Here is a 144,179-nt window from a genome sequence, read left to right as displayed (position 1 = left end):
ACATTTTAAAAGTGTATAATTTGAAACTTTTGACCTCATATTTGGATTCCTCGTCGAATTCCGGTCATTTTGAGTACCAACATGACCATATTCTGATAAAAATTGGAAAAATGGTGTTTTTGTCATTTTGGCCTGTTTGGGGCCTGTTTTGAGCGCAGGCTCAAAACAGGCCCCAAACAGGCCAAAATGACAAAAACACCATTTTTCCAATTTTTATCAGAATATGGTCATGTTGGTACTCAAAATGACCGGAATTCGACGAGGAATCCAAATATGAGGTCAAATCTGTCAAATTATACACTTTGAAAATAAACAAATTTCCCACATGCTCTCCCTTCCCCTTTACATTTAGTAGATGAATATAACTTTCACATTCCTCATCCTCTCTCTCCTCCTTGCACTCCTCTTTGCATACCTTATAAGTTCCCCCTCTACGTTCTCCACTATGATAATGAATATATGTTCCAACTCCCCTCCCCTCCCTTCTCCATGCCACCTTACCCATGCGCCCGTCCCTCCCCCTTTCCTTTATCTCCCCTCCCCCCCCTCTCTCCTCTTAACTGCAACCACAACCCAAACTTTCAACCCACCCCACTCCATGACCCCCCCCCTCTCTCTCTCTCAGGTGAATGAAAAGCTCGCAATATTCATGAAAATTGAAAAAAAGCTCATGACAAAAAGCTCACCAAAAAATCACACCCCTTTTTGACACACTGAATAGGGACCTAAATCCCAAAAATAAATGCTTAATTGAACCCAACATATTAGTCAAGGGACTTAATTGAACCCAATTCATACTAGTTCAATTCCATAACACTCTTCACCCAGATATCTTTTGCTTTTGACAACATCGAGGGTCCCTTTGGTAAAATCACCTTGCTAGCATGATTTTCCTTGGCCAAACGGCTCTTTTGGCTTTTCATCACTTTCAACTTGTTTCATGCTAATGGGTTGTCTCTATCACCACCAATCATATACTTCCACAACCTTTTTGACACATTTTTGAAACATGCATTGGGTCCAATAGATATATGACTTTATGTTGCCTCCAATAATAAAGTGCTTAAAATATGGAAAGATGTTGCATGCTAGGTGGAGGTGTTTTGACTTCTAGATCGTGTCCAAGTCACTCCCAATCATCGGATCTCATGACTAGAGGACTAGGAGTAAAGTTTTGCCTTCCCAAAGGATGGATCCACTCTAACATGGATCGTCCATATGAAGAAACGGCATGTGCTTCCCATATACCTATGGTGCATAGTCTCCTTATTTGTCCTTTTCATCATGCACAATCACACGACCCATTGATAAAGGTTTGCTCTACTAGTCTCTTCTTGAGATTTTGATGAGTTGGAAGGCATCTACAAAGGGAACACTTGCTATTACATCACTATGTTATTACATAACCCATGCATGATGACAAAAAATACATAAGATGGATCCCAATTGTTAAAAATTTGGCCACTACTCATCCCATCGATATTTTCATCAATAACCTCTCTAGAAACTTACCAAAGTGGAAATTTGTGTCAATAAATGCATCAAAAACCTTATTTGTTGATAGGACTCTGTAATCTTGCTTTGATGACCAACAAATTTGTTAAGCTACCTCATGAAACTAATGGAGGAAAATAACTATATACTCCTAGAGTTTGTGGATACCATTATGGTATCCCTCAACAAGAAAGGAATACACACACTATTTTCCAACTGATAGTGAGGCTTTATTTCCTAACCATTGAAACATGCACATGAGCAAAGGAAATTGGTTCAAAACCATGGTTGTACTCTCGAGTTGCAGTAATAGCCAAATGGTTTGGTAACACTTGTTGACGGAAGACCTAGTCACAAAGGCTTGACTCATGACTAGTGAAGAACAATGAGGCCGAAGAAGAGTAGTCGTGATTGTGTCCTATCAATAAAACTAGCTCTAAAACATTTGGCTACATTAGTAGTCTTGATAGTACCTAGACCATGATTCTAAACCAAATGGCCTTGCTTTTGCGCATGCCCCAAGGGTTAGAAAAAAGAGTCTTAGTGTTTTGCAAATCTGTGGAGAGGAGGCTGAGTTTGAGAATGCAAGACAGAGGCCAAGCTTTATTGATGCTGAGGGTGTCGCTCGAAGGGCAAAACGGGGGAATGGGAGAGGCCAAGAGAAGGCCAAAACAAACAATGGTGAAAGGAGGCCAAGCTCAAGGAAGGGAGGTTGCAAGACGGAGGCTAAGTTGAAGAAGGAAGGTTGCAAGCTAGAGATGGAGAGGAGACCGAGTTGAATAAGCAAGGTTGCAAGCCCAAGGCAGACAAGAGGCCAGGTTGAAGAAGGAAGGTTACAAGCCAAAGGTAGAGAGGAGGTCAAAATAATAGACGGAAAAGAGGGGACAAAAAGGAAAAAAACAAGGGAAGATGAAAAATAGCAAAATAATAGATGGAAAAGATGGAAAAGGCACCTTCCAATTATTATACCCATCATGTATCATTTGAGTGGTTTGGAAATCATATTTCAATGATTTTCACCATGCATCATTTATGAACATTGAAAAACATGCAAATGGGGCACCCAATGGACATGATACTTTGCACAGTCCTTAATCTTACCCATTGTAAGGCCCATGCAAAGTATCATTCCCATCGGGTATCATTTGCATGGCTTGGAAAGAATATTTCCTTGTTTTTCACCATGCATTATGCATGAGCGTAGAAAAATATGCATCAATGTGCTTCTAGCCATGCAAATGATACCCCAAGGACATGATACTTTTCATATGGCTTAAACTTACTGCATGCAAAGTATCATGCCCATCAACTACCACTTGCATAGCTTGGAAACAATATTTCCTTGTTTTTCACCATGCATCATGCATGAGTAGAAAAACATGCATTGATTTGCTTCTAGTCATGAAAGTGATACCCGATGGTGGGCATGATACTTTGCATGGGCCTTGAATTAGGTGACTCTAAGCCCACTACAAATTATCATGTCCATCTGGTACCATTTGCATGGCTTGGAAAGAATATTTTCTTATTTTTCATGTGCATGATGCATGAGTGTACCAAAACATGCATTGGTGTGCTTTAGCCATGCAAATACCCAATGGGGAATTAAGCCTTCAAATAGATGATAGTAATGCCTTTCCAAAGTGTCGGGACAATTGGGTGCCATTTACATGGTTTGGAAATAATATTTCCTTGTTTCTCACCATGCACCGTGCATGAGCATAGAAAAACATGTATCGGTGTGATTCTAGCGATGCAACTAATACTAAATGGGCATGATACTTTTCACATGCCTTAAAATAACTGATTTTAACTTGTCCAAAAAGCATCATGCCCATTTGGTACCATTTGCATGGCTAGAAGCACATTGATGCATGTTTTTCTATGCTCATGCATGATGCATGCAAAAAATATAGAAATATTATTTCCAAGCCATGAAAGTGGTACTCAATGGGCATAATACTTTTCATGAGCCTCACACTAGATGATTTTAATGCCATTCGAAGTCTCATACCCATCATGGTACCATTTACATGGTTGGAAGAACACTAATGCATACTTTTCTACTCTCATGCATGATGCATGGTGAAAAATAGGGAAATAGTCTTTCTAAGCCATAAAAATGGTACCAATGAACATGACACTTTTCATTGGTCCATGCAAAGTATCATGGCCATCGGGTACCATTTTCATGGCCAGAAGGACACTGATGCATGTTTTTCAATACTCATGCATGATGCATGATGAAAAACAAGGAAACATTCTTTTTTAAGCCATGAAAATGGTACCCAATGGGCATGATACGTTTTATGGGACTTAAACTCACCTATTTTAATGCCCATGCAAATTATTTTTCCCATCGGGAACCATTTGCATGGTTGGAAGCACAATGATGCATGTTTTTCTAGACGCATGCATAATGCATGGTAAAAAACGAGGAAATATTCTTTTGAAGCCATGCGAACGATACCTAATGGACATTATACTTTGAACAAGACCTAAGCTCACCTAATTTAATTCCCATGCAAGGTATCATGTCCATGAGGCACCATTCTCATGGCTAGAAGCACACCAAAATGTTTTTCTATGCTCATGCATGATGCATGGTGAGAAACAAGGAAACATTTTGTCCATGCCATGAAAATGATACACAATGGACATGATACTTTGCATGGGATTTATACTAGGTTATTTTAAGTCCTATAGAAATTATGATGCCCATTGGGTGACATTTTCATGGGCTAGAAGCACACCCGATGCACGTTTTTCTATGCGTGTATGCATTACAAGGTTTTTCTATTAAAAGTGGATGTGCAAAACTATTTGTGGATAATGTTTGGCCTAATTCTTGGTCTCTCACTTACCTAGATTCATACCTATTCATATTCCATTATGGGTCATGGGGCCATGGATTTAGCCTTACCCTATCAAAAATTCAATGATGCAAAGTGTATTACAAAAAGGGATACGGGCTCTAAGAAAAGATGTCATGCTACTCAAAATTCAATAGCACCTAGAAAGAATATTTTTACCATGATGAATTAGGAGTTCTCCCAATTTTGGTCCTATTTTGACCATGTATTCCCAACATGATCATGAAAAACCAATGTCATGGAACCACAATGTCCCAGTGCATGACACATAGGGTTTTTATAAAAAAACTAGATGTGCAGACTATTTTATGGACACGATTTGGTCCAAAGATTGCGGGCCCTCACCTATCCCATTAAGGGTCATAGAGCTATGTATTTAGCCTTACCTTATCAAAGATTCAATGATGCAAGGTGTAGTTAAAAAAGGGATACAGGTCCTAAAACAAGGCGTCATCCTACTCTAAATGCAATAAAACCTAACAAGAATCCTTTTACTATCATGACTTATAGGACTGCCAATTTTGGTCCCGTTTAACATGTCCATGAAAATCCAACGCCATGGGTCCATAGTATCCTAGTGCATGCCACATAGAGGTTTTTTTTTTTAACAAGTGGATGTGCAAGATTTGGTACAAAGCTTTGTTCTAAATTTTAGAAATGGTGGCCTTATTTTGAAGAGAAATTTTTTTTAAGGCTTTATGGTGAAGGCCATTTTGGTTGGGTCTCTGTCTCACTATAAGTTGCAAGACCATGTGTTTGTTGAATGACCTTAGAGCATTGCTTGTTTGGGTAGTCAATGAGTAGTCAATGCCCCGACTTACAAATCCTTGCTCAAATAGGTGGTGGTATCTACCTCGGATATCGGGCATTTCAAAGCCACATGATCCTTTGTTTCCACCTCCTTGCATGTCAAATAAAGTGGATTGCTATGCAGCTCAACCTCTTTCCCACCCTCGATCTCAAATCGGTGGGACAATGTTCCACAGTTGGTCCCATCCTCAGTCATGCAGTAGGACATGCTCCATGGGGTGGTCGCTTTATAAAAATATGTATAACATGTGCAAGCAAGCCCACTTTTTTTTTCATAAAAAAGACTTCTATTAGGTATGAACAAAACCCACGAGAGTGAAAACTCAAGGTGGAAATACATCATGCAAGAATGGAATAACACTCCTCAGAAAGAGGATGAAAACAACCAAGGTTGCAGCTGAAAGTGCCTTCTCAACCTTGTAGATGTCTTCGAGAAGAAGGGGGAGCCCCTCCATTCTCTGAAAAGCATAGCTCTCCTAGCAAAAGCTACCCAAAAGGACCCCTGCATGGTTGCCCAAATGACCAAGCAAGCACACATTTAAAATACCCCTATATAATTTTAAAATGTTTCATTTTTTGCATATTTGTTTACCCCTCTTCCATACGTATACATGTTGTAATTTTGAATTTAAAAGACCCCTTTGCACATGTACATACCATATTTGTATTACACAAGTATTTTTTAATCTTGCCCTCATCTTGCCTCTCCATAATTACTTGTAAGTCCCCCAATTTACTGAAAAATCCATGTCTAACACACGTTTGTACAGTCATCACCCTAGGATATGCTCTCTGTAAGATGCCATTTTTGTTGGAATTTCATTGCCTTATGAATATCCATGCTTGCTAGATATCTGCTTGATAGTGAAAATCTCACATGAACCCACTCTTGTTATTTCAAGCATAGCAAACGTGCATCTAGGGAGTCTTGGTAGATGGGGAGGTGTTTAATGGACGTGCCATGTAGTGGCTTACATGTACTAGCAGTTCTCATCCTCAACCAATGGCAGACTGCATTGACTAAGAGCAATGAAGCTATAGCTAGGTCATGAGGATAGAGATGCTTCATAGCTCAAGGGGTGTGCGTAGCATCATGTTGACAACAACCATGAAAAGTTCTTTATTCAAAAAAATCCTCTTATATAGGATGAGGTTTATAAGGAATTGCATCATTGTTTGAATCACAAAAAGCATCTCATGATCCATGGACCTCTCAACCACCCCCCATGATCCTCTTTAACAATCACTCAACCACACCTACACACACACCCACACCCACACACACACACACTTCCTACACCTTCCTCTTTTTGGTTAGTAGGCCATGGCCCCCTTCTCTCTCTCTCTCTCTCTCTCTCTCTCTCTCTCTCTCTCTCTCTCTCTCTCTCTCTCGTTTTTCATATGTTTTTATATTCCTTAATTTCTCATTAATTTTTATTTTCCCTAAATTTACTTATTTTTCTTTTATTTTCCCTACTTCCCTTTATTTTCCCTAATTTTCCTTATTTATTCTCCCTTTTCAACACTTTATCCCCAATTTGTCCTTTAAATCTATTTTTTCATTGTTTTCCTTAAAAACATTTTAACCCACCTCAAATTTTTCCTTCCTTTTTTCTTATTCCTTTTCCCTTATTTTTCCTTTCCTTTTTCCTTTTTATTCTTTATTAATGGCCTTTTTTCCTTTTCTATAAATTTTCTACTCTTTTTCTTTTAAAATTTCCATATAAGTTTCTTATAAATTTTCTATGTTCTAATTTTACTGGTTTTTTTCTAATTTTTTACTTTTCGTTCTTATCTCCTAATTTTTTATTTCCTTTATTATTTTTTCTTAATTTACTTTATTACTTTTGCTTTTTTATTATCTCAATTTTCCTTAATATTTTCCCTAAATTTTTTGCTTATTTATTTTCTTCTAAATGTCTTCTTTTCATTATTTTTCTTGGATCTACTCCCTACTTCCCATTAATTTTATTCTCTACTCTTATTTGCCTAATGTTTCCCTTTTTAAATTTCATGCTAACCCCCCACCCCCCTATTTATCTTTTTTTCTTTCTAATTTTCCCTTGTCTTGATACTTTTTTTCCTCTTTCCCCCCCTCTTTTTTTCCTTTAAATATATATACTAAATCTCCACCCTCCCCACGCCACGTATTAAACCATCCCTACCCTCTAACTGTTACTATCCCTCACTGCATAAACTACATACCGCTCTGACTCCTCGATCTCTCCAATGCCTTGCATCATTATGGCTGCCGCCTTCCCAAACCCAAACCACCCGACTACTCTCAATCTCTTTCTATTTAACCCCCATCTTCTAAGCACAACCCCTCACACACTCCGAGCTCCTCCTCTACCCAGTGCCCAGTGCCCACTACATGACTTCCCATAGCCCCCGCTCGCATCTCCTACAGTCTGCCCCTTACTCCGTATTCTGCTTTTGGGGGCCGCCTCTTCTAGTCTCCATGCTACATTACTACCACCACCAATGACGTTTCTAACTCTGCTCGATGTCCCAAATTATCCCAATAGTGCGCGCACTACTATCATTAGCCTCTTTTTCGACGTTGTGCATCGATGTTTTTACTTCATTTTGCATTAAAAATGACGTTCGTCGATATTACTGTCCTTACAAGCGTTAAGTTCTAAAGAAAGCATCGATATAAGTGTCCATAAAAGCTCTCTGGAAAATACACAGCGTCGATAACCTTGCAAGCACAGCATTAACTATCCCTAGCACATTAGCATGGTGAATTTAACCCAACACCTTCCAATAATGAAATCCATTGACAAATAAAAATACATTGTATCTATTTTTCTCTTTGTCCTTTAATCAATCAAAGCCTCACTGGAATCTCCATCGTGAGTACCATTTGCATCCTCTCGATCATCCATGACCAGGTCTCGCATATCTTCGGCATGTAGATTGAGGTTCCCAAAGTCAGTGTCTGAGAACCCTCTGAGGAACTCAAGCTATCTTCACATTCCAAAACTCTAGTAGACGGGTTATCGAAAGTGCTAGCTTCCAAACCATCTATTTCTTGATCTTTCATTTCATTCTCTATTTCCACATCTTGAAAGACATGTCGGTTTCTGGTGCAACTTGAATCACAAACCACCAGTAGTTGTCCACTCAATCAAGTTGAAAGACCTTAGACCACCGAAGACAAAAATCCATGATATATTAATGCAAGCTTTAATGATGTGGAAGGACAATGAATATCCATATAAGAAAAACATGTTCTTACTTTTGCAGTGCATGGGTAGCACAAATATGTCAGTAAAGTCATCCCAATTTTTTGTTTAGTCAATGGGGCAAAACCCACTTGGATCCTTTCTAACTTTAGCTTGAGCAACTCTAAAGATGACTTTGAACCATTTCACATCAAATATAAATACTTGAAATTTTCTAAATTTCACTTACAAAATATCTTGTATGACTCCCTCGTGTGATGAGATTTGTATCCCTCGCACTCACTCTACTACCTTGCGAAAAGTTGGCCATGACTCCTCAATCAAATGTGTTGCGTTTGACATCAATCTTCTCTACTCTATAGTGATTACCATATGCCCATATTGCATTGAACGAATGGTACAGTAAAGGTAATAGATTCTCCTTGTTAATATATACAAAAAGTTTATAAATGAATGTAAATAAAAGAAACATGATTATATACCTTTACATCATAACCTCGTGCAAATTCCCCTCCATATCTATCAAAATCTCCCCTCTTCGACTAGCATCTTCAAGAGTGTCTTCTAACCAATCAATGGTGCATTTAGTAGCATTTTTGCTAACTCTAGGGGATAGTTCTTACCTCTATTGGCCCTTCACCATGCTTTTCTATCCTCCTCTCTTTTTGTTCTTCCTTCTTCACATCATTTGATCCATTTCTCCACAATTGAAAAGACAAAAGGTGTTGACTTTGAGTCGCAAGGAGACACTCATTTTCTTTTGCTTTGCCTTCCCTTGTCCAATCTCACCTACAACTGGTGGGTCATCACTATCATCCCAAAGTTGAGCCATGAGTTGTACAAAAAACTCTATAATGTGAAAAATTGACTCTTGCACCAGCCATCCTTCTGCCATGCTTCCCTCTCGTCTAGTTTTTTGTCTTACATACCTTTTCAACACCTTCATAAACGATTCCAAGAAAAACATCCATCGACTATGTAAAGTGCTTGCATATGCCACTTCATGGGCTAAGTGCACAAGTAGATGCAATTGGATGTCCATGATACTTGTTGGAAATGCCTTTTCAATCAAACATACAACTTCGATGGCAATAATTCTCAATTCTAAAATGGATGACTTCTTGATTTGTTTTTATGATATCATCCTGCATGGTAACCATTAGTAAGCAATGAAACTAACTTTTGCAATGAGAAGGTAAATTAGACATGCATGCATTAGCAAACCCATTGACATACCTCACAAATACATTGAGCTTGTTGATGGGGAATTGATGGCATTTGATGCATCTTTAGTACTACATCCCCGCAAAGCAATTGGAAGTACATACTACAGTAACAATCATGTGTTAGCAAAATTGAAACAAGAGTTTAAAAAAGTTTCCAAATCTACAAGTGCATAGAAATAAGGTTGCCTATATCATTTGTGCCAATCATGCAACTTTACTTACTTTTCCATTCGAAGTAAAGGCACCCTTTAATTATGCATGTACCCGGTTGGGGTTTTCATACCCGCGATAACACACTTCACTTCTTTTTGTTTTCGCAACTTTTGTGACCCCACTCTTATCTATGCAACTTCTGTGACTCCACTCTAGTTCTTCAATAGCCTTCTTTCCTATTGAGTCATATAGCAGACATTGGGGTCATGCATTCTTTTTGTGACATCTGTGCAAAACTTTGAGGAGAGTAGGCGAGTTTATGGGTAATAGTTGTGTCCATTTTCTTTGGCTATGACATTCAATATAGGAGATGAACTACAATACCCATTACCCATTTCTTTGAATTTATTAACCTTGTTGGCTTGGCCCAAGGTGGAAGGGTATAGTGACCGGTGTGTGTTCAGTGAAAGCCAAAATTCATATTTTTTTGTGAAAGTCCTAAATTTTATGATTGGTCCAACTCCGCACTTTCTATTTCTTTTCCTTGAAATCCTCCACCTTTTTCTCTACTCTTCCCCCCCCCTTCTCTCTCTCTCCCCCCCCCCCCCTCTCTCTCTCTCTCTCTCTCTCTCTCTCTCTCTCTCTCTCTCTCTCTCTCTCTCTCTCTCTCTCTCTCCACACCATCACCAATGTATACTTTTTCACTTTTTGGTGTCTGAGGTATAATTGGAGGTTCTAGTTGGAGATGAGAAAAAGAAGTGCTTTCAAAATTAGCGTTTGGGATTTTATGATTGGGCTAAGTTGCACTTGCTATTATTTGCATCCCATCTTTTTCTCCCCCTTTCTCTCTCTCTTCCTTCTTCACTCTCTTTCTCTTGCTACTTGCATCCCATCTCTCTCTCTCTCTCTCTCTCTCTCTCTCTCTCTCTCTCTCTCTCTCTCTCTCTCTCCCTGCCTCCCTCCCTCCCTCCCTCCCTCCCTCCCTCCTCTCTCTCTCTCTCTCTCTCTCTCTCTCTCTCTCTCTCTCTCGCTCTTCTTCTTCTCCTCACCCCCCACACCCCTCTCTCTCTCTCTCTCTCTCTCTCTCTCTCTCTCTCTCTCTCTCTCTCTCTTCTTCTTCTCCCCCCTCTCTCTCTCTTCCTCTCTCTCTCTCTCTCTCTCTCTCTCTCGACAGGCCACATGAATGAATTTCATCTTGTTTTGTTGGCCTGCCCCAAAGGGACCGGTGCCTGCTTTCTAAAAGAGGCTTTTATTTTTTACAGAAAACATATTTTTGTGATTGGGCTAAGTTGCACTTGCTATTTGTATCCCTTAAAATCTTCATCTTGCTATTTTTACCCCTTGAAACCCTCCATCCCTCTCTCTCTCTCTCTCTCTCCCTCTCTCTCTCTCTCTCTCTCTCTCTCTCTTCTTCTTCTTCTTCTTTTCTCCCTCTCTCTCTCTCTCTCTCAGCTTTCAATTCCACCCTTTTTTGGGCACCATCTTGAAACCCTCCATCTTTCTCTCCCACTTCTCTCTCTCTCTCTCTCTCTCTCATTCTCTCTCTATCTCTCTCTCTCCTTCTTCTTCTTTTCTCTCTCATCTTAATAATATCAATCTCTATTGCATGCTTACTAGTGATGTGATGAAAATATGGGTGACAAGATACGAGGATGCAAAGGCAAGAAGACAAGGAGAAAGGGCCCTCTTTCATACACACCATGGATCTCGTGTACCATACCCTCATCATCTAAGATCGGTTCCAAAGGATATTCATGTGGATTGGCTACTTGATGAAATGGAGAGCAGAGAGAGACGAGGGGATGCATATCACAATGTAATAATGGGAGTATGCTAGAGGATGGATGCAAAAGGTCAGTATATAGAATGTTATGCATAAGTTAGGAGCTTTCAACAATTTCGATTGCTTATTCAATTGATTTTATCTTAGTGTAGTGTACTATGTTAAATGCTATATGGTGTGAGGGCAAGCATTTTCATACACAATGGATTGATGATAAGAGAAACACACAAGATTGCGGCATCATTGCTAGCTTTGAGGGAGCCAATGGAGCCATGCCAAATGATTATTGTGGCATAATCCAAGATATTATTAAGCTTGACTTTCGACGCTTCTTTGTGTATGTTTTGGATGTCAAGTGGTTTAAGGACATGGTTGAAAGAGGCCCTAATGCAACAATTGACTCCACAAAGTTTTGGCAAAGCAAGAAGGACACACTACTACTACCACAAAAATGTGAACAGGTAATATACACATATATAAAAATACACTTTTTAATATTTGATACCTTCGATGCAAGGAAAATAACATGATTGTATTTGTGTTTGAACTAGTTTGTCTATCAACCAATGGTGGATAATAATAGGTGGTGGCATGTCATACCTATTATGCCACATTCCAAAGTGATGCATAGTACATTTAACTAATATGGAGCATATGGAGGATGATCATGGCCATGGATGTGATGATGATCGTGATACGAGAGAGGAGGATGATTATGAGGAGATAGGAGATATAGATATTCAGGCCATTATGCACATGAGGACGACCCTACCATTTGTGAAGCTGATTTCGATGAGCACATGAGTAGCACAAGTAGTAGTGGGATGAATGTATTTGTAAATCTCAACATTGGTTTGGATTTTGAAGTAGATAGTTTTGCAAGGGTTGATCTCATTGAGGATGAGATCGAACCATAGCCCATCATTGATATTGGTAAAACTATTTAATATATTGTCTCATTCTCCTCACCTCACTTAATTTTTGTATATGAGGGTTTGCCAAAAAGCATTTATAATTTTATTAAAATTATGTGCTTTGGTAATCATGGGCAATGTTTAGAAAGAAGTGATGCACATTAATCAGCATGCAGCAAAATTTTCCTCTTTGTATTCTCTATTGCGCATTTATTAACGCATCTAAATATTAGTGTAGATGCACTATTAGTGTGAAGATTGTGGGAGAGAAGGAAGGAGTCTCACTTGCGGCTTTCTCACATACACAATGGGGGAATAGACACAAAGGAGGAGGCTGAAAACAGTTTTCCTCTTCTTAGTTGTGTAAGCCAAAAAGAACTCTAGTACAAAGAAATAGGAGAACCCTATACGTGGGTCTCAAACCAAACTCAACTAACTAAGGTGGCATACTAACTGAGCCAGGAACTAGAGTACATAAGGATAGCTATCATCCAACTATTATTCATGGGTGGTGTACCAACCGCATCTGCAGCTAACAGTGATATAAATGCACAACGGTCACCCTGGCATATCATGAGTGGAGCTCGATATCTCAACACTCCCCCTCGAGCTCAATCCCAATTCCTGCACACCAAGTAGGTCTCTGAACTTGCGCAGCTTCTCTGTGCCCAATGCCTTCGTGAATATGTCAGCTACCTGATCCTTTGTGCTAACATAAACTAGATCAATAAGACCTAGTAAAACCTTCTCCCACACATAGTGATAATGCACCTCAATGTGCTTTGTTCTAGCATGATAGACTGGGTTATTTGCCAAGTGTATACTGCTCATGTTGTCACAATAAATGACAACTGTCCCATATGTAGACTGATGCATATCATAGAGTAGCTTATGCAACCAAGCTACCTCACATGCAGCCATTGTTGCACCCCTGTACTCAACCTCTGTGCTCGACAAGGCAACTGTAGGCTATTTTTTGCTGCTCCAAGTGACTGCAGCACTCCCAAAAGAGAACATATATCCACTGGTAGATCGTCTATCAGAAATACTACCAGCCCAATCAGCATCAGTGTATCCATGCAACTATATCTGAACCCCAGTCTCATAAAATAGTCCATACTGCAATGTGGACTTCACATACCTGAGTAAGCGTCTAGCCACATCCAAATGCAGTTTCCTTGGAGCCTGCATAAACTGACTTACCAATCCAACAGCATAGCTCAAATCTGGCCTAGTAATAGTCAAATAAATCAAACTTCCTACTATGCATCTGTACATAGTAGGCTCTTCCAGAAGCTCACCTGCATCTGCACTCAGCTTCACATTCTGCTCCAAAGGAGCTGAAATAGGCTTACACCCTCTCATCCCATATTTGGACAGCATGTCCAATCCATACTGCCTCTGCAAGAGCTATATCCCACTTGGTGATCTAATCACCTCAATGCCCAAGAAATAACGCATCTCTCCCAAATCCTTCATCTCAAACTTTTGCTTCAATAGCATTTTCACATGAAGGATATCTTCATCACTATCACCTATGATGATCAAATCATCAACATAAATGACAAGCAGCATAATACCTTTCTCTTTTTTTCTCACATAAAGTGAGAAATTTGCCTTGGAAATCTGAAAGCCAATAGTAACAAGATATTGTCTTATCTTGTCAAACCATGCTCTAGGTGCTTGCTTCAAGCCATACAAGGCTTTCTTCAACCTACAAACAAACTCAGGATGAACAGCATGAACATAACCTGGTGGCTACTCCATAAACACCTCTTCTTGCAAATCACCATGCAAGAAGGCATTCTTTACATCCATCTGATGTAAAGACCATCCCTTTGATGCAGCCATAGCAATGACTACTCTTACGGTTGCCATCCTTGCAACCGGATTGAATGTTTCTTCATAATCAATACCATATGCCTGTGCATACCCCTTGACAACTAATCTTGACTTGTATCTGTTCACAGAACCATCTGCATTGTGCTTGACCTTATAAACCCACTTACAACCAATTGCATTCTTGTCTTTAGGCAAAGGCACCAATTCCGATGTTCCAAGGCATATTTCTCATTTTATGTGAGAAAAACAGAGAAAGGTATTATGCTACTTGTCATTTATGTTGATGATTTGATCATCACAGGTGATAGTGATGAAGATATCCTTTATGTGAAAATGCTATTGAAGCAGAAGTTTGAGATGAAGGATTTGGGAGAGCTGCGTTACTTCTTGGGCATTGAGGTGATTAGATCCACAAGTGGGATATGGCTCTTGCAGAGGCAGTATGGCTTGGACATGTTGTCCAAATATGGGATGACAGGCTGTAAGCCTATTTCAATTCCTTTGGAGCAGAATGTGAAGTTGAACACAGATGCAGGTGAGCTTCTAGAAGACCCTACTATGTACAGACGCATAGTAGGAAGTTTGATTTATATGACTATTACCAGGCCAGATTTGAGCTATGTTGTTGGGTTGGTAAGACAGTTTATGCAGGCTCCAAGGAAACTGCATTTGGATGCGGCTAGACACATACTGAGGTATGTGAAGTCCACATTATAGTATGGACTATTTTATGAGACTGGGGTTCAGATACAATTGCATGGATACACTGATGCTGATTGGGCTGGTAGTATTTTTGATAGACGATCTACAAGTGGATATATGTTCTCTTTTGGGAGTGCTGCAGTCACTTGGAGCAGCAAGAAACAGCCTATAGTTGCCTTGTCAAGCACAGAGGCTGAGTACAGGGGTGCAGCAATGGCTGCATGTGAGGTAGCTTGGTTGCATAAGCTACTTTATGATATGCATCAGTCTATAGATGGGCCAGTTGTCATTTATTGTGACAACATGAGTAGTATACACTTGGCAAATAACCCAGTCTATCATGCTAGAACAAAGCACATTGAGGTGCATTATCACTATGTGTGGGAGAAGGCTCTAGTAGGTTTTATTGGTCTAGTTTATGTCAGCACAGAGGATCAAGTAGTTGACATATTCACGAAGGCATTAGGTGCAAAGAAGCTGCGCAAGTTCAGAGACCTGCTTGGTGTGGAGGAATTGGGATTGAGCTCGAGGGGGAGTGTTGAGATATTGAGCTCCACTCGTGATATGCCAGGGTGACTATTGTGCATTTATGTCACCGACTTGTTAGCTGCAGATGCGGTTGGTACACTGCCCATGAATAATAGCTGGACGACAGCTATCTTTATGTACTCTAGTTAGTGTCTCAGTTAGTATGCCACCTTAGTTAGCTGAGTTTGGTTTGAGACCCACATATAGGGTTCACCTATTCTTTTGTACTTAGAGTTCTTTTGGCTTTCACAACTAAGAAGAGGAAAACTATTTTCAGCCTCCATCTTTGTGTATATTCCCCCATTGTGTATGTGAGAAAGCTACAAGTGAGACTCCTTCCTTCTCTCCCACTCTCTTTACAAATTCACCATGCTAATGTGTTGGATAGTTAATGCTAATGTACTTGCAAGGTTATCAACACTGTGTATTTTCCAAAGAGCTGTTATGGATGCTTATATTGATGCTTTCTTCAGAATTTAACTCTTATAAGGATAGTAATATCAAAGGTAATATTGATGGAAACTTCGATGTCTCGCTTTCTCTCTACTCATATCGATGGACGTCATTTTTAATGCAAAATGAAGTCAGAACATCGATGAAAAACGTCGAAAAAGAGGCTAATGGTAGTAGTGATTTGTTATTCAGAGTAGGTAGGGCACGAGACAGACAAACATAAACAGAGAATAATTGTATATGCAAGCAATCTGGGGTTGCAATCTAGGTTCCTTGCACAATGGCAAAATATGTTCTGTCGCTCATGCTTTTCTATCATGGCCACATTTGTAATTAGCAGCACATAATCAAACCATGGGCAACAATTTTGCATTGCTTTTTAATGCGTATATCATACATGGCCAAATATAAAACACAATAGATCCAAGCTCCAAAGTAGTCTACCTAGAGCTCGTAGATCTCCAAATCTATTGTTCAATGCTAGCTAATAATAGTTGTATGTAGGTCTTCAAAATAGTTCTAGAATAGAGTATTGTATTGCAAGACAAAGGCACTTAATGTTGCCAGTAGAAGACACTAGAGTAGCTCTAGGAGAAGGATGCTAAATGAACACGAGTCTGCTCCTGCATGCGATGGAAAAATGGTCAAGCATATGAAGGGAAGGTCCATAGGTAGAACTTGATTACTTTTCTAGCTCCACCAACTCTTTAGATGTTTTGCAGAGACAAAAGAAAGTGGCTCTCCTTGTGGTACTACCCTTCAATATGCCCTTGTCTTGTAATATGTTCTTGGATCCAAAGTCAAAAAACTCTGTGTATATCAAGCCATGTATAAGAGCACAGCCACATGCATGGAGATAGGGAGGGAAAAGCTCCATTTTAGTGGGAAATTCTAGACCACATGTGAGCGAATGGAGCCAACCATTGTTGGGTGTGCACATCAAAAATCAGAGGTGCCTTCCTCATTGAATTCTCCTTGAACTACATGCTTTTGTCTTGGACTGTGGAATGGAGGTTTGGAAGCTCAATGCAGGTGCTAAAAAGCCCCCTTCATTCTCCTGCTATAGCTCCAAATGCCTCTATCTACAGAAAAATGGATATCTAGACCAGTGTGCCCACCTTTCTTGCATCCATTTGAGGGAAGCCTAAACCAGTGTGACCACCTCTCTTGCATCTATTTGAGGGAAGCCTACACCAGTGTGACCAGCAAAGCTCCTGATCCTACATCTCCCTTTTGACATGCAGCTTGAAGTCCGCTAATCCACAACCTCTTCAAATGGAGGTGCAACCTCCATTGTCTCTAATTTTATAGGTAATTCAAATCTAATGTGGCTACACTCTAATCCATCTTGAAATCCAAATCAGATGCAAGATTTCTCTACACAAGCTCCTCTTGGTTTCCAATAGTAGTGAGTGAAGTACAAGGTAAAAGGTCTGAAGGACAAGAAATTCCATAAGGGCTATCTTAGTCCTTGGATACCCTTTGTCTAACCTTGTGCCAAAAGTAGCATAAATGCCTCCCATTAAATCCACTACAGGGTCATAAATATCCACTTGTACTGTATCTCAAGTATCCACGTACATTTCATCTCATCTTCTTCCACCTTACTATTCAGCTTATTTGAAACATAATATACAGCTTTATCAAAGCTCAAAACAAGTATTTCCACTCTAATTTTGTAAATTCCAACATGATTATAAGGGTCACAAGCCTGCAAATGCAAAATCCAACAAATCCAAGCTCCATTTTTTGTCAGACTCATCTCTAATTCCCATTCATCAATTTTAGAGATACTAAACTCCAATATTTGCATGGGTCCTCAAGGAGATGAAAGTGTGTGTGTGTGTGTGTGTGTGTGTGTGTGTGTGTGTGTGTGTGTGTGTGTGTGTGTGTGTGTGTGTGTGTGTGTGTGTGTGTGTGTGTGTGTGTGTGTGTGTGTGTGTGTGTGTGTGTGTGTGTGCGTGTGTGTGTGCACATGTGCATGTGAGTGTGCATGTGTGCATGTGCACGTGCGTGTGTGGGCATGTGCATGTCCATGTGCATGTGTGTGTGTGTGTGTGTGTCTATGTGTGTGTGTGTTTAAAAAAATAAAACCTTTTAACAACACGGCACATGAAGCTCAGATAAGGGTGGATTAAAAAATATTTATTATATGGGTGTTCATAAAACAAAATTTGGTACAAAAGTGTTGAATCCTTCCGGTAGTCCAAGATCCGGGGTTAGGGTCCACTTACGAGAATGTAAGAGTTTTATTTGGCAAGGGATGCCAATAATGTTAAGGAAAAAACTATTTGTAAACAAAAGTACCATTGGTGAAGTCCTTACAAGCATCTTAGTTTATTGAAGAGCAGAATCTCCATACCTACCACCACCATCCAACAAGAAAACATGATAAGAACCAAATTAACTTCAATTAGGAAGACAGGTGTCATAAACACTCCTCCCTTGTTATCGAAGTCACAATAAATTATAAGCTTAGCCATAAACTTAACCAGCATAATGTAAGAAATTAAGTGTAAAAAGATGGGTTTTATAAGTGTGGAAATGTACTTAAAAAGGGGGGGGAGACCTTGGGAGGGGGGAGGGGGGAAATTAGAAGGTGAAAATAGAAGGGGAATTAGAACAGAAACTAAAGGGAAAATAATAGAGAAGGGGGAGGAAAGGACAACCTAAGAAAATAAATATTTAAAAACAAATGTGGGAAGATACCTATATAGAGAGGAGGGGGAAGAAGGGAGAATTGTGTATATAGAGAGGGGGGGAGGGGGGATTAGATATAAATACTTGAGAGGGGGAAAAAAATTAGATGGTCTGTCATGAAAAGTCATTGTTATTACAGTGTGATTCCTACTCAATGTTAATATGAGCCTATGAACTAGATGGCCCCTCATGCAAAGTCATTATATTACAGTCAATTGAAGAAAGGAAAGATCAAAACAGGACATCAAATTAGCATTGAGTCGGTTCATCAATGATGTAATAACAATAGCTCTCATTCTAAACTATTGTTATTATAGCCTAATAAACCGATTGAATGCCAATCTAAGCTTGTGAACTAGATGCAAATTCATTGTTATTACAGTCTGATTCTAGCTCAATGCTAATGTATATAGAGAGGGGGAACTTAGGTACTGATATTGAGAAGGGGGGAATTTACTAAATAAGACAAGGATAGGAAGAGGATTTAAGTAGGGTTAGGATGAAGGGTTAATGAAAACTTACGGTATAAATTTAAAAAAGTGACAAGCAAGGAAAAAGGAGGAAAAAGGGTCAGCAGAGATGAGGGGAAAATTAAGGGTAAATATTTATTAGGGAGGGGTGGTAGCGATTATATATCTATAGAGACATATAGAGAAGGGGAAATAGATATAGATAGATCTATAGAGGGGGGGGAGAAAAGGTATAGAGAGATCTATAGAGAGGGAGGGAAAACATAGGGTAAAAGTATTTATATATAGAAAGAAATTTTTTAAAAATATTATAAAGGGACATATATGAAATTTGTTAGACAGTAATAATGTAAGAAAAAATCTTTTATAACTAAGAGAGGGGGGGGTAAATAAATATGTTTAATGAAAAAGACTAATTATAATGGAACCTAAGAATACGGTTCTCCAAGAAGTCGACGATCGTGGTGGGTGGGTGACACTGGGTGTTAGGACATGGATGAGTAGAGGAGGTAATGTGGGGAAAAAAAATGTGAAGAGGAAGGGATTAGATTAAGGGACGGAAAGAGAGTAACCAAATATATGGAGAGAGAAGGAGAAATTTGATGGTTTGAAGGTAACAAGGGGATGGACAGAGAGTAGGAAAAAGGGAAGGGAGAGGGGTGAAAAAAGTGATAGGGAGGAGGGGGGTTTTTCAGATGTAGAGATAAAATAAAGGGAAGAGAGGGGGGGGGGATTTCGGGTTTATTGATGCAGAACCTATGAGTCCATCAAGGTGAGGCGACGAGGATATCCTCAAAGAGCAACCAGATGGGACACGGCACAACAGTAGAGATGCAAGCATCGAAATTATCATAGTCACATAGTGACTAGAGTAACGATGGCATGAAGGCACTGGTGGCAATGGTGGGCAGTAAGATTTATAGAAGGAGGGTGAAATTTACAATAAGACAAGAAGGAAGACTCTATGAAAAAAAGGGGAATGAAATGATTTAGAAGGGGGAGGAGATAAAGTAGACAGTATTACTGTGCACTAAATTCAAGGCAATTTACAGTCATGCCAAAGCAAGGAGTACCTGACAATCCATGGTGGGCAAGATACGAGTGAAGACTGCGTGTGCACGATTGGGAGAATTCGGGACGTCTAGCAGAGTTAGAAACGCCATTGACGGTGGCAGTACTATAGCATGGAGACCAAAAGAGGTGGCCTGCAAAAGCAAAATACGGAGTAAGGGGTAGATTGTACGAGATGCGAGCGGGGGCTATGGGAAGTCATGCAATGGGCATTGGGCATCGGGTAGAGGAGGAGCTCGAAGTGTGTGAGGGGGTGTGCTTAGTAGAGGGGGGTTAAATAGGAAGAGATTGAGAGTAGTCGGGCAGTTTGGGTAGGACAGGGGACCAAAGCCTAAGACATTTGGGAAGGCGGTAGCCATAACGATGCAAGGCATTGCAAAGACCAAGCAGTCAGAGCTGTATGCAGTGTACGCAGTGAGGGATAGTAAGATTTAGAGGGTAGGGATGGTTTAATATGTGGCGTGGGGAGGGTGGAGATTTAGTATATATATTTAAAGGAAAAAAAAAGGGGGAGAAAGAGGAAAAAAAGTACCAAGACAAGGGAAAATTAGAAAAAAAGATAAATAGGGGGGTAGGGGGTTAGCATGAAATTTAAAAAGGGAAACATTAGGCAAATAAGAGTAGAGAATAAAATTAATGGGAAGAAGTGGGGGGGAATTTTAACTAGATCCAAGAAAAATAATGAAAAGAAGACATTTAGAAGAAAGAAATAAGCAAAAGATACAGGGAAAATATTAAGGAAAATTGGGATAATAAAAAAGCAAAAGTAATAAAGTAAATTAAGAAAAATTAATAAAGGAAATAAAAAATTAGGAGATAAGGACGATGAGTAAAAAATTAGAAAAGAACCAGTAAAACTACAACATAGAAAAATTATATGGAAATTTTAAAAGAAAAAGAGCAGAAAATTTATAGAAAAGGAAAAAAGACCATTAATAAAGGATAAAGAGGAAAAAGGAAAGGAAAATAAGGGAAAGGGAATAAGAAAAAAAGGAAGGAAAATTTTGAGTTAGGTAAATTTTCTTTAAAGGAAAACAATGAAAAAATAGATTTAAAGACAAATTGGGGATAAAGTGCTAGAAAAGGGAGAATAAAAAAGGAAAATTAGGGAAAATAAAAGAAAATTTCAAAATTTAGGGAAAATTAAAAATTAATGAGAAGTTAAGGAATATGAAAAAATAAGAAAAATAGGATGGAGACAGAGAGAGAGAGAGAGAGAGAGAGAGAGAGAGAGAGAAGGGGACCATGGTCTAACCAAAAGAGAGGAAGGTCTAGGATGTGTGTGTGTGTGTGTGTGTGTGTGTGTGTGTGTACCCACCCTTACCCGAGGGGACACCACATGATGGGGGCAAGACACCCATCGAGTGGCGTCCTGCCCCACACCCAAACAAGAGGAAGCCTCTTTATAAGTATTTGCAAAAGGGATTATATCGTAAGTGTTTTCAAGTGGTTATTTCTTTTTTGATCATCACTTGGTTCAATGTAATTTGACACATACTAAAATTACCATAACTATCTTGAAACAATCATGCACCAGGCACAACAATTGCATAGTTATGACAATTTCACCAAAAAGTAGAACTTGAAAGGGATAATTCTTACCTCAAGAAGAGTTGTACAAGAACCTCATCAACCTAATAAGGGTTTAGCGAGAAACATGGCATGTGGCATGTGCCATATGGCTAACCCAATCAAGGGTTACCAACTTGGCAGATTGTTAACCCGACCAAGGATTAACAAGGTTTGGTGTGTGTGTGTTAAAAACAATAAAACCTTTTAACAACACATCAGATGAAGCTTAGATAAGAGTGGATTAAAAATTATTTATTACATGGGTGTTCATAAAACAAAAGTCAGGGTCCACTTATGAGAATGTAAGAGTTTTATTTGGCAAGGAATGCCAATAATGTTAAGAAAAAAACTATTTGTAAACAAAAGTACCGCCGGTGAAGTCCTTACAAGCATCTCAGTTACTGAAGAGGAGAATCTGCATACCTGCCACCATCCAACAAGAAAACATGATAAGAACCAAGTTAACTTCAATTGGGAAGACAGGTGTCATAAACACTCCTCCCTTGTTATCGAGGTCACAATAAGTTAAAAGCTTAGCCATAAACTTAACCACACGATGTAAGAAATTAAGTGTAAAAAGATGGGCTTTATAAGTGTGGAAATGTACTTAAAAAGGAGGGGGGGAAACCTTGGGAGGGAGGAGAAGGACAATTAGAAGGTGAAAATAGAAGGGGAATTAGAAGGGAAACTAAAAGGAAAATAATAGAGAAGGGGGAGGGAAGAAGAATCAAAGAAAATAAATATTTAAAAACAAAGGTGGGAAGATACCAGTATAGAGAGGAGGGGGAAGAAGGGAGAATTGTGTATATAGAGAGGGGGGGAAGGGGGGGTTAGATATAAATACTTGAGAGGGGAAAAAAATTTAGAAATAAATATATAGAGGGGGAACTTAGGTACTAATATTGAGAAGGGGGGAATTTACTAAATAAGATAAGGATAGGAAGAGGATTGAAGTAGGGTTAGGATGAAGGGTTGATGAAAACTTACAATATAAATTTAAAAATGTGAGAAGCAAGGAAAGAGGAGGAAAAAGGGTTAGCAGAGATAAGGGGAAAACTAAGGGTAAATATTTATTAGGGAGGGGTGGTAGGGATTATATATCTATAGCGACATATAGAGAAGGGGAAATAGATATAGATAGATCTATAGAGAGGGGGGGAGAAAAGGTATAGAGAGATCTATAGAGAGGGAGGGAAAACATAGGGTAAAACTATTTATATATGGAAAGAAACTTTTTTAAAATATCAGAAAGGGACATATATGAAATTTTGTTAGACAGTAATAATGTAAGAAAAAAGCTTTTAGAACTAAGAGAGAGGGGGCGTAAATAAATACATTTAATGAAAAAGACTAATTACAATGTGTTAGATATGCTCCACTCTCGTGTAACTATGCGGGAACCAGCTAACTCTACTTGTAAGCCCCCCATATGAGGAGAAGGCATTTGAGTAGCTCGGTTATCCGGTAGGTCCTGGTTTGGACACCAGATGGGGGCCATGTGTGGCGTGATGGCTAGATGGCTTCAGATAGAGTTGGCACACCACCAACTAGGCTACATGCAAGTGCGGGAAGGCATCCTTTGACTGACTGCACTGAGGGTAGACGGAGCATTTCCCGAGGCAGCCCACTCTCGAGTTGCGTGCCCCGTTTGGAGCCTCAGATGATCCCGGATGGCTCTGGGCCGAACAACATCGTAGGTTAGTTGCTCTGTTTTGCGCACCGGTTCTATCGTATGGTCGGTGGCCTATTTCGGGACTGACCCCCAGCCGACCGTTTTGGGCAGACTGGGTCAATCACCCAATTGAGCCTAACTAACTACGACTGGTGGCTATATAAGAGCAAGCCCATGAAGCCCATTTTATCACTGGCTATAGCAACCCTGATTCCTTAGCATCCAACCTTTGTCTTCTACTGTTTCCAGCATGCCATCGAAGCTTCTTTCACAAGAATGCATGGTTGGGAGGGAGCGCCATCTATTGTATCAGTTCTACAGTAATCAAATTTTTGATTCTCCATACTATCTTGTTTTTTCTCTTGCATATGAGATCATGTTATCTGTTGAGCACAGACGTTGTATTATTTTCTTACATGGTATCAGCAGAGCCTGGACTCTAGCAAGAAGATTTGGTTGTGTGTTTCTGCGAGCAGATTGTGAGAGATGGCCCAGCCCGCAAGACTGTGAATCCCACCATTCGATGAAAGCGAAAAGATGGACGGCTCTAACTATCCACTCTGGAAGTTCAAGATGAAGATGATCCTAAGCGCATACGAGCTTTGGGACACTGCTACTGGGGTGGACGTGAGGCCAGTTGCGAGACCGCCGGATCTAGCCAATGCAGGACAACAGATGCAAGGAGGTGGAAACAAAGGATCATGTGGTTTTGAAATGCCCGAGATCCAAGGTAGATACCAGCACCTATTTGAGCATTCAAAAAACACATAATCATGCTTGAAGGTCATTCAAAAAACACATAATCATGCAACTTATAGTGAGATAGAGACCCAACCAAAATGGCCTTCACCACATAAGGCCTTAAAAAATTTTGTTAGACTTCAAAATAAGGCCACCATTTCTAAAATTTAGAACCAAGCTTTGTACCAAATCTTGCACATCCACTTTTTTTTTTTTTTAACCTCTATGTTGCATGCACTAGGATACTACACTAGGATACTATGGACCCATGGCATTGGATTTTCATGGACATGTTAAACGAGACCAAAATTTGGCGGTCCTAAAAGTCATGATAGTAAAAAGATTCATGTTAGGTTTTATTGCATTTATAGTAGGACAACGCCTTGTTTTAGGACTTGTATCCCTTTTTTAACTACACCTTGCATCATTGAATCTTTGATAAGGTAAGGCTAAATCCATGGCTCTATGACCCTTAATGGGATATGCCGATCTTTGTACCAAATTGTGTCCACAAAATAGTCTGCACATCTAGTTTTTTTATAAAAACCCTATGTGTCATGCACTGGGACACTGTGGTTCCATGACATTGGTTTTGAGTAGCACAACATCTTTTCTTAGAGCCCGTATCCCTTTTTCTACTGCACTTTGCATCATTGAATTTTTGATAGGGTAAAGGCTAAATCCATGGCCCCATGGCCCATAATGGAATATGAATATGTATGAATCTAGGCAAGTGAGAGACCAATATTTATGCCAAACATTGTCCACAAACAGTTTTGCACATCCACTTTTAATAGAAAAACCTTGTAATGCATACACACATAGAAAAACATGCATCGGTGTGCTTCTAGCCCATAAAAATGGCACCCAATGGGCATCATACTTTCTATAGGACTTAAAATAACCTAGTATAAACCTTGTGCAAAGTATCATGTCCATCGTGTATCATTTTCATGGTTTGGATGAAATGTTTCCTTGTTTCTGACCATCCATCATGCATGAGCGTAGAAAAACATCTTGGTGTGCTTCTACCCATGAAAATGGTGCCTCATGGACATGATACTTTGCATGGGAATTAAATTAGGTGAGCTTAGGTCTTGTTCAAAGTATAATGTCTATTAGGTATCATTCGCATGGATTCAAAATAATATTTCCTTGTTTTTCACCATGCATTATGCATGCGTCTAGAAAAACATGCATCGTTGTGCTTCCAACCATGCAAATGGTTCCCAATGGGAAAATTAATTTTCATGGTCATTAAAATAGGTGATTTGAAGTCCCATAAAAAATATCATGCCCTTTGGGTACCATTTTCATGGCTTTAAAAATAATGTTTCCTTGTTTTTCATCATGCATCATGCATGAGCATCCAAAAGCATGCATCAGTGTCCTTCTAGCCATGAAAATGGCACCCAATGGCCATGATACTTTGCATGGACCAATGAAAAGTGTCATGTTCATTTGTACCATTTTTATGGCTTAGAAAGACTATTTCCCTATTTTTCACCATGCATCATGCATGAGAGTAGAAAAACATGCATTAGTGTGCTTCTAACCATGTAAATGGTACCATGATGGGTATGATACTTTGCATGGCATTAAAATCATCTACTGTAAGGCTCATCAAAATTATTATGCCCATTGAGTACCACTTTCATAGCTTGGAAATAATATTTCCTTATTTTTTGCATCCATCATGCATGAACATAGAAAAACATGCATCGATGTGCTTCTAGCCATGCAAATGGTACCTAATGGGCATGATCCTTTGTGGAAAAGTTAAAATCAGTCATTTTAAGTCCTTTGCAAAGTATTAAGCCCATTGAGTATTAGTTGCATCGCTAGAATCACACCGATACATGTTTTTCTATGCTGATGCATGGTGCATGGTGAAAAACAAGGAAATATTCTTTCCAAGCCATGTAAATCGTACCCAATTGTCCTGACACTTTGGAAAGGTATTAATATCATCTATTTTGAGGCTTATGCACATTATCATTCATAAGTTTTGCAATACATAGTGACATCCTTGAACAAGGTCGGCCAATAGTACCCAACATGTAAAATCTTCTTAGCTGTATAGTCACCGGCATAGTGGCCTCCACAAAATCCATCATTATAATGCTTCAATACCTTAGGTACTTCATTTGCATAATCTGGAACATATGGGACTATCTATTGTGTTCATCTAATAGGGTATTTTCATGACTAAAGCACACCAATGCATGTTTTTGTACACTCATGCATCATGCACATGAAAAATAAGAAAATATTATTTCCAAGCCATGCAAATGGTACCATATGGACATGATAGTTTGTAGTGGCCTTATAGTCACCTAATTCAAGGCCCATGCAAAGTATCATGCCCACCATCGGGTATCATTTTCATGACTAGAAGCAAATCAATGCATGTTTTTCTACACTCATGCATGATGCATGGCGAAAAAAAAGGAAATATTGTTTTCAAGCTATGCAAGTGGTAGCTGATGGGCATGATACTTTGCATGTGATAAGTTTAAGCCCTGTGAAAAGTATCATGTCCTTGGGGTATCATTTGCATGGGTAGACGCACACTGATGCATATTTTTCTATGCTCATACTGCATAATGCATGGTGAAAAACAAGGAAATATTCTTTCCAAGCCATGCAGATGATACCCAATGGGAATGATACTTTGCATGGGCCTTACACTAGGTAAGATTAAGGACTGTGCAAAGTATCATGTCCATTGGGTGCCATTTGCATGTTTTTCAATGCTCATGAATGATGCATGGTGAAAATCAAGGAAATATGATTTCCAAACCACTCAAATGATACACGATGGGTATAATAATTTGCAAATGCCTTTTCCATCTTTTCCATCTATCCTTTTGTTGTTTTTCATCTTCCCTTGTTTTTTTCCTTTTTGTCCCCTCTTTTTCGTCCATTTTGACCTCCTCTCTACTTTTGGCTTGTAACCTTCCTTCTTCAACCTGACCTCTTGTCTCCCTTTGGCTTGCAACCTTGCTTATTCAACTCGGCCTCCTCTCCACCTCTAGCTTGCAACCTTCCTTATTCAACTCAGCCTCCGTCTTGCAACCTCCCTTCCTTGAACTTGGCCTCCTTTCACCATTGTCCATTTTGGCCTTCTCTTGGCCTCTCCCATTCACCCCGTTTTGCCCTTCGGGTGACACCCTCAGCATCAACAGAGCTTGGCCTCTGTCTTGCATCCTCAAACTCAACCTCCTCTCCATACATTTGCAAAAGACTAAGACTCTATTTTCTAACCCTTGGGGCATGCACAAAAGCAAGGCCATTTGGTTTAGAATCATGGTCCAATAACTATCAAGACTGGTCATGTAGCCAAATTTTTTAGAGCTAGTTCTATTGATAGAACGACCCAATCAAAACTACTCTTCTTTGGCCTCATGGTTATTCACTAGTCATGAGTCAAAACAAGAGCCTTTGTGACTAGGTTCTTCTATCAACAATTGTCACCAAACCATTTGGCTATTACTACAACTCTTGAGAGTACAACCATGGTTTTGAACCAATTTCCTTTGCTCCTCTACGTGTTTCAATGGTTGGGAAATAAAGCCTCACTAGTATCAGTTGGAAAATAGTTAGTGTATTCCTTTCTTGCTCAGGGATACCATAATGGTATTCGAAAACTCTAGGAGTAGATAGTTATTTTCCTCCATCAGTTTCATGAGGTAGCTTAACAAATTTTTTGGTCATCAAAGCAAGATTACAAAGTTCTATCAACAACAAAGAAGGTTTTTGATGCATTTATTGACACAAATTTCCACTTTGGTAAGTTTCCAGAGAGGTTTTGATGAAAATATCGATGGGATGAGTAGTGGTTGAAATTTGTAACAATTGGGATCCACCTTATGTATTTTTTTTCATCATGCATGGATTATGTAATAACATAGTGATGTAATAGAAAGTGTTCCCTCTATAGATGCCTTCAAGCTCATCAAAATCTGAAGAAGAGACAAGTAGAGCAAACCTATATCAATGGGTCTTGTGTGATTGTGCATGATGCAAAGGACAAATAAGGAGACTGTGCACCATATATATCACACACATAAAGAGAGGATGTTTGTAGCCTTTACCTTAGGTTGAGTTTTTGAATGATGAGGTACAAGTTTTAGTTGATTCACTAAATTATTTCCATGTGCTATAATTCCTTTCTTGTATGTGATTTTTCCAAGTCGATTCATTCATGCATGGAGACGAACTTCTTCTTGGAAGTTTGAGTGAACATGCACTGTATAATTGTTCTCTTGAGTCAATGTTGATCCAAGGATATTGAAACGCTCTAAGGAAAGATTGAGTGCTAAAAGAGCAATAGAATAGAACCATTGAAGATGAGGATGCACTCTATGAGGATGAAATAATGTAGGACATGATAAGCACTTACTTTGATGCTCCTTAACCCCAAGATGAAAGAGATGAAGATGTCAAAGTGATTAGGAATAATAACATGAGTCTTGAAAAGCAGATCTTATGACGTGAAGCAAGCCATGTTATATAAACGTGTAAGCAAATCTTGTCTTGGAGCAATTCTTCAATCTTAAATTAACCTATGGATGGTCAGGAACTAGCATTTTGTCCCTATTTTGGTAATAGTTCTTATGTACTCCAAAATATGGTGTCATTGCATGTACTTCCAATTTATTCTTAGGTGCCTTCCTTCAAACACTGCTCCCAAAAGGAAATTCAATTTTTGACTTAAGAAAGCAATTCTTCAATTTTAAATTTACAAGTAACCTATGGATGGTCAGGAACTAGCATTTTGTCCCTATTTTGGTAATAGTTCTAATGTACTCCATAATATAGTTTCATTGCATGTGCTTCCAAATTAGTGCTTCAAATTTAGTGAATGGATCGATGTCTTAGGTTACTTCAAACACTACTCCAAAAGAAAATTCAGTTCTCGACTCAAGAAAGGTTAAAAGAAAATAATTACATCATTAAGAATGGATTACACATCAATTCATGCATGTCCAAATGATTGCATCCTTTATACGAAGGAACATACAAGCACTCTACAATTTTTCCACAATGTGGTGAATCTCAATTCCGGCAAGGCACACAAGGACAAAAGATTATAGGAAAGGTATTGCAACACATGCCTAGAATCTTAATGTGCATCTTGTACTTGTTTCATTGTGGATCATTAGTGGGACTTATGGATTGGCATTCTCACAACAACCGCTCCACAGATGGAACATTAAGGATACTTGTAGATGGAAAGGCTTGGAGACATGTAGAAAATAATTGACAGGAGTTTTGGCTTGAGCCTTTGCATTTGCATCTTGGATTGGCTATGGATGGTGTTGAACCATTTCTCATCCATTTGGAAATCAGACGACATCATGGTTCACGTGGCTAGTAGTAGTCACTGGCTAACCACAAACAAGGGGCATCTAATTTTCACACTCCTGTGTAGGCAAGCAAAAAGTGAGGAACATGGATGTGTAGTTAGCCCCTTGGATAGATGAGTTGCAATTTTATAGAATGGCATGTAGGTTTATGACATTTTAAAGAGTTTGAACCATAACAACACAATGCATCCATAGATGCGCACACAAACGTGTTTTCTTAACTTTAAAATAAACTTATGGGCATGTCTATTTATGCATCTATTAGCGCATCTATAGACTCGTGTCTATATAACAGACAAACGTGCCTATAGATGCTCCTATAGATGTGCTATTAGATGCTCTATAGAAATTGAAAAAAAATAGAAAGATACTAATAGATGCGCTTATAGATGCTCTACAGATTTTATTTCATTTTTAAGGCAAAATTTTGTGTGGTTGAACAGAATGCTGTGTATGTTGTGGGATTGCAGGAATCCCATTTCCACAGTGTGCAATTCAATTATTACAGCCAATCGCATTTTAATTAGCACAATTCCACGTGCGTCTATAGCCAATGATTACAATTCCAAATAAAACATTACAACTCCAAAATGTTTAGTTCACAAGGCATTCATTGATAGAACATTGCACAAGGAAATTGAATGCCAAAAAAATAAAAGGAGTGTATATTAATTCATAGCCCAAAAAGTGCTTGTATGTACATATAGCACGAAGCCAAGCCACATGTGGCTTTAAGTACAAAAAATAATAGGAGTGAGAGGCAGGAAGCCAAAGGCTTCAGTTACAAAAAAGAGTAGCTAGCACTACTTCTACGACTAATCTAAGTCTTCCGCATCCTCGCTCCCTTCTTCATCACCTTCTTCATCACCTTCTTCCTCCTCAGTATCCTTGCCTTCTTCCTCCTGAATATCCCCAGGGGCCTGTAAATGAGGGACAACATGTATCAATGTATGAAAAATCAAATCTTTATTTATAATATTGACATTATTTAAGTACTTTTAAATACCTGGGGGGGCACTCTAGTAGCTCAAATATACTACTCCTCAGTAATCAACCCCTCATCATAGAAGTGCCTCCCTGTATGTCCTCTGCAATGTCCACGATAGTAGGCTATCTCAACGGGAGTAGGGTACCTGCCCACGATATCAAGCTACAAGATGACACAATTTGCGGAGTGGAAACAACCTCCTAATAAACCACATTAACACAATATAATTTGAGATCGATAATTACAAATTGGGCCTCCCATGATTCAACACCCCCTGCTCCGAAATGCATGTTTCCATATTGCTCCATTTGGATCCTTCATGCCTCCACGTGTTATAGAATGGGGTCCGCCTTTGCTGCCTTCATTGATTTCTTTCACTCACGCTTATGAGAAGTGTGGGGATGGCTTGTTGGAAGATAGCATGGAAGCAACAAAAGATGGACACAATGAAAAGAAGTTCTCATAGAATGAAGAACAATGAGAGCCATATGTAGGGCATCTCTACATGATCACTGACATCATCGATGACCTCTGACCAAAAACCACCGAGCTCATCTACTCCCCTAGAATCTAGCCAACATCTAGATGTCATCTACTCCCACCTAACTGTGCCTCTAGCACACACATAGGACCAAAGGTGTGCTAACAAGGAGGCATGACCTTGATACATCCCAAAAAACCCCCCCTCAAAGGAATGCCTCAGACTAATATGTCAAGTGCTAGCAAGGGCTCCCAAGGGTGAGGTACAAAAAAAGGGATACAAAAGGACCGCCCCAAATAGTTATCTCCCTAGCATGTGCAAATAGGCCTACTGGGGTACTATGGAGGGCAAAAAACCCCCCCAAAGGTTTTCACCCTTTAATTACAGACACACCTGTCTACAAGGGGTACCAAGAGGGCATAAAACACAACCCCCCAATGGTTATCTCTCCTACATGTACAGACACACCTGTCTGCAAGAGGTACCATGAGGGAACATACAATCACATGGCCTACATCACAAGGTGGCCAGAGGTGATTACAATGATAAAGACACACACAAAACAAGGGGAGTACAAAATATCATAGATACCTTAGAGAGGTTCACACAGACAAGATAAAATACCTTTGCATACTCATAATGGTTGCAAAAGGTTTACAAAATCTATTTTGGAAACCTTTTACTGAGACAAAGCATCCACCCATGACATGGATCTTATGTCCATTCAAAGTGAGCTCAACCACATATCTTTCGTTCGAATGCTCTTGGTCCGTCGTGAACTTTGTAGAGGTATAGGTGTCATAATCACTCTCCCTTCTTTGTTAGCTTGCCTTCGCAAATATGGCCCCTGCACGTACTCTCCTTAGTCTACTCAAGGTCATCTTGCTCCTCGCAGTAGCATTTGCTACTTCTTCTGACCGCCTTGTGCAATTGGTAGAATTAGACAATCCATCTCTTCTTTTCAGCTCCTTTGGTAGGCGAGCTCTTCAACAAAAGCAACATTCAGCACCAACTTCTGCTAAAGATGTGGAGCTCAGGTTGCAGTGTAGGAAAGATGTTTTCAAGGAGAACGTGATGCTCTCTGAGAGGATCAATGATCTTATCCAACATGATGCTACTCAATTACAGGTGGTACTCAATACTTAGATCAACGATGCAGTGATTGCTAGGAGCGCTAGAAAAAATGATTCACATCAATTCTCGATTGGTGTAAAATTGCCTGTTAGAAAAAATGATTCACGTCAATTCTCAATTGGTGTAAAATTGCCTGTGAACACCGGTGGACCGGGGATCTATATACTAGAGATCATGATCGGTACCCTTCCTCAAACATTCCCTATGATCATGGATACAGATATCCAGCTCATTTGGATGCAATGCCAACCATGTCAATCGTGCGTTCCACAAAATACTCCTCCCTTCACTCTGGCACATTCTTCATCTTATGCAATGTTTCTCTCTGCATGAGCAAGATATGGCTAAATAGCTAGTGTGTGGAATTGAAGCTTTAACAATGGGTGGCAAAACAACAAGTAGCAGTAGGAGAGAAGTGATGAGGAGAATGGAGTGGATTCAAGCAACTCAAGGAGGATAGAACTGCTCTGATACCATGTTGGAAGATAGCATGGAAGCAATCGAAGGTGGACACAATTAAAAGAAGTGCTCATAGAATGAAGAACAATGAGAGCCATATGTAGGGCATCTCAACATGATCACTGACATCATTGATGACCTCTGACCAAAGGCCACCGAGCTCATCTACTCCCCTAAAATCTAGCCAACATCTAGATGGCATCTACTCCCACCTAACTGTGCCTCTAGCACACACATAGGACCAAAGGTGTGCTAACAAGGACGCATGACCTTAATACATCCCAACATGGCCCCTTAGTGGTTGACCTCCCTCTCTCCTGGCAATTTCCTCTTAAGCAAAGATCTTTTATTGGCAAGTATAACAACAATTTTTTACTTTGACCATTTCTCTGTGAACTCAACATTGGGGGGATTGGCATACCTAGAGCGTACAGCAATGATGGTCTCATCCGCCAACCTACTTGGATGCTCTTTGTATGGAATAAAGCAATCTCTACAGTTGTTAGCAACTACAAAGCACATGAAGGCCATAATGTCCTTCCCTCATGCATCCATCAAGATGCCTCCTCTCTGAGTGATGTCATAGAAGATTGTACCATCACCCTCTGGCACGCCTAGAGCTCTCCCTACTACTACACCTACTACCCTGTTGTGATGAGCTACCACTCTCGTCTTTGGAGAAGGGACTCTCGACTGCACGGGAGTACACTAGCGGCTCTACGAGGTAGAAGGGCCTCTTGACCACAGGGGGGGAGAAGGGACTCTAGACTACCATAGGGGAGAAGGGAGTGCTAATGATCGGGGAGAAGGGACACTAGACTATAGGGGAGAAGGGACTCTTGATGATTGGGGAGAAGGCTGGCGGCTCTGTTGCCTACTGGGCTGTCTCGACTCCACAAGAGTAATCTCAGCTAGTGTTGGCTTGGGGTGGTTTGGAGTCTGTAGTACCGACTCTTGGGGGGTGTTTTGAGTACTCATCATGTATGTGTATAACTCCTGAGGAGTGGGAGGGTGCCCAAAATGTTATATAACTGCTATAATACGACATACCGAAGATAAAGTGAGGATCTTGAAGAGCTTCCTGGCCACATCATGAACTCCAAAAAAGAAGAGAAGAAGATTTCCATCATGCATACCCTCTTTCCATCATGCATGCAATCTTGTGATTTCCATCATGCATGCCCTCTTTCCATCATACATGCCCTCTTTCCATCATGCATGCAATCCCATGATTTCCATCATGCATGCCCACTTTCCATCATGTGTGCAATCTCATGATTTCCATCATGCATGCCCTCTTTCCATCACGCATGGAATCCTATGATTTCCATCATGCATTCACTCTTTCTTTATCCCGCCCTCATGGTGCAGTCCAATTTCCCTCATGCAATCACTTATTTCCATCATTCATGCAATCCCTTATTTCCTCACGAATGCTTAAGGCATTGAAAATTTGACTTAAACATTCATGGAAAGGAAAGGAGAAAGGAAAAAGAAGGAAGGTTGGGAGAATGGAAGGAGGAGGGAGAACAGAAAGAGAAGGGGGAATGGATTAAGGGGAAGGGGATTGAGGAGGGAGAACGGCAGGAGGAGGAGGAGGGGAAAGGGGAAGGGGAAGGGGAAAGGGAAAGGAGAAGGGGAAGGGGAAAGGGAAGGGGAAGGGGAAGGAGAAAGGGGAAAGGGAAAGGGGAAAGGGGAAGGGGAAGGGGAAGGGGAAGGGGAAAGGGAAGGGGAAGGGGATGGGGAAGGGCAAGGGCAAGGGGAAGGGACAAAATGCATGTTCAAGAGCATTGAGCCACTGTAGATGTTTAGGTAAGAACTAAATGTCAAAGTAATTGAAATTTCATAGGTCTAAAGGGACGATGGAGGCAAATGAAGGTTCTCTGACAATGGAGCTTGAAGTCTTCCTATCAATCATTTTGAATTAGATGTTTAGGTAAGAATTAAATGTCAAAGTAATTGAAATTTCATAGGTCTAAAGGGACGATGGAGGCAAATGAAGGTTCTCTGACAATGGAGCTTGAAGTCTTCCTATCAATCATTTTGAATTAAGAGTGTACAAAAGCAAAACAACACACAATGAATTCAAACCAACTACCCATTAACATCCTCTTAACAACTTCTTGGTGGACCAATCAAGAAATATCACGTCAACCAAAGCTCAATTAATCAAAAGAAATTATTTTACCTTTGAGAAGATAACAACCATCACTTACCCTACCCTTAGAGGCTAAGCCAAAAAACTTGAAGGTGGACCTCATAGAGCCTTCCATGGGGAGAACCAACAACAAATCTAATACAAAACTAACATGACACTTAATTTAGAAGGCCTTATTTTAGTTTGATAGAAAGTTAATTAAGGCCCTATTTTAGTTTTCTAGGGTGGATAGGACACAAAAATATTTTCCTCTTTGAGAGTAGTCGTATCCTTTCCTAAATAGCTTTATCATGCCAAGCATATAAAAATAAAAATACTAACAAAAAAGGTATCAATTAAAATATTTTCACCAATAATCCAATACAATGTATAATCGAGCAATACAAAATAGAATCAATCCATACGTTTTGTTTTAGCCTATCTTACTATACTTCTAGGTAAAACCGAATATAGCTATATAAAATAAAAATAAAAATAATATATATATATATATATATATATATATAACCACAAATTTAAAATAAAGACAAAAAGAGAGAAAATAGATTAAATAATTGACTAAAAGTAGAAGAGAGAAATATCACACTCAAGAATACAAATAGAAATAAGAAACATCAACTCATGAAAGAAAGGAGACTATTGGAATGAACACTAAAAAGCATAAACTTACCATGCAAACCCATCGAGTCTCAATCCATCACTTGGTTCAAAGGAGAGGATACGAGACTCTAAAACAAAGGGACCACTTGAGAGGAAAGTCAAGCAAACCACTCAAAATATAACAAAGCACACTGACCAATAAGAAGAACCACCTAGAAGAAGACGATGATGAGCTCAGGGGTGATGAACGAAGGATCATACCATCGCAGAAGCCATGCAAAATTGGGACCTCATAGAGTAAGTTGGCCAATACTGTGAACACAAAGTAGTGCCCAAAGCTTCATAAGGTCTTGTGTTGATGATGAGAAAATCCTCACCAGACTAGAGGAATTAGGAAAGAATATAAGCACCAGGGATTATATTTAAAGATAGATAATCAATAGCTAGAAAACCTAGACAAATGCTCACATTGTGACAACACAATTTTATAAAAAATGCAAAAGATTGAATCCTTTTGACAAACATAAACAAAAATCATTCATTAATTAAAGAGATGCCCAAGTCAAGCTAACTTCACTTAACGTACCTACCATCAATCACTCTTCACTAGAAACACACTATACATATTAATTTAAAAATCCCCTACTACAATTGGGAATGGCACTCAAAATTATATATTTGAAGTCATAAGTTTATTTATGTATAATTATCTACAATCATGGGCTCCCTAGAGTTGCGCATGAGATGAATCAAAAATCTTAGATAGCTACTGCAATCCATTAATCTAGAGTAAATAGAAGTTAATCATTAATTGTTGAGATGCATAAATCAAGAGCATCCACCATATAAACTTTAAGCAATACGAACTAAATTTTACCTGTGCTAAACATGACTTTCTCACATAAAAGAAATGATTCTTACAACAAGCAATAACCTCAACAAGCTATAACCTCAAGAGAATAAGTTAGCCAAATATAGGTTGCATATAAGGCCACACATTGAGCACACATTGTCCTAGTTAAGGTGTTGATTGAGTACTAAATTGTACTATCTTGGATATATTGACGACAATAGTACATTGTATTTACATTTGATGCAATATCGAATGGCTTCATGTTCGAATAAAACCTCCACATTATTAACATTCTACCAAGCATAAAATATTAAAACTAGATGGTACTTGATTGCATAATCTTCTTTTGGTGCTTAATTTTAAAGATCTATCCAAATTTTTAAATTTTATGTTTAATATGCTAGCAAAATTTCCAAATATATATATTTATTGTATAAAACTTTGGCAAAATTTAATGGAATTTATTTATAATTTTATAATCTCAAAGGCTAAACCTAGCTCTTTTTTTAATTTAAGTTTCAAATTGTGGCGAATATACTGAGCTTTTATTTTTATAAGATCATATAAACTTTCACAAGCCACATAAAACTTTCACTTATTAATGAAACTAATGCGAAAAAATCATCCCTACCCATCTCTCAAAAATATCATAAACCATCATAATATTTATCGACTCCATTTTAAGAATTCTTTTTCCCATCCTCTGACATTCATGGTAGGATCTACACTAGTGCTTCACATCTTTATGTATTGAAGGCCACACATAACCCTCCAAAAGTATTTTCTATAGTGTAATCTTAAAAGCATAGTGTCCTCCACAAGCTCCTTCATGGCTGGATGACAGTAGATAATATATCTCTTCTTTCCAGGGTACTCCTCTCAAAATTTGATGAGCCCCTCTCATGTAAAGCTCATCATCAATTATCATATATTGTCTACACTTCCGTATATGAAATCTGACTCTTCTTAAGATCCTGAGGCAAATGTCCACTAAGTAAGAAATGCACTACCTGAGCCAGGAATTCTCTCCCTCTCTATAGTGGATCTTCAAGATTTGCTATCACTAGATCTTGATTACTCATCTCCTGAGCCAATTCATGTGCCATTTGATCCTCCTTCTAACCCTGGAACCTCTTCTAAATCTGGAACCTCTCTCTAAACCTTGGAACCTCCTTCTAAACCTTGGAACTCCTTCTAACCCTTAAACTCCTCCTAAATCCTGCAACCCCCAATTAAGACGAAAGCCTTCATTACCTCAACCATGATGATACACGTTCCTTTTACACATGCATGCACTTTGTTTGCTTACCAGACTTAAGCCTATGTCTCTCACTGGAACATGACTCGAGGTCCTAAGCTACACGTATACTACAAACAACAACCCCGATATATCTATAAGTGACAAAAAGCCTCGGAACCCTACATACTAAGAAAACCCTGGCTCTTCCCACGAAAGAAGTAGTGGAAGAGCCAACACCTTAATTGGATGAAGACTCCACGAAGAGGAAGAGGCTGAGGTATGCAAAATAATAGGAGAGATGCACATGTTGGGAGTGAAGGAAATTCAGCTAGAATAGGTAGAGGATGGGGATACATGAACAATGTGAAGTGCCGAAACTATGGATAGTGGGGACATATTAGCCCTCACTGGAATAAATCAGCAAGAGTAGGTGGAGAAGTTTATCATGTAATGTAGAAGACAAATGATAGGTCTGGAGACTTTAATGTGGAATTAAAGGATCTGAATCAGCCCTCTACCAATGGAGTCAAATGGGAAGATAAGGGAAAAGAGAAGGCAATCAGCCTGATTAGGGTGGAGACTATTTCGGAGATCATGCCAATGGCAAAGAGAACAAGGAGTGCAACAGGAGAAAATGGACCCGCTGCAAAAAAAGGGAAGCATGTGGAGTTTGATCTCAACCCTCGTCTCCTAAAAAGAAGAGTCAAAGGCCCAAGAAACATTATAAAACTTCAGATTTGCATATTGGTCAAGGTTAGGAGGAATACACACTGATGAATGGAAGGGGAGGACACATACCTTCCTCCAAATCCTTTCAGCCTACAAAGTATTTGTGTCTCTACCATCTACCACATAGGAGCCTCCGGGTACTCAAAAACGATGCCACAACCAATCTCTACAACTTCAATGAGCACCATCCACACAATCAAGCTTGTCCTCATGGAGCATCTGGATACCATGACCTCTTGATGCCCACAACCCATCATCCAAGCCTTCATGATGATAATAGTAGTGATGCCCAAGGTTCTCCAAGCCTCAAGCAACTGCCCATTGTCTCTCATGTAATGGGATACCTAGAAGCTTTGCTCATGCTCACAAAGATCACCCTACATCCAAAGCTCATCTAGCCCATTAGTAAAAACCACAGTCAAGTCCAGAGGCCCTCCAATATCACGGCTTCTCCTCTACATGATAGAGTTCTCACTTGTGTTGCCCAAGGTTCTCCAAACCATAGAGTAGCAACGCCCTAGCTCTCCATAGCTCCCTCATCCGATCACTTGGAATCCCTCTTCCTAGTTGTTTTTGGCTTCCATCATTGAGACACCCCCTCAACCGAGCTCACGATATCCTTCCAGCATCCTCCTGCGAGTCGCATCTCCATGTACATGACATCCAGAAGCTCCTCTTACCTTTCACGTAACCAAGCTTGCATGCATGGCCTAGCTTCTTTCAAAAAAGGCCATGTCATCATTTTTAAAGACCACTTTACCCACAATTTGAAGAAATACTAGTACCATGGCACAAATCTAGCACCTCCACATCAATTTTCAGTGATGACAAACCTCCTCAAGCCCATGAAAACCCACATACTTGTCATAGGCACTCACCTAGGGCACATATACTTCACAAACGTAGACTCCACATTAATGGGAAGTTCTCACAGTGAAAAAAACCTTCACCAAGGACCACAAAAGGGCACATTAGGAGTTAAAAATATTCCAAGCCCAAAACCAGTTACATAGGGACTCTACATGCTCTGGATTGTCTGGTGCATCTACACTTGCCTCATCCTTTCCTAAGAGTTCCTAAAAAAGTATTTACTATCTCAAGAGGATATCTACATCAGTATAGAGTTTTTTATGAGAGTTTCCATAACCCAAAACCATCACCCACTAGCTATGTGCATAGCTATGTACCTACTCATCAACAAGCAACAAGTGGAAAACATATTTACAATATTATCCAAACACCATCCTCTTGACATTAAAGGAAAAGTTTAAAGAATAACATTGATTTGGGCACATTCTAGTTGTCCACTGGAAGATTTCCCTTCTCAAATGAGAGGAGCATGCATTGGATATTTGTAATCATTTTAAACGAGATGCTCTTATAGCTAAATCAAATTAAAATTCCTAATCGTCTTAAATGAGCCGCTCTTATAGCTAAATGAAATTGGAATCAGTCCGGAAGCTATCAAGTGATGGGCACGAGTGCTTACAAATGTGAGGAGGCATGTACGTAGAATAATGTAGTGGTCCCACTACGTCATAGCCCCTACGGCTAGAGCTTCTAAAGCTGCAAGGGAAACCCAATGGCGGCTGATGCAAGCAACTTCACAACAAGTAGAGTGCAGCTCCACAAAGAGCGAGGTATGGCTTTGTAGGCTTTCACAAGCAGCTGCACAGTAACTCTGATAATTGTCATTGAATAATTGTCCACCTGTCCAAAAAAATTTAGAATAAAATAAGGATTCATATTCTAGCAGAAAATTCTAATATCTATTCATGGTTGGCCTACAATTGGGCATTAGAGTCCAATAATTTCCTCGCGGATTGCGAGACACAATGCTTTATTAGTAGCATCAAAAGGCGGCAGACAAGCTTATTGCTATGTTGCAAGCATCGAAAGGTGACAGGCAAGGCCTTATCTTAGAGGCCAATTTCTTCAAAAGATAATATCAAAATTTGCAATAGGCTTCCCTTCCTCCCTAACACACCACTACAAGGAAGGCTAGGTAAGGAACACAATCGAATAGTGCATTGGTGGTCATAGAATCGAAGGCTAGGTATGGAAAACAATTGAGAAAGAGAGGTTTAGCTAGAGAGAGAGAGAGAGAGAGAGAGAGAGAGTAGAGATCCAACTCTATGCTTGTTTTCGTAATAGGTGTGCTAATTTAAATATTATAATATATCGCCATAAGCTTATATATCTATCTAATATTTGTTTCAACTCTTTCCATATTGACACAACATAATATGATTATTTATCGTTTCTCTCGATTAAGGAGAGGTTTCAAATACTTGAGATAGGACGATGGGAGAAACTTGAATCATTTGATTAGATTCAAGCACTATGCGCCATTGGATGCCTTTTTTGTGCATGGTACACTTTCCAAGTTTTGCTCTCTTGCTCTAGAGCAATGGTGCCAATTATTTCAGAAGCTTTTCAGGACGCATGCTTTCCTCCTTCTCACTCAATCATATGTATGCTATAACAAAGGCCTTTCATGGTACTTAGCCCTTTGGTGCAAACAGTTAGAAGATTTGGATTTTTCTTGTTTAGATGTGGCTCTTGAAATCAAAAACTATAACTTCATTCCTGCTTTATGTAGTAACAATAAATAGGGTCATTTGATAGAGTCAAAATGAATTGCTGGAAGACACTGCTGCCATGGAAGTCAAAGATGAAAACTACAACTATGACAAGCCCTATGATGCTCGTGCTTCAAGAATTATTAGGAAGGAAGATTGATTTGATCCCAGCCCCGATGTGAAAACCCTCATGTGGCTTTGTCATGTGTCCATGACTAGTTAGGGTTGAAGGAGATGAAAGTTTTCATTTGTAGAAAAGCCAAAAAATCTAATTGAGCCTTAAACTTGAAATTTTACATTATTTAGACATTCATTAACATAAGGCTACTAAAGCATTAAAAATTGGCAACCTAAAGTAACGTCTAACACAACACAAGCTCTAGCCTATTATCAACTAATGGGGACAAAAGTCGAAGGGTACATGTGGAAATTGACTCTGACTCCGAGCAAGGTAAAAAATAAGAGGGAAACATAGTTATGGAATTGGAAGTCATTAGGCGAATCTTTCAAGAACATAGATGTGGAAGTGTATGTCATTGGGCAAAACTTTCCCCGATATACACTTACAACTATAGCCTATTCTACCATTCTAAAGGTTTAATCATTTTAAGTATACTTAAACTTCATATATGAGTCTTTTATAAGCCAAATTTTGAAAATCCTAATTGTATGGATGGGCCCACAGGCCTTGTGCCAATCAATTTGAGTACTTGGAGGGATAAATTTGGAGCTTGTATGAGAAAGCTATGTCAATTTTTGGGCAAATTAATCAAATTTAAACTTCTAAACATTAGCCCATGCAACTTGGGGAAAGCTCTTGATTCGCCTCGCCCTTGGGCTAATATTCACTCCTATTTGTTTCCGTGGAGTTGAGCAGATAAGTAGGAGCCAAGTAAGCAATCTAACCCCACAACAGGAGCCAACATGCATGTGGGGAGAGGATTTACTTCAACTATAATGAGAAAAGCTCTTGATGAAGCCCAACATCAAGATGTTTAATGATGTTGTTGCTGCTGCCATAATCACATCATGGTCAAGACTATTTTGTCATGTATCATTGCTCATCATTACAATGATTTCTAGTACAATGAAAAAGGTGTGTATTTACAAGACTTTATGAATATAGACTTGAATGCATTTCATAGGTTATGATGGATCTATAAGATTAAGAGTAGGAATCATTGAGTATGATAGTCTCTACATTGGACTATGGGTCTCTTGATGCAAGATCCTATATATGTTATCTTGGAAAAGTTTCCTTGGTTTGTAAAAGGGACTCAGGGGGTGCACTACTAAGAAAACCTATGTATCATGTGCATTCAAAGGGTATTAGAAAAACCCCTCAACTAAAATTTCTCCCAAAATTAAAAAAACTCCTCTTTACTTATGAACTAAGTGATTTTTTTCAAAAATTAAATTAAAAATCCCCTCCTGTTATTGTAATTCTGTTAAATTTTTCCAAAAAGTTGGTTTGAAATGTCCCTTCTTTTGAATGCATGTGGTACAATAAATTTCTTAAGTGAACCACCCCAGAAAAGGGATGCATCGAATGGCTACACAACCACATGCAAGCATCCCTTAGTTGACTAGAATCACTATGCGATGGGTTAGTTATTTGGGACAATGCCCACATTAATGCAAATTTCTAAGATATATATGTTTCATATCAATTGTACACAATAGCACTCTTGGTTCGATTTTGCAAAAATTCCACTGAGGAAATCCTTTCGAGAATGCCAATAGTGGAAGAAATTTTTAGCAAGTCACATGCTCGTAAATCAGTGAGGATGAAGTGATACAAGATCACTATAGGAGCTAAGATGAATTTTGATGCCATTTTGCGACATTTTTTGTACTTGGACAATTCTTTCAAGAGCTAACCTCAATCTATTGGTATTTCTATAAGTCATGTTAATGCCTTAGAATTTGCATGGATCATAGCATTAATGTTTAGCCAATGTGATCATTGTAGTATTATCATTGGATCCTAATCCTAAAAGGTAACCACAACATTAATAGTTAAGTCAGTGACCAACAAAAATACTAAAGGAAATATTTTTCTTGCTAATCAAAAAGAATATCAAAGGAAATGTTTAGTATAGATATGATTATAATTATTTCAATCATTATCCTTGCTTTCTCTTGTCTCCCTACCTTTCTAGCCCCCTTTCCCTTTCACATCTAGCTCCTTCCCCACGCTCGTACTACATCCAAGATGCTTCCTTGAAGCAGATTCACCTTGTGGGCCCAAAAATTAACTAGCTACAAATTTTGTTATTCCCTCTCAGTAAGTTGATCGGTTTTTCCTACACACCTCTTTTTCATTTAATTCCTAAGTTTTTATAACTTCATAAATTATGAATTTGTATGTTTGCACGATTCAAAGCAAATTTCCATCAGTTTCTATTTTCTTGCGGAACGAATTTGGTTCTGTTCTCTCTGTTTTTGAGCCATATTTTTGCCCAAGGATCCTTACATAGGTGCCAATATTTTAGCAAATTTATGAAAACCCCCCCCCCCCCCCAAAAAACAAAAAAACACTAGTAGCCATTGCTCTAGCTTCTTTCATGTGTCTCAAATGAGCCAAGAGCAAGTTATTGCTTTCATCAAGTTGCTTTCATGAATCAATAGTATCTACTCCTAAAGAGGCTATAGCTACGGATACACTTGAGGAGTTAAGATCCTCATTTCATTCCACCTATTAATGTAGAGCTCCTTTTGACTATTAATGAGGCATAATTGCTTATTTCACAACATCATCATGTTAAATAGGAGGACTAGAATGAGTGGTGAAGATACATGTTTGTGGAGATAGGGAGGAGGTGGTGTCTTTGAGATAGTGCTTCCTACTAGCATGGCTGATACATTTACTCACAATCAATCTTTGACACCTCCTAGTAGGAATGATGCCCTAGTGATAATAGGTTTTTGATAAAGCTTGTTAGTAGGTCCAGTAGCCCTATCATGGATGTTTTTATTGAAGCTATACCTTTATATTAATATAAATTGTGGCGAAAGTTTATCAAGCTAATTTTTCTAGTTTCACGATATTGACAAAATATGGTACAATTTAAGCTATTTTGTTTTGAATTTCTATGTAAAATATGTAAATTCTAGCAAAACTTTTTACAAATTTTGCAAAAAAGTTTCATATTTGGCGAATGTTTATTTTTATTAGGCATATAAACTTTCCATGGCAATATAAAACTTTCACTTCTTAACGAAACGAACATGAAAAATCATCCATGAGCACTATTAGTAGGGGAAAAGCACCAACCTTACAGTAAGGTCTAGGTGGCTCCGTCAAAGAGAGCCACATCACAACATAGATTGTGTGAGATCTGTCATTGAGGATGAGAGAGAATCTCATGTCATCACACACATGTGCCAACTCATGCATGTAGTTTTCTCCAAAGACATTGACATTGACAACCCCTTCAAAAGGAAACTACATGCTAGATGAGTTACAAACAAAATTCATGGTTTCTCATAAGGATCTACAGTGTAACTTTATGTATATTATTGATTGCATGGTCAAGTTGTGGGTTATGATCCACTACAAATTAGATCTTTGAGATGCACTCAAGGAAAAAGCATGGAGACCATCCCATGTAAATAGAGACAATTGACCTGTAGCTAAGAAAGAACTATAAGAAGAGATGAGCAAAGAACATAGGCAATCCTCATCATGCGAGCAGAGACAAGGCAAATTTTCAAGACATTTTTTCTAAGTATCGTTACTTCAAACCGATTTTGCTTGTTATATGTTATTTGGTATTTTGTTCCTTGTTCTCTTTCTTATTAATTGCAGACCCTAGGGACGCACTACCAAGAAACCTTAGATATGATCTTTTGAATGAATAAATTGGTCCCTTTTTCTATACAAGCAAGTGCAGCTTTTCTTTAAAAACCCCTCCATTTGGACCCATGTGGTCAACCTCAAATTGCAAACATGTATGGTTGGACAAGGTCCAACCAAGGATAAGTATATATATGCCTTTTAGTATAATACATACCACTCTTTGAATTGCTTCAATGATAGGTAGTATACCTGGATTGGTAGCCAATAGCGAAGGTAAGCCTTTTTTTTGCTTTGTATATCATGCTCATTACGCATCTTTTTTGTTTTATTTACATTGAACACATGTGAACCATGTAGCAAGCTCCCTAATCTTTGCTAGGCAATGATAACACTGTTGAGAGCAAACAATACGATGAAGCATGATGATGAGTGATCATTGCCTCCCTCTTTGAATTGGCTTTTGTTATGCACCCCTCTTTAAAGGGATCTAATATAATGTATCTTTCATTGTTGGTGTTTTTCCCTTCAAGCGGTTTTTGGTCATGTATTCCCTTTAAAATGCTTTTTTGTAAGATGCCATGGCTAGTACTCCTCCCTTATTTGTTCTGTAAATTGAAAATTTTCATCCCCTTACACTCTAATAAATCCATAATTGAATGTTCTGCCAATGTGGTGAAAGTTTAAGCAAAGAATAAATACTTAGGCCCGATTCACAAACGGGCACGGACAACAGATGTGCAAAAAGAACTTGTTCGCCCCATTGTGCAAAAAGAACTTGTCCATCCCTAGATTCACAAATGGGTGGACAGGTTTGATACAAATAATTAATGTTCCTATAGTTGTTTACTCTGTAAGAATGTCTTGGTGGTTAGGTCCTTTGACTGTGGGCATGCTATCAAAGGTTTGAATCCTATTTGAAGCACTTCCACTTGTCCTTTTGTAGGCAGACACCCTCATGGGCGGTCATGGGAGGTCGCCCACGATCCCTTTTTTGTAGGCCACACAGGATTGACCCTCCCCGCCCAACGGACATGTGTGAAACACTTAAAACCTAGCTTTGAAATCTCATTGGTGGACATCCCTTTTTCATTTGTGTCTGCAGAGTAGTGTGAATCCAGGCTTATATAAACTTGTGGCAGTATGTTATAATTTTATGAACAAGCCTATTACAAAGAGATGCCTTGGTTTGCTACCTTGGGATGTTACCTAGAGACAATTGTCTTTATGATTGGCAACTCTGCCCGCGTGCCCACACGGCTAGAGCATCTTAAATTATTCGGTCAATTAGCAACCGGCCAAGCATGCATGGTGCATGACGGATTACGCGTTGTATATGTGAGAGCTGGATGACTTTATTTTATTTTATTGTTTTGGGAGAGCTGGAAACTATTGAACGGCATTCTTCATCAAGACCAGCGTCTCAGAGTCCCTGTGCTGCCAAGCCTACAAAAAGGATGCTCCATTCTTTGTGGAGCTACCCCAGCTTCCCTCTGCCCGTTGTAGAATGGCTTGTATTAGCCGAAATTCCTCCTTTCTTGCTGCTCTGGTAGCTCTCGCCACACCAGCTGCTGTGACGTAGTTGCAGATTTTGGGACCGCTACATACTACACATCTCCTTACGTCCATAAGCACACGTATCCATCGTCTGACCACATTCCACTGTGGTTTAGCTATAAGACTTATAAGAGTGTCTTGTTTAAGACGATTAGGAATTTTCAACACATTCTCATGTAGCTATAGATTAGAGGAAGGTCGACCATCAAAATGCAACCAAATGAATGCATTTTTTTCGGCAATGTATCATGTCCCTTGGTTCATACTTTCTAGATCCGAGTTTATACCTACTCACATTTCAATCTGATTTAGCTATCAGGGCACACATGCTCCTCTCATTTGAGAAATGAATTCTCCAATAAACCACAAAAACGTGCCCAAATCAATGTTCTCCTTTTGGGTTTTTAATCAATGTAAAGAAGCCGGCCATAGCTTGTAGTTTGATAATGACAAGCCTTTGAAATTGCTGCACAACATCCGCCTGCTATGGCTTCGACTTGAGCCAATTTCCTCCGGGCAACATGTTTGCAGCAGCTAGCGATACGCTCTGGAATGGAGGTGACGCATGTGATGAAACGTTTCAAGTGAATTGCACGGGAGGAACTAACGACGAGATTCCTCAGCCATGCACATCAGGTGGAATTATAACAGTAAAGATCGTGGATTACTGTCCGCCAGGAAGTTGTCACGAAACTCTAGATCTATGGGCAGACGCGTTCGCAGCGATAGCGGACCCAGCTGAAGGAAAGATTACTGTAGACTATTGGACACTGTAAACTTAAATGTGATGCAATCAATAGCTTGCTACACGGGTATCGTTCAACATAATAGCATTATGTTGATCAGGATTCTTGCAAACATCGAGTATAATAAAATAAGCCCTTCTTTGATTGAATTAATATGATAGGAAACCAAGAGAGTTTAAATGCTTGTAAGGAATTTAAACAAGCTGAATTACATTCATGGGGCCTGCCTAATGTTGGTGCAAGTTCAAGAATGAATGTTAGAAAGGGAACTCTAGATTAGGGAATGGTCGGACCAATAAGCATATAGTGTTCCTGTGAGATGATTATGATTCTATGTGTTTGTCCAAATTTGATCCAATGTTGACCCATGTATTGTAGTTGGGTAATGTATTAGTTGTTGTATATTTTGATGTTCCATGATTGTGAGTACTTTTTGCATGTTTGTTATATAGTCTTGTTGAAGTCTTTAAGGATGTTAAAGCCTCATGATAATCTTCAACTTGGTGTATTTGTCATTTGTGAAGAATTCATGGCCTCTCAGCTGACCAGCTCATGGGACCCTCTTCCGTCCCAATGGAGCTTATAGAATGGAGCAATCACCATCACTAAAGCCATACAAATGGAGCTCTTTGATGATGAACTTGAATTTGTTTCACCCCAAGCCTCAACAATCAAAGTTTTCACTGCCTCTACGACCACCCACTAGATTTATTGTACCATGCCAGATTCAAATCTCGAGCAGCCTCACATCTTTTATCTAGCAACGGACGTCTTGAGTGTAATCTGGGAAATGAGTTGCATTGCGTGCTACACAATTTTATTGAGAGAGAAGAAGAAGAGACAATAGACACACCAAATAGACTCCCAAAGACTGATTCATATTGACCACAAGTTACACATGTATAGGTGAGACGTAGTTCAAGTTAGAGCAAGCTATATATAGCTCTAACACCCCCACTCAAACAAAGGTCTCTAGCTACGGATGAAAAAACCCTTAGGGAGCACAAGGGAAAAACCTGAACTCCTATATACAAGTATACAAGTTGATCATAGAGTTAAAGTGATGCATTTGTACAATTATTTACAAGTATGTAATGTTGATCATACATTGTCAGCATTGTAGATGTGCATTTAAATATATACAAATGTCAAAAGTCACCCATAGGTATGTTAATCTTGGAAGAGAGAAGCTACAAGAACTCCAAGTTTTGATCGTAGCACTGTGCCGTGCCTCACTAAGTCCTTTACTGAGAATATCCGCAAGCATCTGAGAAGTGGGACAAAGTTCAATCATTATCATCCCTTTCTTCACTTCATGTCTGACATAATGATAATGAACAGCAATATGCTTGGATTTACATTATGCTGAACATAGTCTTCAGTGAGAGTAATGGCACTTTGATTATCACATTTGAGAGGAATACTCGATGAGGGAGGATGTCCAATATCTGTAAGAAATTGGCGCAGCCAAACCAATTCTCAAGCTGCTAGAGAGGCCACTACATACTCAGATTTTGTGGTAGAAACATTAACGCTGCTTCTTACTTGCCCAAGAGACCAAGCAACCATTGAAAAAGAAGCAAGTACTGCTTGTAGACTGCATAGACAAGTGAGAGCTTTCCCAGTCTGCATCTGTATATCCCAAAAGATCAAGAGACATCACAAAAGATGATTCTGTATCGATAAACTAATCCAAAGTCAGAAGTACCTTTTAAATACTTTAGAACACGTTTTGCTGCAAACCAATGTTGCATTGAGGGAGCAGCTAGATATTGACCTAGAAATTGGTAGTAAAAAGAATATCTAGTCGAGTGTTCAACCCGACAAACTGTAGGCAACCAATAAGATTGGAATAAGGTTGATGTGAAACCACAACATCATGCTTCCTTCTCAGTATCCTCGCCTTCTTCCTCCTGAATATCGCTAGGGGATTTAAGAAAACGTGTCTGTGTGCACGTCTATGGATGCATTGTGTTGTTGTGCAATCATATATGTTCTGATGTCTCTCCAGAGAGGATACTTCATGTTCGAGATGGTTCCACTTTTATTGTTGATTCTGGTGCTACTGGTAATTTGACATATCAATCTCAATGGTTACATAATTATCATGCTCTTCCTCACAAGAAATTGGTTTATCTTGCTGATGAGACTACTTGTCAAGTCATGGGTGTTGATGATTTATATCTTGGCACTCTTTCTTCAACAAGAGTCTTGCAAGGCATTCTCCATGTTCTAGATCTTTAGAGAAATCTTCTTTCTATTGCATGACTTGTTGATCTTGGTCTCTTTATTAGCTTTGACCACACACAATGTCGGATTGAAAAAGATGGACATACCTCTTTCAACTTTCCTTAAATGATGATATTGCCAATGTGGTTACAACCCCTGGTGATCGAGACTGCAAGCTATGGCATCATCATTTTGTTCATCCAGATTTTGCCAAGCTACTTGCTATCAATTGTCATGATCTTGTGGATGGTATGAATCTCCCAGCTTGTCCTCACATGGGTCTTTGTGAATATTGTGCTTTTGGCAAGCATCATCGAAAACCCTTTCATGTATCTACTTCAACTCATTCATATGTTTTATTGGATCTCATTCACACTGATATATGTGGACCTTTTCCTCCATCTAAGGGTAGAAGCAATTCTAACAGCCATCTTTGTGCAAAATCATCTTCCTACAACTTCACCTTCTGGTAAGATACCAATCATAGCTTGGACTCGGCAGACTCCTTCTGTATCACATTTTCAAACTTTTGGCTTCATTGCTTATATTCATGTACCAAAAGAGATGCAAAAAAGGCTAGATCTTCCTGGCTTGAAGGTCATATTCATTGGATATTCTCCTAATTCTAAAGGTTATAAATTCTATGATCTCTCTTCTAAGAAGGTGATAGTCAGTCGTGATGCCATATTCAATGAGCAGCTAATGGGAGGGACATGGTCTACTAAGGATGCAGAGGATACTGAGTTCTTGCTTACTACCTTTCCTTTTCTATTTGATAATAATTCTACTTCTGATGTCATTACTACTCCTTCATCTGATGGCATCATTGCTACTCCATCTTCTGATGTCATTACTACTCCTTCATCTAATGGCATCACTACTACTCCATCTGCAAAGCAATGTCTTGACAATCTTGATTTGCATCCTGCACACAAACAGGCTTTTAATGATAGTGTTGATATTTATGTTGATCTGCCTATTGATTTTGAACATGGTTCTCCTCATGATTGTGTTGATGACTTTGACATCATTGATCATGCAATGACCATTGCTCATGAAGACCCTACTACTTATATAGAAGCTATCTCTTCTGCACAAAAGAGTCAATGGCAAGAAGCCATGGAATCTGAATATGATTCTTTAATCTCTAAAGGTACATGGGTTCTTACTCAACTACCTCCTGGTCATATTATAAAACCAAAACCAAAGCCGATGGTTCTTTTGACAAGTTTAAAGCTCGTTTGGTTGCAAAAGGATACTCACAAATTGCATATGAGTTCATTATCATGATACATTTTCACCCGTTGTTCATAGTACAAGCATTTGGGTACTCTTGGCTTTTGCTACTCAATGTGATTTGGAGATTCATCAAATGGATGTGAAAACTACTTTTTTTAATGGAGATCTTAAAGAGGAGATTTATTTGGAGTAGCTAGAAGGGTTCATACTTCCTGGTCAGGACCATCTTGCTTGTCACCTTGATCATGCTCCTTATTCTCTAAAACAAGCTTCCCATTCTTGCTACATGAAAAGTCAGCTTGCTCTTTATGTGGATGACACCATACTTGTTTCCAACAATCTAGGTTTCCTGCAACATGTCAAAAAATCTTATCCTTAGCATTTGATATGGTTGATCTTGGTGACATTCATTCATGTCTTGGTATTCAGGTTTAGTGATTTTGTCAAACAAAATTCATTCAAGATGCAGTTCAAAAGTTTGGCTTGATGAATGCTCATTCTGTGACCACTCCTTGTCTTGTGAGCTCTATCAAAAATACTCGATCGGCAAGGCGATGAAGAAGGTGACGAAGAAGGGAGCGAGGATGCAAAAGACTTAGATTAGTCGTAGAAGTAGTGCTAGAATTAGTGCTAGCTACTCTTTTTTATACTTGAAGACATTGGCTTGGCTTCGTGCCTCTCTTGTATATACACTCCTCTTATTTTGTGTACTTTAAGCCACAGATGGGTTGGCTTCATGCTATATGTACATACAAGCACTTTTTGGGCTGTGAATCAATATACACTCCTTTTATTTTCTTGGCATTCAATTTCCTTGTGCAATGTTCTATCAACAATGAATGCATTGTGGACTAAACGTTTTGGAGTTGTAATGTTTTATTAGGAATTGTAATCATAAGCTATAGACGTGCATGGAATCATGCTAATTAAAATGTGGTTCGTTATGTAAGAATTGAATTGCACATTGTGGAAATGGGATTCTTGCAATCACGCAGCATTATGTTCAACCACAAAAAATTCTACTTTTTTTTAAAAAAAAACTATAGAGCGTCTATAAGCACGTCTATTAGCGCATCTTTTTATTTTTTTAAAATTTATATAGAGCATCTAATAGCACATCTATAGGAGTGTCTATAGGCATGTCGGTCTGTTATATAGATGCGCCTATAGATGCGGGTCTAAAGACGTGCTAATAGATGTGCAAATAGATGTGCTCGTAGGTGTTTTTTTAAGGGGGTCGCTCTAGTAGCCCGGATATACTACTCCTCAGTAATCAACCCCTCATCATAGAAGTGCCTCTATGTACATCCTCTACAATGTCCATGATGGTAGGCTATCTCGACAGGAGTAGAGTACCTACCCACGATATCAAGCTATAAGATGACACAATTTACGGAGTGGTTAGTACAAAGAAACAACCTCCTAATAAACCACATAAACATAGTATAATTTGAGATCGATACTTACAAATTGGGCCTCCCATGATTCAACACCTCTTGCTCCAAAATGCACGTTTTCATATTGCTCCATTTGGATCCTTCATGCCTCCACGTGCTATAGACTAGGGTCCTGCCTTCACTGGATAGTGCCTACCTCTTAAGCAAAGATCTTTTATTGGCAAGTACAACAACAATCTTTGACTTTGCCCATTTCTCTGTGAACTCAACATTGTGGGGATTGGGATACCTAGAGCGTACAGCATTGATGGTCTCATCAGCCAACCTGCTTGATGCTCTTTTTATGGAACAAAGCAATCTCTATAGTTGCTAGCAACTAAAGAGCGCATGAAGGCCATGATGTCCTTCCCCCGTGCATCTATCAAGATGCCTCCTCTCTGAGTGATGTCATAGAAGATCGTACCATTACCCTCTGGCACGTCTACAATATCTGAAATCTCCCTGCCGCCACCATTACCCTGCCCAAAGAACTATGCCATGCATCCCCCAAAGCTCTCCCTCCTACTACGCCTGCTGCCCTATCATGAGACGAGCTAGTACGCTAGCCACTCGTCTCTAGAGAAGGGACTCTCGACTTCACAGGAGTATTGAAGGGGCAAATTGATGTTTGTGTGTGTGTGCCTATGGGCTTGGAGTCCTATGCAAGAAGTGTGTGTGTAGGTGTGCTAGAAGGTTCTAGTTAGGTGTGTCAGGTTGGTGTGATGAGTGAGTGATCATAGGAGACATCAATCTACTCCGACCTACCTGATGTTCTAAAAGAAGCCTCCACATCTCACTCCAGACAGCAGGAGGCCTCTGGATCCATCCTCATTGACAAAGAGGAAGGGATTGAGCATGAGGACTCCATAGTGGTAAGAAACTATGAGCTTTGAATTTCTTCTCTCTTGGTATACTTTTGCTTTAAGGGAATTCTAATGTAATGTTGGATAGTTGCAGGAGGCATTTGAGGTCGACCTATTCTCATCTCGGCAATGCCTTGTTTGTAGTAGCTTCGGCTGAGATCACTCACTGGCACATTACCTTGGCCAAGCAAAAGGGCGCTTTGTGGTTATCCACAAAAAGTTTTCTCCACATGGCAATGATGACCTCTTGAAGTGCAAGGCCTTGTCACGAGTGATTGGTCATGCTGACAAGGTCATTTTGGTGAACCACATGGCTACCCTCAATGCCTTTGGAACCAATTTTCAAGGTATGGCATTGATGGCAGCAGCCATGTCCCTGGCCAGCCAACGACAACAGCGTTGACTCTCTATCGACTAAATCTAGAGCTAGAAGTGTATTTGGGAATTCAAAGCCCAATTTTCTCAGTGTTTTAGAGAGGAGAGAAAGGCTCTGAAGTCTTATTGTATAGAATTTTATTTTATATGAATACAGATATACTTTTCATACAGTGCCCCATTTTGTGTTCTTTTAATTGTATTTTGTAACTTTAATTGTTGTTGGCATTAATATTTTCATTCACTATTCTATTCAAATGCATGCTATCAGATAAATTTTTGTGCTATAATGGTCATTTCTTAGTAATCTAGTAAGAATCTCACCGTGGCGCAGAAGGCAAATGTGTTCGGCATCGTGCAGGGAGCTCAAAAATGCCAAAACCCACTGTGGCGCATAGTTTAGTTGTGTTGAAGGACTGAGAGGACCCCTGATCATGCTTGGATCCTTCATCATGCTAGGATTCGTCATGGTGCTGAGATCCCTGAGATCCCCCATGAGAGTCAGATGGTGGGGACTCACATTGCTTGGACTCCTGATGATGAGAACTGACTTCATATCCTTGCTAATCATTGCCCTCTTGGCCACTGGGGCTTGCAGTGTGTTCGGAGGCCATGGAGTTGTGAGGAGGAGAGCGGGTAGTGTCTAAACGACGTCCAGAGGGTCTAGCAGTTTATTTAACTCGTGCCATAGAAATGAGGGATTTTAGGGTTTTGAAGTGCTTTATATAGTCTTTTTTAAAGCACTCTAGGGTTTTTCTTTTAAATTAGGATTTTTTGAGTGCACCCCCTCCCCCCCAGTCCTTTGTCACTAGTTCAGTAATACTTAATCTTCACCACCCTCCCTCCCAACCCACTCACCCCTCCACCCTGCCATGTCACACATGCAATTCTACAATTTCCAAACAAATTTGTGAATTTTGGAATCTATAATTGACTCAAAATAGTGTTAACTTTATTCATTAAACATTTAACATTTGGGGCTCTCTTAGGACCCAACACCTCCCCTATCTGACTTTACATTGCAACCAAAGCCCAACCACTTGGCTCCTTGTTGAGGACTTCCAAGCAGCACATCTCCTTGTCTTCTTGACATGTTAAACCGCTTTTGCAAGACTTGAGACCTCTACCTTATCGCACTTGAGAGTCCTAGCCTCTAGACATCTATAAAACCAGTCGAACATTTCGTGTGGTGCATTGCTTCGCACAATACCACCCCAATGCCTTGTATTCTTGAAGTATGCTACCTTTGCTCTGTAGTGTGATTTCTCCATTCCTTGAGTATTCCAAACGGACAGAGGGCCCCATTGCTCCACAAACCATGGTGCATGTGCATAAAGAATATGCTGTAAAGAAAAACATTGTATTAGAAACATAAACTGACTCAAATTTAAAGCACAAAATTTCAACCTACGGAGGATTACCATGTAATGTGTAATATGTGACTCCCCCCATGCTTCTACCATCAATGATATGAATTCTCCCAATGCTGTCGTGAATCTCTCATAATAAAGCTCCTCTATTTGATCTTGTCTAAGCAACTTTCTAAATCCATCAAGCTTTGTCCATAGTTTTGCTCTCAAAGTAGCAATTCGCTGATGTGAAGCTTGATTTGTAGTGCACTCACACAAAGCTTTCCAGTACTCCCAACCTAGGGTGCTTTGAGCCAATATATGTTTTTCTTTATCAGCATTGTGGTTGGACAAGTACCTCCTTGCCTTTCCTCCACCCATGGACACTTTAGCAGGAAGATTTTGTGTCTTTCCTGATTGTTTCTTGTCCTGCTTAAGCTTCACATTGCCTCCATGAAGTCTTATTAGTGAGAGTAGTTATTTAGCTTTTGCAATGCATTGTGCAGATACTTTCCGTGGCCTCAAATTCCAAGCATAAACTAGATGGAGATAGAGTAGCTTATCAAGTATATGCAATTCAGCATGCAAAGTACACACATGTACCCACTCCAATGGAATTGGTAGAATGGGGTCCCACTTAGGATCCCTTTTATGGCAATCAGGGGCTGCACTTTGGTTGCAAGAAAGGATGCCATTTTTCCACTGTAGGCTTTCCTTTTGCATCTGCACTTGTATCACAACCATACAAGCACTTGAGGGTCTTCAAATCACCAACTAGATGCCATTTAACTTGAATGCCCGTCCACTATTAATGTTTGCCCTACCTCTTGTCTTCGAATAATTGACGAGATGCCGGTTCTCTCCAAAACCCACTTCAATGTCTCGTGGCACTCCTTTGGGGTCTTAAAGGCTGCAAGCCACCATATGTCCTTCTTAGATTGGACTGGTGGACCCTGCTCAACTTCCTCATCCCCTTGAGCAAAATGCAAGGCATCGTTCATAATATAAATGCTTACCCTCTCTAGCTTGTGCTCTTTTACCAACTGAGCTTCATCCATTTTTATAACAAATACTAGCTTGCCATCTGTACAATGAAAGAGAAATATAGTAAGGATATAGAAATGAGAAGAAATAAAGTTGAATGCGAAGAGGGAATTTCTCTTAGCTTCTTCTCTCATCCCATAGAATTTGACCATGGCTCTCTCCAAATTCTCTACGTCCACGTAAACATTATTGAAGCATTCATCTCAAATGTTTGGATGATAGATTTCTTTTTACTCTTCCAAGTCATTGTGCCACTTACACAATGGTATCCTCCAAGCTTTTCTCTAGCACATTGGTTTGTTTCTTGACATGCAAGCCTTTCAGACCATGGTGTTGGAAATGGCATTGTAGATATCTTATACTTTTCCTCCATAGCAGACTTGAAATTTTTAAAAATAGAGTTATAAGCTTCACGACTTACACCAGCAACATCACAAGCTCCAAGCATCTCCTTTGATTGCACGAGGCCCTTGAAATCCTTCATTACCTCTCTAGCAACTTGTTCACGTAGCCCTTTTTGTCTAGGGTCCTTCAACACTTCCATGACATCACTTGGCTTTATTAAACTTCTTAGAACATATGAAGGATCACTATCATCCATTTCCATTGTTCCCATCACATCCTCCATGAAATTCCTAAAGTAGAGTACAAATGAGTCTTAGTGGAAACAATGCAACACCACGAATATTTTGGAGTAAGAAATTTCATTGAAAATTTGGGGAACTAACCTTGCAGCCCGTATTCTCCTCTTCGGGCACCACTATTGGTTGACAATGCATCCATAGATTGCAATTGTCTTTTCCTCTCCTTCAGTCCCAAAGGTGTTCCCTTCAACTTTTGTACTCATTCTATCGACTTCTCTCGTTCCTTCTCCACAGCACGTTGAACTTGGCCATAGATAGACATTTCCAAATCTTGTTTGCTTTCAACAAGCTTCTAGATTGATTCTTCCAATTCATGTCGCTCCAAGTCTAGTGCATGTGCTTTGTCACTGAGTTCTTTGTTTTGCAATTGGAGATCCTGCATACTATTATGCATGGCCACAATAGTAATATTTCCCAAATGTGCAAGTTCTTTTGCTTGGGCTCTTTGCATCTCGCTTGCTTGCATAGCCAATGTCTGAGGATGGTTTAATCGATTACAATAACTAAGCAATCCAGCATGTCCCTTACCACCAACAAACCAAACAACATCCTGCACTGTATGAAAAGGAGGACTCTTTTGGGTGGCAGGGTCTAAAGGATACAAGTTTCCATCCACCCAAAGGACAAGATGCTTCTTCCCTTGCAATCGAAGACTGTGCAGCACACTTTAAGGAGTTCCACTATATCCCAAATAGCATGTGCTTGCATATTCTGCCTCCAGTTGTAGGTTCACATGGCACTTGTTGGATATGTCCTCGAATGGTGCCATGAGTACTCAAAGAGAGGTATCAGTGATGTAGGCTAAAATGTAGGGAAGAGTTGGTAAAGATGGAGCAGTGAGAGGAAGAGTGTAGCAAGGAAGAAGGAGGAGGAGAAGCAGATGAGGGCAAGAGGAAGAGGAGGAGGAGAGTAGGGCGACAAGTGTAGAAGGGAGGGAAGGAGCTGCTGCAAAAGGGAGGAGGAGGGGAGAGATGCCACAGCAGGGAGGAGGAGGGGAGAGATTCTGCGAGAGGGAGGAGCAGAGGAGAGGGAGCCTGGGCGGCTGGAGAAGGAGGGGAGAGGAAGGAGGGAGGAGGAGCTAGAAGGAGGAGGAGGAGGAGAGAGGGAGGAGGGAGGAGGAGGAGCAAGACGGAGGAGGGGAGAGGAGGAGGGAGGATGAGGGGGAGGGGGAGGGAGGGAGAGGGAGAGAGAGGAGGGAGGGAGGGAGGGAAGGAGGGAGGGAGGGAGGGAGGGAGAAGGGGGAGGGAGAGAGAGGGAGAGAGGGAGAGAGAGAGTGAGAAAGGGAGGGAGATTCGAAATTTGAAATTCAAATTTCAAAAAGTGGCCCCCTCCCCTCCTTGATGGGGGCAGAGGTGGGCTCAAATGTGGGCTTAACCCACCTAGGTTGGGTTGGTTAGGCCTCTTTGGGACCCTCCAAAGCCCCTTGCATCAACCCACTAAGCATTCCCTAATCCATTCCTTATGAGGCCCTTTTGAGACCCCAATTCTCCCCTAATGGATCTCTTATTACTCATGGCATTATCTTCCTTTAAAGTCTTCAACATTGTAGAAAAGGCATCCAAGATTTGAGTGTTGTTTAAATTCTCATCGTTAATGGTCTAGTCCTTGGATTCCATTGAGTCATCCATATTGGATATCATCTTGGCATTGTCATAGCAAGTGGGATCCTTAAAGAGATAGTGGAAGCTAAAGTCTAAGAAACAAATTGTCTTGAGGTTCTTCCTGATGGTTCTATAGTGTACCTCTCCCCCACATCTTCAAATGAAGTTTCTAGGAGACTAACAAAACAATGGATCTTCTTGAGCCACTGCAGTTCACTACTGAATATGTCCAAGTACCATCCCTTGCCAGCAAAGATTCCATCAAAATTTGTCACCTCTAAAACCTTTCTGTTTCAACATTGTAACATCTAATTCGAGAACTGTAACCTCAAAATGAGAACTCTAAGGGAATCTTTCAAAGATTTCCTTATTTTCATGTGAATTTTACATATTTTTTGAAAAGATGGCCATTTTGCACAATGTCTTTTGATAAAAGACATAAAAACCATCTTTTTTTGAAAAAAAATCGACAATAGTATTTCAAAAAATAGGCATGAAAAACTTTACTTAAAATACAAAATCCACCAAAAATACAATAATGTCTCAAAACCATTACAATATGGACCTATGCATTCAATGTACATAAAAGGGCCATGGCATGACATATTTCAAAAGTCTAACATGCTAGAAATTATATTGCTTCACAAATATACATGCCATTGATTCTATAAAGAATAGTACTCATCCTTGGATCCTATACCTTCAAATGCACTAGCGCTAAAGCTTTGTGGGATAAAAGTTGTAAGAGCTTTCCTCCTCCAAACTATCCACTAGAACATTCTCTGAGTCAACCTAGCCAAGTTGAGATGCCACCCTCTTTCTTGCATGGTGTCTCTTGGCTTTACCTTGTGCATTGCATCCAATCAATGTCTTTGGAATCTTTTGGGATAATGTTATGTATTGTGTCACCTTTGGCAATTGCCCTACTTGTCTCAATTGAAATGCATATACCAAAATATCCAACCCAATTGCTCAGTCAATGACATCATCTACCAAGCTCTACCTTGCTTGCTTTATGCAACTATGCTAATGATATCATTGATCGAGTGAGCCAAAACCTTTGAAAGCTCTAAATTATTTGGAAAAATATTTAAACTTTCTGTAGATACATATTTTGGTACTTTTGACATCAGAAATGAGCCTGGAATGCCCCAAAACCGTAAATGCGACCGCAAACACGGGTACCTTCTGATGATTTATTAAAAAAGCCCAGAGGGAAAAACATGTGCCCATGTGCTAGGTTGATGATATCATCAACCTAGTGCACGTTTGGTCGATGATATCATTGACCAAACGTGCACCAGGTCGATGATATCATCAACCGAGAGCCAGGTGCATGCTTTCCCATTTGGGATTTTTAAAAAATTGTCGGAAGGTATCCATGTTTGCAGTCGTTTTAAGGGTTTTGGTGCCTTCCAAGATCATTTCTAATGTCAAAAGTACCAAACTATGAATCTACAAAAAATTTTACTTTTTGTTTCTCAAATAATTTAAAGGTTTTGGCTCACTTGAATAAAAGTTTTCCATTCTTTCTTTATGTGATTTTTGATAAAAATAAAAAGGGCATGGCAAGGAAAAGTCTTTAAGACTTTGAGAATCTAGAAAATCAAAAGATATTTTGTGATATAGTGGAGGCCCTTTTTAATTTATAGGCATGATGTTTGAAAAATGTATGAATTCTGTAAGTTTTTAGTTTTTGACTTCGTAAAATATAGCTTTTTGAAAAGTCATAATTTTAATGAATTTTTGAGCGAATCTTAAAACGGGTACCAATGTTACATACCTGAAATAGATGTTACACTGTTTTTCATTTAGCCATTCCTGCATGAGTAATTAGAGAGAATTATATTTAAAGATTTATACTACTAATAAGTAGAGATTAGAGAGAAAATCACATCATTTTGGGAGAGATTTGAACTACTAATAGTCTCTAGAATATGATTCTGAAATGGCTAAGACATTTGGTTGATTTCTTTTCATCTTGTTTTTTGGTAGGTCATTGTTGCCAATCTACTTACAAGTGCCATAAAAATCCATGTGTGTTTGTGTAGAATGGCACTGGTACCACTGTATAAAAATATAATGCATAAATCTTTTAGTTTAGCATGGCAATACTCCCAATCTACTCCTAACATGTCTTAATGTGAATATGTTATTACAAGATTTCTCCTTGCAACCTCCATTTCAATATATACCATAGCTGTTGGAACTTGGGGAGAGAGGAGAAGGTGAGTGAGAACACATGAGATATTCCAATGGGTGTTCTATTCATTGTGAGAGGGAAGTCCCTCTTTTATAGAAATGGAGAGAGGGTGGCCTAAATCAATGGCACCTCTCCTACATCAATGGAGGTAGCTCCTAAATCATAGGAACTCCACGATCATAGGCACCACCCCATGTGGGGGCCTTTGCATTACATCATCACCTATGTCATGGTCTATGGCACTAAGTGTGCCTCTTCTACACATAGACACACAACCATATGACTGCTAGTGGATGCACACATGCACCTAGCAAGCCCTTGATCACATATATCCCAACAATAGCAAATCTAATCCATGAGAGTTTGTGGATAGTGGCACTATGCCAATGTGTCAGAAATGTTATGCATAAATGTTCCACATCTATTTCCATCTTCCCTATTAGCATGGCACTACTGCCAATCTACTTAACACTAACATAGACATAGAATGAAAGTGGCTGTTATGTTATAAATCCTAAAACAAAGGACTGGACTAGTGACAAAATAACAAGGAGGTACATGAATTGCATGAGATTGGCACAAGTGCCATTCTATCCAAACTCACATGCCTATTCCTTGCGCTCTGCACTGTGCAATCTCCCTTGAGACCTCCTAACCTTGCTAGTACCTGTACTTCCCCTTGCAGTTGCCGCGATGCCCTGGTTCTTACACTCACAACACCCTGTGCTTTAAAGCCTCCCTAAGCCTTTGTAGTACAGACCACTGTAGTTGTGCCAGCCCGTATGCTTTAAAGCCCTTGTAGTACTATTGAAACAGCGCTAGCCCTCTACTCCTCGCTCTCCCCACTCGCGATCGTTGGTGTCTTAACGGTGACAATCTGCACATGCACAACCTACGAGCGGATCTCTCCATCACCTCAAGCCCTCGATGGACTCACATGTCCCCTCCATGCCTTAATTGCTCACACTCTCTCTCTTTTTGTACGGTTTTTTTATTAAAAAAACCTTCCCTCTTTTCAAATCCACGTTATTTCCTTCGACCATTTAATTCCCCTCCCTACCTTCTATTTGCTCATATTACTTTAAAATTTTCCTTTAAAGCTTAAATTCTCAACTCTTTTTTTGCAATGCTCATGTCTACTCTTTCATCACACCTCCACTTCATTATCCCAATAATTCTCTTAACCTAAATCTACAACCTTGCACTCATACTTTTTTTACTACTAGCTTTGTAAGTCAGTGGTCAAGGGTTTATTTTTATTGTGACTCGGATAACAAGGGAGGGGTGTTTATGACACCTGTCTTCCCAACTAAGGTTTAACTGGTTCTCACCATGTTTTTCTTGTTGGATGGTGGCAGGTAGGTAGACTCCCCTCTTCAATAAAAGTGATGCTACCAACGACTTCTCAAAGATCTACTGCTCACATTTTCCTCTTTTAAAAAAAATTGTTCATCCTTTAGTGATGCTACTTCATTTTTAATTGGATGTTTATTTCAAAGTTTATCTATTAAATATTTCTCATTCCTACTCTAAATTGTCTACTCTTCACTATGGAAAGGGGTGTTGTAAATGTCTTCTACACACACACACATCCTCCCATTGGGGAGATATTAAGTAGCACTTTGATCCTCAAGGGGTTTCTTTCAATTTGATGCATTATTATATAGCAATGATTGGATACATAATATCACACTTTCCATTTTAGTTAAATGGGAACATCTCGATGTATGATTAATACAAGCAGTTATAGTAGGAGCTATTTGATATATAGGGAACAAAGAGAATGGAGTATACTTCCAATTTTATGCAGGATACAGAATTATACTAAAATGTAGGGACATGAGAGGACATTAATTCATGACTTCAAGTCGTTTTAATGAACCAAAGTTATAGTTGTAATGGTTATGGAACCACCATGGGTGAGAAAATGTATTATGACGTTGATCAAGGGATAGAGACAAAGTAAAATCGAGGGATTTACAATACTTTAACCCATTAAAAATAGGAGGCTATAGATCTAGCCTCCTAGATACCTATAGGAAATGAAAATTGAGACGTCAGGGAAGATACCATGGGATACCATAGTTCAACTAAATACTCTATGGACCTAAAGGAGCAACTCTGAGATATCCACACCCAACGGATACAAGTAGGAGGTCCATCCATGGGACCTATGGACTGAAGAAGGGGCGCACACCGAGATCCAACTAGAAAGCAATGGAGGGACCGGTATAGAATGATAGACAATAAAAAAGGAGGGAAACGAAGGAGTAATTAACTAAGAGATGGTGTAGATATTGACATGATATTCAGGGGTACTAATTTTCATTGACTGTAGGGCTGCAAACTGTAGCCACGAATTAAAGAATCAAGTACTAGGCGACTTCATTGGAAGGAGAGTCTGCCCCATCCCCAAGGAAGTGCATCACCCATAGCAGATGCAAGCTAGAAGAGCCCATGAGAAGGGAGCAACCATTATGAGGTTGCATGCAAAGTACGTGTTTCAAGGGAGAATCGTGCCAAGAAATTGCAGAGGACTTGTCTACACACTACACACTCCAAGAGACGAACAGAGAGCTCCACAGACACGCCTGACTACACATGGAGCCCCCCAGGTACCGATGTCATAAGGAAGTACTTAATGATCTAAGAGCTCGAGGAGAGTGAGGCAGTTTACAAGCCTACGCGACTGTTTACATTAGTGTTTTTCTTCATCATTTTGTGCCACGCCCTAGTAGAGGAGCGAGGATAGACTAGCCTTAGTCCAGTAAGCTCCTCAGTCAGGTGCGGAAGGGTAGCCTGACAGTGCACCCTGACTTCCACCTTCTCCTTGCACTATGTAGTTTCACACTCAATATGCCTCCATTATACTCTGTGCTTTGGCTGGAAACGAGATATGTGCAACCTGTGTAGAGGCACCGGCGACCAGTGACCAAATGAACGTGTTTGGAGAGATGGGGAAGCCGTTGCATCCCATGCACCAAGGACTTCTGCGTCCAATTACACAAGTGGACCCCTGAGTCCGTTCGTGAAAAGAGTGGAGAATGGGAGTCCTCCCCTGAGAGGACTTTGACACCTTTGCGATCTGTGAATAAGAATGGGTGAAAATGTTGAGCAGTGTTATACGGGTTAGTAGTATAAAATAGGCAACAACATGCTAGATATTGAGCAAAAGTTTGCTTCACGAGATATTATATGTATGCAGTCTACGCTACAACTATCGACGGTTTCTCCTGATCGCTCGACAAGGCATAATTTCTATTTTTATTTCTGAACAGTCATTAGGATGTCCATTAACTTTTGTTATAAGCATCTTTATTGAACTGGTGTACAAAGCTGCCTTGTCCTTGGTAAACAAGGAGAATGAAGTTTGGGTAATAAAGATTAGATCCATGATCACATATAGAGGGAGGTATAACTTATATAGTTTGTGACGAAGTTAGTACATTAAGAGGGAAATTGTGAACCTAATGGAACTAGATGGACCTTGTATACTGAAGTTAAGGGGGCTTGTGTTGCAGTAGTAAATTGAAATGCACGTAAAGCATATACAGGTTATCTCCCTAGTTAACATTGATATAAATAATTGAGATATGGACTCCTTATATTGAATACAATATTCAATCTAGATTTCTGACTGGCAAGAGCTTTTATACTGTCATTTACGAAATTTTTTATGACCATTTATTGAATATTTTTATTGCCATTTACAGAGGAGTCTTATTGACATGTATGAAGTATTCCTGAAGTGCAAGTGCCATAATGAAATTAATTGCAAATAAAGTTGGGTGACAGGGATAACAATTGTGTGCTGGCATGGAGGCCTGCAGTCCCACATAAAAGGGTCCTGGTTCTAACTTGCCCTTTTTGTAGATGGATGCAGGTGAGTTGGCACACTTCTCAACCAGATTTGCTGATGAGGTTTGCTGAAGATGACACTGGCTCACTTTATACTACCAGCAGGATGGATAGATGCATATCTTCATCCTATGATAGTAGTTGATGTTTTGGTTACAATTTTTGGCTAATATTGAGAATTTTGGGAGTAGATTGCCCTTTGTATGGGTTTACTTTAAACATGGAATTTTGAATCAACTCAGTGATCTATAACTACTGCTATGATTTTACAAGGTTTTGGGCGAGATAGTAGCTTTTATCTTAAAACCTTCCAGTAAATTCGATAGTATGGATTATTGGAATGAAGGGGGACTAAGAATGAAGGAATAAAGACACCTTGTACTTTCCTTTTTGGAATTATATTCAGTTGCTAATACTACGGAATCTTTACCTTCAGCAATGCCAATCTAATGATCTATAATACTGTCTGATCCAGTCATATGGGGAACAGTAGGACTTGGGAGTTAAGGGAATTTGGATAATTCCATGATAAAAATGGAGTTTGATTCTTGCAATTAGAAACAGTGAAGTTGAAGTTGCAGAATGAAATAATGAAATGAATGATTCAAAGATATTAAATTTATACGATTCTGAATGTATCGAGGCTATGGGAATGGGATATGAAGTAGAGTAGTAGAAATATAGGTTGAAACACACACTTTTTTTATGGAATCACACACACACACACACACACATGCACGCGCACACACACACACACAGAGTTTGCAAATCTCTTTGCATTTGCAAGCGGTTGCATGATCCATTCATCTTGACAATCGTTTGTGTCTGGCAGAACCCAAGGCAGTGCTCATGAGTACTTGTACTCATTTTGTTGTTGTTGTTGTTGTTGTTTTGCATCTTCTTCTTCTCTCTCTCTAGTCAACTATTCTATGAAGCCTAATGGGTCTACTAATTCTTAAAATTATATAACTTTGTGCTCAAGCATCTGATTTGCACCAAATTTTTTGCGTCAAGTTTGTAATTTCCTGTTTCAATTGCCTTGGTATTAGGAATTGCACTACATTGACAAAATTTGCAGGAATCATTGGAAAATTTAATTGGTGAATTAATTAAGTAATTAGCCTAAGCTAAAGACCCCCAATGTAAATTAATCTAAACTAACCCTCCACCTTGCCCCTCTGCCTCCGCCTCGTCGCCCATCCCCCTTTTGTTTTCCTCTGCAACTTCACTTTCAGTCCCCTCACCCTCGCTGCTTGCAACTCATCTACCTGCTACTCATACCTTTCAAGGGCTCTCGCCCCGCTATGTCCACCAATATAAGGGCTGAAGTTTTGATGTGGGGGAAAGCTATTTCTCGCTTGCCAGTATCCTTTGCTGGGATCCCTTGTCTTTGTGAATGGTACTGATGCGAAGCGAGTGGCTGCCAGTGCCAAATATCTCACCTAGTTTTGCTTCTTTGATTCCACCCTTGACGTACCGGCGGACGAGGTCGTGCAGGCAACCTGCTCTTCCTGTAGGAGAAATGTTGAGCTGAGACAAAGATGAGACAAAGACCAAGAGTCACGCGCTAGAGGTAATGGAGCAAGCCCATGGCGAAACCCTGGCTCTCAATAACCCAATAGTCTTGACGACCCTTGCCATCCACTCCTGTAGCCTTAGCCTCCCCCTTGGCGAGCTCAACATGCCCGTTGAAGAGCTTCTACCACGAGAGTGAGCCCTTTCATGTGACTGGAGCTGGCGCCTCGAAGACCAGCTCGACTCTAGCCGACCATTGCAAAGCGCGACGATGGAAAGCATCCTTGACTTGGGAGGGGCTGGTGCCAAAGGAGAGACCAAGCTCACGATATGCAGATTCCAACGGAATCCAATGCAGAGTTTGCTAGTGCGAGTAGGATCGACACCATTTCTGTGAGGAATTGATGGGGTAGTTAGCTCCCAGTTTAGCATTGGAAAAGCTATAGCGGTGGCAATAACATCGACGTGATCTCATGATCAATATGAGTAAAAGCCCTTGCTCATTGCTGAAGATATCACAAATGGCGTGAAGACGAAGGTGGTAGGAGGATGGGAAGATCAGTAGGAGCAGGAGGGAGTGGCTTTGAAGGATGTCTCGATCTTGTTGTCTCTAGACTTTTAAAAGAGCTCGGCGGACCTCGATCTAGAAACATGTCTAATGTTTTTGGTTGTACCTTAGCTTATGAACCATTCCTTTTCACCCCCTCTTCTTTCCCCCTATACAAATTAATGGATTTTTCAATGTCATAGTTCGCTCCTAATCGCTCTTGCGCTCTAAAACCTATTGATTAATCTATCTATCGCGCTCTGCCACCCCCCTTTTGCCGATTAACCTAAGCTAAAACAAATCGCAATCGCCTCCCTCCATCGCGGTTTCGTCCTCCTCATTGCTCAGAGCTCTCGCCAATCGCTCTCCCTCCTCAGCCACTGCTCCTCCCTCCCTCCTCATTCTTCCTCCCCTCCTCCTCCGTCCCACTCCTCCACTCTCTCTCCCCCTTCCTCTTCCTCCTCAATGGCTTTCTCCCTCTTCACCGCTCCTCCCTCCCACTGCTCTCTTCCCCCTCCTCCCCTTCTTTCTACTTGTGTTGGGAGGGCTTCACAGCCCCCTCCTTGTTTTTCACCCCCCCTTCCCCTCTTATGTGCCGCGGCAAAAGCTTCTAGATTTGGTGGCTTCTCGAAGAAGCCACTGTGACATCAATTGTATGCGCCCTCGCCTCCCCCTCCTCCCCTTCTTTCTACTTGTGCTGGGAGGGCTTCACAGCTTCCCTCCCTGTTTGTCGCCCCCTCTCATATGCTGCGGCAGAAGCTTCTAGACTTGGTGGCTTCTAAAAGAAGCCACCGTGATGCCAATCGTATGCGCCCTCACCTTAGATTAATTTCGCCAGAATCGCGCCCCTACCTTAGGTTCATTTCTCTATCCGGGAGGAGTAATTAATGAAAAGAGAGAGTTCTTGATGGAGGGCCTATTATTATTTATTCAGCTTAAAGCTAAATTTCTATTTACGGCCAGATAATTTTCTCTCCTCTTCTTCTTCTTCTTCTTATTATTATTATAAATATAATCATCAAATAAATAACATTCATCTACATTGATTGCCATTTGCACTCTCCGTCGCCATAGCCAGGTACCTCTCCATGAAGCTCTCCAAGCAACAGGCCCTCCATGGCTCCACCCTCATTCACGACCCTCGCTTCTCTCGCCTCCACTTCGACCCTCGCTTCCAGCGCGCTGCTAAACGTAAGCTCCGCGTCCCCATCGATGCCCGCTTTCGTCGTATGTTCTCCGACCACAGCTTTTCCGACCCCCTCGCTCTCGACAAACGCGGCAGACCCATCAAAAAGACCAAGAAACGGCATTCCCTGCATCAGTATTACCAGGACGACGACGGCGTCCATGGAGAAGCTGAGGCCGGGGAGGACAAGGCGGAGAAGCACTTGCTTGGCGATGGTAAATGCGCTGCTAAGCGCAATGGGGGTGGTTCATCGCAACGGGACGACGGATTGGCAGTTTCTAAGACTAGGAGTAACAAACACGACCGTCTCGTCTCGGAGTCCATGGGGACAGCATCAAATCGGATGGAATTCAACGAAATTCCAGATTCCTATGATCGACCTAATGAGACGTTTGCGTCGAAGGCCAGATGTAGTCGCAAGGATGCGATGCACATTTCTGAAGAGGAGTCGGACTCATCTGAAGACACCGATAGCTCAGACGGCTCGGCAGAGAGCTCAGACGCGGGGCTGTCTGCGTCGTCCGCGTCTTCTGCATATAGTAGCGAAGAAGAAGACGTGGACTCACCAACCGAGGCATGCGCATTATCTTTTTTTCCCAGGCTTTGATAGTTTCTGATTATTGAGATCTGGGTGACTCAAATTTGTTGATGTTTCCTTTGGTTTACGGGAATGCAGGAGGCCCCAGAGGAAAAGATACCTGTGACCCACAAAGAAACGCGAAGGTTGGCCCTAGTCAACATGGATTGGGATCATATAAGGGTTAATGCTCGGCTCTGGCTTCTCTCTTTTGTTTCTTCTCTATCGTTAGATTTGCCTGTCTTATCTAGCATTTAGAGGTTTAAACTTTCCACTCATAAATTAAGCAAGTTACTGTCTTGGCAATGTGAAATTACCACTGTTGGTATCATTTGAGGTGCAGTTCAGCCTCAGTTAGCAGTTCCTGGGGGTTGTGATCATTCATTGGAGGTTTTCTCAGCAGTACATGCAGAGTATATGATTATATAGGAAATTGACCCTAGAGGGCTAGGCTGGAACTACGCCTACAACGTGTAGGGCCAATTGCCCTATATATAGGCGGGGCTAATCCCTGCTGAGCTGGTCGACTAATGGCCTGCTGACCCGACCAGGTCTGGTTGGCTGACCTGACCTGCTCTGGTTGGGTTAACGTGACCCTGGTCAGGTCGTCTGACCTGACCTTGTCTGGCTCCAAACCCCTAAAACCAGGCCCACTTGCTCAGCCGTTGACCTTGGCAATGTGCCCTGGCCAAACCCCCAATTAACTGCAAAGATGCACTTAGAAAGGACACAAATATACTCCCAGCACACCCACATAGAAGCCCTCTCTCGTTAACTGACAGACAGGAGATGACTAACTCTAATAGCAGAAACGAAGCTCATAGTAAGTAAGGCCATCTTCTAGGGGACAGAGCCCCAGTAGCTTCAGTTGCTTATTATTAGTGGTCTACTCATGAGATGGATGTGAAGACTGCTTTTTGACTGGTGATTTGGAGGAAGAAGGCTGTGGAGCAGCCATAGGGCTCTCATTGTCGAGAAAGTTTGTAGGCTTGGAAGGCGCTGTATCGGCTGAAACAGGCCCCGAGGGCATGGTACAAGTGCATTGACAACTACTTGTAAGAGATTGGACCTTCTTGTAGTCCATCAGAAGCAAACTTATGCCTCTATTCAGAGGGGGACACAAGGGTGATCATGGTGCTCTCTGTGGATGAATCGGATTTGGGGCTTTTGCACTACTTGCTTGTTGTATGGCAGAGGTTGGATAGGATTTTCATCTCATAGGAAGAGTATTGTCATGTGATTTTGTGTGATAGGCAATTGGTAGGCTTGATCAATACTTGACATGATGTGCTTTGCAGTTGGAGTCCTATGCTAGTTCTTATCCAACCCAAGGAGTACATATTATAAGACTGTCTTGAGAGTACTGAATTATCAAAGAGGAGTTACCTTGAAGTGGTATTGTAATTTGGATGGTGATTGGGATGCTAGATAATTCACGACAGGTCATTGTTTTTTTTCGTGGGGTTAGGATCTATCGAAGAAGTGATCCGTGGCTCCAACAGAGGCTTCAGAGGCACCTGCAGAGTAGCGTGTGAGTCTATTTGGCTCAGATCTGTGCGTCATGGGAAGTGCCATGTGGAAAGGGTATACCCATCACAATTGTCCATCTATCAAATTATCCAAGGTTTAGGAAATGAATACGGCACACATCTGACATCCCTCCTACTGAAAGAAGATCCTAGTGGATAAGATGAACCTGTGTAGTGTGAATCAAAATCGATGCTGCACGGTTGTGGAGACTTTGGGGGGGGGGGAGGGGTTTCTAGGCTGATCCCAAGCCCTGGATGTTGGAGATTGCCCTTGGGCATGTCTGCCCGCCCACAGCCCGCCCACGGTTGAGATTTATTTAATGCATGGGCGGCAGCCATAGTGTGTAAATGCCCTTAGATGGTCACATCCCCAGTTGTGAGCCCCCATATGAGGAGAGCACGGGGATGTGGACTAGGGTTGGAGGGGCTGCCACCTGGACAGCACATTGGCATTCATGTGGGCAGCAATCATTTGCAGAAGACAAAGAAGCTGGGGCTGCCACATGGGCAGCACATAGGCTGCCATGTGCGCAGCACATCTAGAAAAGAGCACATCTAGAAAAGTACTTGTCAAGGTAAAGCCTCCCTGTAGGACAAGTGGGGCTGCCACCTGGACAGCACATTGGCATTCATGTGGGCAGCAATCATTCGCAGAAGACAAAGAAGCTGGGGCTGCCACATGGGCAGCACATAGGCTGCCATGTGCGCAGCACATCTAGAAAAGAGCACATCTAGAAAAGTACTTGTCAAGGTAAAGCCTCCCTGTAGGACAAGTGGTACGGCAGAGGCATGACTGTCAGGAGCAGGTTGGAGCAGATCTGCACAGGTTTGACAGTGGTCGTGATGTCAGCATCCCAGGACCATGCAGCAGCAGTACGGATGGCAGGCGCCTATGTTTGGACATATATAGAAGGCTGCCACAGACTGTACGGAGCTATGGCAGAGGTTCCAGGTCAGGAGAATGGCCAGCAACCAGGCGGAAAAGAAAGAAGCTGATAGGCGGCTGATCTGCAGGTGTTTTGGGCCACGTTTGGGCCTGGAAAAGACCTTGACTGGGGCTGTGCAGGGCCTTGGCCAGTGGTTGTGTGCCTTGTGGACAGGTGGGACTTACAGGGAAGCCAATTGGCTGCAGGTGGGTCTGAACCCATAGACCAACAGGTCAGCCTTACAGACTGAGGGGTCGGCGTGTTTGGGTTAGTTATTGCAGGGTCCCTTCGGCTCTATAAAAGGGAGCCCTCTTGGGCTTGTTCACTGTCGAACGGGTGGGCCATTTGAGGAGCATTCCAGCCAGCTTCAGGAGCAGATCCAGAGCAGCAAGAGAAGAGGCTGAGTGCAGCATACACAGGGTTCACTGTGTCTTCACCCTTGGCTGTCTATCAGGGCAGCAAGGAAGATGGATCAAAGGGGGAGCTTGTGCCTTACCATTGGCTTCGTCTTGGAGCAGCAAGGTCAAGATATCAGGGCAAGCACTGCCTTACTTGTGGCTATCTGGGAGGAGCAGCCTGCATCACATAAGCTCATATGGAGCATCCAGGCCAAATGTTTTGGAAGTGCCACAGATGTGGAACCGTGTTTTGTGTCTTCAGGGGTCCACATCTAGCCAGCACACTGCTAGTAGGGGGTGGCACGTTGGACATATCTATTTTGTATCGTTTCCATCTTGTGCGGGAATATACATTTGCTGTTCTACATCTATCTTGTGCATTGTGCACTTTCTTGCTGCACATTATGTTAGAGACTCACTGTGCCCACCTGTGAGCCCCCGTTTTGAGGGGACAAGGGGCAGTGAGAGGTAGGAGGGCTGGGAAAGAGAGACCCAGGCTGTCATCATAGGCAACCAGCACACGGGCTGGTTGCTGCCTGCAAACAGCAGAGAAATAGGGGGGCCCTGTGCCTCCCTGGAGGTGTCAACAGTCCCATGGACTGGCTGCACAGGGCACCCTTTTATAGGGGCCTATGGCAGGGCCAGTCGGCCCAACCAGGGCCACCGACCAGGGCCGACCCTGGTCGGATTTCCAGAACAGTCTGGTCGGCCACCAGTCAGGGGACCGACCCTGCTGGTCGGCCAATCCAGAGGGCCTGGGCAGTGCCTATAAAAGGCCCACTCCTTCCTTCATTCCAGCATCCAGTGCAGGACAGAAAGCCTCCTTCCTAGGCTGTGCTGTGCACTCAGAGCTGGTCCAGTCTGACAGAGAGAGTTCCATCAGTTCTCCTCAGCACTTGGCTGAGTTTTGTATTGCTCCCCTGGAGCCAGTTTTCTGCCCACCATCCGGTGGATGAATATATTCTCTCTCTCCGTTTAAGTTATCTCTGAGTGAGTGTTTATTGCATCTGTGATCAGTTATCTGAATAGAGTGTCAAGAAGAGTGGGAGAGATCTTGGGTGGAGGTTTGAGTGAGTCATTCCCTCCTATTTTTCAACACATTATCTAAGTACACATTAAGGAAAGAAGTTTTGGATTCCAAGTATATCAGTGTGTGAGTTCCTGGGCTACATAACTTCCCTCTGGGATTAGAAGCTTCTGTTGCATTCTTTGCTCTAACATCGTATCAGAGCCCTGACGGGAGTCCACAAGTGGTGGAGCTTGAAGGCAAGGACCTTGGAAAGGATGACCTTGATCTAAAGCTTGAGGGAATCATCTTCTATGTTTGAAGGATCAAATATTATCCAGCAAATACTATTATTTCAGCCACTTAGAGAATAATTTCAGCAACACAAAGAGAACACAGAATCCACAATGGGGAGCTAGATTGCTCCTGCTCAGAAACTGGACACACGATCGGCCCCAAACCTTGGCGCCCATTTCGGTATTTCTTTATTTCTTTATTCAAAAGGCAAAATTACAGCAAAGCTAAATGCCTTGGCACCTGTCCAAACACAGCCCAACTGAATCTCAATACTGGCAGGCACAAGCAACTTTCTACTAAGCCAATCCTTGGCTCAAAAAGGCATTCAAATCTAATGCATTATCCATGGCCAACAGTTCCAAAATTCCCATCAACATGTACAAGGAAGAATCGCCCTCTTCTTGGCTGTCCAAGGATCAATCCCTCAGACACAAAGTTTGCACACAGCCTGAAGCTGGTACTAGCAGCCTGACTCAGCCACACAGCTCTCACAGGCTGTTACTAGTGCCAAACCTTTTCTGATATTCTAGCTGACAGGAAAAGAAGGTGACTCTCCATGCAACCTGCCTGATAGAGAATTCTGGAAGCAACTCTCTGTTGTCCGGAGCTAGCACGCAACACTAGACCAGAATGAATCAATCTAGAGGGTCTTGGCTGTAGCCGAATCAATCTTGAAGCTCCTGGGCAGTAGGCAAATCAATCTGGAGGCTCTTGGGTGTAGGCGCATCAACCTGGAGGCTCCTGGGTAGTAGGCAAATCAACCTGGAGGGTCTTGGGTAGTAGGCAAATTACGTTTTTGAGCTTCTGGCCGCCCTGACAGCTTCCTGGTTGATGGCGAATTCTTCTGGAGGCCATTGGGCAGTAGATGAATCAACCCGGTTGCTCTTGGGCAGTAGGCGAATTTTGTTTTTGAGCTTTTGGCTGCCCTTGTAGCTCCCTGGTTGATGGCGAATTCTTCTGGAGGCTCGTGGGCAGTAGGCAAATCAACTTGGTGGCTCTTGGGCAATAGGCGAGTTTCGTTTTTGAGCTTCTGGGCACCCTGGCAGCTCGTTCGTTGATGGCGGATTCTTCTGGAGGCTCCTGGGTAGTAGGCAAATTTCGTTTTTGAGTTTCTGGCAGCCCCTCCCTAGTTGAGAGTCCCTATATGAGGAGTGTGGCGGAGGTTAACCAGGGTGGATGGGACTACCAAATGGACAGTACATTGGTCATGTTCATGTGGGCTACCATGTTGGCAGCACATCTAGAAAAGTAGATGACAAGGCAAAGCTTGCCTAGAGGACAGAAGTGGTACGGAACCGCCATGTGACTCTCAGGAGCAGGTTGGAACAGTTTTGAGCCGGTTTGACAGTACGGATAGTGATGTCAGCATGCCGGGACTTTGCAGCAGCAAAGGCACCTAGCTATAGCAGTCTATACAAAGCTATGGTAGAGGTTTCAGGGTAGAAGAATGGCCAGCAACCAGGCGTTTGATTTGCAGGCGTTATGGGCCAGGTTTTGGCCCGGAGAAGACCCGGACTGGGGCTGTGCGAGGCGTGGGCCAGTGGCTGTGTGCTCGGGACCGACAGGGCAGCCAATTGGCTGGAGATGGGTCTGAAACCACAAACCAACACGTTGCCCCACTGAAACATCTCCTATCCAGGTCTTGTAAACATCAGACCATGAGGTACAACTTCAGCCAGAGTCCAAATAAACCACGAGACACACTTGTAAACAACCCATAACGGTTGGAGCTAGTAGCTCACCTCCTCAATACACTCGAGCCACCCCCAAGCCAGAGGTCTAGACCACTGCAGAGAACCAGCCAGCTTGAAGTCAGACATGTGTCCCATACCACATGCCTTTTCCTCTAGCTATTGCTCCGAGACCAGAAGGTCTACGTCTAGAGGAGCGCACTTCTCCGACCCTTGATAATGAGCCCCTAGCTATCTTTAGCTGTGAGCCTATAATTTAGCATGCATGCCCAAAGTAACTTGCCACGCTTTGCTAGTTTTAGCTCATCCGTGCATGCCTTCAGTAGGCCAGCTCAATCCACAAAAGATCCAGACCTCATCCATGCTAGCTCAAGTCACAACCCTAGGTTATTCCTAACTCCAGGTTAGACCACACTCTAACCTTAGATCTAATCCTAGATCCCAGCTTACTCTAGCCTAGTTTGGTAAGCCTATACCACTTGTTAATCCAGTCATGGACATAACATTCTCCTCCCCTTAAAATAGATTTATGCTGGCAGAAATCAAGGTAAGAGAGTTGAATGAGTGATTCAGGAAGAACATGGCCACATGGGTTGGCGAGCATGCCATGCTTTCAAAATTCAGGCCCAAAGGGAAAGGGCAACAAAAGCAACATGCAAATCAGCCTACACATCAGCTTAAAGCTGATTCCGGACAGCCCTCTCACAAGGCTAAAGGTGATGCAGCGAAGCCAAAGAGGAAGGGTATTTGTCACTACTGCAAGAAGCCGGGTCACTATACTGGTGAAGGCAAGAAGAGAATAGCAAAGGAAAAGAAAAAGGATTCGGGTATGGCTGTCTTAGATGCATCAGCCCCTCGTGCACATGAAGGAGCTGATGCTACAGCCAACTTTGTGGAAGAGGATTATGCCTTTTTGTCTTGCATTTCAGGTTTTCAAGTGGCTGATCCAGATACTACAGCCACTCTTGAGGATGACTCTTATGCTTTCCTGACTTGCAGCTATGACCCTTCGAAGGATGCATGCACTTTCAGTGTCAATGAGGCACTGAACTCATGGTATTTTGATAGTGGTGCATCCTAGCACATCACTTCCAGGAAGAGTCTTTTTGCATCTCTGCATGCACCACCCGCTGGAAAGAGGGTGACTTATGCAAATAAATCTTCTTCTTCAGTATGTGGAGTGGGTGACATTGTACTTGACTCCACGGATGGCACAGATTTCAGAAATTTCGATGTTCTTTCCTCGCTCAATCGCGGAGGGTTTTAGGTCGACCATCTTTGAAGATGCGAAGTGTGCAATCCGAGACAAAGAAGATGATTATGATTTGGTGTTGTCTGGCACTTTGTATTGGGGTCTTTTTCAGCTTGATGTTTATGGGAAAAGATCCGATCTTGCACTTGCAGTAACTACTCCCACTGTTGCCATGCAGAATGTGGAGTTATGGCATGCCAGATATGGACAGTTATGGCAACTTAATGACACTTCAGAAGCATGCTATGGTTGATGCATTGCCTCCTTTGGAGTCACCTCCTCCTCATGCCTGTGTAGGGTGCATCCTCGGTAAGATGCATAGATTTTCAATTAAAAATGATGGTGCAGTACGAGCAGTTCGGAAATTACAGCTCATACATAGTGATGTCTGTGGTCCCATGAGGACACCTACTTTGGGTGGTTATCTGTATTATGTCACATTTATAAATGACTACACAAATTACACTTTTGTCTATGGCTTGAAGAAGAAATCAGATGTGTTCATGCATTTCAAACACTTAGTGGTTGAACATGAGACAGGACTCAAGGTGCAAACACTTCACACTGACAGAGGGGGGGAGTATATGTCCCATGAATTTAAGGCATTTTTGAAGGAGAAAGGCATCACACATCAGCTTACAGTGAGGCTTATCCCTCAACAAAATGGCAAATCTGAGCGGAAAAATAGAACTCTCATGGAGATGGATAGATGCATGCTCACCAGCAAGAAGTTGCCTCACAGGCTCGAAGGGCTCATGTGTGCCAATTATGTTTTGAATCGGGCTCCCACAAAGGCTTTCAAGACAATCACTCCCTACGAGTCCTTGCATGGGAGAAAGTCTTCAGTGGATCATTTTCGTGTCTTTGGATGTGTTGCATATGCCCATGTGCCTATGGAGTTTCGACATAAGTTGTCAGATAAGGCACTGAAGTGTATTTTTGTTGGGTATAGTGCATAGAGCAAAGGCTATCGTCTCTACAATCTTGCCACACGCAAGATTTTTGTGAGTAGAGATGTAATCTTCTCAGAGAATTCAGCTCATACACATGCTGAATTCACTATTCTAGCTTCTTCAGATGATGTTTTTGAGGGGTTCCTTCCTATTTCTTTTGGTTCTCCAGCTGATACTTATGCTGAAAATCAGCATTTACAGCAGCCTTCACCTGTTCCACATGCCCTGATTCAGCCACCTGCTGATTTTGTTCCTCCACAGGCAGTGGATGATGTTCTGGCAAGAGATTCAAGAGATACATGCTGATTATGTTCCTCCACAGGCAGTGGATGATGTTCTGGCAAGAGATTCAAGAGATACATGCAGCAAAAACAGTTCCAAACTGGTTGCTACAACTCTCAAGGAGAGTAGACTTGAGGCACCTTTGCCTGGTAGGACTCGTAGTGCAGCAAGGCACGCAAGGGAGGCTCTTTCCGTTGAATCAGCTTATGCAAGCACTCTTCTTGATGACTAAGAACCTGATACTTTTGAAGAAGCCAAGGATAATGTGCACTAGATGAATGCCTTGCACAATGAATTGCAGTCCATTGAGAAAAATCAGACTTGGGATGTTGTGGATTTGCCACCAAGAAAACATGCCATTGGTACCAAATGGGTTTTCAAAGTGAAAACGAAGCCAGATGGGTCCATTGATAGGTACAAGGCATGGCTGGTTGCCAAAGGATATGCTCAGAAAAAGGGCATAGATTATGAGGAGACGTTTGCTCCTACATCCCGGATGACAACTATCAAGGGGGTGTTAGAATTATTGCCATATTCTATCAGTGACCAATGTAATTCATAAGCGAGTTAGGGGCACTTTTCCCTCACTATAGGTTTTCCTGCCTAACCAGAGTTAGTGGGTGAGTGTGTTTTGTCACTTAGACAAAACCGCCTCCACTCTTGTTTTGTTATCTATCTTATCTATTGCATCCTACGTTTTGCTCGCTGGCTCTTTGCTCCCTTCTTGTTTGCTTCTCTCTCACACTCAACTTCTTTCATATCGTTCAAACATGAGTGATTTTGTCAATAAGGTTTTCTCTTGCTAGAGTTACCTCTTTGATACCAAAAGGGATCCTTAGCCAAGGAATCCACTTCACAGCTTGCTTATTCAATCGAAGAAGTATACCCATGGAGTCTGTATAGAGAAACGATAGGGTTTGCAGTGGAGCGATAAAAAATAGACAATACTCAGACACAACTGAAGAACGGAACTCAGAAAACATAGTGCCTGTCGGTAATATGAAAAACCGAATACAAGAACCTCAAGCCGTCGTGTCTCAAGGACCGTGGCTGAGGTGAATCAGAAAGATGATTCCATGTAGAGAAATTGTAGAAAAGATAGCTGCAGAGGGAGCGAAACGCAGTCCTCCGTGTAGCTCGATGATGACGAAGATGATGAAGGGCTGGAGCTGCCCTAGGAAATGGCTGAAAACAGCATGCTCTGAGGAAGGAACCTTCAGGCTATCTGGAATAGCAACATGATGAAGAAAAGGAGCAGATCTGGAGTAGCAGCAGCTGGAGGTCCAGGGCTAGATCTGGAGGAGAGAAATAGAGAGGTAGAGGATGGAGCAGGCAGAATAGCCAGATCTGGAGTAGGAGGGGCTGCAGCAAAGGATGGAGGAGCCGCTGCAGGTCATGTCGCCTGAGAGTGAGGGGGTAGGGAGTCTTTTATAGGCCTGACCTAGGAGGTCGGCCAGCTGGTTGGCCAGCTGGTCGGTCAGTTCCTAGGTCGGTGGGCTGGCCAGCTGGTCCGCCAGTTCTGGGTCGGCCAGACCAGCTGGTCGGCCTGATTCTGGCCGACAGCTTGGCCGTGCTGGCTGCTGGTATGTTTGCCCCTAAATTGGGGATTGTAGTTGCTTAACAGTCTGGGTTACTTGCAGTGAAAATGAATAGACGTGAGAGAGAGAGAGCATGCCTCACTGTCATGTGCACGGATTGGTATTTGACGTGTACTGGGTACACAAGACTAGCTCAGGTAGCCTGGGGAGGCTTAGTGCTAGGCAGGCTTGATTCTCGGGTTGAGTGGCAAGGGTACGAACCAGTTAGAGGTCTTCGCTATTTTTGGCGCTTGGGGCCCGAGTCTATATAAGGGGCCCAGGGGTTCAGTTCTCAGCGAGCTGATGGGAGCAAGTTTCGTTCCCAGGTGCTAGGTCTGATCCTGGATTGAGTAGCGGACGCGCGCCTGCATCTTTGCGTAGCCCAAGGCCTAGTAGCAGATCCCAGGCTTCACAGCGCCACCTGGTGGTATGGGACACTAGGCTGGTTTGGATCTGATTGGGAGTTTGTGCCAGTAGCTCAGCTCGTGGCTCGGAGGGGACATCTCCTGATTCGGGATCACATCCCGTAGATGTCATGGTTGGGTGGTGAGCAGCCTGCTCAGTTTCTCACGTTGTGTGTGTTTGTTTTGCCGATCAGAGGTTTCAGGAGTGCTGGGACGTGTCAGTTGGTATCAGAGCCAACTCCTGAGGTAGGAACTTCTGATGCGAAAACTTTGGACGATTTCTTCCTCCAGGTATGCCCTAATTTCGAAATTTGTTGCTGCAAAATCTTGTTGGTTCATGGGTTATCGGGGGTGGTCAGGATGTAGGAAAAAGGTAGGAGAAGGAGAGTCTGTGATTTCGGAATTGCTGAAGGGAATAGTGAGAGAGGGTTGAGGTTATAGCTAGGAGAGAGTGGAGATGCAAGTAGGAGAGGAGTGAGAAGGGCTGAGTGGCAGGCGAGGGGTTTTCGTTTGCTGGTCAGGGCTGCATAGAGGCAGGTGACGCAAGTGCGAGTGGCTGAGAGGTGCGCCATGGGCTGGAAAGGATTTCGGCCAGGCAGGGAGGTGTGCAGGGGCTGGAGCAGGGTGCGGCCACACTGTTGGAGGAGCTGCTTTTTTCGAAAAAAGCACCACCTTCCAAGTTTGGGCGGGTGAGCTTTTCTGGGAAGCATAGCTTCCTAGATTAGCTGCACCATCTCCTATATAGTCTGGCAGGGTCCTAAGCTCAGCCATAGCCTCAGCTAGAGTGCGCAAGAAGCCCTCCTTGCACATCTACTGGATTGCGCCATCTAGGAACGGCCATAGCCTGCGACAGGCTATCGTACAGCCTGCGACAGGCTACCGTACAGCCTGCGTCAGCTTCCGTACAGCCTGCATCAGCATCCGTACAGCTTGTATCAGAATCCGTACAGTCAGCGGGAGGATTTCCATACAGTACGGACTGTAGCAGACTTCCGTACACTGCAGCCTACACCGAAACCAGCAAGGAGGGATCACGGGATCACCTACGCCAGCTGATCGACAGCTCCAGCATCTTCTTTCCGGCCAGCTCCTCTTCTTTCGTCACATCCTCTTGGGACGGTTTTTCTCTGCTCCACTCTCCTTCTAGCTTCGATTCCCCGAGTTATTTCTCTCAGTTTTATATTCTTTTCAAATCAGATTTCAGACATGTCTGATTCCGTTAATCCCGAGTTTGCCATTGGAGATCAAGATTTGGATTACCCTGTTGAGGAAGACCAGGGTCTTTACGACGATTTGATTACGAAGAAGGCCTTCAGTGAATTTTGGATGGAAAATTCGAGCAGGTTAATGCGAATCAAATGGGGTTGACACAGCAACTCCAAGGGATTCAGACGACTCTCACCCTTCTGACTAGCACTGTGCAAGCACTCACGCATGTGGATGCCATGGCTTCAGTGCTAGGTCCGAACATAACTCCAGACCTTTTTCCCGGAGATCAGAAGTCTCGAACCAAGGAAGTTGTTGACACTTGGTTGCACAAGTGGTAGGTACACTTCCAGTTCCACCCGTACCCAGATGAAAAGAAAATACAGCTTGCAGTCGGTTTCATGTCAGGAAAGGCTTTGTTATGGTGGAAGGAACTCCAACCTAAGCCGTTAACATGGATAGATTTCGAAGGGGTCTTTAGGAAGGAGTTTTTGAAGAAGGAGGACGACTATGATATCGTTGGCAAGCTTAAAGCCCTCGATATGTCCAAGCTGAACTTGACGTTTGAAGTTTATCTTCAAAGGTTTCGAGATCTACAGACCAGGGCCACAAAGATGGATCCAGTGACCTTGTTAGGTTTCTTTGTGGATGGTTTGCCATATTCGTACAAGTTGCAAATCAAGAACAACAAATGTACAACGTTGCAAGAGGCCATGAATTACGCGCGTATTTATGATGATACCATGGCCGGTGCAAAGGCAACTACAGTTTTCGACACGAGTGGGAAGAACAAACGGAAGTTCTTCCAGTGTATGACTGGTACCGGGGAGACGAAGTCTATAGATAACGCCTCCAAGAAACACTTGACTCAGGCAAAGAATGGTCGAGCCTGTTTCCTTCGTACCTTGAAGCTTAAGAAGGAAGGACGTTGCTTCTACTGCGAGGAACGGGGCCACACCAAGAATGAATGTCCAAAGCGCAAGAATCAAAAGTTAGCGCTCGGACCGAAGCTCCAGGCGGGTCTAGGCACCAAAGCCAAGGGAGCGAACCAAGTTTCGATGACAGGTATTTCTGTAAATGTCATTACCTGCCCACTTTCTTGTAATTGCACTTTCAATACTTCGTTGTTTGGTTCCCATGATCTTTTCCGAGTTTATGGAGAAGTTAGGGACCAAAGGGTTCACATTCTCTTTGACCCAGGCAGCTCTCACAACTTTGTTAATTACAAATTTGTGCAGAAGATGGGGCTGTCCATGATACCTAGCGATCACACCTATGAGGTGCAGCTTCCAGCCGGGAAGCAGTTTTGGGATCGCAAGATTGAAGCGCTTCCTACCCGGATTCAAGCATACACAGGGGCTCTTACGTGCTATGTTATGCACTTGGAGCAGGTGGACTTGTTAATCGGAATAGAGTGGTTTAAAACCCACAATATTCGGATTGGATGGACATAGCATACCCTTTCTTTTGTGGATAAAGACACCCAATTTTGTATTCAGTGTGATAATATTCCCTCTTCTCAGGGACCTATTGTATCTGCGATGCAGCTTCGGAATATATTGAACACTTCTCATTATGATGTTTATCAGTGTGTTTTGATTCCGCTTTCTTCATTTGTTGTCTCTATAAATAACAAGAATGATTTAAGTGTGTTTGAACATTGTGAATTGAGAATGTTGTTAGATAGTTTCAAGGATGTATTCCCTGCTCAACTGTCGGAAGGTTTACCTCCAGAACGGGTAGTAGATCATCGCATAGATTTAGTACCTGGCGCTCAACCTATTAGTGTACCACCATATAGGATGAGCTAGCTTGAGGAGGATGAGCTAGCTACACAGCTATAGGATTACCTGAATATGGGCTATATACGCCCAAGTAAATCACCTTGGGGAGCACCTGTCCTCTTAAGAAAGAAGAAAGATTCTACCTGGAGAATGTGTATAGATTATAAACGATTGAATAAAGTCACAATTAAGAATCGATACCCTCTACCTCGTTTCGATGATTTGATAGACCGTTTGGCCGGAGCGAAGTATTTCACTAAGATTGATTTGCGTACGGGTTATCACCAAATCCGTATCTATGCTAAACACAACCGCATTCCGAACTAGGTATGGTCACTACGAGTTTCTTGTATTACCTTTTGGTTTGACCAATGCTCCTGCCACCTTCCAAAAAATGATGAACGATTTGTTCCGAGATTTTCTGGGCAAATGTTGTAGTGTTCTTAGATGACATCTTGGTATATAGCAGATCGCTTGAGGATCACATAGGACACCTCTGGATTGTCTTAGTTATTCTAAGACATCATAAGCTCTATGCCAAGATGAGTAAATGTGACTTCTTTATGAAGGAGATCATTTACTTAGGACACAAGATTTCTTCTGAAGGTATTAGCATTGATCTGGCTCGTATCTAGAAGGTTTTAGAATGGCCTATCCCTCAGATTGTGAAAGAACTTCGTTCTTTCCTAGGATTTACGGTATTTCTACGGAAGTCTGTGCGTGATTATTCACATATCACGGCACCCCTGACAAACATATTGAAAGGTCGCGGACGCAGGTCTACCCAGCCGATCTCTTGGAATGATGCAATGAACAAGGCTTTTGAAACCTTGAAGTTTTCTATCAAGGAAGCACCCGTTCTTGCATTACTCGATCCTACCCAGCCTTATGTTTTAGAGGCCGATGCGAGTGATTTTGCGATTGGGACAGCTCTATTCCAAGAGGGCAGACCTGTAGCTTTTGAGAGTAAAAAGCTAGACGACACCCAATATCGTTGGCCCACACTAGAAAAGGAACTTTATGCTGTAGTGTATGCCCTTAAGGTTTGGAGACACTACTTGTATGGTTCGAAGTTTCTTGTATTGACTGATCATCAGTCAATTAAGTATGTGTGTGATGGATCTGAATTGAGGGGACGGAAAGCTAGATGGGCAGAATTAATGCAAGATTTTGATTTTGAAATACGTTATCGAAAGGGTTCGTTGAATAGTGTGGCGGATGCCTTAAGTCGAGTCAAGTTTGTAAATGCTATGTCATTTACGAAAATATCCTTAGACCTGTTTCAATCCTTGAGAGAGCTATACGCAACTGATAGTCATTTCAGTTCTTATTGGCAGAGAGTCCAGGATGGGAGCTCCATGGTTGACCAGGACTTAGGGATTGTGCCACCTACGGTACAAGCGGCGGGAGGTCAGTGGATGATTAGGAACGGCTTCCTGTTCCGGAATGGAAAGATTTGTGTACCAGATGTTCTGGAACTTAGATCCAAGATTCTCTGGGAGTGTCATGATGCTCCTAGTGCTGGACATCCGGGTATACATCGGACTCTGTCTCTTGTGAAGCATACCTTTTATTGGCCTAAGATGCATGCATTTATTGAAAACTATGTAGTAGGTTGCCGGGTTTGTCAGGTTACTACGCCTTAGAAGCGCGGGTTTATTACAGCCATTACATATTTTATTACTGGTTTACCTCGAACGCACAAGGGTCATGACTCCATTTGGGTCATAGTCGATCGTTTGACAAAAATGGCTAGATTCTTACCTACTAGAACAACTATTTCAGCTATTCAGCTGGCTCACGAGTTTGTGGACCACTTGTTTAAGCTGTATGGTTTGCCATCTGACATAGTCAGTGACAGGGACTCAAAGTTTACAAGTAACTTTTGGACACTTGTTTTTGAGAAGTTAGAAACTACTCTGAGTATGAGTTCCTCAGATCATGCACAATCCGATGGTAGTACAGAGAAGGTTAACCAGTTGGTTGAAGACATGCTTCGGGCATATGTATCTAAGAGACAATCTTCATGGGAAGATTATCTACCTACGATAGAATTTGCTTATAACAGTGCAAAGCATTCGAGTACTGGGTACAGTCCTTTTATGCTTATGTACGGGTTTCAACCTAAGTCACCAGTTATGGTTGGGTTAAAAGGGATTCAAAATGATGCTGCTAAGAACTTCTTGCAAGACATGCAGGAAATGTTGCAGTTTGCCAAGGAGTCTATTAGAAGTGCCCAAGATTGGGACAGATTTTATGCTAATAGACATCGTTCACCTAGAGAGTTCTCTGAAGGAACGATGGTATATTTGCGAATTCCTAAGGAATCCAAGAGCCTAAGTACTGGTTTGGTTCCGAAATTATCCCCCAGATACTGTGGTCCATTCAAGGTCATTAAAAGAATTGGACCAGTTGCATATCGACTAGAATTGCCTTCTGATGTTAAAGTACATCCAGTCTTTCATGTCAGTAGACTGAAAGAAGTCTTGGGTGCGGATGATCAACTTGTTTCTTCTCACGAGATAATAGAAGTTACAGATATGACTTTTATTTCACACGAACCTGAGTGTATTCTTGAATTTCGTGATAGACAGGTTCGTAATCGATCTATCACGGAATACAAGATCAAGTGGAAGGATCGTGTTGAGGAGGATGCAACATGGGAGACATTACAAAACCTCCAAAGAACATTTCCGGGTTTTTTAGCGAACTCAGGAGTGAGTTCTTAGAGGAGGGGAAGTATGCCATGTGCACGGATTGGTATTTGACGTGTACTGGGTACACAAGACTAGCTCAGGTAGCCTGGGGAGGCTTAGTGCTAGGCAGGCTTGATTCTCGGGTTGAGTGGCAAGGGTACGAACCAGTTAGAGGTCTTCGCTATTTTTGGTGCTTGGGGCCCGAGTCTATGTAAGGGGCCCAGGGGTTCAGCTGCCATAGATGTCTTGCATGACCGAATATGAGGTATAATGAACCTCCTACACAAAGAGAAATTACTGAAAGAGCTTGTGCATCTCTAGAGTCCCATCTTTTCTGCTCTGCTGTGGGAGCTCCTGTAGCGGCTGCTCCAATTACCTGTGCTGTATTTGTACCTCTACCCCTGCCTCCAGCTGTAGGAGTGACAGGTATAGGCGTTGTATGTGGTCTTTCTTCATTTCCATTGACATAATCCCAAAGATTTTTGCCAACTAAGATATTTCGAACCATGAAACTCCACAAGGAGTAGTTGGTGCCATCCAACTTATCCTCCTGTATGAGAACCCCGAACACCTCATTTGAGTTGTTTTGTGCCATTTTTGCCAGATAAACTAAGAAATGCAGCAAACTGAACAAGTAAAATCCCTTCCTGGGATGTAAGATGCACAAATAAAATCTGCAAAGAAAGATATGCCCACAGTGACAAATACTGTCATAGCCTGTCAAAGGCTCAAAATGCACCACAATGCTCTGCTCAATGCCCCAAAATCTGCAAATAGAATCTGCAAAAGGTGGCAAAAGTTTGCAATTTGACTCATACTGAGTCCAAAACTGTCTGCAAACTTCCAAACTGCTCTTTTACCTGCAAAATTGCAACTTAAATGCAAAAGCCCCAATTTCTTGTGGGAGATTGCATACAAAAGAGGGCAAATGGTCTGAAAGCCCCAAATGTTGCACAAATTGCACTCTGCCTGCAAAAGCCCCAAATTTCTGCAAGAGATTGCACCTGAAAGGCGCAAATGAACTAGAAGCCCCAAATTTCTGCAATTCTCTGCAACAAATGCAAAAGCCCCAAATTTTTGCAAGAAATTGCACCTGAAAGGGGAAAATCAACTAAAAGCCCCAAATTTTTGCAATTCTCTGCAAAAAATGCAAAAGCTCCCAAAATGCAAACCAAACAATGGTTCTCTGGGCAAATGCCTACTAAAAAACACCTTCCAAAGTCCACCTGCAAAGAAAAACTCTGCATGGGCTCCTCAACTTGTACGGAACTGACAGTACGGAAATGTTCGTATGGATTCCGTACAATGTACGGGCTATGTACGGCGAATTTGTACGGATGGCACTGAACTTGTACGGACTGTGTTGTACGACTTGTACGGAGCTCTGCGTTGACAGTACGGGATCCGTATGTGTGTACGGACGACGGCGCTGACAGTACGAAATGCAGGTACGGAGGTGTGTACAACTGGTACGGCTTGGCGACGGGACTGTGCAGAAATGTACGGGGTGTACAGGCAGTAGGTACGGACAGCGTAGGTACGGATTGGCACAGTACGGACGATGTGACTCGATGTAGCGGAAGATTGTACGGTGGAGGAGCGCAGGTTGTATGGTAGAGTGTACGGGGCTGTATGGAATCAGTCCGTACAGATTGTACGGATAGACTGTACGGACGACGAGCTGCTGACGACGAGCTGTATGGACGACGAGCAGGAAGAAGGTAGTTGGGCAGGAAGCTTGCGGGCAAGGAAGCTAGGAGCAGGGTCTCGCTGCTCTGATACCAAATGTTAGAAATGAGAGAGTGAGAGAGAAGGAAGCAAGAGAGCTGAACGCAGTGCTTGCAATAGAAGAAGTGACTAATACAAGGAGTGGGATGGGTTTTGTCTAAGTGACAAAACCTTATCCTTCACTAACCGTAGTTAGTGGACTAACTGTGGTTAGGGGGAAAAACCTCTAAATGAGGGAAAAGTTATTACATTACATTGGTCACTGCTGAATTATAATAATAATTCTAACAATGTTGACCTCCAACACCCCCTCTCAGCTCTTGGATGGAACAAAGACGCCAGGGAGTTGGGTGTGTCGTTGGAACAACTGGAGGAATCCATGTGCGATACTATCACTGAAGACCGCCAGAGGTACTGTCGAAGAAGCCCCCTCTTGGTGCGAACTGCCTCAACATGATCATTGGAAACCTGCAACTGTTGCTCTGAGGCCACAGGTGCTAGAATGACAACGGGCATATAACATCTCACAAGGAACAATCAATCGTGTTTGGATTCCCGCACTTGTAATCTACAGTTCCATCTAGATCTCCAGCAACATCGGACAATGGCTACAACAGAACTCTAAGAGACCCCCTTTGGATCTGCCAGGTCATACGTCCAAACAAAAGACATATTGGTAACATACAGCCACCTGAGTCTACAGGAACAAGTCCTCGTGGCTCGAGGCCGTGCTTGAAAGCTTGCTTCGATAAATGACTCCCTTCCCCTTGCACCTGATTGGCAGTTTTCGCTACCACAAACAAGCAATCAATTTGCCATCTAGATTAGGAAAGCCTACTGGCAGCGTATCGTGCCTCGCGCTACTAGAAGGGCAGAGTATACATCGTTGTAGCGGTAACATGATCGGCCAACTCGTAATTGGGCCCCTCACCATTCTTTTGGGGACAGTGCTGCCAATAATGACCTTTCTGGCCACAGTGGCTACACGTATGGGATGCCTTGAGTGCTTCTTGTTCCTTAGCTGTCAACTGCTTTCTGCCTTTCTGCTCAGCTGCCAAAGTCTCAGGTTGCCTCTCATAGGTACGATCTACAAAGCGTTCTCCCGGTCAAGCACCATCGGGACCAATTCTTCTCAGGTCAACTCATTCATCTTGCCACTTGTGATCAAGGACGAATAGAAGGCAACTGGGACATAAGAGTTATGGCCATATCCTCGGACGATATCTGCTTCCCCGCCTGGAGGATCTCCTGCTGAAGTTCCTGTAACTTGTTGATGTGGTCCCACATCGATGAAGACTTCTTGGGATTCAACAACCGCATCTAGACTTCCAGGGAAACCCTCTTCATGGGAGAGGTTCAATCATACATGGATGCCAAATGCTCCCATTACACTTGGCCACTGTCATGTGCTTCACGTGATTAATAATGAGGAGTGGTCGGCTGGCTGGGCGTATGATTTTATCACGTGGTCACGAAGGTGGTTGCTAAGAGCTGATTGGACCATGCAAGAGGCTCGCAGCCGATTGGCTGGATAGTGCATGCAAAGAGACGTGGCGTGATAGTTTGGAGTGATCTAGTGTGGAGATCCCGTGGCGGTTCTGGTAGCATTGAGATGAGGCGGTTGTCATCTTCACAAATACGTGAAGAGTTGCAATAGTCGGTCTTTTTGTCGAGGCCATCGGGCGTGTAGGAGTCACAGCTAGTAGCTGCTCATAGTTCTAGGTATAGGAGTCATTTGCAGGTTTTGTATTGGCAACAAACCGGGTACGGGTGAGGCTCTTTGTGTCGGAATATATCAGTATGTTGTGTTGTCTTTATTCATAGCACACAGTCCGGAGCTGTTACTAGCAGCCACACTTGGCCACACAGCTCTCCAAATCTGACCCTAGTGCTCTCCTTGGCTGCCCTCCTGTGAATTTCAATACTATGGATCCGAGACAGATCTCCCTTCATGAACAGCAGTCCACAATGAGGTAGAGAGAGAGAGAGAGAGAGAGAGAGAGAGAGAGAGAGAGAGAGAGAGAGAGATGTATTAACGTGTGGAAGAGGCCTCGTGGGCCTATGAGACAAAGTGCAAATCCAAAAGGTACCTCATACAAGCCACTAAGGGATGAAGCAAAGGGTTCACTAAGACCCTTGCTGAAAAACTGAAAACTGAAAGCTAAAGCTAAAGTGCTAAATGCTAAACTAGTGAACAAAATACTGGAGTAGCAAAGTAACAGAAGAGTGTTAGGTGCTTAGGGCTACCACTCCTAGTACATGCTCAGGTTTCACATATCCAGGTAACCTAGTGGCACTCTGATAAGATGTGAGAAGCTCTTGTATTCGTGTCTGTCGAGCTGTCTCGCGACATGGGGGAGGGCGTGGTCTCCTGGATCTCTGTTTCTGGTGGGCTACGTCAAGGGTGATGCCTCGTCTTTGGCGGTTGCCTCTGAGAAGGGTTGAGATAGATTGAACCTCGTGCATGCTCTGATCTCTCTCCGTGTCGCACGTGGAGTGTGTGTCTCTTGTCTGCTGCATCGTTTTGACACTCCTACTGCTGATCCATGATGCTCTCATCTCATCAAGCTCTTCTCCCTCAGCCACATCGGCAGCTGACACAGGTGCATAGAATTCTGTAATAGAAGTCTGTGATCTGTCGACGGTGACCTGTGGGCCGTGGCATCAGTCCATCTGCTCTCTGGCCTGTCGCATCAGTGTGTCTCTCTGTCGACGCATCTCAAGCAAGTAGAGCCCAACATAGACCTGATTGTGGAAATGTATCAACCATGTGAGTGGACCAAAGCATGTCCCTCCTGAAAGATGTAGTGATATCATCGTCGGATCTCATAGTAGACTGGGTAGACACATAGAAAATGCTCCTTTGTCTCGATCTCGTCCATCTGGCATAGTGTGCAAGCTCTCTCCTCTCTGGGTATGCCAGCAGCTCTCCCTGCCTCAAAATCTGTAGCTGATGTGGTGAGACTCGTAATTGACCAATGGCGATGCTCAGTGCATGTGAAACTCTCCTGTCCTCGAGATCTTGAGGTCTGATGACAAGACCGTGCTCTGAGATCCTCAGGAAGTGATCATGGTAGAACTGGATCTTGGTGGAGAACTCCTCTCCCCCCCAAGCCCTAGAAGTATGGAGCTACTAGAGGAGGTCCAACCGTATGATACGGTTGATCTCATCTCGTGGGATCATCTTGGGTGGTGCATCCAGAGTGTACTAAAAGAGGGGAAGTCTGTCCATCTGAATGCTATGACTACCAAACCACGTGGATATCCATGCGTACCATGCCGTATCAACACCACTCTCTGCTAGTCGCTTGGAGGACTCTAATGCTAACCTCGGTAGTCTCCCCTCGGGTAAGGCCCAAACTCTGTGGAGGAATGTCACAGTCTGAAAGATGGCATCAACCTGGTGAAACGTAGAGGAGGGGCTCTTTTGGGTATCGCGGGAGTGTTGGCTTAGCGCAGGGATTCCCTTCTTTGCACGATTGGGGGCAGCTCATGGAGCAAGGCTCTATTCCCTCCATTTCTCTTGGCTGATAGGATGGACTGGGTAGAATTTCTAGAGAATTCACATCACGTGGGATCCCTTATCGCTTGTCTTGGCTGATGGGTGGATTGGGCGAGAACTCAAGTAGTGTGGGGCCCCTTCGTCATATACCTTGTCACTCCCTTTTCTCATCATGTGGTTGACTGTGTCTAAACGATGGGGCGAGTATGCAAAACAAATTTGAGGATGGCAGTGTGGAATTGTAATGGCACCCTATGGTTTGACCCAGGGGGGTTTTTGGAGACGTACCATAACAGAGATGTGATCTTCTACACTTAGACACATGAGAGCCCAAAGAGAGGGTTACCCACAGTGACAGGTTACGCATGTGAGTTTGCCCATAGGAGGGAACTGAGGAGGGACAATGGGGTACGAGGATCTGGAGGTGTGGCCGTTCTCTTAAGGTCACATATGAGGCCACTCCTCTGTATGACATGCGGGGAGGAGCATGTACAGCACATGTGGATTCGTGTCCAACCTTTGGAAGGCCAAGGTTATGATCTTCAACACCTCGCGAGCAGTGTCCCGTCCCATACCGTGGCGAGCCTGTGGAGATAGTGCAGTCTTACGCATATTTGGGGATAGTGTTCACTGGACCAGGTTTCACGATGATCCATGCGGGTATGGCACGGCTCACACAAGGACGGGGTGCTCTGGCCCGACTAGAGAGACGATGCTTCCAAGCACACTTCCAGGATCGACGAAGGGTTGGCTCTTTGACACGCTGGTGAGACCGACTGCCATGTACGCAACACCTTTCTTGGGAAGTGATATTTCAGCGAGTGAGTGGAAGAGATTTGAGAGACTATAGGTGACCATGGGATCCAGGATGATTCGGATTAAACCCTCAGTCCCCCATCAGATTATACAGGCAGAGTTTGCCATGCCACACGACGTGAGGATCCAACACTACACACAATGTGAAGCTTCAACACCCATGCTACGTGAAGCTGGAACACCCAGGCAAGGTGAGGCTTCCAATTTCCATGCTCATTCCCAATTGAGTAATGCACGCAGTGAATTTCTGGTTTAGAATCCTGCCACATGGCATATTTCCCATGCCCCCTTTTTTTACCACTCTATGAGCCTTCAAGCATGTTTGATCCACCCGAAGACACATTTAATTCCTAGGGGGCCTTTGCCCACCTAACAATTCAAGGCCTTGCTCACATGCAAGCTAAAGGTATTCACACATAAATTTCACAAATTCTCAGTTAGAAATTGATGTCCTCATGACATTTTCTACCTTGGCCTCCAACTCCTTGAATTTATCAAAAGCTTGAGATGTCTTTGCTAAGCAGTATACCCAAACCATATAGCTATAATCATCAATAAAAGTTAGAAAGTAGCGAGAACGTGCAAATGACATGGGCCCGCATATATCGGAGTGTACCAGCCCAAATGGAGCCTTGGCAAGATCGAAGCTAAGGTGATCTCATGTACATAGAGTGCAACACATCATTGAGTAGGGTGGTCAATGGCTTGACTCGGTACTCATGACTAACAAGCAATGGAATCCCTCTCGATTCTCATAGTATCTGGGCATCTCATTAGTACATGCTTCTCAGCCTCAACCTCTTGCATAATACAGAGGGTACATAATGTTAGGTCTTAATAATGGTGCGTGGTTGCGATCTTGTGTCATGCCTCTCTCTGATATGCATGAGATGGGGTCTTGAGCTGTTGCATGGGAGAGATGGACTTGTAAGTATCCCGGTGTTTGGATAAAGTCAAGTGGAGTAAATGCTCTTGTAGAAGGCCATCTTCGTAGCACTTGGCTATGCAGGTGCCATTCATGTCCGATGGATGTATACCAGAATTCGAGCGATTGCATTCGAGTGAGGTGACTGTTCGAGCGAATCTTTCATAAATTTTGACATTCTAGTGTGATGATCTATGTTCAAAAAGTATCATGCAGTGCTTACTTTTACGGTTGGTGTCCTATCCATGATATTGTGAGTAATCAATTGTCTTATGTACAAATAACAATTTCTAAAAATGTTTGGCTGTCACGATCTGTGACGTATTCCTTTCTCTATATCTAGACTTATGGCTAGTTTGATGAATGGACACTTGTGGAAGGGTATGCCCTTTCGACGGGACACTTCCTATGAGGCACAACCCTTCACAAGAGACATTCTATGGAAGAGACACTTCTATTGTAATGTACCCTCTCATCAAGGGTCACACCCTTCACAAGGGGTACACACCTCTTCATGCACATACACTTTGGAGTACACACCTTTTCATGTGTGAGTCTTCACTCTCTATATAAGAGAGGCCCAATTGTATGGATGACACACACTACAGATACTACAGACACTCAAGCAATACAAATATTCCTTGTTCTCTGCTATTTCAGTCTCCTTTTTGTTCCTTAGCACATTTCTAAATATAGTAAATCTAGGATTTCTTACAGTGGTATCAGAGCAAATTTCGCTCCTGTCTGTAGGAAATGCCCCCCACCTTCTAGCGCCTATCTGATACATCTCTTTCCGCTAGAAGGATATCTGTGCACATTGTGCATGGAAGAGATGGAGAGAATGAGCGTAAAAATTTTTAGCGCCAACCCTGCCTAAAGTCATCAATGGCCTCTCCATGTCCCACACATCACGAGTTGATGTGAATGGACATGACAAAAATCGTGTCTTTTCATGTGCTTGGGCAGTCCCAAAACCAAGGGACGCACCTTTTCCACCATTGGACACACCTTTTGATGAAGAGTTTTGACTCCTGACCCAAGGGACACACCCCATCGTGGAAAAAAGGACACACCTCGTCATGTGGGGACACCCCTTTTAAAAATAGGGTAACACTCCTTCATGAAAAGGTACACCTATTCCAAGGGTCACACCCCTTCTAATAGGCACACCTTTTGGCACCAAGCACATTATAAAAAGGGTACCTAGAGGGGCTAAAAAGGAAAACCCAGCCCTATACCTTAGGTCTAACCCTAGACTACCCAAGGGTCAAATAAACCCACCCTTTAATTTTTTGGGCAACCACCCAACATAGGCAGCCACAAACGAAAAAAAGGGACACACCTTTTGACGCCCGTACAGACTTCGTCAAGCAGGCTCGCCTCCCTACGCAGCCCTCCTGCCCTCGCCGGTTTGCTGCCCTGTCCCCTCGCCATATGCAGCACCTGCCCCTCATCGGTTTGCTGCCCTGCCCCCTTGCCATAAGCAGCCCCTGCCCCTCGCCAGTTTGCTGCCCTGCCCTCGCCGGTTTGCTGCTCCTGCCCCCTCGCCGTTTGCTGCCCTGCCCCCCTCACCATATGCAGCCCCTGCCCTCGCCAGTTTTCGGCCCTGGTTCCTTGCCAGCCTGCAGCGCTAGATCAGCGCCAGCCTGCCATTTCTGCTGCAAAGCAGCCTTGGAAGCCTTTTATCGCGATCCAGCCTGCAGCCTGTTTCGCCATTGACAGCCTTCCCCCCCCCCCCTTGTTTCGCCACCTTACCTGCCAGTTCAGCAGCGGTTCAGCCCTTCAATCACGATAAAGACAGCCTCTGAGATTTGCCCTGTTGCTGCATTCCAGTCCTGTCCAATCAGTCCAAGCTCTGTTCCTCGCACCCCACAGGCATTGGTTCTCTGAAATCAACGCAGGAAAACTGCCTTTTCTGCATCCAGCCTCTGCCAACGCCTCTGTCTACCTCGAAAGTCTACCCGGCACCTATCTCTAGTTCACACAGCCACGTGGATTTGCGAGGACAGCAGTATGGACTTCCGGACAGAAATCTGCAGGCCTTTTCTACGCAACAAATTGGCAGATTAAATCAATGCCAGGTGGATTCTTTCCATTCTACTTTTAAGGATTCTCTTGTCATTATCCAATTACAGCAAATGAAAGACGCTCCCTTAAAGCATGGAAACCCCTGGTAATTCACCCGGCATTTCAAGGACACCTCAGGCATCATCTACCACACAATATCGTGTTCAGATTGCACAACCAGCCCATTTCGGAGCTTTGGCACCGTGGGTCTTCTGTGTCACGTGCCCTCCTAGTGATTTGGACCACATACTATACCTTCTGCGTGAGGCACCTCAGTTACATTACTTCCTCAGCACCGTCCAGGTTGTGTTCCACGAGACACGAAGATACCCAGAACCTGATATTCCTCACGAGTTTGCTGTCCATCTTTGGAGAGATTTTTACCCCTCAGCTTCAGCATCTCCAGGGTACTCTCCACCTCCTTCAGCTCCTAGATATCCTCCTTTACAGGTTGTACCTTCCCCAAGACAGTATTTACACTCTGAAGGCACTCCTTCTCCTGGATATCCTCCACTTCCGACAGCAGCTCCTTATCCCTTCTCAGATCCGTGGACTCTGTAACCTACTCCTGTACTCTCACGAGCAGTAACACCCATTTCGGCATTACCAGTGTTACCTCAGACAGGACCTCCTTTACCAAATTTCCACGGGTGGTTCCATCCTGCCTCGCCTGCCCCCTCCAACATGAGCAACCTCAGGGAGCAGCCCGAATCTTCTTCCAGGAATGGTACAAACTAGAGCGCAGGTTCGTGCTTTTCTCACGGGGACCTCAGATATGTCGCAACGCTCGCGTGCAGCCTCTCCGGAAATAAGCGACTCAAGTCCAAAAAAGACCCCTTGAAGTCAACGTACAAGACGAAACACTACTACAACTTCAAATTTCCCAGCTTCAGGACAGCATCTCTGACTTGGTCCAGAAAGTCCAACAACTCCAAGATTCTTGCAGTACCACACATACAGAGGATGACGTGACGCAACCAGACGACTATGCGGATTCATTCCCACCCGAGGTAGAAAACACTGAACCACGTGCCCTCTACCGTTTACTCCAAGCTTCCAAAACTAAAAGACTTGACATCAAACTTCCAGAAGCCTACACTGATCAACGCAATCGCCGAACAGTTGACCAATGGCTCGCAAAATTATGCATGTACTTTGATACTGTTGACCTCATTGAAGGCAAAAAGATCGCCTTGGCAGCCTCCCTTCTCAAGGATACAGCTTTTCTATGGTGGCAAAGACGCTTAAAGGACGGTAAAAGTGTGTTAATATGGGAACGTTTTGAACATGTGCTTCGTAAGCAGTTCATACCTGCCAATGCGGACTTCCAAGCACGTTCAAAACTCCGACAGTTGGAGCAAACAGGCTCCCTGTCTTCCTACATCTCTCAGTTCACCACATTGGTACTGGAGATTGATGATTTAACTGAGGATGATCACCTTCATGCTTTCATCTCAGGCCTAAATCCCTCGTTATGCATTGATGTCCTTAAAGCAAACATCACCACCACAGCTGGCGCTATTGCTTACGCAGAGCGCATAACAGATTTTCAAAACACAGGGAAGCAGAGTGCTAATCGAACACAAAACTCTACTATGGGCAAAGGTGCTCGCCCTCAAGATAACCCCGGGTTTAGAAAAAACTCGGGTAATCAAGGTCAGCGACAGTCTTAAGATCCCCACAAGTCTCAGAAATCGTATGCTGGATTCCAACAGAAGCACTCCTCCAAGGATCACGCCTCTTCTTCTTCACAAAGTCATCACCGTCATCCCCAAAATAAAGGTGCGGCCACTGACAAGAAGAACAACTCCAGCACAAAAGGACTTTGTACTATCTGTACAGGCGACCATAGATGGTTCGATTGTCCCAAGTGACCAAAGCAAAATTCCGATATGGAACCTAGCACTTCCCAAACAGAAGATGCTACCCCAGCACAAGACAAGAAAGGCAAAGCTGTTCGAATGGCAAATACCATCCACCTGAGCCTTGCCAGCAACCCCGAACCTTCCCTGGCCACTCAAGTACTTTGTGTTCAAGGATCGATTCATGGAACAACGGTCACTATCCTCATCGACAGTGGCTGCTCTCATAACTTCCTAGCTAGTTCTATGGTCGACAAACTTTGGTTGACCACCAGTCCTAGTCTCATGGACTATCAGATTGAACTCGCAAATGGAACTACCTTCTTGTGCAACACTAGAATAAAAAACTTGCCTTTTCGCATCCAATACTATACGGACAAGTTGAACTTCGACATCATGCCTCTTTCTCGATACGATGACATACTTGGACAACAGTGGCTCTACGACTATGATCCATCAATCAGTTTTCGCAGCCATACTATCCAGTTTGTCCACCAGGGAAAACTTATTGAGCTAACTGGTTCTAGGGACTCTCCTTCAATCCCAGTTGCCTTTGCCCTACAAGTAAAGAAGTGGGTTCGTAAACGCCAAGTAAAGACTTCACTTTTGTTGGTTACGGCAGTAGAGGAGACACCAACAAAGGATCCTCCTGAATACCTTAACCAATCTTTTTTCCAGCCCTACCTGGATGTTTTTCCATAGGAATTGCCAAAGCAGTTACCACCTCGACGACCAGTGGATCACCCAATTGAACTTATTCCCAGCAGTAATCCACCGTCGAAACCTCCTCATCGGGTTTCTTACACTCAAAATGAAGAAATCCAAAGATAGGTGATGGAACTACTCGACAAAGGTCACTTTCGGCCCAGTCGCAGCCCTTTCGGATCTCCTGTACTACTTGTGGAAAAAAAGAATAAGTCAATGCGCCTCTGCATCGACTACCGAGCCCTCAACAAGCTCACTATAAAAAACAAGTATCCATTGCCTCGCATCGATGACCTCTTCGATCAACTTCTACACGCAACACAATTCTCAAAGATTGATCTTCATTCAGGTTATCATCAAATTCGCATACGAGAAGGCGATGAGTACAAGACAGGTTTTCGAACAAAGTATGGACACTATGAATGTCTGGTCATGCCTTTTGGGTTAAACAATGCCTCGGCCACATTCATGACACTAATGAACGACATCTTCAGGCCTTTCCTCGATAAGTTCGTCATCGTTTACCTCGATGACATCCTCGTTTTCAGCAGATCCCTACATGAACACAAACAACATCTTCACCAAGTTTTCGAAGTTCTCCGCGTAAATTCTCTCTACATCAACATTGAGAAGAGTGAGTTCTTCAAGACCCAACTCGAATATTTGGGACATGTTATTTCAGCTCAAGGCATCTCTGTGGATCCCAAGAAGGTCGAGGTAATCTGGCCTACTCCTAAGAATGTTCATGATGTCCGCTCTTTTCTCGGATTGGCAAACTTCTACCATAGAAAGGTGTATCAGTTTTCCGAAATCGTTTCTCCTATGTTCGAATTATTGAAAAGCACAGCAGTTTTTCAGTGGCTTCCCGAAACAGAGTATAGTTTCCAACAATTCAAGCAAGCACTCACTACCACACCAGTTATGGCTATTGCTGACCCAAACCTTCCATTTGAGGTCATGACCGACGCTTCCGACATCGCTACAGGAGCAATCTTGATGCAAGAAGGTAGAGTTATTGCTTTTGACAGCCATAAACATTCTGATATCCAAACCCGATACCCGGTTTATTATAAGGAGTTTCTTGCCGTTGTACATGCTTATCGCTCTTGGAAACATTATCTCATGGGAGCCGACTCGGTGGTCAAGACAGACCATCACTCTCTAAAGTATATCTTTACTCAGCCAATCATGAACGCTCGACAAGCACGCTGGGTTGAGTTTTTGGCCTACTTTCACATGACCATTGAGTACATTCCAGGACTACGCAATGTAGTTGCAGATGCTCTCAGCATGTTAACTCTAGCATCAGCTATGGTAATCTCTACATTATCTGTGGATGTTCCGAATCCATTCAAAGGAAAGTATTTCAATGATAAAGACTTCGGCACAGCAGTACAAGTTCTTTCAAAAGATCAACCTTCGACTTCCGAACAGAAGATTTTCTCATCCTATTCTTATACGGACGACCTTCTGTATTATCAAGATCGCGTCTGTGTACCACATGACAAGGATGTTCGACGTCTTTTGTTAAAAGAGCATCATGTAGTTCCTTATGCTGCCCATCCAGGCATCAACAAGACTTATAGGTTACTCAGTGCAACATACTACTGGCCTCAGATGAAAAGCGACGTCATCAAAATGGTTACATCTTGCTTATCTTGTCAACAAATGAAAGCAAGCCGACGACTTCAAACAGGACTTCTTCAGCCTCTTCCAGTTCCAACTGAAAGGTGGGAAAGTATTTCCATGGATTTCATTACAACACTACCACGATCCTCCCGAGGTAATACTCAGATTATGGTAATTGTTGATCGATTGTCCAAAATGGCACACTTTGTTGCTTGCAAAAGCAGTGCATAGGCTCCGGACATCGCCAAACTCTTCATACAACACATCTTCCGACACCATGGATTGCCCAAGAATATCATATTCGACAGAGATCCTAAGTTTACCAGTGACTTTTGGATTTCATTGTTCGAATCTTTGGGTACAACTCTACTGTTTAGTTCAGCCTACCACCTAGAATCAGATGGCTAGACTGAAAGAGTTAACCAAGTTCTGGAAGAAATGCTTCGACATTATATTCAGTCATGCCTAGCAGCTTGGGAAGAGTATCTACCACTCCTTGAGTTTGCTTATAATAACTCTTTCCATAGTTCCATCAGCATGACTCCATTCCAAGCAGCTTATGGACACACTCCGATTGTACCAACGAATTTTGTACTTCAACATCGAGTGGCCCTACTTGATCAACTAGTTCAAGAAATGCAAGACATTCTACTCCAAGTCAGGGATCATATGCGAAAAGCGCAAGAGCGGTATCAACGGTCTGCCAACAAACATAGACGTCACCTGGAATTTACATGGTGCTATTATTTATAGCCCCACATCGCTATAAGACGGTTAAGTCTGTGTTTCCTAAGTTGCGACCAAGATACTATGGACCTTTCCGGATCGTCAAGAAAAATTCACCTTTAAGTTACAAATTGGAATTACCACCATCATGGGGTAAAATCCATCCGACATTTCATATTTCTTAGCTAAAGACGTACATTCCAGGCGATGAAGCAGTTCCTCCTGCAGGTGATTATGTCCCAGAAATCGAAGACGATTATGTTCTCCCTATTCCTGAGCGTATTTTGGACCATCGACAGGGAGAGACTCGACATCAACTTATCATAGAATTCCTTGTTCCTTGGCGAGATCTGGACGACTCCGACGCTACTTGGCAATCTGATGAAGACTTACAACAGTACCTTGACATTTTACAGCAGTATTTTCAGAATTTACCGTGATATTTTCTGCATCAGTTCATTATCTCCACTAGGGTCTTATTTTGAGTGGGAGGGGATGTCACAATCTGTGACGTATTCCTTTCTCTATATCTAGACTTATGGCTGGTTTGATGAATGGACACTTGTGGAAGGGCTTGCCCTTTCGACGGGACACTTCCTATGAGGCACAACCCTTCACAAGAGACATTCTATGGAAGAGACACTTCTATTGTAATGTACCCTCTCATCAAGGGTCACACCCTTCACAAGGGGTACACACCTCTTCATGCACATACACTTTGGAGTACACACCTTTTCATGTGTGAGTCTTCACTCTCTATATAAGAGAGGCCCAATTGTATGGATGACACACACTACAGATACTACAGACACTCAAGCAATACAAATATTCCTTGTTCTCTGCTATTTCAGTCTCCTTTTTGTTCCTTAGCACATTTCTAAATATAGTAAATCTAGGATTTCTTACATTGGCTATGTGTTTGGAAGGTTCAAGGAAGAAGGAGGGGTGGAAGAAAGGGTTCAAAGTATGTGTTTTTCTTGTGCAATTGCATTTTCAAGGAAAAAAATAATGGGAGGAGGAGCCTCTCAGGAGGTTGCGATATCGCAACCTCTTGGGAGGGTCAAAGAAGAAGGAGGGGTGGAAGAAAGGGTTCAAAGTATGTGTTTTTCTTGTACAATTCCATTTTTAAGGAAAAAAATAATGGGAGGAGGAGCCTCCCAGGAGGCCGCGATATCACGGCCTCTTGGGAGGCTCCTCCTACCAATTTTTATTTGGGCCATAACTTGGTTAATCGGAGTTCAAATATGGTCATGTTTGTAGTCACAATGATTGGAAACATATGAATGAATCCATTTATCATGCTAAAGTGTCAAAATTCTAGAGCTTTAGACAGTTGTACTTATCTTTGTTTCATTAGAGCTAGACCTTATCAAACTCTATATTTTCTTATGACTACGAATTTTTCTCATATAGAGTTCGGGTCCTTGGTTTCCTTCCTTTATCCTAGAGGTGTATACATGGTCAGGTACATAGGAAGTTGATCTATATTGAGTTATTATCATGGTCATAAGGTGATCAATAATTTATTAGCTCCATGGTTTAAACATTTTATTCATATGATCATTTCATGTACAAAATGGATATCGCGGCCTCTTGGGAGGCTCCTCCTTCCAATTTTTATTTGGGCCATAACTTGGTCAATCAGACTTCAAATATGGTCATGTTTGTAGTCACAATGATTGGAAACATATGAATGAATCCATTTATCATGCTAAAGTGTCAAAATTCTAGAGCTTTAGACAGTTGTACTTATCTTTGTTTCATTAGAGCTAGACCTTATCAAACTCTATATTTTCTTATGACTCATATAGAGTTCGGGTCCTTGGTTTCCTCCCTCCATCCTAGAGGTGTATACATGGTCATGTACATATGAAGTTGATCTATATTCAGTTAGCATCATGGTCATAAGGTGATCAATAATTTATTAGCTCCATGGTTTAAACATTTTATTCATATGATCATTTCATGTACAAAATAGATCAAATCATATGGGTAGCATAAAAATCAATGAGCTACAAATAGCGATTTGTGATGGGTTTTTATATGAGGAGCTTCTATATTATGGGTGGGACTATTGTTGTTTGTATGTAACTCCACAAAATAAAGAAACCCCTTCAACTCATGTGCTACCTTACATAATTTTGAGTGACTGCCTTGAGGTGTAGACATTGCAACTGATTGCTAACTTGCACGGATTTACTATTTATCAAATTATAGGTTTTCTCTTTGTATGTTGCTAAGAAATTTCCCTTTGGTATTCATTGAATGATTGTTGACTTGCATGGATTTATGAGTTATCCAATAGTAAGTTTTATCTTTGTAAAAATAAGTAAAAACAATCTTTGATAGTGTCATGTAGATTCAACCATTTTTAGTAAAAAATTAATCCTACTACAGGTTTAGACAAAGTGCCTCACAAGCATCGCTAAAACTCTAGGCTCGCTCAAACGCAATCACTCGATGTTTTGACTTACTCCATAAATTCTGCCGTAATGGATGAATTACATTGATTGGCTGTGGAGTTTAAGATGTTGGTTACTGAAGTTATATTGTTTTTTTCAGAATTCTGCCAGACTGGTACAATGGCATTGACTGCCTGTGGAATTTAAGATTGTTGGTGCCTGAAGAAGCATTAAAATTACACTAAGATTTAGTAGAACTTCTATGGAACAAGTGTTTTTGTTTTTAAATATGTTGATCGGACCGACCCTCTCAAGGAAAGCAGTGAAGGTCTCGAGGACGAATCAATCCTAAGCAAAGAGGTCCTATCTGCATGTGTTTTAAGCGCTAAATGAGATGGAAATTTGGTAACTTTTCTACATCTGCATGATGCTTGCGTAAGCAAATTTCTTTAAGCTAAGGGGTTTGGCCTATATGGCAGTAGGAAGTATTGAAACATCATATTTACTAACTTTATCTGCAATTGCGCTCTGAGAAATTTTGATGCACTGCATCATTGTGGTTCCATTTACCTTGGCATTTGTTTCTGTTGCATTGCAGGCTGTTGATATATTAGTAGTGATGAATTCTTTTGTACCCAAGGATGGAAAAATATTAAATGTGTCAGTGTATCCATCGGAATTTGGGGTACAGCAGATGAAAGAAGAGGAGCAAGAAGGCCCAAAATCTGTATTTGAATCAGAGGGGCTTGATGAAGCAGATGATGGGATCAACGTGGAGAAACTTAGGCAGTATGAAAAAGCCAAGCTCAGGTGCACCCTCTCAATTGTTCTTGTTTGCCTATATGGTCTAACCGAAGGTGGTCGTCATATGCGATGCTTTTGGAAGTGAAATGTTCAACCTATAATATGTATAAAAGGGAAAAAATAGACCAATAAACTCATGAGTCAAGTGGGCTGAGACTAACTAGAAAGATGCCACCTGTATGGTTGATATTAGTGGAGTTCTAAATGTGTCATCTCCAAGTCCATCGAGATTCCCCATCTTCCTCGTGTGATCACCCATGACAATTAGCTCATCAACACACAAGATGATAGTCTTACCTCTTTTTTTTGAAGAGAGAGGTTTGCATGAGATGGACTATGAGATAAACCTAATCCATAGAAGTAGTCATCTATCAACGTCTCGAGATCTTAGAACAAAAACTTTAATGCCAATTGACGTCGTGTGCATGTATCTATAGTGCAAGAACACTCGAAGAGAATACACATAATGTACACATATCCAAAATGCAAAACGGTGCATCTTACCAAGGAAACAAGGTTCACAAACATGCTTTGAAGGCATATGCATTTTGGGAAGATCAACAACCATTCCATCCTTATGTAGCTTCACCAAAGACCCCAAGTTGAGGTGTCCATACCTCTCATGCCACAAATGGGTATTCGCCATGGTAGAACAATCAAGAGCATAGGCATCTACATTTGCAAGTACAGCATCATCCAAGCATCTGTCATAGGCATCAAGTCTATATAGCCCTCTAGTCAATGTCCCATTCAACTCTATGGTAAAGGCATGTGTCGCATCATAGACCGTACACCGAACACCATCAAAGAGAACCTAACAAGTAGCTATGGCTGAAATAGAGATGAGGTTCTTGCGAATGCTTGGAACATAAAGCACTTTGTCTAGAGTCTTGAACATTAGGATTATACTGACATGTAACAAGAAAAGCCCAATGCTGGTCTTGTGCAAAAGTTAGCTGATTCATGTCGATCATTAGGACCAGGAGAACTAGATACTGCAAGACCAGACTCTTTCTTCTTCTGAGATGCAATTCTCTTTCTGCATTCATAAATGTCATGCCTAGGTTTTCTACAATAGTTGCATCTCTTCTTCTTCTTCTTATCCCCCTAAGAAGCAGCATCATGGGAGTGACCAGCATGTGAATGAGGGGGTTTACCAGCTGAAACCTTGCCTTTGCCTTTATTTTTATGCTGGGTAGCAAAGGCTTGATCACAAGCCATAGAAGCATTGCGGTTTGCACGGTTTTGTTCTTCTTGAAGTAAGAGGGCAACCAGCTGGTCAAAGGAATAATGGTTAGAGAGCGGCAGAGCAGAGGGGATTCCTAGGGAGCATTGCTTATGCATATTGTGCGACTGTCAGGAGGTTCAGTTGGGGGAGCATTTTATTTTCAGGTGCCCAGTGTACTACGAGATCCGAGGTTGCTACCACTGCCTCTTCAGAGACGGATCCAGGCTCCTTTCCAGATTCCTACCCAGATCAGAGATGCCTCGCGTCCTTCATTCACGAGGGGGTCCGACACAGAGAGTATTTACTCAGGTGACGGGGCTTGGCCACATCATCAGACACCTCTCAGAGCAGGATCATAGAGTTCTTCCCATCGAGTGACATTGTGACACATCCCAGCACTCCTGAAACCCCTGATCTGCAAAATAACCACACACAACATCAGAACTGAGCAGGCTGCTCACCACCCAACCGTGACATCTACGGGATGTGATCCCGAATCAGAAGATGTCCCCCCGAGCCACGAGCTGAGCTACTAGCACGAACTCCCAATCAGATCCCAACCAGCCTGGTGTCCCATACCACCAGGTGGCGCTGTGAAGCCCTGGATCTGCCACTGGGCCTTGGGCTACGCTAAGATGCAGGCGCGCGTCCGCGACACAATCCAGGATCAGACCTAGCACCTGGGAACGAGACTTGCTCCCAACTGCACACTGAGAACTGAACCCCCTGGGCCTCTTTTATAGACTCGGGCCCCGGCGCCAAAAATAGCGAAGACCTATAAATAGTTCGTACCCTTGCCACTCAACCCGAGAATCAAGCCTGCCTAGCTCTAAGCCTCCCCAGGCTAACCTGAGCTAGTTCTGTGTAACTAGTACACGTCAGATACCAATCCGTGCACATGACATACTCCCCCTCCTCTAAGAACTCACTCCTGAGTTCGCTAAGAAATCGGGAAATGTTCTTTGGAGGTTTTGTAATGTCTCCCATGTTGCATCCTCCTCAACACGATCCTTCCACTTAATCTTGTATTCCGTGATAGTACGATTTCGAATCTGTCTTTCACGGAATTCAAGAATAGATTCAGGTTCGTGAGGAATAAAAGTTAAATCTGTAACTTCTATAATCTCATGAGGAGAAACAATTTGATCATCTGCACCCAATACTTCTTTCAGTCTACTGACATGAAAGACTGGATGTACTTTAACATCAGGAGGCAATTCTAGTCGATATGCAACTGGTCCAATTCTTTTAATGACCTTGAATGGGCCACAGTATCTGGGGGATAATTTCGGAACCAAACCAGTACTTAGGCTCTTGGATTCCTTAGGAATTCTCAAATATACCATCGTTCCTTCAGAGAACTCTCTAGGTGAACGATGTCTATTAGCATAAAATCTGTCCCGATCTTGGGCACTTCTAATAGACTCCTTGGCAAAGTGCAACATTTCCTGCATGTCTTGCAAGAAGTTCTTAGCAGCATCATTTTGAATCCCTTTTAATCCAACCATAACTGGTGACTTAGGTTGAAACCCGTACATAAGCATAAAAGGACTATAACCTGTACTAGAATGCTTTGCACTGTTATAAGCAAATTCAATCATGGGTAGATAATCTTCCCATGAAGACTGTCTCTTAGATACATATGCCCGAAGCATGTCTTCAACCAAGTGGTTGACCTTTTCGGTACTGCCATCGGATTGTGCATGATCCGAGGAACTCATACTTAGAGTAGTTTCCAACTTCTCAAATACAAGTGTCCAGAAGTTACTTGTAAACTTTGAGTCCCTGTCACTGGCTATGTCAGATGGCATACATACAGCTTGAACAAGTGGTCCACAAACTCGTGAGCCAACTGAACAGCTGAAATAGTTGTTCTTGTAGGTAAGAATCTAGCCATTTTTGTCAAACGGTCAACTATGACCCAAATAGAGTCATGACCCTTTCGCGTTCGAGGTAAACTAGTAATAAAATCCATGGAAATACTTTCCCATTTATTACCTGGAATGTGTAATGGCTGTAATTAGCCCGCGCTCCTAAGGCGTTCAGCCTTAGTAACTTGACAAACTCGGCAACCTACCACATAGTTCTCTACAAATGCACGTATCTTAGGCCAATAAAAGGTATGCTTCACAAGAGACAGAGTCCTATGTATACCTGGATGTCCCGCACTAGGAGCATCATGACACTCCCAGAGAATCTTGGATTTTAGGTCCAGAACATCAGGCACACAAATCTTTTCATTCCGGAACAGCAAGCCGTTCCTAATCATCCACTGACCTCCCGCCGCCTGTATCCTAGGTGGCACAATCCCTGAGTCCTGGTCAACCATGGAATTCCCATCCTGGACTCTCTGCCAATAAGAACTGAAATGACTATCAGTTGCGTATAGCCCTCTCAAGGATTGAAATAGGTCTGAGGATATTTCCGTAAATGACAAAGCATTTACAAACTTAACTCGACTTAAGGCATCCGCCACACTATTTAACGAACCCTTACGATAACGTATTTCGAAATCAAAATCCTGCATTAACTCTGCCCATCTGGCTTTCCTTCCTCTCAAGTCTGATCCATCACACACATACTTAATTGACTGGTGATCAGTCAATACAAGGAACTTTGAACCATACAAGTAGTGTCTCCAAACCTTGAGAGCATACACTACTGCATAAAGTTCCTTCTCAAGTGTGGGCCAACGATACTGAGTGTCGTCTAGCTTCTTACTCTCAAAAGCTACAGGTTTGCCCTCTTGGAATAGAGCTGCCCCAATCGCATAATCACTCGCATCGGCCTCTAAAACATAAGGCCGGGTAGGATCGGGTAATGCAAGAACGGGTGCTTCCTTGATAGATAACTTCAAGGTTTCAAAAGCCTTGTTCATTGCATCATTCCAAGGGATCGGTTGAGTAGACCTGCGTCCACGACCTTTCAATATGTTGGTCAAGGGTACCGTGATTTGTGAATAATCACGGACTGACTTCCGAAGAAATACCGTAAATCCTAGGAAAGAACGAAGTTGTTTCACAGTCTGAGGGATAGGCCATTCTAAAACCTTTTGGATACGATCCAGATCAATGCTAATACCTTCAGAAGAAATCTTGTGTCCTAAGTAAATGATCTCTTTCATAAAGAAGTCACATTTACTCATCTTGGCATAAAGCTTATGCTGTCTTAGATTAAGTAAGACAACCCGAAGGTGTCCTATATGATCCTCAAGCGTTTTACTATATACCAAGATATCATCTAAGAACACGACAACAAATTTGTCCAGATAATCTCTGAACAAATCGTTCATCATCTGCTGAAAAGTAGCAGGAGCATTGGTCAAACCAAAAGGTAATACGAGGAACTCGTAATGACCATACCTAGTCCGGAATGCGGTCCTATCTATGTGTTTAGCATAGATACGGATTTGATGATAACCCGTACGCAAATCAATCTTAGTGAAATATTTCGCTCCGGCCAAACGGTCTATCAAATCATCAGAACGAGGTAAAGGATAGCGATTCTTAATTGTAACTTTATTGAGTCGTTTATAATCTATACACATTCTCCAGGAAGAATCCTTCTTCTTTCTTAATAGGACAGGTGCACCCCAAGGAGATTTACTTGGGCGGATATAGCCCATATTCAGGTAATCCTGAAGCTGGGTAGCTAACTCATCCTCCTCTATCTGGCTCATCCTATACGGGGGTACACTGATAGGTTGAGCCCCTGGGACTAAGTCTATGCGATGATCTACTGCCCTTTCTGGAGGTAACCCTTCCGGCAGTTGAGCTGGGAATACGTCCTTGAAATTATCTAACAACGTTCTCAATTCTCGGTGTTCAAACACACTTAATTCATTTTTGTTAATTACCGAAACAATAAATGAAGAAAGTGGAATCAAAACACACTGATAGACATCATAATGAGAAGTGTTCAATATATTTCGAAGCTGCATCGCAGATACAATAGGCCCCTGAGAAGGGATAATCTTATCACACTGAATACAAAATTGGGTGCCTTTGTCTACAAAAGAAAGCGTATGCTCCATCCATCCAATCTGGATATTGTGGGTTTTAAACCACTCTATCCCGATCAGCAAGTCTACATGCTCTAAATGCATAACATAACATGTGAGAGCTCCCGTGTGTAGGCTTGAATCCGGATGGGAAGCGCTTTAACCTTGCGATTCCAAAACTGCTTCCCGGCTGGAAGCTGCACCTCGTAGGTGTGGTCGCTAGGTACTGTGGACAGCCCCATCTTCTGCACAAATTTGTAATTAACAAAATTGTGAGAGCTGCCCGGATCAAAGAGAATGTGAACCTGTTGGTCCCTAACTTCTCCATAAACTCGGAAAAGATCATGGGAACCAAACAACGAAGTATTAAAGGTACAATTACAAGAAAGGGGGCAGGTAATGACATTTACTGAAATACCTGTCATCGTAACCTGGTTGGCTCCCTTAGCTGCGGTTCGTGGACCTGCCTGGAGCTTCGGTCCTAGCACCAATTTCTGGTTCTTCCGCTTAGGACACTCATTCTTCGTGTGGCCCCGCTCCTCGCAATAAAAACACCGGCCCTCTTTCTTGAGCCTGAGAGTGCGAAGGAAACGGGCCTTACCATTCTTCGCAGGAGTTAAGCTTTTCCTGGAGGCGTTGTCCGTAGACTTCGTCTCCCCAATACCAGTTGCATGCTGAAAGAACTTGCGTTTGTTCTTTCCGCTGGTCTCGGTAACTGTGGTTGCCTTGGTACCGGCCATGGTATCATCATATATGCGCGCATATGTCATGGCCTCCTGCAATGTTGTGCACTTGTTATTCTTAATATGTAACTTATAGGAGTCTGGCAAACCATCCACGAAAAAACCTAACAAGGTTACAGGATCCATTTTAGTGGCCCTGGTTTCCAGATCCCTAAATCTTTGAAGATAAACTTCAAAAGTTAAATTCAATTTTGACATATCGAGGGCCTTGAGCTTGCCGACGATATCGTAGTCATCTTCCTTCTTCAGGAACTCCTTCCTGAAGATACCCTCAAATTCTGTCCAAGTATCAGGCTTAGGCTGAAGTTCTTTCCACCAAAGCAAGGCTTTACCTGACATAAACCCTGCTGCTAGCTGAATCTTTTTCTCGTCTGGATAGGGGTGAAATTGGAAGTGTACTTGCCACTTGTGCAACCAAGTGTCAACCACCTCCTTTGTTCTTGATTTCTGGTCACCTGGAAAGGGATCCGGAGTGATATTCGGGCCTAGCACGGAGGCCATGGCATCCACATGCGTGAGTGCCTGAACCGTGCTAGCCAGAAGAGTCAAAGTAGCTTGTATCCCTTGGAGTTGCTGTGTCAACCCCGATTGATTAGCGTTGACCTGCTCAAATTTACCATCCAGAGCAGTCGTGAACTCACTGAAGGCTTTCTTAGTGATCAGGTCATCATAGAGACCCTGATCATCCTCTCCCACTGGAGTGTAATCTAAGTCCTGCTCTCCCATAGCAAACTCGGGATTTGGAGCATCAGACATGGCTGAAATCTGATTCGATTACAAACGGAGAGAAATAAATAACTGAAACGGAGCACGGAGGGAGATGGAGCAGAAGAAAACCGTCCCAGATAAATCTGACAGAAGAGATGCTGAAATCTGGAAGACCACGAGTCCTGGTGCCTCCCCGAATCTGCTAACCGGATGCGCAGTCGACAATAGGAGCTGTACGGACTGCTGACGTGGCCTGTACGGCTGCTGACGCAGTCCGTACGGTGGCTGCAGAAGCTGGCGCAGCTGCTGTTCGGTACAGCAGCTGGTTCGAAACAGGCAGGACAGTCCGTACAGACTGTACGGCTGTCGCTGGAGCTGTACGGCTGGTACGGCAGCTTCGGGAGTTGCGCAGGGCTATCGCAGGCAGGGCGGATGCAGGGAAGCTGTTCGAACAGGGCGCGGCTGAAGGGCGAGGCTGGCTGGCACAGATTTCGAGGTAGCTTCTCGAATCTTGGGCTGCTTGTGGGTTGCCTAGCACCCAGCCCCCCACCTATATAGGGTGCAGGGCTGCCTGATTTGGAAGCTAGGCTTCCAAAGAAGGCTAAGCCCCTCCAGCTTTGGAGGGGTGCTTTTTTCGGAAAAAGAACCTGAGCCCCTCCAACTTTGGAGGGGTGCTTTTTTCGGAAAAAGCACCCTGCTTCAGCGCAGGCTGCTCGCAGCCTGTTGCGCAGGCTGTGGACAGCCCGCTGCGCTGGCTGGGGACAGCCTTTTACACAGGCTGTCCCGCCACTCTGCCTCGCCTTCAACGCCCCTTCCCAACCTCCCCATCCCCTACTCCCTGGCTGTCTATTTCCTGCCCTACTCTCCTTCCTTTCTGCTCTCCTTCTCTTCCCTCAGAACTTCTCTCTGTAGCCTTCAGAAATTTCGATTCTATTTCACTCCTCTTCTTCTTCCTTTCCCAGATATTTCTTCACCCCTTCTACCCCAGGTAGACAGCAAAAACGCAGCAGGAAATCTCGAATTTTAGGGCATACCTGGAAGAGAAATCCGTCAAATTTCTCGCATCAGAAGTTCCTACCTCAGGAGCTGGCTCTGATACCAACTGACACATCCCAGCACTCCTGAAACCCCTGATCTGCAAAATAACCACACACAACATCAGAACTGAGCAGGCTGCTCACCACGCAACCGTGACATCTACGGGATGTGATCCCGAATCAGAAGATGTCCCCCCGAGCCACGAGCTGAGCTACTGGCACGAACTCCCAATCAGATCCCAACCAGCCTGGTGTCCCATACCACCAGGTGGCGCTGTGAAGCCCTGGATCTGCCACTGGGCCTTGGGCTACGCTAAGATGCAGGCGCGCGTCCGCGACACAATCCAGGATCAGACGTAGCACCTGGGAACGAGACTTGCTCCCAACTGCACACTGAGAACTGAACCCCCTGGGCCTCTTTTATAGACTCGGGCCCCGGCGCCAAAAATAGCGAAGACCTATAAATAGTTCGTACCCTTGCCACTCAACCCGAGAATCAAGCCTGCCTAGCTCTAAGCCTCCCCAGGCTAACCTGAGCTAGTTCTGTGTAACTAGTACACGTCAGATACCAATCCGTGCACATGACACATTGATCGTCCAGTCTCTAGCCGCAGACGTGACAGAGATCTCGACCCGATGATCGCAGCACGACACACGAGACATCGAGGGGACTCACAGATCTCTCTGGGGGACTCCCGTCATTGTTTAGACCCGGGATACGTCCCACGGGAGTCACGGTGGCTCTGGTCTTGCGTCGAGCCTTGTCCAGGAGACCGAGACGCACGTCACCCCTTGACAGGCGCAAGCGTCCCATCATCGGCTATGCACCAGCTAGGGCGACATGACATATGGAGGATTCCGCTCCGCTTCAGTCCTTTTCTTTTCATTGTTACATCCAGATATATTTAATTATGTATGATCAGACTTAGGATTCAACACGGGTGATGATGCTCGTTTCAGTAGCTCCATCCTTACTGTGATTTGTATCAGGTTTTCTTTCAGTCTCATAGACCCATCGGTCTTCCAAAGACTCTAATAAAATTTCTTTCTTTTCTTTCTTTCTTTATGATGTTTTGTCTTCGTCCTGCCCCTCTTGCTAAGAGATGGTCCATGACCACTCACGGTGTGACATGCTTTGCTAGATTGATGGCTATAGCAACAATTGCAATGAAGGTGTCCTTTATACAATACTATCAGGGCTCACCTCTGTAGGAAGATGGTGACTGTGCTGGCAATGGAACCACTGAAATTGGCCTTCAATAACTAAAAGGGCAGTGATCATCTTCTACCTAATCATAAACTTCATAAATAGCTACAATGCAAGCTTCATTCACTTCAATCACTTAGCATAACTTAGAAATAAACTTCAACAACAGCAAAGGTAAGGGTAGAATGCCCCTGCTCAATGAAAATAGTACACAGTGCACCCACTGGCCCCAAATTCCTTGGTGCCCCTTACGGTATTTATTTAATGCTTCTGAATGGAAATGCTTCACAAGGGGTCAACCCTGCATTTTTCCTCCCTGTAAATCCTCTACCTGTCTTCAAGGCATCTAATCCAAGTGCACCACTAGAATTCCCAGTGGCAAGGCTGTTGGAATATGGAAGCAAGAACTAGAACTAGAAACTGGAAATGAAATAACAAGACTGAAAGACTAGAAATACCTTGAGAAGAGTGTAGACAAGACACAAGCTAGACTGATCAATTGCAATGATGTGACCCATGAATATATGGGCCAAAGTACAAGACATAAAGCAAGAGTGGTTATGGGATAATTGTAGAAGTGCCACATGGCACACACTCAAGACATAAAGACTAGACTTAGACTTAGACATATGTAGACTAGGAAATAGTACACCTAGTGTGCACTTATCTCCAACACCCTCCTTAAGTGGACACTAGGAGTAAGACAGAAAGACAAGACTAGAAGACAGACAAAAAGATTGATAGACTGAGAGACAAGATAGACAACATGACAAACAAAAGATCCTGAGACACCCCTCCTCAAGTGATATCCTCATATGGGTCCACAAGGGTAGGGACAAGATGGATCTAAAAGACAGTCAGATTGATAGACAAATAGACAGACAGACAAGACTAGATAGACAGAAGACTGACTGTAGACAAATAGAAAGACCAAGACACTAGAACCCCTTGACCTACATCATCGGTGGTCAAGGTGGTAGACAAGACATAGAAGTAATCAGAAAGCCCACTTCTCATCATGTGAGGAAGGAACAGCAGGATCGGCTGATGGAGATGTTGCAGCAACATGGGCTGAGGTAGATGCAGGAGCTGATGTAGAGGTTTTGGAGTAGCAGTCCCTCTCCTGGTGATTATCACGGCCACAAATGGTGCATGGATGAGCCTTGAAACAGCCCTTCTCCATATGATTAGTTTTGCCACAATGGGTGCAAGGCTTCTTTACCTTAGAACTTCCTTTCTTTGCTAAAAATGCAGTGTCAGTTACCTTTCGTTGTTGAGTTCTTTCTTTCTCTTGGAGAGCATTGATGATACCCTCAAGAGAAGGATTATTATGATACTTGAAGGTAGTGACAAGAGTAGCATAGGAGTCAGGTAAGCTTTTGAGAAGCACAGCAATAGCAATATCTTCGGAGATGGGAGACTTGACTGACGCAAGCTGAACTATAAGACTGCGAAGAGAATTGACATGAGAGGCTATAGTAGCTCCTTCTTGCATATGTAGATCAAAGAATGAGATCATAAGTGCAATCTTAGAGTTTTTAGATCGGGCTCCAAAAAGGGTATCCAAAGTGATCCATGCTTGAGGAGCAGACTGTATGTCAGAGATGTGATGAATGTAATCATCTCCAAGGCCGAGCAATATGATAGCATAGGCTTTGTCGTTCTTGGCAGTAACAACTTGCTCAGATGGACCTTCGAGAGCAGCACGGTGAACAATGTCCCAAAGACCACCTTTCATAAGATGGCACTTGATTTTGATCTGCCAATTATGAAAGTTGGACCCATTGAATTTGTCGATCGATATGAGAGAATGAGAGGAAGATGCCATGTGGGAGGTCTTACCTCTTGCTAGGATGCAAGGGCAGTGTCTATTCCCTTACAATATTGCAGAAATAAATGAGAGGAAGAGATCCAAGAAGCCGGTTCTCTCACCACTTTGTCAAGGCCATAGCATATGACAGCCCATAGGCATACTCAGCCATGGAGTTCTGATCTGACCCAACTGAGAGGCATTCATGCATCCAAATCACTCGCAAACTGAGCTCAAGGCAGCCTCAAGGCTATCACATGCATCCACATTGTCCTTAGGCCTACCACAGGATCACCCTTGCCTCTGGGTGCTTGCTAGAACCTGTAGGAGTTCTGAAAGGACTGTAAACATCACGCATGCATTGTAAAAAGCTGCAAAGCAAGAAAGAACTAGATCTGCGACATGCACTCTTTTCCATCGTGAAGCAAGTAACTACTAACTCGAAATTGAAGCCGAATCCCACTATCTTATTAATTGTTTAAGGAAAAAGAGAATGAGTACATTGTGGACATGAGACACAACACAGGGTCCATTAGGACCCGATCCTCCCTGCAAATGTCAAGGATAAGTCTCGCGAATGGATAAGAAACTGGCATATTACCTGAATGTCAATAGTCGTAATCGTAGTCGAACGCCAAGAGATAATATCTGGAAAACTTGCCAATGTGACCCTAAGAGGATTTGCGTGTGTCCTTGAGTGGGATGATTCCAACATTTTCAGATCGTTGAGTAGACTTTGGACAGCACAGGAAGACGACTATCATTAGAGGAAGTCCGAAGTAGAGCAGGTAATATTCTCACTCTCCACTTAGCCAGCGTTATGTGCCTCTTCAATCTCGGGAAAATGGGAGTTTGATCACTATAGTAAGTCGAGCTCTTAGGCTTGTGAGAGTGGAGCATAGGGTCATCGCGAGGCTCTCCAAAGCTTCACATGCCAATAAGCCCAAACTTGCAAATCAAGTGGACCATCTCTTGAAATCGAATAGGTTTGAAACGTTTATATAGTCTTTTTATTGTGAAAAGCACCTATATGCTTTTAGTGCTTTAGTCAAAAGCTTAGCTTTTACATCAAGCGAAATCAAGGGCATCAGATGAAACCATATCAAGGGCTTAGATTCATGATACGTGGCTCAAGGGGGTGTGAACCCAGACATCTCCCTAGGTTGCTTGCTGTAACAAGGAAAAACAGAACCTGGAACCAATTCTCGTTGTTTGTGGCAGAGGGGTGAGCTCCTTCCTTGCACCTATCCTCTGTCTAGGCTCCTCGCAGGGTACAGGTGTCTTCCAACAATCAGGATAAGAGAGAAATGAAGGTAGAGAATGGAGGGTGAACAAGAAAGAGCTGTAGAGGAAATATGGTTCACAGATTTGCCCCGAAATGATTGTCTCAAGATTTGTGCCTGAGTCCTCCTACTAAGAGAGCATGCCAAAAGCAGCAGGGAAAGTTCCTCTTGTAGCCTGCATTGGTCAAGAACAGCACTAGAAGCCACCACGTAGCTAAAAACACGTGCAGAAAGGTCCAGCACAACTAAAGACAACCCTGGGCACCTACTGGAGGCAGCCGTACACGTCCGTACAGTCCATACTAAAATTTTCAGAAAGTTGAAAATTGATTTCTAGCACTTTGTAGAAGTGAGTACTAGCCTTGGAACAGCTGAAATAGGCTTAAAACGGCTGAAACAGCTCAAAACCTGCACAAGAACAACTGAAAACGTCTAGCACCTCTGGGAGATTGAGGGCGGGGAAGGGCATGCATACACAGCATGACAAATGGCACCTCCTCCTTGCCATTTGCCCCTTCGTTAAAGTCCTAACCCCCATACCAAGGACAATGTTGGTTGTCTTCGGGCCCAACGTTTAGACCCCTCTTTTAAAGCCTTTGCCTTGCCCCTAGGACCTAGTGGTGCACCTAGACTTTGCCCTTAGGAACTTCTAGGAAGTGTGCACTTCCTCTAGCTAGTCCCTCACGGCCAAACCATTACAACCATGGTTAACCGCGGGTTAAGCGTACGTTGAGTTACGAAGATACTTTACATCACTTTTCACGTCTCTGAGAGCTGGCTATGGAGCTAGTTGTAATAACCTTATGGGTGGAAGACCTTGAGGCACTCCATGAAGCTATTGCGGAAATTGAAGGTCCCCTTGGCTGGTAGGCCCCAGATAAATGGATGGCTGAGATGAGTGTGATGGTGACTGCTGTTGAAGGATAGTCCTCGGACTTGTGCTTGAGGTGGAAGGCCCTTGTGCGGATGATGAACTGCCATAGTGCTCGATTTGGATTTGGAGCCGACCCCCCCCCTTACTTTGCCATAAGGTGTAAATGCACACATGTGAAGATAGGAGGCAGCCTGATGCGCACTGGAGGGAGTGAGAGGTTGATGGAATATGGTACTACAAGGAAAAGTCAAAATACAAATTTAGATGATATCGCAATTGTGCTCGTCCTTTGCCTGGTGCATCCCCATTACTGTATCTGCTGCAGACTAGGGACAAAATACAAATTTGAAGATATCCCGATCATGCTCCCTCCTTCGCTTGCTGCATCACCATTACTGTATTTGCTGCATACTTCAAGCAGACGTCAAGCTTCGTGGCGGATGCTCAAGTCCAAGGTAGGGTCAAAATACAAATTTAGAGGATATCCTGACGATGTTCCCCCTTTGCCTACTGCATCCCCATCACTATCTGTTGCAGACTTTAAGTTCTGTGGCGGATGCTCAAGTCTCATTGTAATTGCTAGGATTCACTTGAACATGCTTCAGATCTGAAGGAACCATCATGCTCTTATACTAGTGTAACATGCGGTCCCCATTACTGTATCTGCTGTAGACTAGGGATTAAATACAAACTTGAGGATATCCCGACCATGCTCCCCCCTTCGTCTGCTACATCCCATTACTGTATCTGCTGCAGACTTTAAGCAACAAGCTTCCTGGCAGATGCTCAAGTCTGGGTAGGGACAAAATACAAATTTAGAGGGTATCCCGACCATGCTCTCCCCTTCACCTTCGCCTTCTCCATCTCCATTACTATATCTGGTGCAGACTTCAATCTCCGTGGTGGATGCTCAAGTATCGTTGTAACTGCTGCCTTTGTCTCTGATACCATCTTAGAGGTGGACTACTGAAGAAGTGACTGAGGGAGCAGGTAAACTCTCTCACTAATGACCTATTCATTCCTCTGGCGAATTTTGTTTTTTGTATGCTTTCTAGGTAACATAGGCCTACATGAGGTTGAGGTAGCGTGGATTTTAAGAGATGAACAGTGGACTTTAATCACCATCTTAAAATTTAAAATCTGTCTATGTTTGGTGCAACTCTACCTTCAAAAGGATTATAACATATCGTTGGAAACTGGAGTAGAGCCTTTGTGATTATGTAAATACAAGGGATATTGCTTAATGACATCTCTTTTCAAGCATATGAATAATATTGTTGGGAACTGAGTAGGGCCCTCGTGATTGCGTAGATACAAGGGATATGGCTGACTGCCATCTCTCTCTTAGAGCACAGAAACAAACAATTCAGTGAACTGAAAGCTGGAAAATCATGCGTGTACAACTACCCTACCCTTTTGAAGCTGCATCTTTTTCTTTACAAAATTAAAATAGGGTCCTCTTGATTGTGGATATCATGGATTGCTCTGATTAACATGTCCATCAAGCTATTAAACATGGATTCTGAGCTTTACATTGTCTGCTTTGACACTTACACACTGATTCTAGATTAAAAGTAAATTTTCATGGCAGATACTATTATGCAGTGATTGAGTGTGATTCCAGTACGACGGCGGATTTTCTTTACAAGTCCTGTGATGGAATGGAATTTGAGCGTACAGCGAACACATTGGACTTACGTTTTATTCCTGAAGATATGAAATTTCAACAGAATCCCTGGGATGTGGCGATGGAGGTCAGGCCTTAGGGTATATGGCATTTATGAAGCTTCTATTTTTTGTCTAATTTAGAGGGTCACAGATGTACCCACTTGGGAGTTCAATAAGATCTGATTTGGCAAATGATAGTACTGGGATATTGTTTCCATTATATATTCATATGCTTTCTTTGCTCTGTTAGTATTTGGCAACTTAACTGATATATTTTTAAAAGAGTCCCTTAACCTTGTTTCACTTCTAATTCTGAAATTTGTACTAATATCAGTATATGGTTTTTCTGAAAGTATCAAACAGCCAAAATACCTTACACATCAAAACAGCCAAAGTTCAAACGTATCAAAGAGCCAAAATACCTTACACATCTCTCCTGCTCAACCTCTTTTGTACTAAGCAGTTCATTTGTGTTGCTTGAAAGTATGAAGGCCTTGACTTTGTTTACTTCGGATGGATACGAGAATATGTTTGTTAAGTAACTGAAGAGTTCATATGCTTGCATCCATTGTATCATAGTGAGGAAAATTGAACTAATGCTTGAAGTGGTGTCCTTGGTGCCTTCTCGTGCGCGCCCCCCCCCCCCCCCCTCCCGCTGGGTTAAAAAACAGGAAAAGAGAGGAACTTCTGATTAAGCTTTGAATGATCTAGAGCTCAGCTGACCATTAGGGATTTGTGCACATCTTATTTAGCGCCGCATCCAAAGAGAGGTGCTCAGTCATTGATACAAAAGCAGGTGCAGCAGGGCTCAGTCAGAGGCTGCATACTGCAGCAGTCTTTGCGCAGGGTAGAGGGGCAGGTACGGGCGTTGGGTCTCTTATAGCCCAGAACTAAGGTCTGCCAGCAGGCCTACAGGTCAGCTGGAACAGACGTGGGTTAAGTAGGTCAGCTGGAACAGACACGGGTCAAGTCCAGGACCTCGGCCTGTTCTAGGGTTCTGTTTGCTGAACTCAGGCCCTTCTCAGCCTTATATAAGGGCCTATGAGCTGAGTCTGTAGGCATCCCACTAAAGCCCTCTTGTGAGCGTGTAGGAGCTTTAGCTCAGCATATGAGCAATACATATGTATGTGTATAGGGGGGCTTATACATGGCTCACATGAGCCCTAACTCTGCATACATACCACGAAGGAGGGCTTGTACATGGCTCTTTGCAGTTTTTAAATAAAATCATGGATACCAAGAACTTGACAAGGCTTGTACTGAGCAAACTACCTTGTACCAAGGCTTTGTCATGGCATTGACTATATGAAAAGGAGCAGCACAATTATGTTTGAGGAGCTTGGGCCCATGATCCTTGAGGAAGGGTCCTAACGAAGATGTATGATCACCTAAACATTGACAAGGTTCTCAATGCCAAGGGAAAGGGAAACGGGAAAGGAAAGCCATCTCTAGGATCTTCCGAGTCAAAGAAGAAGAAGGCCAAGTGCTTGTCTGCAACAAGTCATGGCATTATGCCAAGGAGTCCAGTAAGAAAGTAGCCAACAAGGAGGACTGAAATAAGAAGCCCAAGGAGGAGGGAAAAAGGAGCAATAATGTTGTTGTTGACGAATTGTTTCTCATCATCAAGGAGATACCCTTGATGGACAATGTTATATCGAAACCAGATTATGTCTGGTGTGTTGACCGTGTGCCAATAGTCCTAAAGAATACACGATCATGCATCTACTACCTCGCAAGGTCCTGATACCATGTTCAAACAAGCGAGCTTGCTTGCTGCAACCGACTCCCTGGGGCCTGCAGCAGAAGACTTGCCCGCAATCATACAACTTAACATGAGACAACAACTCACTCTGTGTGCATGCATGTAAAGAAAATACTTCAGATCTGGACGATGGAACACTCAGATGTACAGGCAAAAGAATGTGTATGTAGATGTAGGAATCCACCTCACCCTTTGTGCACCAGAATAGGCTCTTCTACCATTGTGTAGATCTGCCACCTTTGTGTGCTCCCAGAAGGCTTTCAATTCAGCAGACTGAACTGCCCCCATGGGCTGGTCTGCCCCCAATCTGGCTGACCTGTGCGGCAGACTTGCAGACCGACTGGCCTCAGCTGCTGCCGACTGAGTGTGTTCACCTGCTAGCCTGCCATGTGGCAAGCCGACACCCCAATCTGCTGCTGCAGGCTGACCTGGCTGTTGCAGGGTGCTGGGTGTATAAATGGCCTCCAGCCTGGCTCATATGCTGCTCCTATATTATCCTTCCCCAGCCCTTAAGCCTCTTCCATGGGCACATGCAATCTCTAGTCCATGACTCCATAGGTTTTGCTCCTCTAAGTCCGGATCCATACTCAAACCATCATGTAACATAGGCTCTTTCCATGCAGCACGAACAGCCTTTGGTACTGCAAATTGTGAACATGCGAGCTTCTTTGTGCAATCCCGATACCTTCAACATGTTCATCCACAAAGTCACCACCTCGTCCACCCTGCAAATGTGAGGCCATAACATGTATTAGCATTATTAGGCCCTGGGATAAAAAGGTTCAAGGGTGGAGGTGATGCATTAATACTTGGTGTGTTTGCATTCATGCTTGGATGTGGAATATCTAGGGTGGCATTCCGTGGCCTTCCTCCCGGATATCTCGGCTCATCTCCATGAGAGTCGGGGGTTGAATCTGTTGGCTGCAGCCAAGAGGCAGCTCTTGGTTGTAGGACATTCTATGGGCTATCCATAGGTGCCACTTATTCCTTGGTATGTGCCTTAGTTATAGTTAGTTAGGACTATTGGTACAATTAGTGTATGTACCACCTAGGTTAGTTAGGACACTTAGTCCAATTAGCCTTAGGGTTTTGTTATGTTGGCTCCCTCTTGAGCCTCCACTCTCAGTTTTGCAGCAATCTGTTACAGCATCTCGTTTTTCTCCTTTTCACCTCCATTTTTGAGCTTCCATTGCTTGCCCTAGCCAAGAGTGGTATTAGAGCAGGTCGGGAATCCATTCCCTCAGCCATTGACAGCTTTCACAAGCTGTTTGGCAGCCTCTTGAGCCCTCATTCCTGCTGTTCTTGCTGGTTTCTGCACACCCGTGTGTGTTTGAGGCCTCTCCAAGCACTTCTATCGTCGCGAAAACCCCCATTTTGACAGTAAAAGAACGTATTTTGGAGCATCCACCGTAAAGGGAGCTGCATTTCGAGGCGCTTTTCAGTTTCATCGAGCTGTTTTCCTCCTGTACGGATACACACGTGTGGACAGCGGCTTCTGTACGGATTCCGTATAGCTGTATGGTGCTGTACGGACCTGTGCGCCTACATTGAATGCCCCTCGAAGGCTGTATGGAACTATTTTCACTGCATTAAATGCTGGATTCCACACAACTGTACACAATTGTCAGGGAGCTGTATGAACCTGCTGCATCGACATTTAATGCTTACAGGTTTGCCTAGGGATGCGTGTCAGCCATTTGGAGCCTTTTCTTAGCACATTTTCTCATTTCGAGGTTCGTGCGTGGCATTTGGAGATACTTGGAGCTTGTTGAAGTGATCCGGAGTCCACTCCTTGAGCCCATTCGTCCTCTTTTGGCTTCCCTTAGCCTCGGGCTGCGAGTACCCCTCCATTGGATTTCTCTCCTCTCATTTCTAAGTGCTCTCCTTCTCGTAGGAGCACTTTCTCTTGCTGTAATTCTCATTTTCAGCCCTCTATTGGCATTTCACATTGCCATTTGCTCTCATTTTTCACCTCTCTTTCAAGGGTGAATCTCTCTGCTTGCATTTAGAGCTTTTTCATTGTTGTCCTTTCAGGCTATATCATTGGATAAGCCGTTGTTGCATTGGTTCTTTCCAATTTCTGCTTTATTTGCATTTTGGAAAGGCCTCGTGTTACCTTGGAAGGCCTCGTGTTGCCTTTTGGGGATTTTTCTTGCAACAGGTGCACTTTGGGACAATAGAGTCATTTGTAGGAATAAGCTTTGAAGCTCGAGCATAATTTTGCCATTTGATTTTGAGAGGTTTCCTTCCTCTCATTTACGTTGTCATATTGATGCTTTTGCCTTGCATTTTTGGCACAATGGTTGGCAATAAGGATGATTTGTTTAGGATGCTTGGGGCTGATGACAAGCTCGATGGCACCAATTATTCCACGTGGTCATACATGATGGGACATGTTTTGGTTGTCAAGAATTTATATCATATTGTTTCAGGTTCTGAGGCTAGGCCTACACGTACTGCAACTTCTGGTGTTGGTGCTACGTCTACCGCCTCTGGTGCTACTTCGGGTGATGGGTCTTCAGGTGATGGTTCTAATGCTACTTCTAGAGCACCTGCACTATTATTATGGCTACTTTGCCTCCTATATAGGAGTAGATTCAGTGGGATGGTTGTGATGGCAAAGCACATGCCTTGATTGCTCTTTTAGTGAAACGGGTTATTATCCCTCACATCCGGTCTTGCAAGACAACTAAGCAAGCGTGGGATCATCTTGCATCTTTGTATCAGGTGCGGAATGAGGCGAGGGTTGCCTATCCCCGCAAGACTTGAAGCTTGAAGAGGGTGGTAACATGGATGCCTATCTCACTAATGTGAAGGATTTGAAAGAGCAATTGGCCAACATTGATGAGATTATGCCTGATTCTCAGCTTGTTTCTAATACCCTTGATGGGTTGCTTGATTCTTATCAAGGCTTTGCTACTACATTGCGGTTGGTTGCAGGTGGCAATGCCAACCATTTCTCATTTGACCAGCTGGTTGCTCTTCTTCTTTAGGAGGTAGTGAGTCCTTATGAACTAGAACCAATACCTTGTTGCGATGTTCCAAAATCTCTTTTAAGAAGCTTCCTAGCATTTTGGCTGGCTGTTCTAGCAGATTTTTTAGATCTCTGCTTACCCCATAGCCTTCTGAGAGAGAAGAAGAAGAAGAAGAAGAATATATTATCGTCCTCTGAAGACCAAAAATCGGCCTATGGAACCTGAGCAATACAAAATCCTCGTACACAAAGACTCCTCCCTTGGAGGGGAGGGTATTAAGAGAAACTACCTTTATGTCTTAGGTGAGTTCCTGTGCTTGAAAAGCTTATAGACAAACGTTCCTAAAGCTGGGGGTGACCCGCTATGTAGCATATCAGCCAGTCTGTTATGTCCCTCGAGAAGAGAGCTAAATGCTTTCCGGATGTGAGTATAGTAAGGGCATATCATTACCATGTGTTCTTCAGTTTCTGCCATTCCTTGGTCACATAGTTGGCATATTCTGCTCTCTTTTGGCATATCTTTCCATCCTCCTATTTCAATCTGCAGCTGGTGTGATTGGGTGCGAAGTGAGGCCAAAGCTCTTCGCTTATGTATTGCCATAGGTGTGCAAATGTACTTCTGCGTGGCTGTTTCTCTTCCTGTATAAGTAGCCCAATATTCGGGGTTGATAAATGTACGGTAGTACTCAAACTTATCTCTGTTTTCAGCTGTTTGCCATTTCCTGTGTAGTGCATTCAGCAGGTCATGATGAAAGGCATCCTCATCTACCTCCTCTGGAGAGTAGTCCAAGTACCTCTCTACCTCCCATTTTTGGAACCATTTTTTTAAATCTAGTGCCCATCCAGATGCCAAAATCTTACCCTTATTTGTCTTTTGGGACTTTTGACTTTCTACCCATGCCCTCTTTGGCAGCCTTTCATTACTCATGCGCTTGACCTTTGTGATGTATCTGAGTACTCTCTTCGAGGCATGCAACTCTATGGGTATGCATCCTGTCTCTAGGAGTAGGAGAGAGTAGGGTGTGGTAGCCTTGATGCCAAGGTGTCTTCTAATGAAAGATTTCTGCATTTTTTCTACATCATTCCATTTTGATGATGGTATACTCCCCCCCCACACCTCTACCCCATAGAGCACTGTTTGTACCACATATGCCCCAAAAATCATGTTTCGTACTTGCCACCTTCTTGTGTTGGTATTGCTGCAGTCATTTTCAAATTGATAGTACTTTTCCCATCCTGCATCAATTCTCCGTTGCACACAACTGCTCCATTTGTTATTGGCTGGAATTTCAATGCCTAAGTATTTGAATGAGTGCACTGTATCAAGATTCAACAAGTTGACCCATATATGAGATTGAAGGGGGATTACTTGGCTGTATAGTCTTGACTATCATGAGTTTAGTTTTGGAAACATTCACAGCCAGCCCACTTTCCGAACAGAACATGCTGAGGATATCCATCATTTGTTGCATCTTACCCTCACTATTAGTGAAAACAACCATATCATCCGCATAAAGAAGCAAGTGAATCTCAAAATCTGCTAGGTAGAGGCTGGACAACCCTCTTTTACCTGCTTCTGTGTGCATCACTTCCTCAAGTCTATCAATGCATAAACCAAACAGGGTGGGTGAGAGTGGGCATCCTTGTTTGATTCCCATATTGCTGTAAAATTCTTGTGACATCCCATCCTTACATTTTAATTGACATTTTACTTTCTCATAAAGTCTAAAGACAGCAAACCTTATTTCCTGAGGCACTTCTATGCATTCCATTCTCTCCCATAGCACATCCCTAGGCACCGTATCGAATGCCTTCTTAAAATCAATGAAGCAACAAAAGAGTGCCTTCCCCTTAAGGCAGCTGTCCTCCATCAACACTCGGAGAGTAACTAGATGATCCACAGTGGAGTGTTTGGGCCTGAAACCCGCTTGTCCCATTGCCCTCTTCCTTTCTTTCTCTGCCCAAGCACTCAGCTTTGCCTCTACTATTGTACTATATAGCTTAGCTAGAGTAGAGCATATCATAATGGTTCTGTAGTTTGACACTTGATTGCGGTCACCTCCCTTGTAAATTGGCTTGATCCAGTTCTCTTGCCAATCGGTTGGGAAACCATACACGAATGCTTAGTTTAGTGCCATTACTATGTGCCTTTGCGTGTGTTCATTGGACCACTTAATGAGTTCTGCTGTGAGGTGTATAGTGTCTGCTGCCTTCCCATTTGCCATTCTCTTTAGGCCATCTTGCACATCTTCCAATGAGAAAATACCTTGAGTATTACCACTGAGGGCTTGATCCAGTTCTCTTGCCAATCGGTTGGGAAACCATACACGAATGCTTGGTTTAGTGCCATTACTATGTGCCTTTGCGTGTGTTCATTGGACCACTTAATGAGTTCTGTTGTGAGGTGTACAGTGTCTGCTGCCTTCCCATTTGCCATTCTCTTTAGGCCATCTTGCACATCTTCCAATGAAAAAATACCTTGAGTATTACCATTGAGAGAGAGAGAGAGAGAGAGAGAGAGAGAGAGAGAGGTTTCTTTTATCCATACCGCAGTTGAAGCACCTAAAGGAGAATCTTGTTCGTTCCCTGTGTATAATGGAATCAATCGTTCTTATTGTCTTAAAATAAGAGCACTTGGCCTTGCTTATTCACAAGGACCTCGCTCTATGTCAAAAATCTGGTTACCATTACTAGCACTCAAGTTATCGTGTTTGGAGAGATTACTCGAAGCATGAGTAGTACACACACTCACACAAAATAAATAATTTATTTATTATATTTTTCCTCCCAGTCTCTTATTAATTATTATTTTTAAATCTAAATTACAAAAATAAAAATTAAACTAATTAAAAGATAATGATAATAATTGTTTTCTTGTGCTAGCCTTCATCATGGTTGAGTCTGCCCTTCACCTCCGGAGTGCCGATAGGAACTCAGTATGAAGACTTTGTATAAATGGATGCTCAAGTATGTGTGGGTGTGTGGATTTGTATGTGTGAGAGCATATTTTTATACTATGGTCTACACCCACTGTTGGGTGCTGATGACGTCAGTGGGGATGTCATAGTAGCTAGTCCCTGCTATGCATGATGGAGTTTATGGTTTTTAACCTTGTGAGTGACTATCATGAGATTGAAACTGCACTATGTCGTGTTTTTAGAGGATGAGTTTGGGAATGTTCTTGGATTCATCTAGGTATATGCTTCTGCCGTATTAGCGGACATGCAAATTTTACCTTGTGAAGTTTTCGTCTAAGTTGCGGCCTGCTGGTATTGTGATAATTCTTTCTATCTTAAATGGTGCGTTGCCCTATCAGCTAGAGTTAGATTTAGATGCTCGTTGGGGAGAGACTAAAATGAAAATGTTTAGACTTCACAAGCAGTTGTAGCTTGAATGAAGAGATTTTGGACTACCTTTTGATTAGCCTTCTCCTTTAGTGCTAGCCTTCATCATGGCTGAGTCTGCCCTTCACCTCCGGAGTGCCGACAGAAACTCAGTACGAAGACTTTGTATAAATGGATGCTCAAGTATGTGTGGGTGTGTGGATTTGTATGTGTGAGAGCATATTTTTATACTATGGTCTACACCCACTGTTGGGCGCTGATGACGTCAGTGGGGATGTCATAGTAGCTAGTCCCTGCTATGCATGATGGAGTTTATGGTTTTCAACCTTGTGAGTGACTATCATGAGATTGAAACTGCACTATGTTGTGTTTTTAGAGGATGAGTTTGGGAATGTTCCTGGATTCATCTAGGTATATAATAATTGTTTTCTTGTGTTTGTGTTATAGGAAACAAATGTCATACCCACAGCCAAAATTCCAAAGATGTAATGACTACAACGAAGGACAAAGCAAGATCCTTCATTACTACTCATGTATTATAGCGCTTTCTGAGAAGTAACATGATTAAATCAGAGATAAGCACACTTCTTGATTGTGCAAAGTAATCACTCTATTACCCCCCCCCCCCCCCAACACACACACACACACACACACACACACACACACACACACACACACACACACACGAGTGAAGAACAAAGAAAAGAAGGGAGTTTGAAGTGCCCTTAGGAAAGATTGTGAGTAAATGAGAAAAATAAACAATAAGATAGGTTAGTAAGCAAAGCTTTGTTTATGTTGTCATGAGCACCCAAAGCATAAGCTACCATCTGGGTTTCGAAAGGTTCGTGAATCTCTTGGGTAAACCCAATGCTTACTAAACTTTAAAAATCCCAACCAAACAAACACAAACTTCAATATAAAAAAGCAAGAAACAAATCAACAAATAAGAATAAGAAATGCGAATGAGAGAAAGCGAGCCACACACACACACACACACACACACACACACACATAGAGTATTTTAAATTTCCACCACAACACAACCTACCAAAAAAAGTAAGAGGGGGAGAAAAAGTAAAAAAGATACAGTAAAACAACTACTTTAACATTTAATGCTAACACAAGGGGAAAAAATAAACCAATTACATAAAGGGGGGAGCTTTAAACCCATTTGTTTTCAGTTCTTAGGTTTGTTCTATCTTTGGAGGTAATCTACAAACACACACACACACACACACACACACACACACTCTCTCTCTCTCTCTCTCTCTCTCTCTCTCTCTCTCTCATTATGTGTGTGTGTATAATGTTTAAATTAAATAACAAACAAGTAATGAATTAAAAAATAATGACAATTAATGGTTTCCTTGTGTTTGCGTTGGTGTTTCGTTTGTTTTCTTATATGTACATACGTTGGCTTATCTTTGTTTTGTTTTGTTGTTATTGCTTTTTTCGGGGGAGGGGGGGAGGGGCGGGCGGATATTTAACTTATTGAATCCTCTCTCTCTCTCACTCAAACACACACACACACTTTTTTTTTGTTAAAATCCAGTGCAGTGTATTTATATTGTCATAACTTTACAAGAGGGAAAGTCTCCAAGATGGAGAGTATTCCACAGATCAGAAACATAAAAAGAAAAGCTCAATGCAAGATGCATGTATATCACCCTCATGGCAGGCATCATATAAAGATTGCCGCAATGAGGCTCTAAAAGATTCATTTGACTTTTGAAACTGACGGCCCAAGTATGCCATATTATGCTCTTCCCAGATTGTCCAAAGAGCCCAATATCTCATCCATGAGAAAAAGAGTGAGTATTGAGAGAAAGGCATCCTAAATCTGCCAAATAACCAAAAGTGTTTCCCAAATATGTGACTCGGGAAACGGAGGCGAAGATGATCCGAAATTTTCCTCAGGAGGTTCCGAGTAGACTGGCAATGCCAAAGCAAATGAGGGACAGTCTCTGAAGGAGCGTGACACCGTAAGCAAGTGGGTGAAGCAATGTGACGTTTGGCAAGTGTTATTCCCACTGACAGTGTGCCGGTCATGCATCTCCAAAGAAAAAGTCTTTGTTTTAAAGGCATTTTACACCTCCATATTAGTCGGAGATTTTTCCGCCACCATGAAAGGGGCCGCTTGATATGCCACAGAGTATTAGCATATTGATGAATCCAAGGGGCAGTCTGAAGAAGCTTGTAGACTTTGATGGAGGTCAAAACAGGCAGAGGAATAGGACGATAGCATGTAGCAGAGGGGTACAATTGCCATTTCATAAGCCTGTCTGTGTCAGCCACAGGGGGAATAGGTAGAAAAGGGTGCAAGAGATCAGCAATTTTCTTCCATATCAATCTGTGATGCATTCCCAATGCATAAGTGGCAGTGGCTTGAGGAAAAGATAAGACATGACCATGATCATCTACCATGTCATTGATGTATCTGATTCCCAATTTCATGAGATTGTATGCCCTAACCGGTTCCTGTAAAGCAAGTGGAGTGGCAAAGATGGCACTCCAATGAATACTTTCTTTCCTCATTGAGTTTGTCCCCGAATGATTATCAGGAGCCCATTTGACTTTAGAAAGCACTTGTTTCCAGTCCAGTATCAGAGCAGTAGAGAAAGGGCATCTAGGAATCTTCCCTACAAATCTCCCAATGACAACCTCCCAATGATCAGTAGTCCAATGGCCATAAGCATTTGTCCTCATATTGACACACATGGATGCTATCATACAAGTCCATGGTTGTTTTTGACGGAAAAAAGTATGGAGCATAGTCGCCTTCCTTGCAAGTACATGATATCTGATATTTAGAACATTAAGTCCTCCATGCATCCTAGGGGAGCACACCATTTCCATTTTCAGCAGCCTCAATGCTTTCACAGCAGTTTTTGTCTTCCATAACAGCTCCATAGCTTGAGACATAAAAGCTGAGATATCTCTAGAGGACCAATGTAGTAAAGGCAAGAAGAACTGAACATAAGACATTACAATAGACTGGACTATTCTGAGCCTGACATGAAGTGGTGGCCATAAGCATGTGGACTTCCTGAGGAGAGTTCTGTGGCATAAAAAAGGAATCATCAGCATATGCCTGTGCCAAAAAAGATGCAGCCCCAGGGATTTTAAGACCAGTCATCTGTCCTGTGCTTGTAAGATGATCAAGATACATCAGGAGGGGATGAGTCGCAATGGCATAGAAAAGAGCACTAAGGGGGCAGCCCTGTCTGACTGACCTACCCAATGTCCATGACCGAGATAGATGGCTTCCGAGAATGCACTGGGAAGTAGAGCCAGAATAAAGCCAATAAATTGCATTTGCTATCTTGGGACCAAAGCCCAACTTTGTCATGGTTTGGGAGATAAAATCCCATTGTACAGTATCAAATGCCTTAGTGATATCTACCTGCAATATGAGCACATCTTGATTCGAATACTTAGCATATTCAATTGCAGTCAATGCATTGGAGATATTATCATGGATTTGTCTTCGCAGCACAAACCCATACTGATGAGGATGAAGGCCCACATTCAGAGTCCCATGAAGCCTATACACAATCATTTTGGCAATGAGTTTGTAAACTACAGGCATCAGAGTAATAGGCCTCCAATCTGACATATGATCACAAAGATTTTTTTTTGGCACAAGTTTGATTATGCCATGCTTCCAGAGGTGCGGCAATTGATTTTCTTGCTAGGCAACATTGATCATTTGTAAGAGAACATCTTTCAAATCATCCCAGAAAGAAATATGAAATTCCACCGTAAGACCATCCTAGCCAGGGGACTTGTATTTGCCGAGATGGGACAATGCATTATCAAGTTCCGTGTCAGTAAAAGGTCTCTCAAATAATAGAGCATCATCCATTTTCACTATCCCAAAAACATATTGAAGAAATTCAGTCCTCGCATCAGTCATTTGATTTGATAGGGAGCCAGGGGTAGAGAACAGTGTCTGGAAGTAATTTTGGCATTCATCTTGGAGATCAGAGAAAGAGTGCATCCAAGATCCATCTAGTTTCCTGACCCTTAGACACGAGTTTTTCTTTGGAGTGGCGTGCGGGCCATGGAAAAAGGCTTTTGATGAGCAGCCCTTATCCATGAGGGGCTTCATTCTTGCTCTAATCTACCATTTGTGCAATTTCCACTGATCATTATCAGTCAGTTTGATCCGGGCTTGTGAAAGGGAATCATTTTTTGATTCAGAAAGGGGCGTTAAATGTGAAAATTCAGTCAACTGTTGTGCTGTCCTTTTTGCCCATTTGACCTCATTCCTCCATGTATAGTGACAAGATACTGTCCTATCTTGTCAGACCATGCTCTGGGTGCTTGCTTCAAGCCATACAAGGCTGTCCCAAGCATAATTCGTGTCCTCCTGAGCATGCAAAAGCAAGGGATGAATTGCAAATCTGATCATTTGCTGGAAATATTGATGTCGAAGATAAGCCTGATTAACATGCAGTAATCTGCTGGAGAGAGTCGGCAAATCATCCAGTGGCATACCAAATTGCAGATTTAACCATAATGGGGCATGATCTGACAATCCCAATGAGAAATCTATGAGGAGATGAAGGCTAAAATCTGCATATTGTTGTGGATAGAACAGATACCATCTGTCAAGCCTTGCCCAGTATGTGGTAAATGCATTATGATGGAAAGTATATCCGGGCACTGACCCTTGTAGAAGCAGCCATAAATCTTCAGCCTGCACAGAGAGAAGCATGCTATCCCATTTCTGTCTTTCCGATGAAAGCATATGAGATCTTGAAGTGGTGTTATCTCTCAGCAGAGGAGAATTGTTAAAATCTCCACAGATAAAGGCATTTGATCTCCATGGATATTTGCTTAAAGATTCCCATAGAGAAGCCCTCATGGCAGAGGTTTGGGAGGCATAAACTGATGCAAGCTCAAGAATGTCACCATTGACATTACATTGTATGACTATCCATCGGCCACTGCTGTCATTGAATGCTAACTGAGGCTCCAGCTCATGTCTGACCATTATGCATACACCTGAATAGGTAGTGGTACCAGCATAATAAATATCATAGCCGCCAAAGTGATCATGATGACCAGCCTTAGAGTGTTGATTATGCTCTTGCAAACAAACAATATCTGGCTGCATTTTATGTACATAATTCCAGAAAAGCCTCCACTTTGAGACATTGCAGAGGCTCTGTACATTGTATGTAAAGCACTTAAGTGTTTGATACATAAAAGAGATATATACAGGAAAATGTAAATATGAAACAAGATATTTGAGAGACAAAGCCTCTGCCTGCATGGGTTGCAGGCTTTCATGATCCATAAAAGATATGGCATTCTCCCCTTCTTCAGAATCACATATGGGGATACCCTTCTTCAAAACCCCCACCCAATTTTGAAGGACAGGAGCTGAAGTAGAAGCTTGTCTTGGTAAAGGAGAGGAAGCATCCCATTGCCGAGATTGAAAGGGGCGTTGCTTCAATACAACCACCTTCTTAGGTTGTTGAAACCCATCCCGATCTGTCCCCACAGATTCCTTCATCTTCTCTTTTTCTTTTTCTTTCCCTTTTCCAACAAGTGATTGCACCTGATTAACTGGTTTAGCATTCTTTGCTCCATTTCGATTTGCGGCCTTGGCTTGCAAATTCTCATTCTTTTCCCTTGTCAGAGGTGGCAAGGCATTAGGAGGGGGTTGATGCAGAACCATTGGGCATTCAGAGGCTAGATGCCCAAACTTGTGGCAGGCAAAGCAAGCGCCTGCAAATACACCCCATTTCAAGTCAAAAAAATTTTCCCCCAATTGCACACCCTCAACTTCCACTGCAATAGGAGGGGTAGGTATGTCAGTGTCCCAGAGGATGCAAAATCTGTTACGATTTCCCATGGGGCGTGGAGGGCAAATGACCTGTCCCAATGAAGCGGCCAGGCCAGGCAATTCTTCATGCATATAGTCCGGGAAGTTAACAACCTCAACCCATACAGGACAATGATGACGTATAAGACTTTGGTAGTCCTTGTTTGGGGACCAAGGCATGGCATGTACCATCTGCTTCCCATAAAAGAGGGGAGAAAGCTCAAGGAGCCTCTGCTTGCACAAAGCATCTGATAAATGCACCTCATAAAAGCCTCTGGAGGCAAAATATACACCCTCTACAAAACATCCTCCAAGGATAGACTTGATCCATTGCGCAACATCACTGGCGGTTGGGATTCTTCTTGGAAAGAAAATAATTACCGCGGTTTGAGATATCTTCTTGAGGGGATTCACAAGGGAGGGCAATTTCAATTTGTATGTGACCTCCGGAACTGGTTTGCCCCATTCCTGTTGTGACTGCTGAAAGTCATCCTTGAGTGTATCAAACACATATTGAGCTTCCATAGTAAGCTCATCATCCTGAGATGCAGGCTGAGAAGGACGACGCTTGGCATTTGCAGATCTTTCTTTTCTAGCATATGTATAGACATTGGAACCTGAAGCCATGATTGAGATATGGCAAAGCAAGGAAGAAATAGAGTGAAAGACAAAGCAGACAGAGTAACTGTACGGAAAGGCACCGGGGGAAGGTGCAAAAACAGTATGGCAGAGGCTGTACGGAGAAGCTGTACGGAAGGCCTGCGCGGGATAGGCTGTACGGAACAGCAGGAAGAAACTGTACGGATGAAGAGGTGCTGTACGGAAAAACTGTACGGATGGTCGTACACGATGTGAACTGTACGGAGCAGCGGGAAAGCTGTACGGGATTCTGTACGGAGGAATGTACAACGGTATTCTGTACGGACAAGGAGTGCTGACAAAGAAGTACGAAATTGTACGGAAAGAGGCGGGGTGGTATGGAAAGGCTGAGTACACTGACGATGTCACATCGTACCGAAGGGCTGACGGCAAAATTAGAGACGTACGGAAGAACGACGAGTTGTACGGTCCTTCACACCGGGAGAGTCCGTACGGCGATCGTACGGACGTACGGACGGAGGGGAAGATATCCTTGGAGGGTATCGCCTGCACTCACCGTCGCTCACCATTCTCTCTCACACTCACACACTCTCTCTGCTTTCCACACACACACACACACACACACACATACACACACACGTACGTATTTGTCTACGATATTCTGCTTGGTTTCGGGGGGGGGGGGTTGTGGTGGATATTTAACTTATTGAATCCTCTCTCACACACTTTTTTTTTTTGGTGAAGCCATTGGCTATGGAGATATTTTGGAAAAGCAACTCTCTCTCTCTCTCACACACACACACACACACACACACACAGCCTCACACACACATTTTTTTATGATATTCTGCTTTGTTTCTTCCTTTTTGGCTATTGAAGTTTTTGGTGTTTGGGTTGGGATTTCAAAGTTGAGTAAGCATTAGGTTTACCCAAGAGATTCCGGAATCTTTCGAAACCTAGATGGCAGCTTAAGCCTTGGTACTTATGAGGACATAAGCGTAGCTTTGCTTACTACTATTTTCCTTGTTTACTCCTCCTGCTCTTTTCTTATGTTGAGCTTTGATGTATTTGCTTGTGCTCTGATCTTTTATCTTGTGGGGCCTGGTAAAGCTACCTGATTCCTTTTTTTGTGAGCTAGCTTTTAGATTTGTTTTTGTACTTCATATCACTTCATATTGTTTGACTTGAGAATGCAGTTTTACATGTTGAGTATAAACTGGTTCTGTGATTGTGTCTTTTTGCCTTTTCTAGAAGTACTGAACAGCAGGTCAATGTGGTAGGTGCCCTCCAACTACCAAGCTCCTCTATTTGAGACACGAGCCTTGCAGCACAGTAATGTGAAGCTTACATGGGATGATGACGAACCTGCTCGAGTGAGAACCTTGCACCAAAAGTTCAATGCTGAGCAGGTAATTACCATCTTGAGATTTGTACTACATTCAGTGTGCGATCTGCAATTTGTTCTTGGTTACTTCAACCTACACATATTGGTATGTTATGGGAACACTCCGTTGGTTGACCTCTGTGCTTTTTTTCTGCTGTCTCAACACGGTCATTGATATTGCAGCTGAATGAGATGGACTTTAGAGCTTATTTAGCGTCTGATGCCTCTGATGTTGAGGAAGATGAAGATTATGACGGGAAAGAGAGTTATGATAATGGTCAGTCTGATTTGGTAGGAGTCAAAGGGAGATTTGAAGAGCTGAATGAAGAGGAGAGAGGCAGTGACAAGGGACAAAAGAAAATGAGAGATAAATACCGTGCCCTTCTACTTGAATCTGATGATCTTATAGAAAGCAAGGCTCCTAGAAATGTGGACAAAGACATGGAGATCACATTCCATAGTGGACTAGAGGAACTAAGCAAACGCCTTATGGATAAAAGCAAGCCGCATGATCCGGAGACAGTTTGGGAGGCATACTTGAGGAAAAGGAAAGAGAAAAGAAAAGAACAGAAGAAAAGTGGACATGCTGAAGATGATGATGGACATGAAAATGCTGAGGAGGAGCTGTCTGCTGATCCATTTTTTACTCATGATATTGAAGTTTTTGATGATCCTTTTTTCAAGTCAGGAGAGGAAACTCCTTCGGATGCAAATTTGGAAACAGAAGTGACTGGTCCTAAAAGAGGCAGCGATAAGCCTGCAAAACCAACACCAAGATCAAAGAAAGGAGAGCGAGCACAAATGAGGTTGGAACTAGATAAAAAGAAAATTGAAGAAGAAAGGAATAGAGCAGAGCTTGAGTTGCTTCTTGCAGATGAAAACCCTATGGAAAAAGGTATGAAGGGCTACAACCTGAAGAAAAGGCGGCTCAAGGGTAAAAGGAAGGAGGTGGACATGCTTTCGGAAAAGCTTCCCACTGTGAACTATGACGATCCCCGGTTTGCATCTCTCTTCACGTCTCATCGCTTTGCAATAGATCCCACTGAACCTGAGTTCAAAAGGTGAGATTAGTACACCGTTTTTTCTGGACATTTTTTTTGAAATTTGGTACACTGTCTGAGTTATCGTAATGCCTAAACATTGAAATGAAATACATATTACCTAACTCCCTTAGCTTTGTTTGTGACTGAATTTGTCATGTTGCACAGGTCAGCAGCACAGTTACGATCTCTGTTACAAAGGCAGCAGAAGCAGCATCCACTAGCTGATCATGGCAACGCAGCAGATTCCAGCATAGCAAATGCTGAAAAATCAAATAATAAAACAAAACATGATCTTTCATTGATGGTTCGCTCACTGAAGCGGAAAGTGGGAACTAATGGTTGACGTTATGGTTGATTCTCTGCTTCGTGTTTTGCAGTGGCATTTCCCAGACAAGCAAGCATCACTTGCGTTTACTGTGATTGCGACTTTCTTTGGCAAAGCTTTGCATGCTAGCTATGTGCTGTTATTGTGTGCGGTATACTGAAGGTTTTCTGCAGGCAGGCAAGACTCATATGTCTGTATCCTTGATTCAGGAATAGAGATAGGCCTGTTTAATCTTATCTTTACAAGGGGACTTTCAAGGTCCTACTACCTCAGTTCATGGCTCCATCATACACAGAGGGGCCTTTCTCCAAGAAGCATGACCCCTGCACAATCAGGTAAAAAGAGCCTTCTGTCCTCAGATGGTTTATTGCTGACAACAGAGTCTTGATTTTGGTGGCAAATGTGCCACAAAACTTGGAACATGCAAGTTGTGAAAATGTTTACCTCTTAAAGTAGGTAAAAGAGTTTACCATCCCGGCTGGTTTACTGGTTTCCTTACTGGTGGATGTAATAACAATGGGGGTCAAAGCTTATGTTGGTCTAAACTCTTACGCAGAAGTGTCATACTCGAAGAGCCTTGGTGGAAGAGATGTTCTTGAATACCACATCTTGATTTACCCCTATTGCATAGATGCGTGTTCCTTGCATCATTTTGGTGCTATCCTTTTGAGTGCATCCCCCTTTGTGCAAGCTAATTTTGTTAGGTTTGGTTTGGGGTGTTAGCTAACTATACATTCACGAGACTTTTCTAGCTCCATTCTTCTTTTTCTCTTTTTTCTTAGTTGCCAACATTCCATTGAGCACATTGATAGACTATCTGCATTACTATTTGGTACATCTAATGATTTAAATGTCTTTGACATATACGTCTTGGAAGAATTTGAAATGGATTCACTTGAACCATCGTTGGTTTTGGAAACTTGCCTTCTTGTTTCTGCTTCAATCACTCCTAATTTATTCTCAATTGATTCTTCAATCAGCGTTGTAACATTGTATATCTTTGTTATATTTTTGCAATTGTAACGATGCATTTTCTCTTGAATCTCACCATGCAATCCTTTGACAAAATTTTGATAATCTGGTACTCTGTTAGTGATAGATGTCTTTATGATAGTACTTTTTTAGCTTTTTCAAATAATGAATCATAGTATCCCGATTTTTTGAATCCCTTTAGTTGATGTTTCATGATTCTTTGAATTTGTGGATGACTCCAACATTGCTCTATGATTATTGTAAATTGCAGTGTAAAGTATTGTTAGAACATCTTCCATTGTCAAGTGGTTCTCCTGTGAGAGCATGTGAGAATATGTTTAAAATGATATTTTTCCTATCTTGAGTTTCTCCTAACCATCTTTGGGATTCGTTCTGCTTTAGAATATGAACATGTATACGAGTGGATCATGTTTCACGCCAAGTTCTTGTGGGATAATGGATTGATTCCAACTAGTCCATTGTGTTGCTGATTTTTAGATATATATATATATATATATCATCCAATTGACACTTCAAATATTTTGACGATCCACTGTACATAAAATCGACAAATTCTTACCTTAGTTGTTATAAGTGGGTCGAGGAAACAAAAACCAACTACTTTTTTAACTACAGTCCATGAACCTGACCAATGCAAAATCTCACAATGGAAACCATATTGGATCGTATTCTAGAGGACTATCCCCAAGTACATACATATGTTTGCTGTTGCAATGTTGTTCCCAACAATCGTAAAAATTGTAGTAGAAATGCTTGTTTTTGAATAAGAGAACTTTCTCGTAGTGAAGAAGAATGGTCGTTCAAGATGGTGGATGGAGGCTTAAGCGTAGAATGCCATTCTCACATTTCGTGTAGAGATGTAGAATTTAGCACAGAATGCAGTTCTCACATTTTTGCTGTAGGCTTAAGAATAGAATGTAGTTCTCACATTTCGCGTAGTGAAGAAGAATGGTCGTTCAAGATGGTTGATGGAGGTTTTCAACTCCGTTGGGAGTTTTAAAGAATAAGATAGAGTTGTAGATTTGGGAAGATGTTGCAAGTCTCAAAAAGGGACTAGGGTTGAGAAGTGAAGAGCTTGTCTGATTCATGGATCAAAGGGTAAGGGTTTGAAGTCTAATCTAGGAATGTTAGGGTAGATCAAGAGTGGGAGACAAGGATTGTGAAAGTAGAATGAGATTTGGGAAAAATAGATCAAGAGTGGAAGAGAAGCATTGTGAAAGTAGAATGAGATTGTGAAAGTAAAATGAGATTTGGAGTTAAGGGGGAAGAGTAGATCTAAGAAAGAGAGGGGGCAAGCATTTTGATGTGTTACTTTTTATGGTTTTTGCTAGCATATGAGAAAGAATATGCAAGATCTGTACATTGTATTTTCTCTGTCCATGTTATGGCATAACTCAATGCTAATATTTTAAAGGCACTATGTTTAAACTCCGGTGAGGGAGGGAATGACATTTGAATTTGAAAAAAGAGAATATGGGACATCTTAAAACATAGTTTACAAGCAATTTTGGTTAGCAATGTCTTGAACTAAATTTTCCCTGCAGGTTAACATGCTTGCACCTAGAGAGGAAGAGGGAGGTTGAAAGAAGTGAAGGGAAGATGGGAGAAAGGACATGAGATTGCAAGGATAGAGCACGCTATCACAATTTGATCAATCTCATGAACAAAAAAGTAAATTGAACAATAAATAGTTGATCTTGTTTACATTAAGAGATATTTATGCATGTTCTTGAGTTTCTATCTCTACACGAAGTATATGTCACTACACAAAGTGTATGTCAAGGGTCTCTACACAAAGTGCCTGTCTTTGGAATTCAATGTTGTAGGTGTTGTGTTAGGTTATGAGGGCGGTGGCGGTGTTATGGGGCATAAGAGAAAAGGTTTTAAGCCACATCCATATCATCGGGTTGCGCTTTGGTAGGGTATGCTATGTGTGAATCACAAAACTGACTTATGCCAATTTGAATCATGTTCTGAAGGGCTTGGATTATATTATTGTACATGACAATGATGCTGGTAGGGAGATATTTTCACTGGCTATCCTAAATAGGCGATGGAATATAAACTCAACATCATGTCTACCACATGCTTGCATCCATTCAAGAGTTCTTCGAAGGATTTCTAGATTGCAGGGTTGGTTGTCTAAGGTTGAGGGCTTGACAAGCTCTCGGAGAGGCATAGCCATGGTGAAGTTTACGGAGTCTTGCAAGTCCTGCAACACTCGAGTCAACGCCATGAAGTTATATAGAATGGGTTGCTAAACAAGTCTGAGGATGTCCATATCAACATCCAAGACTATGTCCTAATGGAAGTACACCATAGCGATGATAGGATGGGCTTGGGTTGTGGTGTGGCGAAAAACCTCTTCGAGTTTGTGTGGTGTAAGAATGTTGTCAAAAAGTATATCGTGTAGGAGAACGACGGCGGCTATTGTGTGCAAGAAATAGGTGAAGGTGGCGTGGATGCTACATGAGGTAAAACAAAGAGTGGAGGCACGGGACAACTCTCCCAACAACCTCTCGTAGATCAAACGTGGTTCTTGTTGCGGAGGGATTGTTGCTCGAGCTGCATGCAGGTCTACCTAGAGTGTAATAATTTGCTATTCCCGTTGGGCATGCTACTAATGTGGCATTGCAATGATGATGTGGCACTACAGAGGTGGCCATTCATGGCATGGTAGATAGCTGCTAAGGTGGCAAGATGTTGATATGGCAATCAATGTTGACATGTTAAGGGCGTCTTGTTAACGTGGTAGTTATTGGCATGTGTTGTAAGGTAACTAGAGGTGATGACCCTATCTGTGGGTAAGGTAACTAGCCCTATCTACCATGTGGCTTAAGGTCCGAGACCTTATGGAAGAAGATGATGCAGAAGCGCCGGTGTGAGAGAAGCCAAGAGCAGGATGGCGGAGGTGAAGGCTGCGAAGAGATCGTGCGGGCTCGTTTGTAGCCACGGTGCTTTTGGTCGTGGGCATCATTGGAGCTGCATGATCTTGCAGGATGGCTACTGCATGTGAGCATTTGCTACAACCGTGAAGCTTTGTTGACCATTGGCGCTTGGCAAGGCTGTCCGTGAGTATTGTAGGTGGAGTGCGGATTTACTACTGTAGAGGCGCATGGGCCTTTCTTTGCTGAGGTGCATGAAGGTCGTTGCCATTCTTGCAGCCAGCTAAGCAAGGCCAGGGATCATTGAACGAGGACGCTGACCATGTTCAACTAGCGGGGTGTCGTGGCAGTCTATTTGGGGGTGTGCGTAAGGATGCTGAACGTTGCATTGGCTTGCTACAAGGTGATGACACCGCAATGCTTTGCATGGTGGCTGTAGTTGTAGGTTGCCTTGCATGTATACCGGTCGTTGGACTTGCCTATGTTGTGGAAGGCATGAGCGTTGCTGGAGACGAAGCCTGAAGCATGGTTGCAGCATTGACGGAGTTGCTAGGCTTGCCTTGTGGCTTAGGAGCTCGTTGTAGAAGCCTTTGCTGTCTGTGTTGAGGCTTAGGCTTTTGATACCAGGATAAAGTGGAGAGAGAAAGAGACAGATGATACATGCACTGGCACACACTTAAGGTGAAGTATAGAGAAGTCAGTCGGGAAATCGAACTCCTCAACAGGCCCCCCCAAAATTGAGTCGCTGCTATACAAATAACGCAGTCGACTAACAACGCAATGATTGACTTAGTCTCGCTGCTATACTGATAACGCAACGACTCCGCACACACCTCTGCGCTAAGAATAAAGCCGGCCACTGCCATATTAATGCCACCAGCTGCTTTACTAATAATGCCCCCCACATCTAACGCTGTGACAACTAATGCTAATTGCTACTTCAATAAAGCTAACCGCCGCTATAATAACGCTTACCTGCTGCTTTATTAACACTGAGTCACTGTTATATTCCCATACTATTGCCAATCTCGCTACTTTATTAAAGCCAGTCTCTGCACTATTGCTTTGTATTATGAATGATGCGACGGTGTATTACTATCGCATCATTCAACTTCCATTGTCGCGAACAAGGTTGAATTGAATGGCTACAAGGAGTGGTGAACCACTCGCAATATAAATGCAACGCCAAAGCCTACCGACTCTACTATCACAATGCCGTAGCCTCCCAAGTGCTTGAGGACCCGGAAGTGATATCCTACATCCGTTCAATGGGACTACAAATGGTTGCTGACTGATTCCACGTTGACGGTGATTATCATTACTACCAGTTCACAGTAGAAACGGTTCAACATGCCTTCAATCTCCTGACACCATTCGCCAAGCTGAGGGCCATGGACAAGCGCTTGGCCATGGTGGTGAAGTAAAATTCCAGAATACATAGGGGGAGTCCCTATCAATCTTATTAAGGATGCAGCATTGGCTCGGGCAGATCGTGCCATCACATTCGTAGCGCAGGTCTAGCTAACAGATCATCACAGTGTGGTACTTCCAAATTTCTTGGCACGCCTCCACAAGCCCTAACCCACGAATTGGGTCGACTTCTTCTACACCAAAATCATTCATATCTACATGCACAACGAGAAGATTGGCAACCCAATGTCGTGGGGGGGACACTATATAAAAATCCCATATAGCACGTGCGATCAAGGGGTATTAAAAAAACCCCCTACCTATGGATTTTTATAACCTATATACAACCCTTCTGTAAATTTTGAGAAGATTAAAGTATCCTTTATGTATGAAAATCTTCACTTTTTGAATTAAAAAATCCCTTATGTATGTATGTTTTTTGTAACTCTATAAAAATAGAAAACCCCTTCCATTGATTGCATGTGCTATCTTACATATTTCTTAGTGATCCCCCCGGGCCCAATGTTACATATGCCCATCATACACCAAATTTCGAAAGGTTATGGTGATGTAGACAGAGACATTGGTCTACTTACACTCCCTCGATCGGGTCCACACCAACAAAGCCATTGCCAAAGCAAAGCCAAAAGGCATAGGAAGAAGCATCTTCAAAACAACAACAGGAAGAAAAGGCCACCCATATACTCCAGGAGGAAGATTCAACTCCACCAAGCCAAGTAAGCCATTGCCATATCACCTGATTAGTTCCCATTGGCATGAGTCCATGCGGTTCTATTATCATCATTATACACATTCACATATTTGAAACCAGTTCAATTCTCTTAGCATTCGATAGTTCAACACCTTAGTGTGACACTTGGTAGAGCTAACCCCTCGGATTTAGGATTATTGCATTCTTCTTGCACATGTACATATGCGTACAGTCATATTCATTGACATTTTTGGCATTGGTTCCTACGCACATACATCAGCCTTGTACAACCTCTTGGGTACTCTCGATACACAATTTTCATCACTTTATTCTAGGCTTGATCCTTGGCACACAATTGTTCTTCCATCACATGACTTGGTTCATAGATTGACAGGTTTAACGTAAGCCCCCAGGGATAGATTGAGCATAAGCCCCTTAGTGGCAGATTTTTTAGTGTTCTCATGGGTAGACACTCTTGTCAGTACACGGGTAAGCCTCTGGCACAGAGCACCAGACCATCTCTAGCATGGAGTTATCCATATCACATAGTTAATGATATACCAGTCATGATTGTGGATGAGATACATGAGTGGAAGGAGAACCTACTTCGACCATTCATGGTCACAGGATATGTACCAATTTACGACAATGTCTCAAGCCTCATTGGTCTTGAGAGATCAAACACAGACATACCAAATGTTAGCGTGGATTAACATGCTTGGTATTCCTTACACTATGTAGAAGTGAAAGATAGACTTCGTTTAGGTCCTTGTTTCATAGGTTGCGGTCAAACCATCTTTTGCGTCATAGCTTCTTTGCTTTTATTCCATAGGCCGCCCTCAATCTCATGTCGTTGAGCTTTTCAAGATCTATTAATCTCTCAGGGATTGCCTCATCAGATATTCCATCCCTAATCGCAAATGTGATGCTTGGCACAATAAATTCCATTGGCATAATTGCCTCTACCCTAAATGCTAGGCTAAAGGGTGTGTAGTTCATAGCAACCTTGTAGGCTGTCTGGTATGCCCATAGTGCGGTGGTGAGTTTATGGTCCTCGTCATTGTGACTAGCTATCAACCCTACACATCATAATACGTCATAAAGATTTATTTGAGCTTTCAGTTTGGCCATTTTATCAAGGGTATATGGGGTGGATTTCCGATGCACAATGAGGAACTCACTCATCAATATTCTAATCGTGTTGTTTACGAAGTGCGTCCCTTGGTCGCTCACAATTTCCAGTAGAAGGCCAAAGCGGGAAAATGATCGCAATGCAAAAAATGGCTTGTAAAACATCCAGTACAACCCAATGCAAACCATGAATGAGCGTACAATGTGGCTCAGACTGCAACCAAAACGATTTGCATAAGGTATATGCAAGAAATCACGGACCCACAGTAATGACCACTAGTAAAAATAGAACCTGGGATGGCTCAAAACATGGGCGTCACTGCATAATCGGACTCAAGAAGACAATCTACAAATATCTCTCTTTTACTGGAACTCCAAAATCTCATCCGAGAATGGAGTAAGAGCCAGTCAATGCTTGTATTTACTTGTAAAAATGAACCTTAGGCATAATAAAACATAAGGGGTAGCCTTATCTGCCACGTGGCAATCAATGAGAAGGTCTTGGAGTCTTTGAGAAATTTCTTGCAACTACGGAAAAACACAGAGAATCAAACTCCCTCGATTCTTCACAGAATGGCAAGCAGCTTTGTAGACAAATGTTTCAGGCATTCCTGGATCCAATGGGACAAATAGCTCTGCAAATGGAGGCCTGGATGTTGAGATCCCACTCACACATGAAATGACGAAATGAAGACATTGGAGTAGATAGAGCTTTACCATAGCTTCAAAACTTCACGGAACCAGAAGCAGCTTCATAGGTAGAAGTTTTGGACCGCTCTGAATCCACTGGGAGTGTTTGAATTGCAAATGGTGGCCTGGATATGGAGATCCAACACACAAAATCCACGCAAGAACTTGAATTTCGTCACTTTTTGCAAGAGCTGTAACTTTTCACTAAAAACTTGAATGACAGAGATGTAAAAAATGAAAAATGAAGTACTCAAAGTCTTCTACAGCTTTGCTTTTGATCTCAAGGTAGGATTCAGCTTCTAGAGAAATATATCTTCATCACAAGACTCTCAGGTTTAAAATAGGCTGTCTTTTGCCTCCAAAACCACCTGCCGGCTTGCAAAAAACCACTCAAAGAACTTTCCAAAGGTTTCTGCCAGGTCCCTGCACAGCAAGACGCAAGTAGCTTCTCCTTTCTCCCACAGAGATGTAGCAGTAGACTTCGCGCTCCAAGCACACACCCGCGGGCTGAGCTAGAACATCCGCGCTCTGATACCAGTTGAGAGATCTCAACAACAGAAGCGGAATGGAAGAGAGAGAGAGAGAGAGAGGGAGAGCTAGGAGAGAGAGCCACATAAGTTTGGGTGGGTGTAGAACACCCTAATCTTCTATGTCATCCATATATATATGTGTTTGAGTATTGTATATAACTAGGGTTAAGGTACATTGGCCTTTAACCCCCATAGTCCCATCGACGACAAACTTCAAAATCTCAACAACTAGATTATTTTCGACCCTCACATTGGCCCCTCCCAATTCCAAGACCTTTGCCTGTACATTCGTGTCCAAAATCTACATGGCCATCACATTAGAATGTTCAAAGACATGCATGCCACCCACTTCTAGAAGTATCGATCTTATTTCACAAGGATCACCCCAAAGCAACTGGACCGCTATGCCATACAGTCCTCTCCACTCATTGCTGTGCGGTTGAAACTCAACGATAGGAAGGGGGGCATGTTAACAGCCACCATTGAGCATGTTAATGGATTTGGTCCATCCAAACCCTATGGGTTTCGAGCCGCAAATGGCTCAATTTTGAAGCAATCACCAGGATCACCCAAATTGGCATGGATAACACAAGAGCCATTTGGAGACAAAGGGAAGGTTGAGAGAATCAACATACGCCTTGGTGCCATATGGGCCCAAGTGGTTGTAACGAGAGAGAGAGAGAGAGACAGAGAGAGAGAGAGAGATAGAAGGAATAGGGTTGGCCCTTCTTTCAAAAGGTGAGGTGTATAAAAGGTCCAATGGTTGACTTTGGTCTTCATTGTGTAGTTGCAACAATTGGAATACAAGCTCTAATTCTCTCAACTCTTATTCATGAATGGTTTCTTGCTTTCTTGGTGGCTTGCCTTGTGATTGCCACTCATCCCCTTACACTTCATCCCTTCTCTCCCCCTCTCCTCTCATCCTCTTCCCTCTCCCTCCCCCTTCTTCTCGTGGAATCGCTTGTACACACTCTGGTAGGCACTTGCATGACACGTGTAAAAATTTTCATCTCAAGGCCCCCACAAGGAGTAGCTTGGTAGTGGTGACTCTGACAGCATCCTTCCACGTGTGTTATTATCATTGGAGTACACAATCCGACTAGACAACCATTGATTAGGCCTAGTCCCTTGAGCTTGTGTGGCCACTTCTATCGACTTATGCACTTTCCAATCATGAAACTCCTCTCCTAGAGTGAAGGGGACTTGCATGTTTGTTTAAGCACATACAATCCCCAAAGGAAACTCCTACCATGACCGCATATATTTAGGAATTTCTCCACACTTATCACTCCAAAGATGCATAGGCTGGCAAATACGGCACCATCACTATAAATTAGAGTCCAATCAAGATTATACTTGATAGTACATTGATCCAAAGGCCTTCTCACTCCCAACTAAAGGGGAAGATATCCAACAAGGCTTGCTGATGCAAAATTTCTCAAAATTCAGCCTCTCGTCTTGCCAAGGACACCAAGTTCCATAGGGATGGAATACTACTTTGCACAATCATCGACCTAGACTCAAGGAAGTAGCTACATTCCTATCCACAACATTGGGATTCAAGTGCCGCAAGAATCTCTCCCTTCCACTCCGCACATTTGTTTTGATCAATAGATAGCTGAGACAAGATTGAATCCATCATTTGGTCATCTTCTTCACCAAGAAACTTGATGGCTAGCCAAAAAACTAAAGTCCCCACTTATTACGAGTAATCATCAGCAAAGAGGTGCAATATACTCTACCCAAGTGGCCACAATTTATTGAGGCTCTGCACATCCTCTTGTCACCCGTGTGGGAGCCATCACAATCTTCTCCTCATGCCACATTGCCCAACGAGGATGTTCTAGAAGAATTGCCTATGATGGAGGTCAAAAATGAGGAATTGCCCCAAGATATGCTACAGCTCGGCATCGGGGGATCCACCTCAAACAATTTAGTGTACCATGTGCATTCAAAAGGAGGGGTATTTTAATTCAACTTTTGGAAAAAATTTAACAGGATTACAATAATAAGAGGGGTTTTTAAATTCAACTTTAGAAAAAAATCCATTAGTTCATAAGTAAATAGGGGTGATTTTATTGGAGGGAAAATTTTAGTTGTGGGGCATTTTAAATACCCCTTAAACACAGGTGATACCTGGGGTTTCGTTGTAGTGCACCCCCCGAGAGCTCGGTGCATAGTTACAACCGATAGATCTCCATCAAAAGCAGTAGCAAGATCCATAGGCTTCTTGTACTACATTGGTACAAGCCCCACCCATCAACATCACACCAGTAAATGAGCCAGAAGGGATTTAGTGCAATCAGCAACACGACTACTGAACCCAAGTATCATACCTAGAATTGGAGCAACCCCACACCAATTCCATAGGGTCATCAGGATGGATGCATGGACACCGGTTGTACCAACAATTTTGCTAAACCTCGTCATCGTCTGCCATCCTCCATCATTAATCCAACTAGATGCTTCAAACGTCAGAACTATTTACTAGCTTGGGAGCATGCCCGAGACTTGGAATGACAAACCAAGCTCCCACAAGGAGTTTTTAGAGAGTAATGGCCTTGACAGCATCCCTCCAAGATCCCAGCAACACATGAGTCACCACTATAGACCACATTTTTGGCACCATTTTTGGGGAGTTTGAGGTATGCTTTTGTATTGCACGAGCCCTCTATCATTATCCACCGATTGCACAATGCTGATATATTCTTTAAAAGTGTTGTTGGTGGAGTATAGGCTTGGTTTGAACGAGAAGAGTGTGTGTTTGGAGTGGGAAAAGTAGAAACTGCCACTTGTGTCCATAGAGTGTTTTTCACCCATTTGAGCTTGTTTTTTTGTGTTTTTTGTTGTCACATTGTAGGAATAGCTAGTAGGTATGTGTGTGGTGTGTCACATCTCACTTACAAACACTAAAAAATGACTTTGGATCAAATTGAGTAGACACATGAGGGAGTTCTTAGCCACCCTCTCCCAAAATCTCCCATTGATGTTTTTAAGTGGTTATTTTTTGTGCTTTTTTTATTTTTGTAGGTATAATAGGTAGTATAGCACCCATTTGTGCTCACAAACCTTGAACCAAAACTCAAAGATCTTTAAAGAGTACCAAAGACCATCCGGCAACTAAGCCAAACTGTGAGTCATTGCTTTACGAGTATTGTTGTGACTCAGCCAGTCGTGTTGATTTATAATGTAGTGACCAACATGTGGAATGACAATTAGCCACCCACCCCCACCCACCTCACCTAACATCATGAGGTACTTCATGAACTCACAACT

The 144,179-nt window shown here is 42.5% G+C and overlaps 1 protein-coding gene across 1 annotated transcript; it reads left to right on the top strand.

Annotated features, from left to right (window-relative positions):
* The first annotated feature begins 66,850 nt into the window (after positions 1-66,850).
* LOC147889507 (pre-rRNA-processing ESF1-like protein) lies at positions 66,851-133,343 on the top strand. The gene is made up of 7 exons (XM_087391508.1): positions 66,851-67,556; positions 67,659-67,742; positions 100,521-100,732; positions 115,208-115,370; positions 131,081-131,209; positions 131,368-132,245; positions 132,393-133,343. Exons 1-7 carry the CDS (start codon positions 66,885-66,887, stop codon positions 132,568-132,570), a joined length of 2,316 nt encoding a protein of 771 aa, XP_087247634.1. The 5' UTR covers positions 66,851-66,884; the 3' UTR covers positions 132,571-133,343.
* The last annotated feature ends 10,836 nt before the right edge of the window (positions 133,344-144,179 follow it).

The sequence above is a fragment of the Dipteris shenzhenensis genome, chromosome 20 (genome assembly GCF_047967505.1).
Source record: "Dipteris shenzhenensis isolate YYH24624 ecotype China chromosome 20, Dip_SZ_1.0, whole genome shotgun sequence".
NCBI lineage: Eukaryota > Viridiplantae > Streptophyta > Polypodiopsida > Gleicheniales > Dipteridaceae > Dipteris > Dipteris shenzhenensis.
This window is presented reverse-complemented; position numbering and strand designations above follow the sequence as displayed.

Coding starts and splice junctions, on each gene's coding strand:
- LOC147889507 (XM_087391508.1), top strand. CDS start 66,885: ATGAAGCTCTCCAAGCAACAGGCCCTCCATGGCTCCACCCTCATTCAC. Junction 100,733..115,207: donor TATGAAAAAGCCAAGCTCAG/GTGCACCCTCTC, acceptor TTTTCATGGCAG/ATACTATTATGCAGTGATTG. Junction 131,210..131,367: donor AAAAGTTCAATGCTGAGCAG/GTAATTACCATC, acceptor TTGATATTGCAG/CTGAATGAGATGGACTTTAG.